Here is a 111,260-nt window from a genome sequence, read left to right as displayed (position 1 = left end):
ATTTTGTGTATGCTGATTAAGATGGTGGCTAGAGTGGGTTTTTTACAGTAATCGGTGATTAGAACAGCGATGATCTTCTTTGGAATGAAATGGCAGATTGGAAACAGGTCGGTAATTCTTCAGAAAGTTTTTACCGGCACGAACCATATGGCATAGGATTTGTTGCAAAAGTAATGTAATGATTTAGATATGTCCATCCGGGGACTTTTTCAATGCAATGAACTTTATGAGGACGGTGACCCAGTTGTAAGTTAACCATTTCTTATGAAACCAAAAGCCGGAACCACCTTTTGTACACGAACTGAAAAGAGTAAAGCCTTCACATTCTCTATGTTTTTTTTGCAATTGGTGTCAACAAGGCCATCCATCTCAGACGTCGTGTTCAGTGGATTTAACAAGTACCACAGTCCTTGAAATTGAGCTCATATAAGATCCGTCAACTCCATCGTTGGCACCGTTGTTCAGAAATCGATCTACAAAGATCATCCAGTTGCTTTTCGGTCATTCGTTGCACTCGCCTGCCGTCTGTGTCGTCCATGATGGAAATTAGAACAGCCGTCATTTCTCATCTTTCGAAGGACGTGTACTTTTAATTACACTTTATTGCTCAACAACAGAGTCAGGGAGTGTGGTGTTATAGTGTGTACTGTCATCCGGTTGATCATACAGGCAACAGTTCCTTCTTCAAATACCAGTTTCTCATACGGTGGATATGCTGCACAGTGATGTAGATTGATCGAAAAGGAACAATATCGGGGCAGTCCATACAACTGAAAATGGTAGAGGTAAAAAACAAATGGGGCTGGGTAGTTACGGTGTGTACATTCATCGTCATTATACCTGTGACAGGTATACCGAGTTCTTTCGGTGTAATATTCGTAAAGCTGCAGGAAGAGTATGAAATCACCGATTTGGAAACAGGTTAGTTATCTATCTATCTATCTATCTATCTATCTATCTATCTATCTATCTATCTGTCTGTCTGTCTGTCTGTCTGTCTGTCTGTCTGTCTGTCTATCTGTCTATCAGAAATAATGTACTTTAAATCAAGTTGATGCGCCCAACGTCAACAATAATTGGTAAATTCACAAAACCAGTGCCCTTCCTAATAATGTCATCTGCTCCTGATGAAGTTCCAGATATACTTAATACGAACCCTTATCTCAATTCGTATGAACAAAAGAAACGCGCTAGGGTGACTAATGCATGAGTAACAATTAACAATGAACAAGAAAACTGGCAATAAAAGGCAGTGAATTGACGGACAAAAAAGATTCTAGGTAGATTCAAAATAGATAATTTTGTTTATTTTGAATGCAACAAACTAAAATCAAAAGGCAAATTGTTCTGATAACTTCTATCAATAATTAAATTCTGCATACAATACTTTGCCATATTGTCGGATAATGACGTCTGATAAGAGCATATATGCCTCATTATATCAGTTGAAAGGAAAATCATCTCCGTAAAATATTTTTCGTGATAATTTGGGGTTTGTTTTTTTTCCGTGTTAGGATGGATCGGATCCATGGCGTTCGGTATTATTTTCCTTGCCACACCAATATCGACTGGCTTGTTCAAACAGTACGGACACAGAAAAGTTGCAGTTGCAGGGGTCGTCCTATGTTCCACGGGAATGTTAGCGTCATCTTTTGTGACGATACCCAGTCTTCTATTCCTGACCTACAGCTTACTTTACGGAGTCGGAACAAATTTTATTGACAATTCGTCACTGAACTTGATCGGGCTATACTTTCCCCGAAAAACAGCGCTCGAGCGACGTGTTTCGCTTCACTTGGCTGGAGTGTTGGTAAGTTTATTTATGAAGAATCTATCCTCAGGAACACGATTGGAACTAATTTGGGATAATTGTATGGTGAAGTAATGTCGATTTAATGTACAAATGTTATCTCATGCTCTTTTTATATTACACACTCGTTTTTATGAGTAACTTGTAATATTGGAACAATAAGCAATAGCGCACCTAACGCTTTTGAGCAATTCGAAAAATATGAAAATCCAATTATCCCAAATTAGTTCCAATCGTGTTCCTGGTATTGCACAATGAGTATTGCAAAGAGCGATCCTGACAATGTAATCTCATTTTTTACCGATAATATACGAAACTCCTAAAACTGCAACGCGGCTAATGTGGTAATGTGTATCATAATGTACGGATTATTACAATAATGGCTGCAGACATCACATTACCGCGCATAGTACTTCGGTACTGTTTGCCCATTGAGGAATTGCATATGACCGGAAACTGACCGAATCTACAAATATCAACGTAAAGATTAGTCTCAAATTGATGGAAAGCAACACCAAATTAACGTTGCTTTACATGTAATTTCTTTCATATGCTTTATGTGCTCCAGGTTCCAATCCACTGATCGAGGTTTTATGCGCGCATATCGGGTGGCGAAACACTTTCAGAATATTTAGTGGTGTCTTGTGTGTGGTCGGTATACCCTGCGTTTTGACGTACACACCTGTTCCAAGTGAAAGACCATGGAAAAAGGTCGGATCTTCTAACCTTCGACTGGAATGTTCAACTGGATCTAACAAAGTGCAGCAACCGCAGACTTTTGGTCGATATGTCATATCTTTTCAGAAAGCCTTTCAAGCACCGGGAATGTGGCTCTGGATTGTCGGAAATGTCTTGGCGTACCTGTCTTTGCTATTTCCCTTTGTTAACATGGTAAGTTAAAAATATCGTCCACGTTATTGCAATTTAAATTAGTTAGTGTGGAAGAAGAGAGCATATATTTAAACACAAAATAACGAAACAAACCCTCGCCGGAAAAAAGTATATGACGGCAAGTGAAAAGAAGAGGATTGTTGGGTGTCCGCTTTTCAATATTTATTATCTGACTTAAGTGGTTTTAAAAGGTCAATCCAAGCGAACGTCAATAGTAAGTTTTCTTTTTCGTTCATTTGTAAAACATAATTCACTCCTTTTCTTAAAAGAACAACTTTGGCTTTCTTTACATGTGTATTAAATAATGATGGCGATGCAATATCTCACAAGAGTTAGGGAATTCTGTCTCTATCTATGATTCTATGATTGTAAGTAAATACTGGTTTACGTTATTATGGAAATAACATTGCACGAGTGACTTTCTTTGGCTAACATTATTCCACGTAAAAATATGATTCTGACTCATTCATACTTAAAGCTGTTCGAAACGTGTTTATACCTATTAAAGTGTTATTGTCGTAGCCGTACCTGTAAACAGCATTTAGTAACAACATTATATTGAGATGTAGAAGACAAAGAAACCACTCGTAATACAGTACTTCGGTCTATTTTCATACATTTGTCACCGAAGGGAGATCCACGAAACCCGTTCACTTTGAAAGTTTGAAGTACGTCTCCTGTTTGTGCTCAAATTTGATTCTACGCGGCATCCCATTCCTCCAATACACGCCACTATTGTAGGGACAGAGCATGACAAATAAGCATTTGTGACACGAAAATATGCTATTCGCTCGATAATGCAGGGTGTGAGAATAAAATGATGCTATGACACTGCCAGTGTATGTGGGTTTCCACCTGCCATGATCACATGTAAGACAGCGAATTCAGGAAGTTGGATGGTGTCATTTGTTCGTGTTATACTCCCACCGTAGCTATATGCGAATACAAACAAACATATAATATGGCGTACAGAATACACCCTGTTTGATGTAAGGGGCCAATTTCCTTCACCCTATACCGGCGGACCCAAAGTGCTGTACATACAGAGTTGTCAATAGATGGATCGCACCTATATCTGTAGTAAACGCAAAACAAACTTATGGATCACGTTATACGCTGGCACGCAGTCATCATTCAAACCAAACCCGCACCAAATACTAGTAATGAGAAACAATGATCTTTATTGTGTTTTGGATAGGCGGTTAGTTTACATAACTCTAAATTTCACGCCTTAACGTTGATGTCTGAAACGATGATGATAAATTTAATCGCGAAAAGCTTTTAATCGATGATACAATTTTCTTTGAATTCAGATAAAATTCATGACAACGATTGGAATTCCAGAATTGCGGGGAGCTTTTGCCCTCACTATTATGGGCATTGCAGATCTACTGGGTCGTATAACAACGTCTTTGGTTGGTGACCGTCTTCCATTCCATGTGATCTACCTTTATTGTCTATCGTACGTAGTGATGGCACTTAGCATCTTCAGTTTACTTCTGATAACCTCTTTCTCCGGGATGGTGATTTTTGTGTCAGGTGAGCGCTACAAATCGGGATAATTTCAGTATTTGAAAAAAGGCCATTCGTATTCGTATATGCATGCGTCCATGCGCCTGTGTGTGTTGTCTGAATATATATATTTATTACATGCCTCGTATATCGAACGTCGCGCGCTCCATAGGATTCAATGGTAACTCGCCGATGACGTCGCGGGCCGCATAGTCATCACTGGACTGAAAGTGAACCGGAACTATTTTCAACTTGAAAACTTTTGGATGTGAAAATCGTTCTATTTCTAACAGTTTTTCGTCTAAAATGAAAATAAAGCATTTGACTATAAATTGCCAATAAACGTAAATATTTTTGGTGCAAACTGAGTAAGAGAGGCATGTAATAAAAACATTATAGCCCAAACAAGGGACTATGTACCCTCGGGGCAGGAGACCATTTGCCCTCCTTACGTCGGGCAAATGGTCACCTACCCTCGGGCACATAGTCCCATGTTTGGGCTATAATATATTATATATATATATATATATATATATATATATATATATATATATATATATATATATATATATATATATATATATATATATATATATATATACACAACTGAGTTGATCAGGATAATCTAAAATATTACATTTCCACTACAAATTTGTTTCGTATAGGCTGCAGAGCCGCCCACTCTCATCGGGTGGCTGTGAACGACTGAAACGTTGGGCGGGGAACGATTTCTTTTGTTTTGTTTTTGTTGGCACCTGTTTGTTGCAAAGGTTGAATAATTAGTGACTGCACAAGAGAAATTTTCTCCTGTGTCTGCAGGTCGATACTAATTCGTTTCTATTGTTGAGGGAGCACATTTCTGGATATCTGAGGAGTATGAATTTCTCTTGGAGGCTCGATTGCATTTTTTTATGCAATCCATACTCCCATGTCACAAAAAATGCAATCTGAGCCTCCACGAGAAATTCATACAAATATACTCTTTTAAACAGACGATCTGAGATCATTTCAAAGTGTCGTCATCAAAGCAAATATTATTTATCGACTTTCAGCATTATCTATATCTATATTACAATGGTACGTCCCAACCCTAAGGCAAACATCCTGAGGGCAAAAGTAGTCTGATGATAGCTAAACTTAAGGAAGAGATATAATTACTTCGTACTGAAAATAATTTGTGATTTTACTTGAAGTAATTTGTGATGTATTTCGATTTATATGGAAAGGTAGAGTATTTTTGTATCTCATTCACATGAAAATAATAATAGTGCAATTAATTAAGCATAACCGAAAACAATATCAGGAACATAAAGAAAATAAAGAAACTTTGTCTGTTTTGTAGGTTTTGGATTCTGTACTGGCGTGATAAATTCCCTCTTGTTCAAAGCGTGTATGGATCTTTTCGGCATGGAGATATTGCCAGAGGCTTGGACACTGACTGATGTGGCAAGTGGCCTTGCGGTAATGGTTGGTCCAAGCATTGCAGGTAGGAATAGCCTGTCACGATCGACATCTATGGCACAGACACACGATATAACGTAATTCTTTCAATAGTTTAGAAGCAATATTTGACGCTACTAGTAATATTACATATACCTGCCGTTGGGTTTTGGAGCCGTTTCAGAGGAGAGGTACTTCGAAATCCCTAAATGTTCTCATAAGTGTGTTACGAGTGAAAGAGAGTTTATCAGGCCTGATGACAATACAAACAATCCATAAGGTATTTTAACTTCCTTATTAGGAATGAAATGAGAATAATCTTACATTTGTGATAACAATTTTACGTTTACCTGGGAAAGCCAGCTTAAGATGAATGAATAAGTAAAGAAGTGGATAAATAAGTAAATTTATTTTCCCCGATGAAAACCATCTGATATGTTAAAAGTTACAATAACTTTGGAATACAAATTATAATCTTCGTACATATGTTAACCAAGTGTGCGTAATTGTGCAAGTGTAAAGTCCCTGTCTTTATCACAGTTAGAAAACTTATATCTGACAGAGTTCAAATGCAGAAAGCAACATCTACCGCTAAGATAAAATATTTTGTAACAAATTGTAACACCGTTTATGGTAGTCTGGTTTGAAAACAAGTGAAGACTAAAGTAATTACTTTTATAATACTATTTCAAATCGGTAGGAGAAGGTTTAGAACATCAATTTTGTTTTTAAAAATATGCAAATTGATCAAACGGAGTCTATGGTCAAACGTGTTCTCTAAGTTTACACTTTGTTCAGAGAGTGATCAAATCCATTAAATTTACATACTTGCTAGAATTGTAAGTAAATAAGGAATGGATAATGCCACTTTAAAGGACGATTGATAACTACTTTTATTGTTCATGGCGATTTCTCTTACAGAATATTTTCTTCGTAACTTTGCAGGTGTGACATACGACCACACACAGTCCTTCAGGGTCGCTTTCTACATCGGTGGGGGTCTGTACATTTTGGCAACACTCATTTTCCTGTGTATTCCACGAGTTCAGAAGAGGAAAATCTGGAACCGGAGAGTCTATGGTTAGATTTTACAGATGAAGGACGTTGAATGATCGTTCAGTCACATAATGTCAATCACAAAGCGGAATTTTTACAAATGGAACTGTACAGCATCCGGTTAAGTGACCAACTGCATAGAAACATCACAAAAATTTCATATGTCATACAGCTTATACATTGACTATACCGTCCAATATATATCGCTTGCAAGTGTTATACACACACAAACACACACACACATACACACACATTATATATATATATATATATATATATATATATATATATATATATATATATATATATATATAATAGTTTACTGTAGACTACAATCATACGAAACTCCGTGAATTCCAGTTTAAAATTCTATATAACATTCCACCTACCAATAGTGTTCTATTTAAATTGACACCACAAAGGGTTCCATCAAATAATTGTACTTTTTGTAAAAAGGAAGTTGAAACATTATTATATATTTTCTATGATTGTGAATTCACAAAGGAGTGTTTGCATGGTTTTCTCATATTATTAGGTAGTAATGTTGGTCTTAATGTTTTTCCTGGAGATAAGAACCTCTCCACATTGGTTAATTTTCTAATTTTGATTGCCAAACGTCATATTTATCTGGCAAAGCTTGAAAATCAGAATCCAAAACATTTGATTTTCATAACATTACTATAAAAGATACAGAAAGTAGAATATTGTATAGCAGTCAAAAAGAACAAATTGACTTTACACAACAACCATAAGGGGTGTTATTCTGAACACTCTTTATTTCTAGAACCAAAATACAGTGAATGCATTACATGTAGTTGGAAAATCTTATTGTTTAATTTTCATATGCATATAGTCTCTGAGACTTCTTGACTTCTTGCAGTTTTTGTAATAGACGTGTATGTACTCTCCCACTATTGAGATTGTAAACTGATGACTTCAATAAAAAACTTGTTTAAAAAGTTCACATCACATTTTGTACAAACATTCTGCAGCCTATATCTGATTATTGTTGCCTCCAAACAAGTTTTGGTCGGCTTCTGTTTTTTGGGGAGGAGGGGGTACTGTTTCTTTAAAGTGTGCAAGGTCTGTGGGTCTGGACATTTTAATATCTTTTGTAAAGTTTAAGTTTTTCCTTCATTTGAACTCGATTTCATTCTCACTTTTTAGATTAATAAGCTCACTTTAATAGTATAACTTACATTATCATCATCATCAGCGTCATCATCATCATCACAATTATAACTTCAGGCTCAAAGTGTTTAATTAGGTTAAAACGACGAAACGACGACAGATAGTGCCTGACATCCAGAAGTTTGTTTGTTTCTGTACCTTTGGTCTTTAACGGATAGATGACCTAAATATTAACAGTCAGCCGTAACGTCAGTGGACCCCGACACTGTCAGTGAGAGGGTACATGTAGGAATTCAAAAAAATTGTTAATTAGCCGACCATTGCGTTAACACTTTCTATCGGCTATTCTCGCTCTGTGGGGTTTACATCTATTTATTTTGGAAATCATGATCGAATTCGGAGGATTCTGTCAGGCCTGCAAATGTAGTGCAGATCACTATACCATTTGCCGCACGGAGCAAAGCCACTTCGAGATCAATTCAGAGAGTGTTTTGTATTCATTCCTCGTACAACTATCCAGGAGGGATCAACATTAACAAAGACCATACATGAGGTCGTCGTCTGACTGTTTTGCTCTATTGTGCTGCTGAAAGGACCTGGCTTCAGTGGTTATACCCTGTCATGATTTACAATATTGGGTTCCATGACCCGACGTGACGTCACGCATCATGCACGGACTTTCATTGGATATGAAGAGGTGTATATAGCTTTCGTCTTTCAAAAATTCTCTGCTCAATGCGATGCTCGTGAAAGCTGCATGTGATCAGTCGTTTAATACTTCGGCATTGTCGCTACAGAATGAACATAATGTCCATCTATGGCTGCACTGACCAGCTCGTAATTTTAGATCGAATTAATCAGTAATCATTCGCGCCCAGTGTCTGCAGTAATCGTCGTTTAAGGAGAGGCTGTCCTGAAAGGTCGCAAAACAACATGGAACAAGCAGTCTGGCCGACGAGACGCCGCGAATGCTTCACAACAAGATGGCAGTTTCTACGGATGGATGGTTGTCTTGGCATCGCATGTTTGTAACGTATTTGTTCTGGGTCTACAGCAAGGTATAGCGCCATTATTTGTTGCACTGCAACAGGACTTCAATGCAAGTTCAGCAACCACGTCATGGCTCTTGTCCTTGATGTTCTTGTTCCAGTTCGGATGCGGTAAGTTTAATGATCAACCTTATCTCTTATCCTTCGGCATTATCATACTTTGTGATGTAATATTGCGTCCACAATCGTACGATCGAAAACTGATTTCTAACATTTTAGTTCATGTCAGGGAACCTTGTAGTGAAGTGCATCAAGGGAAAGTGTCAGGGCGTGACCTTTGGCGAGGTCATATATAGTGTAAAAGGTACATGATCCCCGTTTTATGCTAGCTGATCGTTGAAAGTGTTTTCCATAAGAATGGAGCCAGACTGAGATATAGTTTACTACGTGTGTTATGTCTGGTTGAATACACAATGTGTTTTTTTTTCGTTTTATTGACGTAGCGGCTCAACTTTACCACATTGGTACTTTACTGTAGATTCCAAGGTACCTTATAAACTCTCTACTCGATTAAATTAATGAAAAATTCGAGCGACACTCGAATGTAATTTCACATCGTGCACAAGTGCTCTAAAGGAAAGTCACCCCAGGCATTAGTTTTTTTACAATGCTTGTCTCAAGTGAGGCTTCGTGTTGTTTGCAAAATATATTTTGTGATGTGCTTTTCACAGTGCCAATAATGGAATATTTCAGAAATGGAATGTTTTACATAAAGTACTGAGTGTGAGTGATCTGCTACTCGGCGGAGTTACCAACTTTCATGATTCCAACTGCTATAAATGATGTCCATTATTTGCGTCATTCGCGAAAAACGTTCTGTGCACATTATGTGTGGCAATGCAAGATTTTATAGATTTTACGTTTGATTTTTATTCCCAGACTTGTTGGCTATTACTACAACTAGTATTGACACAAATTACACAAATGTAAAAACGAGACCAGATAATAAAAGAGGCGGGAGATCGAGTTAGACTCTACATTCTGCACGCACGTCTTGCGATCAAACATTTTTCTATGAGTTTTATTGATCAAACGGGAATATCGCTCATCATATCAACATTTATTACGTATTTTTGCCGCACCGAGGCCAAATTTGAAGTGCTCGGTGTGGACTTAATATTTCAAATACAAATCTCCTCTCTCAATCAACAGGTCCAATAGCGAACTTATGCACGAAACGGTTCGGTCATCGTGCCACCGTCACAGCGGGAACTCTAATTTCGTCGGCGGGCGTATTTATAAGTACATTCGCTCCAACTATTGAAGTAGTCAATATCACATTTGGAGTTCTCGTAGGTGAGTAAGACTAGGATATGTATATACAAACACACAATCATCTAGTGGGTATTGGCAGTACTGACAACAGCTACATTGATCATTTTATGACTGTCACTTTCAGGAGCTTCCGTTATTTCGAGGGAAGGTGGGCCGGGGAACTTTGGGAAGTGCCATTTTTTTTACAAAACCTACCCTTTGGGGAAGGTCGATGTCAAAGTTTGCAAACTTAAGGTTTGGGAGGGCCCCATTGATTTTGCTAATGTTATGAAGGATTTAAATTCTCAATGTGTGTTTCTAGTATCGAGGAATGATTTAACAACAGTAACAAATTACACCAGTTCAGTACATAAAAGTATTCATTGACGTACAAATAACAGCAAACAAACGACACCAATTCTAAAAACCTATTTTCTTGTGAGCGTCAGTTTCAGGCGTTACAAATAACAATGTGCTGTATACTTTACCATAACAAAGTGTTTAAATATAATTATATATACATCGCAAACTTGAAATTCTTAGCAAGAGGTAATGTTTTACTAAATTGGGAAACATGAGGGTTGTTCACATTTCAGAGAGGAATAGGGGAAGGTCACATTTTACATAGAAGGACCACCCCGATTTTCTACTGCTCGCCCCTCCTGATTACTGAAGCTACCTTATGTAGAATTGAAATGCATTGGCATATCATCATCAGTCTGTGTTACAGGAGAAGTCTCCATACAACTTAAATCCTATAGTATGCTTAGCGGCTCAATAGATAGTAACAAACACACAACATCATTCTTGTCGATCCTGTATGACAACATATCAACTCTAAAACAACAGTACATATACCATGTATACATCCCTTTCTGCAAGTTTCCAAGGTACAGATATCCCACAATACATAGCACTCTTCAAATGTTCCAATGTTAGGCAGGATTATTTACCGGGAAAATAACAATCTCTCGTTTAATATTCAATAAATGTACAGCTAACTGTTTTACGTGAGACAACTCATTGAAGTTTTTTTTGTTTGTAGCATATTCCTTCTCTTAAAACTTTCTGCAAGGCGGATTGAATACATCCTAATGAAGTTTACCTTCCTTTATACAATCGCACAGGACTTGGTTACGCCCTCATCTACAGTCCTAGTATCGGTATCGTTGCAATGTACATCAAAAGAAGATATGTCCTGGCAAATTCACTGATCATGGTCGGTAGTGGAATCGGAGGTATGTTGCTGCCTCCTTTGTTCCAAGCCCTGATAAATGCCTACGGGTGGAGACCAACATTATTTGTTTACGCGGGAATGAATTTGCAGATGTGCATCTGCGCTCTTCTCTTCAAGACACCAGCAACTGCTGAGGACGCATCAAAATCCACAGCAGGCAGTTCACGTGATTATGAAGAAGACACCATTGATGGCGAGGGAAAATCTAAGATACGCGCACTTTTCGAAAGACTTGACCTTGTTTTGTTCCTTAGGTACAAGCAATTTACAGTCTACTCCGTGGCAGTTATGTTGGGTCTCGGCTTCGGTCTATTCGGAGCAGTACCACACGGATTTGCGCGCGCAGAAGAGCTCGATCTCGCTCCGCCCCAACAGTTATCACTGCTTGTGTCAGTCCTCGGACTAACGGGTATATTTGGACGACTTGCACCAAATTTGATGAGACGAGGGAACAGTATCTACATGTTTGCCCTATCGATTTTCCTTGGGGGAGTGTTCAACATTGTCAGCGCATTCACAGAAACTTATGCCTCATACACAGTTTACTTTGCGCTGCTTGGTTTCGCCATTGGCGTTATCTCGTCATTACAGATCCAGGTAATCCGTGACATAGTAGGACCACAGAAGGTAACGGCTGCCATCGGACTGGTAACCCCGACTATAGCTATCGGAGCGTTTTTCGGCCCAGCTATTGCAGGTAACTTCAAACTACGGGAAAGTACTTGAAATTTTCTGTTGTATTCTGTACACAAACACCATTTCAGAAGTTCTCTAACAAAGATGGGTAGCCAGAGATCATTTCATGTTTCCTGAATACGACATGCTTAATAGCTGTCATGACTTGAAGAACCCACTATGAAGACATAGACTGCGATAGAAATTTTCAGTTTGTGTACATATACCGCACCGAATTTTCAAATGCATTTGCCAGTGAAGCACAACCATTTCAAGTCAGGTATTTTAATGTCTTTGTAAGCTTGGCAATCGCCTTGAAGTTTTTATCGACAAATTTCTCTCTTTTTCCGATCAGCTACATGCAGTTAGTCTTGACGACGAAACGAGAAAAGTACAATCATGGCAATGCATTGATAATAAATATTTTTCACGTTAAGTCAAATAAGAGCTATACATAAGTGTTGATCACATTTCAAAATTTCATGACAGAAAGGGGCTCATGAACGCTATAGTCTATATTGCCATGCACTCGTCGGAAGTTTTGATCAGTATCGGTACATATTTTGATGGGTTTTTTTACAAATCTTAACTTTTCCGAATAAATGTACAAAAATCTGTTGTTTTTGTCTCTGCAGGTTATATATACGACTCGACTGGAGACTACGATTACTCATTTTACTTTTACGGTGCTTGCTCCGTATTTGCTGGTCTCTGGATGGTAGCCTTAGACCCATTCGTCAGACCAAGTCCAGCCCAAAGACGCCAGAGCCTACTGGACTTAGAAAATGAGAAGAAACCATTGCTAGGAGGGGGGAAGGGTCGTACAGGACCAAAATATAATGAAACAGCCAAGGGAAATGAGGAAACCTTAGCATAATTCCTGGAAGGCATTGCTCGAAAATTGGAACAGTTAAAGATCAGCCGAGGACGATATGATTATGTTGCATGCCACACTTTTAGAAATATGGGGACATTATTTAGGGATGATCATGCGTGATAAAGGGAAAAAAGGGGTTTTCATCGATGATGTGGTATAGTAATGTACTTGATTCATGTTGTCAGGAATTTTAGTAGAATTCTGCCCCCCCCCCTCTCGATGGCTTAAAGGCATTTCTTCGACATACATAAACCGTTGGACTACATACTTATTTTGCTAAGGCTGAGTTTAAAAAAGTGCTGGGGAGGGGGCTGGGCTGGAGGAATCGCGATTGAAATCTTATTTTTTTCAGATGCCCCTCAATACCCTCAACAATTTTCAAGTCCCCCCTCAATACCCTCAAAAATTTTCAAGTCTCCCCCAAATTACCTTATGGCCGCATATTTATTAGGAATGCACGCAGAGTAAAAATACACGTATATTACGTAGTTCTGCACGCAGATGTTCATCACTACCTCTGATCAGCAGGTTGTAGAGCCATATACCTAGGGCAAGTTCTTAAATTGATTCATTTTTAAATGCATCAGTGGACTTTTGGATTTATCAGTCTAAGCCGACTTGAGTTTATCCAACTCTGGCCAGGTCAATGACACCATCTGAAAAGCACACAAAATGACAATCATGAGAGAGTATGAAAATCGTGTGTTCCTGGCTACGTTTTTACCAATTTGTGAAAAACTGAGCACAGTGATGACCTACCGAAATTTTTTTCAAAAGTACAAGACATACTACTTAGATGCTACTTATAAATGTTTTACAAAATTGATAATACTGGAAGGTTAAAATATTCCATCAAATTAATGTTTTAATCTCAGAAATTTTGGGTGTAATAATGACAAATTTGGTAAAAAAATAAATGATTTCATTTAGTCACACATATTTCATTTAAATTAGAGTCTTTACTGTTCAAAGTTTTACTTTTGTGTTATTGTAGAATGAGATGTGAAAATTTCATTCTCTGCATGAACTTGAAATGAATGGTTTATTATTTTGATTTTAAGTGATTTGAGAAAAACTGTGACTTTTCATCGTACATTTGTACAAGATCAAGCATGGTGACCCCATCCTTTTTCTCTAATATTTGAATGTTCCCAAATGCCAGAATTCGAAACTCCATGGTAACTGTTATTCCCCTAGTCTTCTATGTGTTGCTCTCTGGCCGATCTTATGTACATGAATGTTTCACTGTCAATTGAGTGTCCTATGACCGAAACTCTTCTTAAGCATAGTCAGAGCTATCAATGTCATTGCCGGTATGCAGTAGCAGGGCAGTAGCTGCATGTATTAACTTTGTATTTTGACAATATTTTTGTTCAGTTCATACAATTGCGTTATTTTTCTACTCCCTGTACAGCATGTTGAGCTGTCCAGTATTCAGCTTGCCAATGGACTGTACCGTGCATTTGTATTATTGACAAATGACTTTCAGTGTGAACTCTAATTCAATTATCACCAATATTTAGATAAACAGGCTTTGTTGACAAACTGAAGATTGTGTTTTTCAGCACGTTGTAGAGAGACACCAAGAAACTGTTTGATTCACTGCATAGAAATGTTGAAAAAATTATCAACAGTTGCAGCTCCTGCCCCACTACAAGGCCAATTTGTTGTTTTCGTGAAAATTTAATGACATTCATACATTTTTAGATTTTTTCGAGATTAGAGTCATAAAATGCGACAAAACGGTTGTTTTATTATTCAAAAATCCGGGTGACACCGTCCCTCAAAGCACAGACAAGGGGAGAAATGTCTGTGCTCACAACAGTTAGATGTAGTATCGCTGGCAAACTACGATCCTTGTTCTATTTTGGCTCGTGTGATGAGCGCAGAGTCCCCCACGGCGGTACTGCTTTGCCGTGAATGACTCTCATCGACGGGCGATGACAACACTGTGCAGAGATCGGGCCGTCGAGACATTGATTTGATAGATCGCTGAAAATAAATCATAAGCTATAATCTGAATGAGCATGAAGTACAATTAAAGGTATCTGGATATGGATTAATTTTATGCGCTATTTGTTTTAAAATTGACTGGAAGGCATACATTTCATAATCAGTGAACAAGTTGGCACAGAGAGTGCAAGATTTTATGAATATTCTTCATTGATAGTGACGTATTGTCTGTTGATTCGCAATCTCAAAAGTGCTCATTAATACACTCGCATACGTGAATACGTTTAATCGAGCAAAAGATGAATTTTTACATCGGGGAATAAATTTGTAAGAAAATCTTGATTTGTGTCACTCGTGTAGCAAACAATACATTGTTTTGGAAATTAAAAATACCAACAAATATTGAACAAATTCACCAGTAAGAATATCTATCACAAAAAGTTTACTTTCAGACCCCTTCTTCAAGAGTTTTCGTCATTTTCCACTCTTTGTTTGATCTCAGGGTAAATTGAGCTACCGCTATGGGGGATGAGATACAACAGAGTTGGAATAAAATAAGATAGTCGCTAAAATTACTCTCGACTTTCCATCGGTCATCGAAGTATGTATGATTTCACCATCATCATGGACAGATGAAACTCTGCGAATCAAAAGCGAGTCAGTGCAAACGTACAGTATCGTGTAAGGAATTAATTGTCTCTCCCTGCCAGCCTGGCGTCTGTGCGTGCATGCCCATCTCTCTCTCTCTCTCTCTCTCTCTCTCTCTCTCTCTCTCTCTCTCTCTCTCTCTCTCTCTCTCTGCATTATGCCGACCTGACCGAGCCATACGAACCTTGCGATGCTCTATGCTTTCCCGAACCTTTTTTGTTGCGTCAGCGCCTCCATTTTTCTCGCAGTGGTCTAGGGAGAGTCATTTCATTTCTTGCGTGATATTTCTGGCGGAGCACCATTTTAGTGGAGTTCAAAACACGTGATATTTAAATTATTATAAGCATCACCCTCTCCCCCACCGACTCTATCCCAGGTCTTAACTCCACAGTCTTTACTTTGTACTTGTATTTAATGATTAAAAATGAGCCAAATCAACTCAATTCACTATTAGGCTTCGGGTACACACGGTCGTGGCAATTTTATTATCAAGGTGCTTTCAGGATAAACATTGTGATCACATGTTGTATATAATACCCGCAGTAGAAACTGATAGTCGAACATTGCTATATTATTCAAAATTTTGTTTTGGTACGAAAAATCAAATTATAAAGAGCGATGGAAAATATGCATTCGCCTGCAATCATGCGCTACCTAGTAACATAATGTCGTTGGAAAGAATTTTGGGATGGGTCCCGTGTTAATAAGATATGGATGTTTGGCATTTGTATAATTTTGTTCTGCCATCCCCAGAAGCTTCTAAGCCCAGATGGTGTTGTCACCTTTATGGAATAGTACCGTATCATCGATATTGTTCCGACATCCAGACCACTTTGTGGTTGGTGGCGCTGTCGGAGCAAGGCAGTTACGTGGTTCATGTTCGGTGCAGTGACCGTACCATTCCACCATTATTGCCCTTCATTTACATGACAATGCACAGAACCTATATGGCAGGTTAATAGGTATAGTGTTATGCAGGCCAGCTGAAAACACCTTCCCTTTCATTGAGTCATCATTACGTTTGGGCCGGTATACACACACCGTTGTGAAACTAAAAAGTCTAATGGTCGGAAAGTTAAACTCACTCGTCATTCGGTCACCATGGTAAGTTTATGTCACTCATTCTCGTGTGATATTATTAAGACATTTATCATCGAATTCCCGATCATCGAGAACGGTGTTTAAAGTGTATTCCAGAGCAAATTCTGACGCCATTTTGAATGTCGCTTAAAGGTTAACGCCCAGAAACACATAAGCTCACCACGCTCTTACTTTCTATCATGCACCTCTACGTATTCTTAGACATTTTAACGTCTGAAACGCAGCAAAATTTGGATAATCTATAGTAATCGTACTGTGAGCTCTCTAGCGTCGCTAAGACAGGGTATGGCACACCGAAAGAAAACGTTCACATGTTTATGAAAATTTATATTTTAACACGGCACGTTCTCAACAGTCTCGTTTCCCTGGGTTTTATTGTGTGTTCCCTCATTCCTAAAGAACCGATACTACCGTTGAAAATAGCCGTACGCCTGGCAAAGAAACAAACGAACGGTCACAAGCCATAGGCATTCTGTATCGTCAGACCATCACAATGTGATTGGCATTCAACAGGTCGTCGACACTTGCGTCTTTTGTAAATACTCTTTTATGTTTGTGATGCTGACTATGCCTATGGAGGTCTATTATCTCCATGCTATGTCACACTAGTGCTGTGAATTGCTTTGATCACATCCCGTTGTTTTTGCTGACTGTTCTCACGTTTTCGTCTCACTTGTATCACGGTATGTGAGGGTAAAGTAACCGTGCTTGTGCCACAATCCAGGATGCGAGACAGCGCGGCACTTGTTACGACTAAATTTCTCAGTGACTATATTTATAAATGTTATGTGAACACGTGTTAAAGGGTGACCGCGCCTAAAAATGCAGGTATGTTGCGTGGTGCACCTTCATTTTGAAATTGTCAATACCAATCAGAAAATCCTGCCATCTCTACAAGTGGTGCTTACTGAAAACGAGCTCCTAAAGTCAATAATTTTACTGCACGACTGGTCGTACACTTAAGCTTACAATCGAAATCGTCTTTTCAGAGTGTTACGTGGACGTTAACACCTTCGCTATCTTTGTATACTTATGCGATTCAAATGTGTGGTTTATGGACTCTTGACCCATCTACGTGGGCATGGCATAGGTGGCCACTTGTAGAAAACATATGGAGCAGAGTGTATACCGTGTAGTATAGGTAGCACGTTTCAAATCTGTCACCTTGACTATTCCATGCCTCGATCACAGCATGCCTTTCCCGAATTCCTCTGTTTCATCGATTTAAACAGTTTTATGGAAACCGCAACATCAGTATTTCTTGCACCAACTTTAAGATAATTCACAGATCATAAAAGCTTGTGGCGAGAATCCTCTGGAGCAATGCTAAAAACCTATTGAAAATGTGAACACCCCTGTGTAAGTAATAACAAACTATGTGATCAGGTAAGCCCTCAGGCGTTACATGTAAGAGTGAGATGGTTTCTATGTATAATTTTACCAGTCATTCCTGCCGAATGCGTAGTTTTCTAGCTTACAAGTGGATTATCTATCTGACTCTCTTCTTTCACATTTTCACGACACAGGTGCTGAGACAGACGTGACTGATCGAAAACTGGCTGTTGTGTCTCTGTTTGATTGCGGCGAGTACGCCCAGAGCTTTCATCATCCATAAGTACATACTCTAATAAGGTAATTTAGCGTTCACTCCAGCAGCGGAATAGTTGTCTCACAGTGGTCGCTATTATTTGGTTTTTGTATGGTAACCGAATTAGATAACTGCCTTGACACTCGTCTTATGTCGATCTATCTTTAATCAACTGTTCTGACGTATCCGTACTCTGCGGAAATCTAAAAGTCGGTCAAAGTGTAATGTCAAGTCAGAATGTAAAAATACAGTCCAATCACATTTAGAGTATTATATACTTGTATGTTGGAAACCAAGGAACGTAACCTTTGAACCCACTTCTCCGCTCATTTAGATTTTGTATTGAAAGGACGGTAATCTTTTAATGGTATTGACCCTGTCTGAGAGTGAAACCGCCAGTCTTAGCTTATGTATCACATGATTGCAATGCCGTGTCTCAGACAAATACTTCACGGTGAGTAAGTTACGGAATTACCAGGGCATGATACGACAATTTTATTGATATTTATGAGTGGCAGTGTACATAGGATGCCACTTTGTTCGATCAGTTTGCTAACATCATAGAGCACAACTTTGTGAAGTGAATAGAATTTGTCGAATATCAACATTTTCTCCAGTGTTTTAAAATTCAAATATTTAATACTTACTTAGGTGATCTGCTTCCATGATGCACGGCCTCTGTTTGACCGTGTTTTGATTCGGTGGGACAGATATTATAAAAATGTTATCTTGTCTAATTAGTGAATTTTGTGCAAACTTGAATTAACCCACATTCTAGTAATTGTAAGTAAGGTGTAACAGTTTCTCTGACTGCTAAATAGAAGTAACTTTCAGTTTCCTGATGTTTTGTAATGAAAGTTGTCTTCACATTGTTTGTGTATTCGAAGTAAAATAAGAAACGCGGAAAGAAAATCGGTCGATGTATTTCAGTGTGCGCTTGTCTGTTTTGTCTCCATTATGTCTCAATTACCAATTGGGACAACAAGTACTCTTATTACTAAAATGGTCGGATGGACTATTTTCTCCTGAGATGACATCCGTGTTTTTTTTTAAATCTGAGCTAGATTACGCCGAAGTTTTAAAAACAGGAGAATTTTACGTGATTAATTTACAGATGAAAAATCATTGTGTACCTTTGTACATTCAAATATTTCCGCTTCGTTAGAAGCAAGCGGATATGTAAAGTCCTGTACGTCTCCGTTTGATGAATAATTCATGAATTGAAATCATGCAGGAACAAGCCTGACACTGCTTCAGGTGACAATGTAATAAACATTAATCATGTGAAATTTAACAAACAATAAACAAATATGAACAAACAATACCTGATCTCTAACGTTTTGTTTCTTGCAGATAATCACCATGGATAAGGATAAAGTGATGATCATTATTATCGCTGTGGCATGCGTCGTTGTTGTTGTTATTCTCATCGTCTTCATATTGGTAGCGTGTCACATGTACAAAAGGAGGTAAGGAGACAGACATACAAGTATGTACCAGGGCGCAGTGTATGGGGTCCTGAACTCACGACTGGTGGACGGTGAACTTGAGAAATTTGTTTTGCATGTCAGCAAGGCAATTCGATCGTTTTCAAGGGTAATTGACATAGCATCGCGTAAATGGAGCTTTCACTTGTCATGTGATCGATATTATGACTAAGAAATATAAAATTAAAGTGAAACTAAACCAAATGTCTAAAATAGATTGAGGTCTATGCATGATATTTGAGGTAATAAATTCAAAGTTAAAACATTATACAACCATGTCAACAAGCATATTGAAATCATTCCCGTTCAGAATAAACTCATCACTTTTAATTTATTGCACTGCTAAATTTCTTACGTTGAGTTTTACCCTTCTATGTAAAGTAAATCACAACAACACCATATACGGAACTTTCGTTTCAGGAAATCGTTAGGGAGTCCTCCTCCACCGATGGCGAGTATTGATGAAGTCGATAACGTGGTACGGAAAGAAACTGGTAAAAACGAGCATGTTGTTACGAACAATCCGGCGTTTGGAAAGGAAGATATGCTAGATATGACGTTACCGGTAAGTCAGTGTCACAGGTACTATTCAGAGCACAAGTTTTCAGAGAGTAAATAGGATTTTAAGCCTGCCTAAAAAAGACCTGAGCAAGTGGCCGGAGGTCCATATACAAGTGAAGAATCACACTTACATATACATAGGCTACAGAGTATTTTTACAGTCTGAATCGTACAGTTACAAAAATATGACAACATAAGTAATATACAGTTTGCGACCATTACGTTTTGTGATCACTCCGTTATTTAGTGTCAGGACAATTTAGAAAGAATGAGTTTCTTCAACTCGACTGTATATCTGACTCAGACAGATCAAGAATGCAATGACTTCCAGGATTTTAGGACGGTAGAGATCAAAGCAGAGTGACATAGATAAGCTGACGGGTATGAGAACACAAGTATATAGTTATTGGGTTTTACTGAGGTTCTTAAAATAGGAATCATTTTGTGATCTTACTTGCCTGACTTTATCCATTGTTAGGTTTTCATTTGCAACCTACATAGATAATTTTGTCATGCGTCAGAGCAAGAAATGGCACTTTGTGACCTCTGACCTTTCGTCAGACTTGAGTTATCTTGGCAATCGTGCAAAGGAAATTGAAACTTTCAGGATGTCTGTCTGTTTGAACCACAAAGCAAAGTAATTTCACTGGTGTTTTCTTTTATTTGATTTCTAAATGATAAAGGCAGATGAAGTACTCTTAATATGAAGGTATAGAATAATATTTTCTACGCAGCTGCCTCTGATCGTCCGAGACAGTACATCCACTATTCTCTCTGACAAGGCCGACCTCCCTTTTATGCAAGTGATTAGCATTACGAAGCAGTCCTTTGACTTCGCGACCCTAAACTCATATTTCACAAGAGAAAACGGGGTCTATGGCATGAGGTCAACACATTCACGACAAACGCCCTCACCTCTACAGGTATAGCGCTTGGAACGCCAAGTGATTGACTAATCAGGATATAAAAATAGGATTGTGAACCCCGTTTTAAATTTTGCTAAAAAAGATTTTCACAGTTATGTTTCGTTTTATGAGTTTTTACGAAACTGATATCAGTGAAAGATATGGGTGGTTAGAATAAAACCTTTGCTTCACCACCACCATACTGACATTCAGTTGCTATTTCGTTTTTGCACAACGTAGTCGGAAGTTCCCCCATACTTTATAATGCTAAAATCAACTGTACTTTGAAATTGACATTTTTTCATATCTTAGGGAGTCCTGATCCAATTTCTATGGAATGGGATATTGTGTCCCTATGTATTTGCCAAATTTTATGAAGATAACATTGCTTTTAAGTTTAGTTTGACTTTGTTGTAATTCAGCTTAAGAAAGATTTCAGCGTAGAGGACTAGAACAATGAGACTGATGTGCAATGCCGTTGGGCTTCCAGTTATCATGTGCCTTCCATCTTTTCCGACATAATCTTATTGCACTGGAAATTATATTGGTCCAAACGATAATATATTTTTAAGTAGAATGACAGTGTATTTCATCTTGTTTCAGGACAAACTTCCCGATAGAGAAGTTGACCTTGCAAAAGAATTTGACGGTGAATTTCAAGAAGTAAGAGAGTTGTCAGAAACTGGGTCAAATTATTCATTCTCTCCGGACGCCCTGGACAATACGGAAACCAAAATTTCGATTTTAGACGACGCCACCTGGGGTGGAGTGCCGTCGGGGAAAAACGACGCCGAGTTTGATTTCAATATGTACAATCCGTTACGTGGTGTGAATGTCAAGTCCAACGGCAGTCTTCATGGCAGGTCGTCAATGGGGCAGAAAACAGCCGACATGTATGAAGCGGGGCAAGCTCTATCAATGGCCGGATCTGTCAACGCAAACCCATGCTTGAACAATACGGCATCTCGTATGCTCTGGCAGAAAAAACGGTTTAAGAATTTCTGAGAACATGTCGTCGGAGAATTGAAGATCTCCAAAAAAGGAAAACTATAATGACAGACAGACTTTTTAGAATCAAAATTTGACATTTACTACAACCCACTAACAAACTTTAAATAATGTGTATTATAATTAGCGCAATGAAATATAACACATTGTATAGGGCAATCATTTCAGGAAATGCAACACAGGATGTTGAAAGTATCTTACAAAAACAGGAGCAACGTTACCTTTGGTGCTTTTCGGCACATATGTTCTTAGAAATAAACTGTTTTAATATTGGAATGATCACCAGTAACTTTTTACATATAAATACACTGTCGACTATTGTATGGAAATGTTTTTAAAGCGATGCAAACTAGTTTTTTATGCCATTACAGTGAAAGGAATTCATGGTATCTCACAACTAAAAAGATTTGCGTCTATCGCTTATCCACAGACAAAAGATTGACTCTTTTGTGAAGCCGTACCGTTGTTCCTCTCCTTCAGATTGCAATGACAGCATTCGTGTAAAATATTTCTGTAAATATAACTTAAAGTAGGAGATATCCCGCCAAGCGTAGCTCAATCAGGTGATACGAATGGATATAACCTGTCTATTTTAGTTAATCACATGATATTTGGATCTCAGTTATGCAATCAAATCTGTTTATTTTACATTTCAAACAGGTGTTTGACTTTGGGTCGTATGATTTGGGTTGAATTGAGGGAAACAATTGCACACTTCTTCGATGAGCTGTGACTTTTTCACGAAGTGTGCAGATTAATAATTGCCTTTGGTGAAAGAAATGTGTACTTCATAATGTTGTCAATGTCCCATACTGCCTGCCTCTGTTCAATATCATCATACATTTTATTTTTAATTAACAGAGTTGAAATATATAATTTGAAAGTTATTAAAATGACGATGCAAAAATTGCTTTTCAAATGTGCATGTGTATTATACGAGAGAGAGAGAGAGAGAGAGAGAGAGAGAGAGAGAGAGAGAGAGAGATTGGTCTAAGTAGATATGAGTGAATAGTTCTGCATGCAACGGACACTATCAATATGAGTTGTTTGGTATTTGATGTCATTTGATGTCCCGGATTGCCCAACAGGACTGAGTATCCCTCTTTTGTAAAGCTTTCATTGTAGTAATCTATTATCTATATCAGTTGAAGGACCTTACGTTTATCGAGACAGACAAAATTTCATTTCTCATCGTCTGTCCTTCCCATCTCGAGTGTCAACATAAGTGTTAACCTAGCAACAAAGAGAGAAATCAAAACAAAGCATGTCATCAGCATTCCACCGTTTCAAGCAAGTGTCCGCATTTTGAACGCTAAAAATGAGTCTTGGTAAAATTCTCTCTCTGTTGCTGTCTCTCAAAAATTGAAAAGACAGATATGGCTAACGCAAAAGTTGAACAAATATTGAACTTCTGCATTTAATACGTACCTGCAAGTATTTCGGAAACACGCATGCAGTCTGGTCACGTGGATAGGAGAAAGTGGTATATCGTATGTTGCTGTTTGCTGCCCTCATGAAGCGAATGGCGCACACAATAAAAGTGATGACGTCACCAACAGGTCACACTGGATCAAATCTAACATCAACGGGTTTTTTTGGCGCGCTTTATTTGGCATTGTCGTCTCTCTGCTCGTTTCTGATGTACAGCTTAGATGGAATAAGAGATATTATTGGTCTTGACGAATTATTCTGTGATTCAATGGAGCTGGACGAAGCAGTTCCATCGATTTCCATCGCTTCATCTCATTGCTCCTTTGTTTACCATCGCTAGAAACATGGCCAATTTAATACTGCCGCTCATTGTAACTGCTGATTAAATTTCCTTTTGGATATCGGCACCGAATATTGTGCTTAAGTAGGAGAGCTATATAGTTCAAAGATCCGAAGCCTGCTGTATTCATAAGGTAAGCGTTTAACCAGCGCATCAGCCCTCTATTGTTGTTCTGTGGCATTTCATAAACTAGGACACTCGGTGGGTGTGGTTGATATTATGACGACGTTGCTTTCACGTGGTAAAAATACAGTGAGGTACCAGTGACTCGTTAGTTATCCACTTTACAGCTGAAACCGTGTTTGTTTATGCAAGATTGTGATTAAAATGTTCTCTACACGAAAAGCCAAACAATTTAACAAATTCGGACAAATCGAAAACAGTGCGTTTTATTGATGCACATTCGAAGCTGAAAATCATAGTACTGAATTATTTGTTATTTTAAATTTTAGAACATAGATCATCAGAGTCGTTTATTGTGAAAGAGACTGTTGTTTTTAACAAATGCAGTAAGGTGGAAAGTCTGAATTTCGGCAAATCTTTAACCATTTTGAAATTGAGGACTTCTTGAATATATACAGCGTAGGACACCCCGCTACTTTTACAATATCGGAGTTAGCATTTATGGGGGATGTCATAGGCCTCCGGAAAATTTCACCTTGTTTCTCACTACAATCCTTCTGCATTTACAGCTTATGAAAATGTTAAGTATAGCTTTTAATTGGTAAATTGGCCATTGAAATTCAAACGAAATGGTCGGCATAGACTTAGCATGTGCCAGTTTCATAAAGTAAAGCCATAGAATGCATCAACGTAGTCTTAAGCCAGTGAAACAGAGATGGCTCGTAACAATACATCATATTTGTACGCAATAGCACTATGGTATTGTTGTGTCTAACAATAGAAAAAATCCTATGTAAGATTATAACCATTGCGCCATTTTGAATTGGGGAGTAAAGACCGACAACTCATGTACCATATGTGTAATATAGTCAATAGTCATATTTTATGAATATTGTGTTTTATTAAGGTAGAATGCACCTCGGGGACAGATATTCGGACTCTCAGACTTTTGCAATTCTCTTTATATCTACCACTTGTGAGGGTTCATTTTAAAGCTCCCGGCGTAAGAAAACTTTTCACTGTCTTAGTTTTTCGAAAATCGATTTTTTAAATTTTTTCTCCATAGAATAAACACAGGGATAGCGGCCATTTTTTGCTCACGTGTTTACACACGTGAGCATATGTCGCCGCGATGTCTGTCTGTCTGTCTGTCTGTCTGTCTGTCTGTCTGTCTGTGTCTGTCTGTCTGTCTGTTGGACCGATATCTCAAAAACAGCTTATCAGATCAGAATCAAATCTGGTACATATATTCAGTTAGCAAATGGCAAGAACTGATTAGTTTTTGGTAGGTGTGGCTTTCATACATTTTGCTCATTTGCATAATTAATGATTTTAGAAAAAACGGATATACATTAAAACGACTACACACAATTTGATGAGATCTGCTACAAATGTTGATCACACCAAGATATATCAGCTGTGGGAACCATTGAGAGGTGACATGAAAGATAGTTGCTAATTTGCATATTTAATGAACTTTCCTAATTAGGGATATATGTCTGATTTGACTGGATCAAAATTGACCAAATTTGGTATGTATGTTAAAGATACTATGATTTAACATTATGGAATGTCACTAAGCATTTTAACTGCAGCCAATTCCTAATTTGCATATTTAATGAACTTTGCTAATTAGGGATATATATTTGAATTGACTGGACCAAAGTTGATTAAACTTGCTACACGTATTGAAGCTACTATGATACAACATTTTTGAAAGTCATTAAACATTTTTACTTCAGCCAATTCCGAATTTGCATATTTAATGACATTTCCCAATTAGGGATATATATCTGAATTAACTTGATTGTAGTTGTTGAAACTTGCTATATACATAAAAAATACTGTGATATAACATTATTGAAAGTCAAAAGACATTTTTACTTCAGCCAATTTCTAATTTGCATATTAAATGAATTTTCATAACTAGGGATATTTATCTGAATTGACTAAATCAAAATTGATGAAGCTTGCTATGAACATTAAAGACCCTATAATACAATATTATTGAAAGTCGTTAAGCATTTTCTCTTCAGTAAATACCTAATTTGCATATTTAATGAACTTATCTAATTAGAGATATATATCTGAATTGACTTGACCAGAGTTGACAAAACTTGCTACATATATTGCAGATACTATGATACAACATTATTGACAATCATTAAGCATTTTTACTTAAGCCAATTCCTTATTTACATATTTAATGAGCTTTGCTTATTAGGGATATATACTGGGATTTACTTGATCAAAGTTGGCAAAACATGCTATGTACATTGATGATTATACCAGGTTAAAACAATATCGAAAGTCATTTCACATTTTCATGTCAGCTTATTTATGATTTGCATATCTAATGAGCTTTCACAGCTCTGCATATATGGCTTGAAGGACTTGGCCAAAGGTAATTACACATGCTGTATAAATTGGTGATCAATGACAGCAGTCAAAGAACTTTAATATTTTTCTTTCAGCTAATTACATATTTGTATACTTCATGACCTTTTAGAATTAATCGCCGGTGATCGTTGATCATAATGCTTTCAATGAAGTTGCAAACATTTGGCAAAGGTTCAAATTTACACATAAGTGCAATATATAATGAAATACGTGAGCATTTTCAGTTCATATCTGGTTAATTTTAAATATTGGTAAATCTCTGGTAATTTGTTTCTCTAGTACCAAAATTTGCACTGTAACCCCCGATTTTTATTCTTGATTTTGAAGATTATGGTTGATATATTCCTTGAGGAAAGTTTGAGCAAACGTTTAAAGGGACAAAGTCGGCCATTTTTCATGAATTGTGTTTGATGCGAGATATTACTTATATTGTTTGACATGTCAAAAGATACTGAATGAACGGGTGACCATGCATATATTGGACCCTGGTTTTAGACACGATACATTAAACCATCGCGAAAATGAATTAATGGTCATGACCATTAATTCATTTTCGCGATGGGTTCATTTCATCATAAAACTGGGGTCCAATATATGCATGGTCACCCGTTCATTCAGTATTTTTTGACATGTCAAACAATATAAGTAATATCTCGCATCAAACACAATTCATGAAAAATGGCCGACTTTGTCCCTTTAAGTCTTTCACTTTCAAAGCGCATACTACCTTAATGCAAAATATTATGTAAGTCTGGTTTTTTTACAAATTGACAAGCATTCAGCGTTTATTTCACAAAGTAGCAATAAATACACGTAAGTTTGAAGAAGCAGGCTAGCATGGGAATATAATTAATTAACTAACTAATGGAGCTGTATTAGGTGACCTAAGTGGCAATTTAAGAAAATTCTTTGTTGAGGGACTGTTTAAATTGTGGCAGTCGTGTCGGTTAAACTCAACATAAAATGAATGACTTGATCAGCACATACTAAATACCAATTTCAAATACATTTCAGATCCTGGATATCAAGTAAATGTAATCCTACTGTACTTTTACAATTTCACGTGACCTCAACAGACTGTTGACATTTACCATGGCAGCTGGTAAGCCGTGCCACGGTAGCGGTGTGACGTCATCACTGCATTGTACAGCTTGCAAACTACCGCCATTGTTCGATCTCCCTAAACCACCTGGTCCGGAAATTGTGTCAGGTCAGTGTAAAATATTTTTTGTCTGTGTTTTGACCCTCTTTGAGTTTACTCAGCTTGAATGCTGCTTGAAATACGACATAAGCCTCGATGTGAGTATTGAGGTAGAAGTGAAATCCCCATTATTGACAAAAAGAGAACTACAGTTTTCCAAGTGAGAAAAATTAAGCTGATACCAAAGACAGATTATTTCGACACATCATGAAAGATATAAAAAACAGATCACGTTAAAATGCCCTCCGGTCTCAAAATTAACTTTAGAATGATTTATTTAAGCACTTCCCTACTTATTACATTGTTTTAACTTTGTTACCAGGCCATGGCTTACCGGTGTGGTTAATCGTCATCATAGTGGCTGCATCCCTAATACTCTTGGCTTTGATGATAATTATCCCTATGTTATTGATTCGAAATCGGTACGTATGGAAAGTTGAGTAAGTTAGACCGTTCTCTGCGAATATGGCACTGAACTCTTCTGTATCTATCTCTGGAAAAACGCTTGTATCATTCTAATCTTTTGACAATATTTAGCACTTTTGAATGGCTTTACGTGTGAAATCCAAATGCACGACTCTTTGGGTCTTTATAATACTGTTAAACGACATGTAACAGGATTGGAACTATTTTGAGATAATTGGATGGTGAAGTAATGTCGATTTAATGTACAATTGTAAGCTCATATGCTTTTCTTTTTATATTGCACACTTTCTTTTATAAGTAATTTACGATATTGCAACATTCAGCTATATAGCACCTAACACTTTTGAGAAATTTGCATAGTGTGTAGATACAGCGATGATAAACATTAATTATTATTAAACATGTAGTTTTACGATAATAGTTCTTTCGCATAACTTGTAAGGATATAAAACATTCAGTTTGTCTTCTTTAGTGACTGTAATGTTAACTTCTGAAAATCAACGCTCGTCTTTTTTGTTAAATATCTTAATGGGGTGAAAATTGATAGTGGGAGGTCGCTAGAGATGTACCATGCATCGATCATTAGTTACTACAGGAGAATGGTTCTGTGATCGGTGGTATCAAAATAAGTTCTCTTAGATAATTCTTACTCAGCGTCACTCTGACGACTACTTCGAGAAAAACTCACAGTCTTTCTTATTTTGTTATGAATATATCTCTGCATATTACCTTCCTGGTTTGCGTCGTCGCGTTTAACTCTCCAAAGGTAGCGAATATTTTTTTAACTTTACTTTTTGAGTAATGGTGCACTGATGACTTAAAAGAACGTACAGCTTCTCTCGTGATTACTTACAGATCTTACCGTTTCTACACTGAAGTAAATTCTTTGCCAAACATGAGTTAGCCTGAATTAAGAGCGAATATGAATTGTTTCCAGGAGCCAGAGAAAAGGAGAAAATGCTGGCATACACGTGGGAGATAGAACTAATATAGTTCCTATAAGTGCAACAGTCAACCATGACAGAAACAGTGGAATAAAAATGGAGAACCCTGTGTACATAGAGTCGGCGCCGGTTTCATCTGAACAGGTAAATGCAATCAGTTAAATGATGTATTAATTACAGTAGTATGAACCTCGATAGACAAAGACTTGAACGTTTGCTGAAATTTTCCTCGATGGCATTTTCAGCCACTGTCACTCTTACCAAATCAAGAATAAAAATCACGGGTCAACTTCAAATTTTGGTACTAGAGAAACAAATTACCTAACATATACCAATATTTGAAATTCAAAATGGCCGCCATCCCCGCGTTAACTCTATGGGAAAAAATTACATTTTTAATTTTTCGAAAAACGAGGACGGTAAAAACTTTTGTTACTCCAAGAGCTTTAAAATGAGCCCCAACAAGTGGTAGATCAGTAAAAGATTGTAAAATTTTAAAATTGTAAAATTTTGAGAGTCAAAATATATCTTTCCCCGGGGTGCATTCTACCTTAAAAATGTGGAACACCTTTGATTGAATTGAAGTTGGTGGCAGGTCTACAGATTGTTTTCAAACAGTCTGAATTTTTATCTTCGGGGAAAGAGGTGCTAAATCCTAGACGCTCTACAAGTAAGTATTCTGAAACACCTGCCATCCATATTTTAGTCCATTAAGGCATCCTCTGTATTGATTTATCTGTTTAATTTGGTTTTAATGCGTTGAATGTTGGAACGTAAAGGTCTTCACCATCGGTGTAAAGGCAAAACAATCAAACAGAAAAATAAACCAACGTAACGGTAGCATATATACATACTATGGTAATCTAACAGGGAGTAAATAACATTCAATTTGTTTTTAATCTTTTGGTGCTGTCTCTTGTTCGTTTGAGAAGCTATATTTTACTTAATTTAAAAGGCACCCAATGTCTTAACGTTCTTCACAGCTCTTTATGGAAGAGTTCGATTCGCCGTACCGAACACACACTCCAAGTAAAAGCACTGCCGCAACGCCAATGACAGATGACTTCCCTGTGAACATGGATCGGTCAAACCGTACCAATGGCTCTAACGATGATGCTGGCTTTGAACAAGGAGGAAATGGAAGGCTATGGAGGAGACAGAATTGGCAGCTACAATCGCGAGGGACCAGCGCAATCAGCGACTGATAGACGAGAAATCGGGTCCATAATTCATGGATCAAGCCGATGCTGAAGTTCAGTTCCCATATACATTCTATGTGTTAACTTCAAAACGCATTCAAATAATGAACGGTAAAAGTTTGTTTACGACAAACTTTTGAGCGATACTGCGATTCGGGCAGAACAGTTAAACAGTATTGTATTTTATGCAATTCTAGTACATACACGTGGTGACATAGCGTCATCAAAATTTCTGGAGTACATCGTTGTTATCAAACGTATGAATCTTGTTGGAATTGAAAATCACACTCCTTCTGTTTCGGCAAGACTTAGATAAATTCAATGAGATGATCTGCAGCTGTTTGTGCTTTAAATACCGTAATCGTCATTTACAAAGATATTTCTACACTTGGCTTTTGATGATGCCATGCTTGACAATTTTGGGAATCAGAACAAATGGTTTCTTATGACCTATTAGGAATACATTTCTTATTAGGAGAGTTTCAATTGGAAAATAGGCTGAACATACGTCTGAGTGTTTTCCATGTGGTGAATAACAATTGGTCAAACACAAATATCTATGACATTAAAGTATTGTCATTTTTTATAGGGAAAGATTTTCAAAAAACACGATTGGAACTAATTTGGGATAATTGGATCTTCATATTTTTCAAATTTCTCAAAAATGTTAGGTGTCCTGTAGCTGAATGTCGCAATATTACTAATTACTCATAAATACAAGTGTGTAAGGTAAAAAGAAAAGCAGATGAGCTTACATTTGCATATTCAAAAGACATTACTTTGTCATCCAATTATCCCAAATTAGTTAAAATCGTGTCAAATATTAATAATTGTTTATTCCACTTGCACTGTAGGCCTCCAGCCCTATGTGCTGGAAAATAATACATAACAACGAAAATAACAAACAGCGAAAATAACAAACAGTGACCTTGAATAGATAAATTACAAACAACCTAAATTGGCAATCAAAATACAAAAAGCATAGATTAATCAACTAGCTCTCTCCTTTTCTTGAAAGCATGAAATAAATAACAACTTAATTTTCGAAGTATATTTGTATTTTGTGTTGACATTAACTGAATGAATTTATCCACACTGGGATTGATGTGATAATGCTCCGGGAAGTATTTTTCCCTAAGAGCCTGGTAAAGTATACATCGTAACAGAAATGGTATTCGTTTTCAATGATACCTTCATTACAAGGACACAATCTATTTTGGCGTTCAATATTTTTACGCCGACCCTGTTCAATATTAAGTACATGATTTGATAAACGGAATGAAGTTAAAGTGAATTTGAAAATTGGTTTAATTGAGTAAGTAAGTATGGTTCTACAGTGAGCGATGATTTGAAGAGTCTATAGGATTCAAGTCTGCTGTATGTACTCATATCAGAGTGCCATTGTTGTAAATCAATGTCACGACAACGTTGTTTAAATTCGGAAATAAATTTTCCTTCATGGCCCACGCCCTGGTTGTACCAAGACTCTGCAAAACCATACTGAAACAGAATTATTCTGACGGCTTTAGCCCAACATTCAACATCCCTCTCAACTAGTTTACATTGTTCTTTGTATGCATGATGAATATACCGCCCAGAATCAATTTTAAGTAGCGTAGCCGAAATTTTACTATTCTTGGAAGTCTCATAGCTCGCATACTATATCTTCCAAGTTCAAATATTCCTCTATGGTGACCTTCAAAATTATAAAGACGTGAGTAGATAACTCATACGGATCAATTGAAGTCCAATTTCGTAATGAAATCAACCATGTTTATTTAGTGTAAAAAAAGAAATGGCGTGTCTTCGTTGGTCATTTGTACAGATTTTAAGATGATGGTAATATTACAACAATATTTCCTAGTAGTTCTGTATACAGAGTCATTGTCATGAGGTAACTCTGTCCTACGCATCGGTGTATTCTGTTACGGTAACCTTTAAAACGTCCCGTAAGCTTGCCCGTACCAAAAAGCAGCTTTTCATTGAGTGTAATAGATGTAGATGTAAACCATACTTATTGACAATATGCAGGATCCACCATAGAATTGTAACTTTTATACCGGAACGACACCCTTGCATCGATTTACATCGATTTAAGGAAGATAATTCATTTTACCGTGATTTAAAAATAATGTTTGCAACAAATTGCAAAAAGTCGATCGTTAGGATTGCCATTGAATCCTCTACAAATTTTCATTACGTATCGACACCTTTCTACGTTCTGAAACATTATAAAAACATAATTCCATCACGTGCCTTCTCTTTTATCAATTTGTGCACTCTGTTACCAATGTTGTTTACGTATGAGTCATTTATACAATGTTTTATCGTATATTTTTTCATATAGCACATTGTACTTCCTCGCGATCACTCCTCGGGCATAACGTTCTGTAAACATCCAAGAATAAAGCAAACTTCTTACATTTTACGTCATGTCATTGTGTGTACGACAGACTGGTGTGACGGTGGAGTGACTAGATGGTGGACAATGGCTCGTACCCACACTGTTATTTACTACTGCTCCAACCACACTGTTATTTATTACTGCTCCAAAGTTATCCTTTGAACGTCGCGTCGAGGAAATTATCTCACGCTGAAGACTGTAACGCTTCACGCTTCAAGCGAGAAGTACCGTGGGTGCTGATTTTGATCGATCGGAAACAGATTGAGCTAGAGAAAAACATCGACAATAGAAGGGACGGTTCAGGCGATCGTGCATCAACAGAACTGTGAGGTACACTGCTATGATCACGGCCTGTACAAATAACGTATTTCATGCTCGCTATCTAGATACATCCCATCAACATGGCGGCAACATTTAAATTTTGCGATGTGCATTATGGCGAATGTGTTTTAACTTTCATCAATCGCCAACGTACATTTGATACAGTGTTAACATTGGTGTATTGGCCCCATACCACCTTTGGGCGCAGTCCTAACGACTGCGAATTACTTATTCAATACCATTTTACTATAACGGTGCTATTATTATGTGACGACAGTCACAGCTAAAGTTCTCCATTCGCCGACTAAGGCCACACTGTTCGCACCACACTATAGATTTCTAAAGGTGTCTCATCCGATTCCAAATATTGTACGGGACTGTTTCTTAATTTAACATCTACACACTGGGGTATATATTCAAATCTAGTCGTTATATGGGAATTCTCACAAGTTGAACTGAGGTTAGACGTCTATGCTGTGAATACAACTACGTTAAAAGTGGCCCGGTGTCATGGTGGCAGTGACGTATATCTGCAGAATATGAGTTAAAAAGACGAAAATTGGCAGGAGAGTCTTGTCTCGCTCGGGATTTTCTGCTGTTGAGTTTGATTAGATATATCGTGCATATTTAGTCTTACGGTTTGTGTTTATAATGCTAAATTTAGAGCATTCACAACCGGTAAACATATACAGTAGTTAGTCCATTTACAAAAAACGTTCAACATTAATGGTTGCTATTTCTTGTAAAGTTTGGATATAAAATCCGTAGAAAAGTTATGTTTGCGACTACTGCTAATTACTCATTCATTCGCATCTAAAATGTTATGGACGACAGTCAGAGTTGAAGTTCTCCTTTCACATGGATGGATGTTCGAACATTTCTCAAGTGGGTAGTGACTACATTTCGGGTCGTTACAGCAATGGTAACCTCGTTGAACTCCATGGCGTAACACGGTCAAAGCCATCAAACGCGGCCAACCTGCACGCTCCTGAGTATACCATCAATTCATTTACAAATATAACATTGATATAATCAACATTTTTGATTTGATTAAAGTCTACCTTGGCTGCAATAATTGTAGCCTTGTTGGGCTGGGTCGTGCGGCTTGGGCCTCTGTCGTGCGGCTACCAAAGTAGGGCATCGCGCAAGCCGCACGACCCAGCCCAACATGGCTACAATTATTGCAGCTAAGTCTACCTATGTGTGAAGGCCTTTAATCCAAAGTGTGACATGCCGGGCGGCTGTATGTTGAGAAAAGCTCAATTATTTATTTGAATACAAGCTAAAGCGCAAAGGAAGTTTATTTATTTGAATTTTAATGGAAAAAAAAACGTGAAAAATTCTGCCAATTTGGGAACCTTGTGCGCTCCGGCGGATTTTTGTCGAGGGGTGCACAGGTCGAGTAGGCATTATTTGTGATGATTTTTTCCTATTATTATCATAACAAATGATTATGAATATAAATAAATTATTAATATGAATGTTACAGAATATTAAAACTTTTTTTACAAACAATGTCGTCTACTTTGTGTAAATACCGTCTGGAAACCCCATTGTTGTGATAATTGTGATTATTAATAAATTACGATTATGATAAATAAAATCATATTTTACACATTGTAATCTGCTTATGTGAACAGCCCTCTGGAAACCCTTATATAGTTTCACAATCTATGCCAAAATGTACAAGTGACACCATTGCCCATGTTCAGTCTACGGCGCGAGTTACAGTGTAACGACATTGTTTGTAAAAAAAAAGTTTTAATATTATATTAATAGTTTATTAATATTCATAATCATTTGTTATGATAATAATAGGAAAAAATCATCACAAATAATGCCTACTCGACCTGTGGATTTATGACCGTCTATTGCCTTACTTCACACGATTTAAATTATTAGTTTGCCGACTTCACATTTGTTGCATTATCCACCAAAAATATCGATCATATTACCGTTATATTTTGAAATGAATTCATGGTATACTCAGAGCCTGCAGATTGGCGTTTGACGGCAGTAGACCGTGTTACGTCATAGAGTTCAACGAGGTTACCATTGCTATGAGTATGACGACTAAAAATTAAGGTTAAGTTCGCCGAATTCCAAAGCGCCCTGTGCTTGCGCACAAGTAAGCTCACCAGACTAACAATAATGTAATTAAGAGTCGGGTTTAATTTGGTGGTATTCAATATCAATTGATTTGACTTTTGTTTTATGTGGACATTTTAGTTCAAGATCTAATTGAAGGGATCTCACTGACCTTTGACCCTCTCACTTACATGACCCTCGGGTTACTCATTAAGTCAGAACTGGGCATAATTTATCAATCAGGCAAAGTGATTTATTATGATATATTTTGAAAAGTATCCTGGTGAGACCGGGTTTTTAATTTTGCTTAATAATAAGCGCACAGTTATGTTTCAATTTATGAGTTTTCAGGAATTTGACATTAGTAGAAAGTATGGGGTGCTAACAATGAAATCTTTACTTCCCCATCATACTGACATTCATTTATCATATCATGTTTGACAATACAGTGAAATATCTGAAAAAGCAGTTATTTTAAAACATGAAAAAGAATTTCTCGAAATATCCAAAAGTCACGAAAGACTGCCCATACTTGATCATGTTAAAAGCAACAGTACTGTCTTTTAAAATTGGCATTTTTTCCATATTTTTTCTTCCATATCAGATCCATTTTCCATTGAAAACGATATGATGACCCCACTCTGGATTTCACTTTTAAAATGATGCTATATAAAATAATGTATTTGCAAAATTTCATAAAATGGCATTACTTTTATTAGTATGGATTCGTCGTATTTAACCTAGAGCATAGAACTTAACTTAGAGCGAGTGTTAACTAGTATTTGCTTTGATGCGCATACAAATGTTTTGTAAAGTTCATTTTGCAACAATGCATCAGTCGAGAATGAGATGTATGCGGAGAAAATCTTGTTCAGCAGAATAGAGGAAATTTGCGTGTCCATCGCTAATAAAGTGTGAATAAATATGATTTTGCATATAATGTTTTTATTACTCAGACATTCAACACAATTATGAGCGTCTGAACCTTTGGATTAAATTTAATTTAGTTAGATTTCATTTAAATATGACGTGCAGGAGAAGAAATTGCTATCCGTATATCTGTCTATTGCAGCCGGCCTGGCCAGGCTGAGGTTTGTAAAAATGACTCTCCCCATTCCCCAGTCACAACCCCTGTAATTACTGACGCATGCCTTATGAAAAAACAATCCTAGGGTCATGGGACTGGCTGGCTATTTGAGTGGGCACTGTATCTAAGAGAAAACATTAATCATAACGTGTATAAACGTGAAAAAGTCAGTAATCATGATATCTAATGGTGTGGCTCTTACAGTCTAGCGATAGCCTTTGCTGCTTTTGCTTTTCGCAAGTCACAAGAGTGACTGTTTTATTAGTTTTGCTCTTTGCATTTATGTTTTTGTTCACGTTATTTTTATCTTCCAAGAGCATATAAAAAGCTTCCACGCTTAGGTAAACTTTAATCCAATAAAAACTAAGAGTGTTACATTCTTTCCAGAAGAAAGTTGCGAAATTATCGGGCACCGGCTCAATATTTCCCCCAAGTTAATCGGGACAAAAAGCGCGAAGCATTCCACTTGTAAACAATTTTACTCCATGAACTTGTAAGGTCAATGACCCTAAGTGACACTATGTCAATCCAAATTGCAGACAATGGTTTGTCGTTTTGTTATTATGCGCTGTCTAAACTGCTTTTTAATGTCGATGGAATCTTTATGGAGAATTGTTCTGTGTGATGCTGAGTGCTTTGTTTACCAACGAAGCTAGTCCGTAAAGAAAGTGGTACCTGAGTTTGACTTTTCCAAGATGAGGAATGTTTTGCTTTACCTAAGCTTTAGATGTGAGAGATCGGTGAGAAATCAGTCTTAGCTCGCAATGTCGGTGGAAACTCTGTGGAGATTCATCAACGAACCGCATTGCAACAAAATAGTAATTTTATTACCGTCATATTAGTAAATGAATTCTTGTTAAACTCTGAAGGTGCAGGTTGGCTTTTGATGACAGTAGACCATGTTACGTCCTAGAGTTCATCGAGGTTACCATTCCTACGACGATCTCCAATATCGTCATCGCCTAGTTGAGAAATGTGCCAACGTCCATCCGTTCCATCTACGTGTTTGTGAATGGATAACCTCAGCTGTGACTGTCATCCATGATAATAGCTCTGTTATGGTAAAATGCGAGGCAGTAGTCACTCAACTCTTCAAACGAAGTAATTGGCCAATCTCACCATCTCCAATCATTACTCCATAAGTTCAACTGCCAGAAATGCTGAATGTCTGACCAATGTGATTTTTCAAAAGGCACACGATATAATAAAAGCGTAGAAATACAAAACTAATGTATCTCCTCCGACGACATCGAGCTTGATTATGATTTGACCACTGCCAACTAGGCATCGCCCACCACAGAAAAACATGCAACAATCCATCTCTATTGACCCCCATTGTCATTGACCTTACAAGTTCACAGGAGTAAAATAGTTTTACGCATGTAAGGCTTTGAAGATTTTGGTGCCGATTAAGTCGGGGAAAATATTGAGCAGATGCCCGGTAGTTTTGCAGCTGAATGTCTTCCAGAAAGAATTAACACTCTTAGCTTTTATTATTGAATTAAAATTCACCTATGTGTTGAGGTTTTTTATCCAAAAATTGACTTGCTAGGCGGCTGTGTGTAAAGAAAGGATTAATTTTATCCCTGAATATCAGCTAAATTTAGAAAAACAACTTTAATAATTTAAATTTTAAGAGAAAAAATGTTAAAAATCGTCCAATTCGGGACTTTTATGCGCTCCGGCGGACTTATTTTGTTGAGGGAAGTCCAAGAACGCCCGCTCAAGGCCAAGTACTCGACTCTAATTCTTTAAGATGGACAGCATTTTCTGAGGCTAACTCCTCCCATCATTTTACGCATCGGTAGGAGTACAAAGCTATTTTATCATGTATCTTTGACATCTTTCTCCACAGAGTTTCTTCCGACATTGACAAACACATTGGGAGCTAAAACTGATTTCTCACCGACAAATGAATAATGTAACGTTATACATCAAAATTAAATCCCGGTTGATGAACGCGAATCCAGTACTTGCATACACTTTAAAAATTTGAAGTTTATTTTTCAATAAAGAGCACTGTAGTCGTTTATGTCTTACATAACTATAAAAGTCAATTCCTTTGATTGATGAAATAGTTTACTTTTTCATTTGGGAACCAAGAACCACACATACCTGAGTCAAATCATAGACAGTTGAGGGCTAATTATAACCGATTAAAATCGCGAAACGTCGAAATGGCGAAAAAGCGCAATGAAGAAATAAAGAAATTGAAATATTGAGAAATTAAAGTAAAATATGCTTGATACGATTTCAATAACCCACTTCGTCACTTACAATATTAGTAAAACTTCAATATGAATGAAGGTTGTCTTGCATATAGAGCACCTTGCCAGGTAGAGATTTTATAACCAATTTCTACTTAAACGAGACGCTGGTTAGTTTCGTAATTGCATGTCTCCCGACAAAGTCGTGAACAAACTCCGCTATTTGTGGATATTACCACTGGCATCGTACTTTTTTCTGCAACGAGACGAAATGAATATTTATACATTGCTGTATCCAGAGACTTCAAAATAATAAAATATAAGCCTTGCCAGATACTGTTGATAGAATCATCTTGAATTGTCTCACATTTTGTATGGAGACAATATCGTATCGTCCTTTCTTGACCTCTGAACGTCACAACTTCCATAATCTATTACCAGATAATATTTAAAATGTTGTTCAGACGGCGTTTAGAATCGTCAGTTGGAGATATCAGACTATACTTAAACTGGTCTAGGCGTCCCACTTTGTTCCGACCAATCACATTTTTCAAAGTAAGATCAGTAACCCTTCTTCCCTTGCTGGCATTATTCCCAGAGTTTCTTCGCGCTGTTGGACTATAGAAGATGGCAGCATACAAGATCTAAAATAATACATACATATACGCTTGTTGTACGCTTATGTACTATCATCCAATAAAGCTTAGTTCTTAGAAGAGGTCTTGTGTAGAATGTTGCAGTATATATCAAAAAGCGTGGTCGTGTTTTAATTTCAGTGTCAATTAATGCATCGGCAATGCGAAGTGATAGGCATCTAATTTATTTATATCATAAGTTTAGATTATTTTATGTTTATATTATATTTTACATATATGTATATTACTTCAGATCCTGTATGAGCAAAAAACTACAAATTAACTGTACTGTGGACGGTTAAGAATATATATCTCTAATTTTCTTCTTGTTTTATCATTTAAGACTAGTTTGCCTTTCGTAAGAAAAAAAAATGCCCGACAAAAGATAAAACGGCAACACCGGTGTAAACCGAAATCTCGCACCCCATGAGGGTGTTACCGCCGGCAGGGAGGGGAAAGGCTGCTCCTAGTCTAATGCCAAACCCCATCTCCAGGTCATAGCCTGGTAGCCCCAGCACGAGATCGTCAGACGCGCCTGGGAAACGCCTGACTATTGCACAATGTGTAAATTGCTCCTCTTTATTTAAATCACCGTGTGAACAGCTAAACTCTATCATCAGTTTATTTTACATTTAGCATTCGACAGGAACGTTGGACCTTTGCATAAATCTGCATGGACAATCAGTTCCAAATTTAGCAAAGACCTTTCACACTGCATACATAACACCGAATTAATTAACACCTTAAAAGGACACTTTGGAATATTTCACTGCTATATGCACAGTGCACTGACACTGTAAGGTTTTCTTTTCAAAGATCACGACACGAAAGTAAATCTTCTGAACAAGATCACCATATACCGTCACCTCTCCATTTTCATAATACGCTAGATACTATCATTTGTGTTGATCGTTTTATTCCATCTGTTCTCAAGACATTAATAGTTGCAATTGTGTTTTAGTCAGAACCGGACGTTTATTGAATCCTCTTCGGTTATAAATAAGTGATGTGGTTTAACTCTGGTACACAAATATAAAATTAGCACACAGATAAAGTATAACCTCTGAAAGATAAAAATAAAGTTAACAAAAACATAAACGCAAAGAGCAAAACAGATAAAGCAGTCACTCTTGTGACTTGCGAAAAGCAAAAGCACCAAAGGCCATCGTTAGAATTGATCCAGACTGCAAAAGCCATACCATTGGATATCATAATTACTGACTTTCTCTACGTTTATACTATTACCGTTCTTTATTTCAGACTGAAATGTCCATACAAGGAAAATACAAAAGGACACGCATGAAAAATTCACTCAGTTCCTGGGATATATACTTTTGCACAGAAGTTTACAATTTGAGAAAAATACACTCCAGAGAAAAAAAATTACAGAAGATACAATTGCTTTCTCCAAAACTTAAAGAATGTACTATCTGTCACTCTATCTGATGAACAGATCGCATGAAGTAAATTACTTACATTGATGACTTTTCAAGCCTACACTTAAAGCTGTACATATTACGCCCAGTAACTTCACCAAGAGACATGACATGGTTTGTTGCGAACATAGCTGATGCACTACAAAATGGAGGAAGACCGAGAAATCTTCTCCAGACGATGTTATACATAGTTTTAAAGTTGTTCGTCAGTTTAACTTTGAAGTTCACCCAAAGATTGCAACAGTAAATATTGCTACAATATGCCATAAATAATGCTTTCTTTACATTCGGACTACATACTTTAAATTGTCTGAGTAACATGTTTGCTCTTACACAAAATGCACGTCTCTGTCTTGCGATATCCTCGTTGTCACACCCATCACAACATATTACATGACCCAGATAGGTGTGCACAGAAACAAAGTTCAACTTGTTACCATTAAGGTTTACTGAGGGTATTCTTGGAATGTTCGTTTTCCTCCCATTGAAAAGCATGCACAAAGTCTTATTAGCATTGTAAATTTATATATCATATTCCTTGCCATACACTTCACATATCCTGAGAAGATGGCGTAAGCTCTTCACAATTGGACTGAGTAAAGTCATGTCAACAGCGTAACCTAAAGTGTCACCACTGACACCACACATAGTACAGCCAACATTGCATTTACAGAGATCATCAATATAGACATTAAAAGATACGGAGAGATCACTCCCCCTTGTCTTACATCGTTAGAAACAGAAAACCACTCTGATATAACATTGCTCCATTTTACAGAAAACAGTTGATTTCTGTACCAATAGTATAATATTCGTGCATAGACCCTCGTTTTCTCGTTTTTCTCAAGGGTCTATGATTCGTACAACAACATATAAAGGAACATTCCTGTCGATGAGCTTTTTGACCAATTTAAAGTGATTAACTCTGTCAAAAGCTTTAGATGCATCAAGGAAGCAAGTAAACATAGGTCCTCAATTAGAGGTGTAATAACTAACGATTTCTTTAAATGCAAATAAACACAAGTCAGTGGAATGTTTTCGCTTAAAACCAAATAAATAGTGTAAATAGTGTGAAGTAATAATTCCTCACAACGTGACAGTAAAATGTGCTCAAAGAATTTCGAGAAAACAGTTGCTAATGCTATCGGACGGTAATTGCCGGCATCACTGGTAAGTTTAGTTTTGTCCTTGATAATGGGGACTAAGGTTAGGATCAATGTTTTCTCTTACATACAGTACCAGTTATACATCGTTTACACCACTTCCCACACAAATAGCTAGCCAGTCCCATGACTCTTGGATTGCTTTCCACAAGGGTCAGTAATTACAGGGGTTGTAATTGTGGAATGGGGAGAGCCATTTTTACTAACCTGGACAGGCCGGCTGCAACTAGACTGATATACGGATAGAGATTTCTACTCCTGCACGTCATATTTAAATTGGATTCAAGGGTTTAGACGCTCAGACTACATGAACATTTATATTCACATTTTATTAGCGATGGACGTGCAAATTTCATTTACCTCTGCTGGACAAGATTTCCTATGCATACACCTCAGTCTCGACTAATAAATTGTTGAAAACTGAACTTTGCAAAAGTTGTTATGCGCATCAAAGCAAATACTAGTCAACTCTCTATGGGCTGATAGTTCAAGCACCAGGGGAAAGCATCTTTCGAGAATAAATAGCCCAATATGACGACATCTTCGAGCCTCAAACGGAATCGTCCGTAATGAAAATTCAAATCACAGAGTGGTGATTGGAATTCCTATTCAGCCATAGCTACAATTGAATGTAGCTAGCTGTGATCATGACTACTTTGATGTCAAATAACTGGGAACTGAATCTTAAAATGTCTGCATAAAACAGGGAACCCATGAACCATTAGCGTTCCTTTGCTATTTTTTACTTTCATCACAGTCCCCCCTCCCACCAAACGGTGCTGGAGTTCGAGGGATGTGTTTCAATACCCAAATTCGGAATGTCCATGGAAGGCCAATAAAAACAGTTGAGACCTATTTTTATGTCTAAAGTTAAGAAAACTGTGCGACGCACAAGCAACATTTTGTTGCAGCCTAACCCTTAAAACTTTTCGAAAATTTTGCGCATTTCATTTGCAAATGGTGAAAGAGGAATGTCTCTACCCAGACACTGAAATCGTGGCATAGGATTATGTTGTATCATGGAATTTTGATGAATTGGATATAAAAACACGATTTATTTCGATTTTACAAACATACAAGACTATTGAAACGGTGTTACGAATAAATCCTACGTGCTTTAAAGCCTAATTCAAGCTCCACGGACCACGTGCCAAATTTCATGATTGAAGTTCTGAAGTTCAGGCTAGAAACCAATGCATATTCACCCCAATTTATTTTATCAATTCATCTACACTGATAAATCACCATTATAGTTTACAAGGCACCTGCTTCTACATGCATGAAGTGGTTACAAATTCTACATCGCAGAGACCTGGGTTATTACACTAAGGGACTGGACAGAAATTACAGGGAGGGAGGGCTGATGTTTTTAAAAATAACGCTCCACGTAAATCAGGGACCCTTCAAAGGTGTTTGCAAGAAAAAAGTGACCATTACCAATTTCCATGTGCAACAAACAATGACCCTCTCCCTGCATGTCACAGTCAACATCAATAATATTTGATATATTATTGAGGTTCGGGATGTGACGCCATTAGGTGCCTCATCCAACCAAATATGAAGGCTGTAGCACTGACTTGTAGTTACTGATTTATTGGCATATTTATGAAATCGAGGTCAAAGGTCATCCGGACATGTGACATTTTGACAGAAAATTTTGCTCACCTAATCCTCCCTATCCACCGTAATTCAGACCTCTTATTCTATTGGCTGGCCTACAATTATATATATACATAATTAATAAGGTAGAAGATGATAAGGGGGTCAAAGGTAAGTGTCAACCCTGAAATTTAGGTGTGTATTTTGGTCACACCCTGGCCATCGTTCAATAGACACCAGCCCTCTCGTACTCTTACATAGGATGAGATATAGCCATAGCTTAGCTGTGGAGGTATGAAGCAGGTCAAAGGTCATAGAAAATTCTGAAAAATAATACTTTAAAATCATCTTCTCAAAATTGACATGGCTCAAGACCTTTATATTTGCAATGTAGCGACCTGGTCATACCGTCTACAAAGTCAGTGTACAGAAACGGTCCGAATATCATCGATGTGATCTGTAATATGTAGGGCAGGGTCACTGTTGTTGCACTTGAAAATTGGAGAGGGTCACTTTTTTTCTTGCCGACACATTTGAAAATTATCAACAGCTAGAATTGATGATAGTTTAAAGTGTAATTTGAAAATTTACCTGTTTACTCAGTTTTATTTGCAATTTTTTAAAAGGCTTCCTTTGGTTAATTTTATTGTTTTTATCCACCAAGTTTTCTCATTTAGCTTCATTTGTGGTTGTATTTTTTATAATTTTACTTTTATTTTGTTATGTAAAATGTGCTGAAACATGCTTGGTTAATAAATTGGAAAACCATTGATGGAAATCATGAAGTTGAAAGAATTGGTCAAAGCATAAAAATGGCTGAGAAAGTGTTGGCCTTGTATTGATGTGCACGGTGCACTGTTGATGTACCAAGTACAAATGGAATTAAAATTTAGCTAAATTTGAGAAATAGTTTGGTAATAGATGTGGCTATATGTTTTGACAGTATTGGTCAAAAAAGTTAGAATAAAAAGCCACTTGGCAGCCATATCAAATTGTATTGCAAAGAAAATTGACAAGCATGTGCAAAGTCATAATGTGTTGTCCTTGTGCCAAGTTTGAATGAAATTGGTCAAAGCATGTGTGAGTAATAGCTTTGGACATGGAAAAATCACAACAAAATTGCTGCCTGGCAACCATATTGGATCATATTGCTGAAAATATTACATGTGCATATGTAAGTTATGGTGTGTTATCCTTGTAGACAAACTTGAAAGAAAACAGTTATTACATGTCTGTGTAAGATATGTAGCTTGGAACATATAAAATTGCAACAAAATGGCTGTAATATCGGATCATACCATGAAGTTATCCTATGTGCATATGTAAGTCACTGTGTATTTTCTTTGTGCAAAGTTTAAAAGAAATCAGTTAAGGCATGTCTGAGTAATGGCTTTAGACATGAAAAATGGAAACAAACTGGCCGCCTGGCAGCCATATTGGATCATAAATTGATCTGCATATTTATGCAAGAGCGTATTATCTTTGATAATGGATTCAGCTTTATTTTATTAGCTCTCTGTAGTACCATGGAGGTATAGGATCTAAACAAATGGAAGTTCACACAAATGTATTTCTAGCTTAGGGTGCAGAACAGGGAACGTGAATCATGAAATTTGGCACGTCGGCGTGGAGCATGTGGCACATGGCTCTTGAATTAGGCTTACCCTTCTTATTTCATGGCACTTTTGACATCTAGGGTTTGGGAAAATTAGCAATTACATAGGTTACATGAGAAATCCATGACAAAGGTGCCATCTGATGGTCATGTATGATACATGTACATGTATATTGCATTGTCCAGGACACAATTTTGAATAAAACAAATGAAGGTATACTATGACTACGTACTGGCTCTTGAAGTGAAAATAATTGTGGAATTAAAAATCAGTGACAGACTTCTTAAACAAAAGTGATGTATAATGACGAAAGTTTACTTCTCATATACATGCAATACTGAAACAAAAACAGCACTCTGAAAATGTTCCTGTCAATTCATGTCAGAAGTTTCAAACTGAAATGTTCTCATATTGTGAAAATAAAACAAATACAACATTGAAGTACATGCATATGATGTAATAACGCATACTGCAATAGATTTGAGATTATCCTGTTCAAATAACCAATTTCCCTTATGCGCCTCTTGGTAAATATGGGAAATTCATTTAAATGTTATAGTTTTTTACTTTCTTCCACCACTACGACAACAGATACTTTGGTGTCGGGAATGATGCGAGGTAATCACCATGGGAATTCCATATCTTGTATTCTGATGCAACCAGTTCTCTGACTGTAAGAAGACGTCAGGGAAAAGAAGACATGGTTATTATAATGTATGCGCTGCAAATACCCAATAAATGACTGCTGAATAATTCCCAATATTTCTTAAGGTGGAATGCACCTCAGGGATAGGTATTTGGACTCTCTCACTTTTTCAATTCTTTTCTGATCTACCACTTGTGGAGGTTCATTTTAAAGCTTTTGGTGGAAACAAACTTCAATGCCTTAGTTTTTCAAAAATCGGAATTTTTATTTTTCTCCATGGAGTTAACACAAGGATGGCAGCATTTTGAATTTCAGATATCGGTAAATCTTTGGTAATTTGTTTCTCTAGTACAAAAAGTTGCACGGTGACCCCTGATTTTTTATTCTTTATTTTGAAAGAGGGGTTTGAATTTTCCTTTAGGAAAATTTGAGCAAAAGTTTAAGTCTTTTACTTTCAAGGTGCATACTACCTTAACAGAAAAGGAATCATGGGACTGCCTGCAGTACAATAAGATATAGTATTCATACATAATAGTTTTCTTTACCACAACAATTCACATTTGTTGAATAGGATACAAACAAAACTGGCATCTAAAAAATGTTCTAAGTTTTTAATTTGCAAATATATCTGCCAAGTTAATTGTGTAAAATTATTGTACTAGCTGACTACAAGCAAAGAATTCGCCAGCACATATACTACAATACTAGTACTTGAAGTGACAAAAAAGTACAAACCTGTGGTCAGTTTAGCTTTGGTACTTGGATAAATCTGCACTGATTTCTGGTCCACAAAGCAACCACTCAGAGTGTAGTCAGAAATCTTGAAAAGCAGCTGTAAAGTACAGAACTATTCTGAATAACTGCAGTCAGATTGGTTTGCATGGTGTGGAAATATTTCAAAAGTTGTCTTGTACTTGTACAGTAACTCAAAGGAAGTATTCGACTATTTGATATCTTTTTCTAAATAATCGCAATCAGAATGTCGGAAATGGCAAGGAAAGATGTCAAAGGCAATACAGTACTTACATACACATTGTAACTGAAAGGACGCATTCAACTATTTGCTATATGATGCACGTGTTGATAAATGATTATATTAACCCTTTGAGTGCTGTAATTTTCTTCCGCCATCATTTTAAGGCAAAATTTTACCAATTTTTATGAATTTTCTATAATTTTTTGATAATTTTGGACTAAATGGAAATCACATTTCATTTGCTACAGTTTTTTCTCAAAATTTTGGCAAAAATCTGAGAAAAATTAACTGGGCTTTATTTTGTAAAGGGACAAAAATAGATTTTGGTGCTCAAAGGGTTAATAATGATGATAGAATAGTATGACTAGACAAATATTTCATGCCTCCTGCATACAAACTGACATTTTGTTTGTTCAACTCTCTCTGATGTCGTACCTTTGCATAGGCATTCAGTCCTACACAAAACGGATCTTCACGAACACTCTTTCTTTCTTCAGCGTCGTAATCCTTGAAGTTCACCACAGCATTCAGTTCAATTTCCAGATGTCTTCCTGGGAATCTTTGTCCGATACTCCAGACAAGACGGTACTGTTTGGGTCCTACATATACTGTTCCTACTGTGGCAGTGTGCTCTATGTTTACAATGCTACCCCTGTCAAGCAAAACAAGAACAAAGCCTGATGACTTTGACTTCTTATCAATAGTGCAGTATGTGGTTTTTTCTAATCAAGAGATCTTCTCTGTATACATTTATAGATTGACTTTCAAAAACAAAAATATCTGTTAAATGAGTTTTTCCAAGCATTCTAATGTCGACCATTTATCTTCACAAATGCTTTTGGATGCATTTCTTCTTGTGTACTTCTCATGTAATTTTCAGCATTCCTTGGTTTTCATGTTGTTTTTCACTACCAATTAGAATAATTTTTTTCATTGCAATACTTTGCTGTGGATACACACTTTTTGATGCTACAAAGTTTACAATTATAATATTTTGATATATATTTTTATTATTTTTATTGTATAAAACAAGTCATTTTAATGACATAGTCCCCGTTTGGTTAGCAAATTTGGAAACCATAAACGAAAATCATGGTGAAATGATATTTGTCCAAGCACATCCGGAAAATAGCTGAGAAAGTGTTGACCTTGTATTGATGTGTATGTGAACTGTTTATATACCAAGTACAAATGGATTACAGTTTAGCTGAAGTTGTGTCATAGACACTAGAACGAAATGACAATGTGGCAGCCATATTGAATAAATTCGCAAAATTATTCGACGTGCATGTGTCAGTCATAGTGTATTGCTACTGTGCCAAGTTTGCATGACATCAGTCAAGGCACGCCTGCATAGTGGCTGTACACATGAAAAAAATATGAAACAAAATGGCTGCCTGGTGGCCACATACAGGATCATAACAAAACACAAATCAACATGCATATGTACACCACAGTGTATTATCCTTGTACCACATTTCAAAGAATTGGCCGGCACATGTCTGAGACATCGCCATGGACACAAGGACACACACACAGATACATGCATGCATGGCACCTAATCTATAAGTCTTTTGGAATTTGTCCACAGGGACTAACAAGTACATTTCTGTTTCTATACACAAAGTATGTTGAAAGAGAAAGTACTGGTATTAGGCTTGCCAACACACCTCACTATGAACAATATGGAACATCATCATTTACAGATGAATTCTACTGTGAACATAAAATCAGTTGTTGCTGTTTCGACAAGTTCATTACTAGCCATCTAAATATAATTTGGGAATAGAACAAGAAAGTGTATTTAGAGAAATAATATAATAAACAAAATTACTTTAATAATTACAGCCTATAAACTTTAAGATGACACTTTCAGCTGTTGATGGGAGTATAATAAAACATAGAGATCTGCAATTCAGTTTGATACATGTCTCTACAAGAAAATGAATAGATAATCATTAGAAGGGTTTTTCTTACCGATTATAAAACGGAATTTGCAGTTCACAGTAATCAAAATTATTTTTGACATTCTCCTGTAACTTGAGCTGTACAAGTAACTTGACTGATGTTTTGTCTCCTCTCATTTGGTAGAATCCTTGAATGGGCAGTTTGGATGTATGTGATGATGTGTAGTGACAAAGTGTGAAGGTTTCTAGTGGTGGAGAAAATCTTAGTCTTCTGGGACCTGGTGAACTTCCAGGTACAGTTACACTGCCTGTGAAGGAAAGATTAGTAAATAATAAAGTTACAGTCAATAGTTATTTTGTACTGAAGCAATTCTTGTTTTCTGTTTCAAATAGAACCACCAAGCAATCTGAACATTAATCTGGTTCAAACACTTATTTTAGTATCCGACCCTATGAAGGTATCAATGGCTCAATAATCAGAGTCCAATTATCATCTGATGAATCTATCAATCTTATTTCATGATATGAAAATACCACCGTAATATTCAAAATCCAAATTTAAGGTGAAGTACTACGAATAACGTCAAAATTAGGCTGTGTGTCATTTTCTTGAAACTTTGCACAAATATTCTTGGAAGTTGTGCAAGTGCAAAAATGAAATAAAAAATAGGGGTCACCACGCTCGTTTCCATGGAAACGGACGTTAAAATGGCGTCGTTAGAAATAAATAAAAATGATATAATTCACTTAAACTGAAGAAAGCAATTATAAAACGCTTAGCAAATGAGTTAATTTTAATAAATACAAAGACTTAAGATTCATATCTATCGAATGTATAGCTTTCATGATGTTTGTAAAGAAATTTTAACATAAGTATCGATTACAAAATGACGATATCGAAATTATATCACTACATAATTTTCGAACTTTCTTCCTGTCGCTTTGAATGGTGTCATTTTGACCAAACTTGGCGAATAAAATCCTGACATAATACCATTTAGTTTACACTTTTAATAAAAGGGTGTCACCACGCTACTTTTTACAATATCTCCAGGTGAATGGGTAATGTGCGCCATGTAAATGGGAGAGAAATGTTAATTTTTCGCTCATATCGAATAAAAACCAGCTTCCTAGGGGGTCAAAATATGACAAGGTTATAGGTCACATGTATTTCTGAGAGACTGGGTCAAAAAATTAGGTAAAAGCGCAACTTCAACAATGACAAGGGATGTTAAATACATGCTCTACAAAATAACCCATTTGCGGCAGGCTGGAGTTAAATCTGCGCAGAAACGTTCTAAAGCGTGTGCGCGTCTGAATTCGTCGCCCTTACCTTAAACCATAGTCTGTTCCACTGCCTATGTTTCAACTAAGGCACTTGAAAAGCCGGCAGAACTCTACATCTTGGTGACTGAGCATGCTCAGAAATGTGCAAGTTTCCTGCTGTCTGAAGAAGTTAAAATGAACCCTGCTTTGTGCGGTCATTTACACAGCTGGACATTGTTGTATTTTGAACTCACAACAGGTGACCTCTCGCTTGACTTTGACCATTACACTAGAATTATTTCCAGGTATATGTAGAATAGGCCTTGGGACAAGATATTCTGATTCCCAAACTTTTACAATCTTTTCTGATTTACCACCTGGGGGCACTCATTTTGCAGCTCATCGGGTTAATAAAATTTTCACTCGATTAGTTTGTGAAAATGGAAATGTTATTTTTCCCTATAGAGTTAACACAGGCATGGTGGCCATTTTGAATTTCAAATATCTGCCAAAGTCAAGCAATTTGTTTGTCTAGTACCAAAATTTGCAGTGACACCTAATTTTTATTTTTGATTTGGTGAGAGAATGGTTAAAAAGTTTAATTAAGTTTGAGCAAAAGTTTAAGTCTTTCACTTTCAAGGCGTATACTATCTCTACAATGAAAGAATTGTAATTTTCGCTTTTTGTCAAAATGTAAAGTTACATGTATGCAAACTACATGTATTTGGATTGTGTTCACAGTGACATGTGCCAAACTGCACTGGCTTGTATTCAGTCTGACAATGAGAAATTGAAGTTATATTTGTGTGAAATGCTGAAGTTCTCTGAGCTCCAGTCATCAAATACATGCTGACAATATAAGCTTTCTTTTGTAGCTATGTTACCTCTTTATCAACAACTGTCACTATGATGAAGAATCTGCCATCAATATATTCATCATTTGTGTTAAATCTCTACACAACAGGTGACAAAGAAGAGACTTTGCTCATATTTTTGAAATTTTCTTGGACATGAAAGAAATGTTTTAAAAAATTCAACATTTGCGACAAATTAATTACATGTAACCACAATAATTAGCCAAACAATGTCTGAAAATTTCTCCTTGTGAAAAATTCACATGGTCTTTACAACAAACAACTTAATTGGTCGACCTTGTGGAAGATCGGCCTTATTGGCCAAACAAGTTATTAACAGTAATAAAGTCTGATAATAATCATTATCATATACCTAGATTCACGTATCCATGTAAACCTATGGGAAAAGGCGCTCTTAAAGGTGTGTAATGAGTTGCCGTATCACGCCCAGGCACTCTTTGCCCAAATAAGGTAGTGTGCGCGCTTTTTCAAAAGTTTTCGTTGTCGTTGCTACGCGCTCTGCTATCCACGTACATTCCATTAGAAAGCACGTCAGCGCGAGATTCGCACCCGTTTCTATGCGCTTCGCTAGTAGTTTTGAAGCAAATTGTAGACAATTCGAATCTTATTCTGATCAAAATTGGTTTAAAACAAGTGCTTGATAGTCTCCTCTCAATGTTTTGCTGAGAAAGTGTATTTTAACGAACAGGATCAACTACTCATCTGTGCTCATTCTGTAGTGACATTGGCGTTCGCATAGAACAAGCTCGTGACGCGTTCAAGAACAGAACAAATGGCAACATCGTACATATTAATCCGCAAAGTTGCGTGGCTCATGTTTTTTTTAATTTACGCCCATAACTTTAACAAAATTTAATTGATAAATACTGAAACATATCGCAACCGTTCAATAAGGTATATGATAAAACCTTACGGCCCAGATACGGGTTTTGCGGATCGGTCGTACGACGTACGGGCCCTCGCACGCTCGGGCCCTTCCCCCGTACGACCTCGGTCCGCAAAACCCGTATCAGGGCCGTAAAGATTATTATTATACATCTACCATCGAGAACAATAGAATTTAGCGTGCGCTAAAAAGCCGTACGGAACTCGCACCCGTTCCGTACGGCACGGTTTTAAGATGCCCCATTCCCTGCGGCTGTATCTGCACGTTCACTGTAGAACGGTTTCAAGGAACACCTTGAACGAGTGCCAGAACAAGTCTCGCGCGCGCTCTGTACGTACGTATGTGTGTAGTGCACACACTCCAAAACTTGCAGAAGCGCGTCCGAGGTAGCGTTCCACACTGCCGCGATAAAATCGGAAGAAAAATTGTTGACAATGCACGAAAACGGTCACTACTCCGACATTTTGATGCCCTGATCAGGAATGTAAGATGTATAATAATAAGGTTATTACGAAAATACCGCAAAGGATGCACTCGGACATTGGCGCCTCGCATCGCCCTCTGCTTCGCGTCGGGCGATACGCTGCGCCAATGTCCTCGTGCATCCTTTGCGGTATTTTCGTAATAACCTCATATAATTTGCTTTTTTAGAAACATTATATTTTGTCCCTGTACCTGTGTTTGACTGCGTATCTGCTGTATTCACACACGGATGTACTATGAGATTGTCCAATGGTGGATGATTCACAGCAACTGACAAGTTGACTGTTACGTCAGGGATACCTTCCAGCTCTGCCTAATTCGGACAACCAAAGAAAAGTCATTATAATTCACAAAAATACTTCAATTTATGGCAAAACTTTCCAAAATGTGTGGGTCAATTGAACTGGACATCATATAACACATAACAGACGCACTGCCTGACAATAAAATGCAGGGTACACAGGAGACCTCCCACACCCCTGTAACAGTTACAGGGCTGCTACATGGTTGTGGGCATAGCTGTACCAGCCCTATGGAGCAACACATCCTGTACCAGCCTAGAAAGATTGTCACTGTTACAGGGGTGTCAGCATAATGGCAGCGGTGTATTTCACAGCCATGTACCACACCTATGCACAGCTATGCTACACAGTCGAAATAATTGGCTGCTGAAGGTGTGTGAGCGACAACCCTGTCACACACATTTCAGCAACACACCAGTTACAGCTATATTTCTCACACCCCTGTAGCAGCTATGCGCACAACCCTGTAGCAGCCCTTTTTCTCACACCCCTGTAGCAGCCCTGTGCACACCCCTGTAGCAGCCTTTTTCTCACACTCCTGTGCACACCTCTGTAGCAGTCCTTTTTCTCACACCCCTGTAGCAGCCTGTGCACACCCCTGTAGCAGCCGTTTTGCACACCCCCTGTAGCAGCCTTTTTCTCACACTCCTGTGCACACCCCTGTAGCAGTCCTTTTTCTCACACCTCTGTAACGGCTATGTGTGAATGTGTGTAGCAGCCATGTGCACAAGTATGTAGCAGCTCTTTTACTCACAGCCTGTAGCAGCTGTGTGCACATCCCTATAGCAGCTCTTTTTCTCGCACCCCTGTAGCAGCCGTATGCATACCTGTGTAGCATAGGTGTGGGAAGTCATATAGCAGAGGTGAGTGAATAGCTGCTACATGGCTGTTCTCCACACCCGTGTAGCATAGATGTGGGAAGTCATGTAGCAGGGGTGTGAACATCAGTGTACTAGGCTGCTATCCACACCCATGTCCTAGGATGTGATCAGCAGCCGTGGTACATAGGCAACAATCCACACATCCTGTAGCAGCTATGTGGCCCACACCTCTGTAGCATGGATGTGGGAAAATTTTCCCTGCTACAGAGGTGTGGGCCACATAGCTGCTACATGGATGTGCTCTGTTTCCTAGTACTAGGCTGCTGGCACATCCTAGTACTAGGATGTTGGAGGTCTCCTGTGTATATCAGAGGACAGATGAACCCTAAACTGTCGGCTGTACCGACGGGATACTTTTTTGATTCATTATCCACTGAGGTAACTGAAAAATATCATTACCCAACCTAACTTCCTACATGTCCAATCGTCAATATTTACATCTTGAGCTCAATAATTTTCTAGTCTGTTGAGAAAAACTACAAGCCAATGAGCTCTGGTCTGAGGACTTAGTCAGCTCTGACTGATAACAAGAGGACTGCATGAGGTCACTTCAGAAATATTCTCAAATATACCAGTTATTAATCGATATTTTCATTTTTTTTTTCGATGTTAAATTATAGTACCTTGCAGGTGACTGTTCCATAGACGTCCCATACATCATTCACGGTTTGGTTTCCATACAATACTGCACGCACACATTCACTAGTGACAAACTGAACCTGGGATTTTCCTCCTTTCATCAAGACAGGCTTCCATGCTGGTTGCTATGACAACATAGAAAATACAACACATCAAAATAAGACAACACATATTTCCTCTGAGAAATTTTCTGGGAAGATTTGTCTATGTGGAAATGGAAGCATGTCAAAGTTTTCCCAGCGATATGAGTAACATTTTATCCATTGGAAATTTTACAGTTGCAGTTTATTGATAGGGTCTTGAAATTGCAAATACTCAATGAATTTCAACAATGTAACTATCAATGTTACTTGACATCCATTCTCAGTGACAACAGGGCTCTTCAATTTGCTGGCTGAAAAAAACTATCAATGTTACTTGACATCCATCCTCAGAGACCACAGGGCTCTTCAATTTGCTGGCTGAAAAAAACATTCAGTCAAGTCTTGTCATCATTATTCGTAAAGCAGGTAGAAATGACCAAAACTCTTTCCCACTGTGACTTTTTGAAATAAAAAAATTTCCAGATACACTAATGTTCTGTAGTTTTTATTCAACAAAGGCCAAATGCTAAATGCTTCCTGAGATCACTTCAATAAATTTTTAGTAAAAAATCTGGGTATTTTTTAATTAAAGCCTGAAGACCTGACAACAGTAACTTAAATTCTCTCATCACATATGTGATATATAACTTTATTATTGACCCAGCTTGCTCTCATGCAGACATACCAGGGTGTGTTTTATAATCTAAACTACATCTTACAGTCTCACAAATTCACTGATTGTTCAAATGAAAGGCATTATGGGAATACAGTAGATGTTGGATTTGTTTACAAGCAAAGACATCCTTCCTGCATAACAATATATAAGATGTCAATGATTTTGTGAAATTTGTGTCATGAACAGGTACATTCTAAGTGTCTGCCCGTTTTTTTGCCCAATGTCTTTATTTATGACCTTGTAATTTTTTGGAAAATATGTATAATGATCTAGGGACACCTATGAAAATCTCAAAACTAACAATTCAATGAAATTGGTAGTTTTTGTAATGACACAGTCACTTTCTCATCAAAATCTAGAAGAATCACCAAGGAGATATCGATGGCAATGGGTATTTTGAAATGTTTTTCATGGAACCATTGTATGCAAACTGATATCTACACACCTGGAGATGTATTTAAGGTGGTTGGAAAGGCTAGAGCGTCAGTTATAAATTTCAACAAAACTATTAAAATATAAAAGTAGTCAACATTCTCTGTGGAATAAAAAAAACTAGACATTTGGGCACAAAGGCATTGCAGAGTTATAGCCTGTTAAAACTTCTGAAAAACTGACCAAATAAGAAGACATTGGGGAGTCCTTAGTGTATTAACTATGGTAGAGGTCCCCTAGCTGTTAATAAAATGTTTGAAAAGGGAAAGTCATTATTTGCTGTTTTTCAGGAGTTTGACAAGGTGGTGCTGGCATTCAGAGTGAGTGACTACTATTGTAAATGCATTTTTAGATTCTTTGAGTGTCAAAGAGGTGTCAAAAGTGAGATTAAGCAAAAAAAACTGCTCTATGACTTCAAAAGAGGGGTTCAAATATGGCTTGTTTTCAACATTTTTGACAGAATAACAGTTTTCCTACATAATTGTATACCAATTTAATCCAACTTTGAAATGAGATATGGACATGAAATTTTTACAGCCTATTAACAAGGTTACAGATAAGATTTGTACGGCACAATTTTCCTGTATTTGAAGTACTTTTTGAAAAATCACATTTTGAAATTTGAAAGAATTTTTAATAATGTTTGATATATAAACCCATGTAAAATCATAAAAACAAATTTTATTTACAAATCCTGCCGTACAAATCTTACAATAAATAGTGTCAACATATTTATAACTAATTTGGTAATAATAATACTATCCAATAACTATTAAATTCAAATATGTAAAAAAATATGAAAAATTAAATTTTAATATTTACTGGTGTCATATTTCAAAATCATGGCTGCAAATATACAATTTTTATATTCTTTGGAGATAATATTAACTAAGGGAGTTATCCTGAAAATTTGAACTAAATATCTTGATTCTAACACTTGAAACTTGACATTAACTCTGTGAAAAGAATTGGTGCAAAAATAGCCTTTCCAACCACCTTAAAATATTTAGGTTTACAAAAGATACACATTTATGGAAGTTTCTCAAATTTATCTGTGTGGAAAGAGATGGGTTATGTCATTGAACTTGTACTAGGGTTATTCAGAGATTTAAAGGTACACCATATTTCTTGGCTCAGCCATAGCGATGAGAAACGTCGTCTCACCTTTTGTGCCTGGATGTGTTGAATTGGTTTACTTGATAGAGCCGCTTTTACTGTCGCTGCATCAATATCCAGAGGAGTTCCAAATGGTAATGCAAAACACAAGTAGTCATACAAATCTTGAAATTTGGGGGAATTCTGAAATAAAAACAAAACGGCACAATCACTGAGTAAAAACTGATCCTTTTGATCTTGTACATGTTGTGTGTTTGTTCCAGGTCTGAAATGTGCTTAAATATCAAAATAATAGATGAATAATAATAGTGTTATTATTAAAATTTCACACTAATCTTCCTTTTTGAATATTAGAGAATAACTTTGTGTACTTGGTATGACATACATTCTAGCTTTGCACAAAGACACTCAAACTGTCTCCACTCAGTATGAACACATCTGCCTGCTCATTCAAGTACAAGTATGAGATATGAAAACAAAAGATCTGCATTTCAAGTCCACATCGATCTATACACTGAACACACATCCTTCTCTCTACCCCCGTAGTGGTTTTATATGAAGCAGTGTGATTCATTTTCATACCTGATCAGCATCACTGGGAAGAGGACCAAGCAAATCTGCTATTTGTAACAGCAGAGAAAATCCAACTGAAATCCCAGGTCTAGGGTAAAAATAAAAACAGCAATTCAAATATACATGATGTTCATTGGATTTACTGTGCAGATTGGTAACAAACCATGAATCAACGTTTGTCATTATTGAATTAAGTATTTCAAAAATATCCTCTATCTGCTCCTATATCAAATCACTTACATTGAAATCAGAGGAGGTCTCTCATCACAGCCTGCTTCAACCAATGGTAGACAGCAAAACATCAGACCATACTGTGAAAAGAAATCACAGCATAAATATAAATATGATCACACATGAAAAATCCCCAATGCCAGTCTTCTTGATTTGATGAAAAGAATGGCATGAGTTTTTTCAAGTCATTGTAAGTGTGCAGAACCACTACGACACTTTGGAACTGACTTATCATAGAACCATTATTTTAGACTGTTGATGCAATGTTTTGTCTGATGGAAATTATTCCTCACAAATGCTATTAAATATCTTGGTTGCCAACCAAACCTCCATACAATGTATACTAGACTCTCCACAGTCGCTGTGCCTTGTTCTGTGCGCGCCCACCTGCATTCGAAGGCTACGCTGTGCAGCTGTGAGCACGCGCTGCCAGACACAGCGACTGTCGGTTCTTGCAAGTATATGAATATTCATAAGGTAAGTGACGTCAAAAGAAACACCTATCTAACTGGGCGGAGAGAATATATACTAGTAGCTGGTAGACCTATATACGCGGTATGTTTTTATTTATCATTTTTTAATTTTATTTGGCTATGGTACTTGTCATTTGTTTCTGATCCACGGATGCGTGGAGTTCTATAAAGTACCCGGATCAGGCAGAAATCCGACCGGTCGCTTGCAAGAACGTCCAGACCCTGGGATTCGCGTCGCGTTTCTGAAGGGTGCGCGCGTGTTCCCACAGGAAAGAACGCGAATCGCAGGGTCTCTGCCAGACTAAATGTATACATGTCTAGAGATGCCCATTGTGTACATGTATACACTGTTACTGTGAATACGATTGAAGTCACCTGACTCAATTCTAAAATAAATTCATGACTGAAATACCTGAAGGTGATAGCAAAATGCATTTTGCAAAATTAACAATCAACACATGATAAAAGCATTGACAATTTCCCCTATGCTCTTCAAATATCTTTGTAAATGAAATGACAAAATTATGTGTTGCTTGAGAAGGACCTACCAGCTTGGCTAGGGTGTCATTGCACGAGAGAATTGACTCACCTGCTCCACAATAATAACAGGCCATAATTTGCCTTTCTCTGTTGTCAACTCATATACCGGTTTTTGCTGACTGAGTACCTTCTGACAAGAATCTCTTGATTTTATGAACTAAAACAGAACAAAAATTATGCAGTCATTGTTTTGTCATTACAAAAACGGCCATGAATAATTATACCATGAGCCTCACAAATGAGATTATTTTCTTGAAAGAGTTGGAAGGTAACTTTGCTTCTTGATATTGTGTGAAAATTTGCACAAAACTTTGATCTAAATGTTAAGGTAGTACGCTACCATTCTATATAGGAGAGCGCCCTCTTTGTCCAGAAGATGTACATGTTCCTTTTAGACTACCTAACCTGGTGAGCGTGAATAACAGGACAAACTGGCAAAAAATCATGCAAGTGACCTTATAATATATCTTTCAGAAGTTTTTATGGATCAAAACAATCGAAATTATATTTTTGCAATGATAAATCGACAGTTATTTTTATTTTGAAAGATCTGTAGAGAATAATTAACAATTGTAGCTCTGACATAATATCAGTAAGCTAGAGGGTCAAATCTCAGGTCTAACAAAATTCACCTTTTTTCGTCACTTTTTTTTGTTTAGTAAGAAAATTTGCGTGGTGACCCCAAATTTTTTTGCTTCTAAATCAAAGAACACAGTCTGTTTGATAGATATTGCTGTACTTTTTAACATTTTGAAAATTATTTTGTGCATTTACATGAAGTTATATTTTTAAAAAAGACTAATTGTACAGTTAAATGATAAATTTAGGGTCTAATATTTAATTTTTAAGACAAGACATCAAAAATTTTAGTTGATTGTCCTAATTCAGCTGTCCTGGCAATACAAAAATGTGGTATGCACACTGGGATCTGTTAATCGTTTGCGATAAAATAAAGATTCTGCTGGTAAGTTCAAATTTCGCAAAATGGGAGATTTAGTGGTTTTCTGTCAATTTGGCATGTGTTTTTTCAAAATTTTGCATGGGTACCCCATATTTTTTTCATATCTTTGCAATGTACACATAAAGATTATTTCAGAAAAGTCAACCTCAAGAATGTCCCAACATTTTTGGAATGGTAGCGTACCTCCTTAAGGGTTCATTCTGAAATTTACATATCCAAACTTTCACCACCATTTAGTCAAATCTGAATGAGGGGATCCAAAGGCATCTACAGACTGAAGGTGAACATGATGAGCAAAGTGGTTTCACAGAAAACATTTTGACAAAAAGATAGGTAAACTGACCCTAAAAGTTTATGATTCCAATTTTCATCATCATTTAGCCATCAAATCACTTATTTCAAGTCACATTATCAAGTACAATCAATGCCAATGATATGACACTTCAATTGCAATACTACCTCTCTTTGGTTACATGTCAGATATGACACTTCAATTGCAATACTATTCAAAATTGAAAGGTGTCTGCAAGACATCAAGGGATGTATCAATCTGATAAAAATGAGATGCAGAGATAGTTATGTTTTCAGCTGTGCTTGTTCTTTGCTGTTCTTGTTAGCTAATACTGGTCGAATTGATACGCTTTTTACGATGGTCACACATCCATAAACCGATCACAAAGAGGTTTACAACCACCACTTGGTATAGATGACAAGTGATATGACATGTGGGCAGGTCCACACATCAGGTGGTTTACTGATGGGACAGTGGGCCATTGCTTTCAAGTTTCAATGGCTTTTTGATTTGTTTTTGAAAGAAAAAAGACACTTTAAAGGCCAAATGACCTTTGATACAAGAAAGGGAAAATTACCTGTGTACTTTGTGCATTGCAACCAAACTCTGCATTGATTGCTTGACAAAACTCTCTGTCTTCTGGAACAGCAACATATTTGTCCACAGAGCTGAAAGTTCTTGCTCTCTTCTCAACCGTTGGATAAGTCCTGTAGGAATGAGATATGCAAGGAATGATTGTCATGGTAACAGCATTGAAGAGTACAGGGTGGGAAGGCATTTATATGATTAGAAGTTGTACCAGGCAAAAGTTGTACCTTCTTTTTCAATTGGAAACACTTTTGATAAAAAACCGAAAATTTGAAATTATCTTCACTTGGGAAAAATGTTCTTTAATGGCAAAAGAAAAGAAAGAAATTGCTTTAAAGAGAACATGGATTGTAAAATCGGTAAAAAAAAATGAGTTTTCTGCAGATGGAATTAAATTTATCTTTTTCTGCACACATCGTTTCTGATGTAGTTTGCATCAAATCCATTCTATCACAGATATAATTGAATCGTTGTAAGATTGTTTTAACTGCTGCACCCTTGTTCTTATAGTTTATGTACAGAAAATCATATGAAATCACTGCAAAAACTTAAATCAATATATAAATCAATAGAGAACGGTGTAAATTAGTAAACTTAGATACACGATTTTACAAGTGGTATAGCCACAAACTGATGACGTCAAATCCCTATACAAAATACATTGTGCCATAATTACAAGGCGTCTGTGTTTTGTGTATGGCAATTTGACGTCATCAGTTTGTGGCTATACCACTTGTAAAATGGTAAACTTAGATACAAAACTGACAACTAACTTTAATAGGGCAAGGAATTGGATTTCTATACACTACCTTCATATAACACATACTGTCAGCATGGAGGTAGAAAGAAAGTCGGCAAGGCTCTATGCATTGTACATATTTCTAATCCTTTTACCGTTAATCCTGAACCATCCGCTGGGAGAACAAACAGCGGTAACACTCACGGTACAAAGGGTTGTGACTCCTTCTTCCTTTCTACCTCCATGCTCTCAGTAAGGTAAGCTTCCACAGGTTTACCATGTGAAAAATATGGTCACTATTTTTTACGTTAATTGAAGGTACAGAATTACGTTAATTCCGTTGGTTTCATTCGGCCAGGTGCGGATGGGGCTTTGTCAAAGTCCTTTTGAGGTAAGGCTGTAAAAAATAACTTCCTGCATAAGTATACTAAATTGTTCTGCATTGTTTTAAAAATTAAGATTACAGTATGTTCAGAGAAACAGCCGGTTTCTCATCACCATCTACCGGTATACTCCCTCCTACTACTAGTGAGGCCATGGAGGTAGCACACTACCTAGATATATATATAATATATATATATATATATATATATATATATATATATATATATATATATATATATATATATATATATATATATATATATAGATACATAGATACATAGATAGATATACACATCCATGACTGGGATGAGTATACCTGGTTAAGAGAATATTGTTGTCTCTGACACCGCCTGTGGCCCACTTTACAATCCAAACTGCACGAACACTCATATTGGGTAGGACTACATTTTACAATGCTGGTTGTCCAGGAAAAGCAGTGTAGCGCGTGAGATAACACCTCTGTATTCTGCAGACACCAGTTTGTGCTGCAACTACCAACAGTCAACCTCGGATGACCTTCCTCCCTTCCTCACAGCTGTCAGGTGACTTGTTGCAGGCATGCGCAAACTAGTTATTATTTTCAGACGTCTCTCCAGAGGGCGCCGTCTATGACCTTTGACTTTCCAGAGACGCGGTGATCAGACTGTGTACGGCGCGGCGACTATCTAACAAAACGTGCTTATCTGACAAAACTCTTTATACTAATAGCCCAGCGAGTCATTTAGCCAGGGCACGTCTCCGCCGTCATCATGGTCATTAGTGAATCCACTAGGCGTTATGTGGACTGGGTAGTTTGTAATAGTGTAGTTTATGCTATGAGTTTATGCTACGTTCTGACGTTCTGATATCTAGATAATCTAGCCTTACAATAACAGAACGTCGGAACTTAGCATAAACCATGGAGGTACTACCTCCATGCATAAACTCATAGAATAAAATACACTTTTACAAACTACCAGGTCCACATAACACCTGTTACTGAATCACTGCACATGCATGAGGTACATGTCGCTCTGGGTATTACGATGCTACATGCTCCCGGCGCGGGAAATTTACTTTTCTTTTCCGTACCGCTGCGGTGGGAATAACATCTTTATTATGGTTGTTCTTGCATCAGCCGGGCTCGGAGCTAACTCCATGTTGAGACACTACTTTTCTTATCATCCCCTGGCATGTTTATTGAGTATAATTTATGTAAATGGCAAAATTAGCGATCGAGGAAGGTGATGTAAAACAAAAGAAAACAAGAAGTACTCTGTTCGCCATTGTGGTGATTTTGATACTCCCGCCAACGTGACAGCAGACGACCTCACGTGACCTCGGGGAGCTCTCTTCCAGCAACTATTTGGTGGAGGGACTGTGGTGTTACATGTAATCGTGTTACATATTAAAGAGAGGCTTGGTGATTTTACGCAATCAATGTAATTTACTGTATTTTCTGGCCATTCTGTGATGTTTGTGATTTTAGACTCCTTTAATTGTGATTTTATTTGTGTGTTTTGACAGGCGAAGCATTGTGTCGGGGATTACTTTCCATAAATAATAATAATATTTTATTGCTTGCTTGTAAATATAGGATTTACATCACATTTATGGCAATAAAAGTGTGATACAAAAATAAGTTCAAATTTTTCTCCAATAAAGATAAAGTAATACAGTATAATAATAGTAGCTAATAATAAATATAACTAGGTATTTCTTTGTTTATATAAAGTAAAAATATAGTCTGCAAGTTGTTCATTAAAAGATAACTCTTGTTTGTTAGTAGAGAAATAAGCTGATTTTCAGTTGTATCGTTGGAAAATTGATTAATTGATAAATGAGTAGCACGTTTAGTCATGATGTACGTACGTACGTACAGATGAGACGTCTGGTCTTGACCGCGTAAAGAAGGTCATATACGCCAAAGGTCGTATACGGCGCCCTCTAGAGAGGCAACCAATCACATGACACTCTCAAACACTGGGTCACAGAAGGTCACCGAATTATTTAAGTTAGTTTACTTCCTGCAATGACGTGACTGATGGATAGAATGTGAAGGCCTGCGAAGCACAAAATATCAACTACACCAACAAAGTATGGCGGGCCATGAGAAGGAGCCGCCCGACACCTCTGAAAAGCCCGCGGCTCAAACTGAAAAAACGTCACGATGCAATTGCAGAAGAGTTTCCTGTTACACGTTGATTTCAGTATTTGTTGGTGTTCTGGCTGTTTACGGTGGTGGAATTGCTCATTATTATTGGGCAGAACAGGCCTTCCAGGATGAGATGCTACGCCATGGCATCGGAGAAGAAGGTGTATCGCTATTTAAAGCTTACGATCGAAATGCAGATGGCTATCTAAGCTTGGCCGAGTTTGAACCACTGGTCGAAAGACTTATTGGGACAGAAGTAAGTTTTGAACATTGTCTTTATGCTCTTTGTGCCCTCAACTTCCTGTACATGACCTTTGGTATCACATGACAGTTCTTCAACGATTCCGGACAATAATTACCGATGTGTTCAAGAGAAATCGAACAAAAACAGCGAATTTTTGAACATTTTTGTTTCCTTTTTGGTTACTGGATCGTTTTCCTGGTTGACGTGACTTCATTTGTGACCCCTCGACCCCTTTGTTCGGTGTCTACGTGCAGAAAGGCCATTGGTCATTCTGTGCATTCACAACAGATCTGGACAATGGGACTTGGAGAACTTTTCTTCTGCAGAACGTCTCGTATAATTGGTTGTTTTTGTATCGCACTGTGTTCAGAGGTGCACAACCAAAGCTGCAAGTTTATTTTTAGATTCGTTTCCGGGATAAACTTAATCTTCGCAGCAAAGATGCTGCTCCCATATTCCTAATCCTTGCTGAAAACTTAATGTTTTTTTTTCATGCTAGCTCATGAAGATATGTACATGTAAGAATCAATAGATTTGTGACATAAATTTATCTCATACCATAGAACCTAAAAAAGGGAGTTTTTTAGGGTCTATGTTCATACCAACATTTGTACAAACATTTGCTTTCAGTTTTTTAAACACTTCTTGTAGCAGAACCTTTATTATACTTATGCTCAAAATACAACAAAAATTTGATGTCAACAAAGTCTTTCTTTGTACTGTCATTCATATTAATCTGAAAAAATTCGAATGATGTAAAAATCATCACCAAGGTGCAATTGTTGAGGAATAGAATCACTTTTTAGAGGAAAATTTGAACTTTCTCTAAACAGGCCCAGAGAGACATATGAAAGGTGAAAAGTTTAGCCTCCAATATAGAGTAAATATATTTAAGCAATAAGCCAACACCAGTGACAGATTACAGGCCAACACTTAGTGCTAATAGTGTTATACATGTACAAGTTGCTCAGGTAATTTATTGCTATATATTATAACAATACATTGAATCTGGCTTGAAACATTATAAATGGGATTTTTCTGTAACTGAGAGCATGTGCATGTCCCAACTTGTGCTATCATGGATACTGTTTTTTGTCACATCTTGACCAATCAGCTCACTGCATTTTCACTATCAATATTCTGGGATAATATGTTACCATATACCATACATGTAATGTTATAATCAGTGTAGTTTGGATGTTAATTAAGTTGTTCTTGAAAATCTTCAAAGTAAAGTTTTCTTCACCAGGAATCATTTTGTTCATTGCCTCGAGTTTCCTTCTGTCTGCCATATTACAGCTGAGAAAGAATGCCTAAACTTTAAAGTGTTTTTGACAGGTAAAATGGAAAAAAACTTTCAGAGTGAGATGGAGCTGAGACTATTTTTCTCATGGTATGTCACTCACTAAACAATATATTTGCTTTAATAGTACACAGAGGTACTGTGATTGGTGGAAATAGCTTAAAGCATAAGAGTGTAAATTTCAAGAATTGTGAATTTGCATTGAAATTAATATGTTTTTCATTTGTCCTTTTCAGAACGGCACATCACACTTTTATGATGAAGAAATAGATCCTGCTAGTGAAGTGATATTCATTGCCTCTGAATTCCAGCCTCTGCAACTTGAAACAATGACAATTGAAATGACCCAATGGACTTACAATGTAAGATAGCATTGTGGATAAAATATTGACATTTATTTCAGTTTGTGTTTGTAAGTCTTTCTGTGTTGGGGATGAAAGGGTCTTTTATTCTAATCATCAAGTGAATGGCTTTCAATATTCTGTTACAATAAAACTAATTATTGCCATTGTTGTTGTTTGGTGAACATTTACAATGTTGGTTCAGGTTTTTATTGAAAATAACACCATAAAATTCCCATTTTTCAAATGTGATAACACTGTTTGCGTGACTGTCATGGCAGTGTTATTTTCAATCTCTGTTTGTATCATGAACAGAGATGTGTACGGTCAGATCTCAAATGTGTTCAGTGAAAGAATAGAGTTATATAAATGTGTGATGTAATCTGTTGAGTACAATATAAAAACAAGTGGAAGATTTCAATCAAAACCCTTTTTCACTGATATTTGTTCAAAATACTGACTGTAAAGTGCAGATTGTAATCAATTTCAGCAAAATTCAGACAGATATTTGTCAAATGACATTTCTTCTCTACTGCAACTTTTACAGAGACCAGATTCACCAGTAAGTGGTCTACGCAACTGGCAATCAACCAATATAGATGTTGCACCATTTGGTGTGAATCCATTTGTTGCCTTTCTACCGGAGGTAGACATGGCTGTTGGTCAACCCTACAACATCATCACTTCCAATTTGAACATATTCACCAGTACGCTTTCCAGCAACAGATTCTACCCACCCAGAGTCAGTGGTAAAGGCATACTGATACATCGATTGTTGACTATGTTTCATCCACGTCCTTTTGTCCACACAAGATTTGGACCTCAGGGCAGTGTTGCACTCATTCGAGCTGAAAATGAACATTATGTCAGTATAGTGTTCAGGTCAGTGCATTTTTCATTCAGTAAGTTTGTTAATATTTTGTGGCTGCTTGCCTTAGGGTTTTAACATTTTGGGGAGACCCTGTGTGTTGGTCTGTATAGAGTTCGGCTTTTTACTGACAGCCCAGAATATTTATTGATGTGTTTTCAGTTCAAACCAGAGATGCCATGTGATTGTCTTCTCATGATCAGTCATTTGAAATACTGTCCATACATTTCTTTTTTTCTGTACAATTCAGACTGCGCTGCTGAAAATAATAAAGTATGGTCTTGCTCAGCAACAGTAAACCTATCAAGCTACTCTCCTAGACTTAGCACCCGTGGTCAATCACCATGTAGAAATTGAGTATGAGTTTCACTATGGCAGTAAATTCTTTTGTACTTCGACCATAAAATTTCAAAGTCGACACAAACTTTGCATGTGTTACAAGGAGGAACATCTCCTGAAGTTTGAGTGAAAAAAAATGTTTGTTGGGTTTTTCTCTTCTCCAGGATACATGCAGAGTTTCAGCTGAATGAACCACCACAGCATCCATTTTGGTTTTCACCAGCCATGTTTACAGGTGAACTTGTCATTCGCAGAGATTCATCTCATATTGTGTCTTTCCACATGTATGTACCTACAAACAAGAGCCTTAATGTTGGTAAGTTCAATACCTTGTCTTTTTCGTCATGTTTTTCCGATATATTTATGAAAAAGAAACTCCTTATGCAGGTTTTCTTCCAAAGGAAAGATAGACAGCTTGTTGTTAACATGACAACACGTGGTTTTGTGAACTCCAGAATCAGCTTTGCAAAAATATTCTTTCAGGAATTTGAATGAAAGGAGTCTCTAAAAATATTGAGTCTAGCAATGAATGTTTTAACCCTTTCACCCCCAGTTCCCTGTATACAGGTCCAACTTTACCATAGAAAACAATGGATTTGGGACAAACCATGGTGGTGAATGTTTTAAAGACCTATGTGAATCCAACGATGTGGATGTATGCTTTTACTAGGCTGTCTAACCAAGGAGTCTTTGTATACAGCCTTTTGCGTATCTTTATTATTTTATCTCTAAAAGCTATTTGACTTTGGTGAGAGCAAAGTTATCAGAAGTTCATAATCAGATACTAGAAAAGCATCTGAGTGGTGTGGAGTGTGTACAGTAAAGCTGAAAGTAATTCAGCTAGTTGAATTGAAGCTTGATAACTCTCCTGTATAGTGTTCATCCAACTCACATACTTTCACATGAAGGATCACAAGTACACAGAAATTACCGATGGATAAATCACAGACATGTTCAAGTTTACTCAGCAGTTCAAATATTCCTTCCATGAATTAGTTGTGATTACTGCAATGCATTGATGAAATTCAAAGCAACAGAGATCAAATAAGTGCTGTACACGTCCACATTTTTTCAGAAATTAAATCTTTAGTTAATCATCAGCTTAAATGGCATTATTAGGGAGCCGTCATTATTTATGGCTAGAGGGATAGTCGGAAGAGTTGCCTTGGGCATTCAAAAATTTTCAGTGCCCCATGCCTCATGTGCCAATTTTCATCCCCTCCCCATGGCAAACAAATATTTATATGACCCTTCTGCCATAAAATAATGTCATTTGGTGATACTGCTAACAATTGTAACATTACATTTTTGTGTAAGCCCCCATTCATTAATCATTTTTTTGAGTAACCATTCATTGATCATCATTTTTGAGTAATCCTCCTCCAGTAACTAATGATGTAGCCCTTCTTTATAAACATCTTCAACAACCATACTTTCCAAACAACTAAAGGTTGTAGGTTTATTGATCTGTAATGTCTCAAGCATTTGTATCAATAGTTTGTCAAACTTTATTCTTTGAAAGATTAAACCTAGCCCCAGGATCACGGATTCAATCAATGTTTGGGGAAGGGTCAGACTTAAATTTTTAGCGTCTGAGAAAAGTATTTGTCTTCATTATCTTTCATGGCTTTACTGACAGTATGAAAGAACTGTGGTGATTTATTAGAGTGCATTCAGTAACAATCACTGGACAACACAAGAATGGTTCAGCATGTGTGGCCAAATATCAAAGAACTGATTCTGTAGTACTGATCATGGCTATTACCGGATTGTTTTGGCTATGAGTGTGTTTTTCCCTTATATCCAAAGATTAATATTTTTTCAACATTTTCCTATTGAAAAATACACGTTGATTTTTATGACCTAGCTGAAATGGAAAGAAGCAATATCAGCCAGTACCAACTCAAGGTTCAACAATTTTGGCCCCAATGTGCCAAAGGTACACAAGGGGACACTAATTTCATCAGTCTATCAGTGTGTGATTGCGCCAGGCTGTCTTTCTGTCTGTCCATCTATCTATAGACCAAATTTGTTGAGAAAATTAATACATCAAATCTGACTAGTTTAGGTATGTTGAATATTTGGATGGTTATCTAGAACTGAGTGGAATTTGGAAGATGTGGCTTGCAGAAATAAGAAAAAAGTAGATAATTTTTCATAAAATATCACAAAAATATTAATAACAGCATTATTACTCCCATAGCCATATGTATATATGGCAATGGAAGCTATTCTTATAGGCTAGGGAAATGTCTGTATGTATGTATGTCTGTATGTCTGTATGTCTGTATGTCTGTATGTCTGTATGTCTGTCCGTCAACATCAAAAACTCCAAAACCGCTGTACATTTCATCTTGATATTTGGGTGTGTACATGGATGATGGGCTGTAGATGAGATTTTGTTCAAATGAAGTTGTCATTGCCAAAAATATGCAAATTAAGTGAAAAAATGTAAAAACAGTCAAAATTGAAAAAACTCAATAACCACTGAGCAGATTACATGAAAAATTAGCATGTAAGTACTTTGGGCTGACATGAAATGATTGTGCACATCTTGGGTCAGTATCTTGGACTTGCTATTTTTCATGAATTTTTTTGTAATTTTCTCCCATTTTTGGTCAAAAATCTCCTGCTCTGAAACTACAAGTCCGATTGATTTGAAACTTGGTATGGAAGTGCATAGGAGTGACCTTTCCCAAATTTGGGCAAATCGTGGTGAAATTTGCATATTTTTAGTTTACACGTCCATAGACTCCCATGTATAAGGCAGATCTCCATAGACTCCCATGTATAAGGCCACGAAAAATAAAAATTTAGTTTCTCATCGTATTCATATTGCAAAAGGATGCAGTGACACAATTTTAGTCCCCACGGATGAAGTCCAGTGAGCTTATAGATTGGGTCATGTCTGTCTGTTCGTCCATCCGTGAGTCCATCCGTTCACGCAGATATCTCGGATATTTTGACAAAATGTCATGTGACCTTGATGACCTTTGATCTCAAATATACATATTTGTCCATAACTCAGTAACCACAAGTGCTACCACCCTTCATATATGGTATGATGGGACAGCTTATGACGCCACATATTGTACCTCATTAATTGTGCACATACAGGGCTCGAAATTAGCGGTAGTCCCGCGTCCACAGACTACCAACTTTACCCTGGGGCTACCAAAACGAATGAAATGGTAGTCCACACGGACTACCAAAGCCTCGGGCATGAAATTACTTCGTGGGCGACATGATATTGGTCGCTGTGAGATGACCAACGCTCATACAGTCAACCCAGCTGGACACAGAAAGGACATGTCGACTTTGTTGCGACAAACTTTCAATAAAATATCATTATCTGGCCAATGAAAATTCATTTTCGTAGTTATTTAATCACAATTGATCAATCACAATTAAACACCAAATTATTCAAACTGCAAAGAAAAAGTTGTCGGGCCATCCACAAATTTCGCTTTCCGAAGTGTACGAGATCATCCCATGATATGGTTGGGAAATATAGTCAGAATTGCCACGAAAGTATTAGGAACATGACTGTACCAAGTTGTCATCCTGAAAATCATAGCCAATCTATTTTTAGCGATGTTATGTTTATACATGCTGAGTGAAAAGTCGTTGTCATTGCGAACATCAAAATTTGCATATAAGCTCTGCGTATGTGTGAATAGGTCGTCAAACTTTGAGGCGTCACCGTTGTCCGCTGCACATGCTATACCGTTCTCCTAAGGCTATGACCTGCAGGTATTGATGTTAAATGAGTAGAAAATTCACTTACTGGATAGAATCATGCAAAATAAATCGTTCATTGTCTAGATATAAATAAAAATATCGTTTACAAAAAACCCTCGTCTTTCATGCATGGGCTACCAGACCTTGTCACTGGGCTACCAACTATAGAAAATGGTAGCCCAATCGGACTACCAGGGAAAAAAGTTAATTTCGAGCCCTGACATATCTAATTTTGAGCGAGCCAATAGAGCTAGAGGTCTGATTTTTGGTATATAGGGATAACTTAGCAAAACAATTTTTTTTGACAAAATGTCACGTTACCTCAGTGACCTTTGACCTCAAATATACATATTTGTCCATAACTCAGTAACCACAAGTGCTACATTCTTCATGTATGGTATGATGGGACACCTTATGACGCCACATATTGTACCTCATTAATTATGTGCATATCTAATTTTGAGCGAGCCAATAGAGCTAGAGGTCTGATTTTTGGTATATAGGGATAACTTAGCAATACAATTTTTTGACAAAATGTCACGTGACCTCGGTGACCTTTGACCTCAAATATACATATTTGTCCATAATTCAGAAACCACAAGTGTTACAGCCTTCATGTACCATGGTATGATGGGACACCTTATGACGCCACATATTGTACCTCATTAATTATGCACATATCTAATTTTTAGCGAGCCAATAGAGCTAGAGGTCTGATTTTTGGTATATAGGGATAACTTAGCAAAACAATTTTTTTGACAAAATGTCACGTGACCTCGGTGACCTTTGACTTCAAATATACATATTTTTCCATAACTCGGTAACCACAAGTGCTACACCCTTCATGTTTGGTATGATTGGACACCTTATGACGCCACATACTGTACCTCAATAATTATGCGCATATCTCATTCTGAGCGAGCCAATAGAGCTGGATGTCTGATTTTTGGTATATAGGGATAACTATAGGAGAGAAATTTTTTTGACCAAATGTCATGTGACCTCGATGACCTTTTACCTAAAATATATGTTTATGTCAATAAATAAGTAACCACAAGTGCTATGTCCTTTGTATTTAGTAGGATGGGAGACCTTATGACAAAACACGCTTTACCTCATTAATTATGTACACATCTAATTCTGGGCAAGCGAATAGAGCTAGAGATCTGATTTTTGGCATATAGGGATTAATTAGCAATATAATTTTTTTTTCAAAATGTCATGTGACCTCGATGACCTTTGACCTTGATTATACATATATATGCATATTTCAGTAACCACAAGTTCTATACCCTCCAATTTTGATAGGATATTAGACCTTAAGATGTCACATCTTGTACCTCATTTATAATGCGCATATGTATTTCTTGGCTGGCCAATACTGCTAGAGGTCTGATCTTTTTTCCCGATTTAGATCCATAACTTAGACATGCCTCATGTGTTTCAAATTGGGAACAACGACATAGACCTATGTGCCCATAGATCTCAACATTTACACTCCAGTGATACTTCTTAATGACCACATTTTCCTGCCCCATCAAGACTAATACTCCTATTACAAGTCAGAGTTAGCGGTTACGCAAAAAAGTGCGTATTATACGCACTGGAATTTTTTCGTACGCATTTTTCTGGAGGCAATGCGTTTGACTGTACGCAAAATATTGGAGTCCGTTGTGGGCGCTATTTGGTCAACGACGTGTTGTCTTGTCCATTGACTCACCCACCATATTGCAACAGTTATTCTCATGGCTTGAAATTGTAACACATTGAGCTTAAATTATTTCCCACAACTTTGCTTTGTTATTTCCGAGATTGCAACCCACCGACAACACGTGGTGTCGCCTGACATTGCAACATTTTGAGCGAATCAGTTTACAAAGGCGATGCCCTAACGCACGCAGCTGCCAATCATCATATTGATGGTTATGCAAATACGAGGCGTGAATGTATTACTCATTTGATCGAACGCACGTTTTCCTAGGGAATGTACGCTGGGAATGTACCGATCTACTAACTTGCCTCGATAAAGTTCTCAACGCCACCAAATATCCAGATCACGATTTGGATATCCGTGATTACGGCACAGAGTCTTTGACGACACTCATCGCCCATTTTGGTGCTGATCGCGTTGAAGCTGGCCGGCCGACGGAAGCCCCTCGACTGCGGAGTGACGTCAGTAGGTGTAACGCATACGAGCAAGGTGAATGAGAAATCCGACGATACAGAAGTTTTTGGAAAAAGCAGAACTAAAACTTATATCATTTATGTATATTGAAACTTTGAATATGGCGCTGTGACGCAAAAATGACTTAAATACCCACAAGTACCCGGATGACCCGCGGTCGGACGTGATTTGCAAGCAGGGTTTACTCAAATTAAACTGACTTTGTGTGCCAACGGACGCCCCAATTTCAGCGAATCTTGCCGTATTCTGATAAATGAATATGGAGAGCTATTTCTCATGTTCCGATTGTTATCCTGCATAGCTCTAGTGATTCCGGTTTCTTACGTGCCCTGCGAACACGGGGGGCACACAGTCCATGTAGCCGACAATGAGATGCAAATGATATGCGGTCAAGGTCTCCTCAACTAACTTTCAGCTGGTTCTTCACTTTCTACTATTTTTTTAGTATTTTTTACAAAGGCACAGACTTATGCTACCTGCAACCTAAAACTGATAGTGATTTTGTAGCTCATTCTTTACTATTTTTCATAGTTTTTGATAGCCGGTAACACACACTTCGTGTTCGTGTCGGCTACATGGACGATCTGCCGAACGGGGATTCAGTTTCCAAAACAGTGTTGAGTGTACTCACCGCACGACGTAATCAACTGGGCGATGAGAATGCCGATAATCTGATGCGTCACACTATGGAAGGGCCATCGGTTGCAGACTTTCGTTTTGACCGAGCAATAAAAATTTTCACTGTGCGAGACAATAGAACCCGTTAAATTCTAGAGATACCTGTTTGAATTTTCACTTCACATGCAAATAGAAACTTCTCTTTGATATGATTTTCAAGTTTTACGACTGTTAGTTACGGTGTTACCGGTACTACAATACAAGAACTACGCGCTTTCACTGCAGTGTATGACGGACGTGTGATGTGTTATCACAGTTTACTGTTTTGTGTATTTTTCATTCAGACTTGTTTCTCTGTATGATCAAGATTTCATGATGTTACATTTATTAAAAACGTCTCAATTATCGTGAAAAATTATTTCCTGTGTCAACCAAAATTAATTTGCCTCATTTTCACCCTGGGTTGAATGCGGAAGTGGCGGCTGTTACGCATTCACATGACGACAATATGCATTTTTGCCAACCCTTTGCGTACGTGAAACGCATTGAAAAAAAATTGACCGCGAACACTGCAAGTGGGGACTATGTCATTGTAAATGACTTGTTGAGTTAATGGTTGTATCACAGTATTCGATACATCTAATTCTGTATTTTTTCCATTTATATTCTGAATAATTACATTAAACATATTTCACTGTCTCCAGTACATTTCATTTAAGTATTTTCACTTCATGCACTTTATCCCTTTCACACATGTTCAAATATCTGACCAGAGAACAAACACTAAATAGTCCAGGATGGGAGCTACAGTGTCATTGACGCTATTTTTACTTTAAGATTTGGTACAAATGTTGTCATCATTATCAGGGGTTCAATTAAGAGTTGGTAGCTGGTGCAAATGATCAGTAACTCTCTCGATTTCACCAGCTACTTTTTCCAAAACAAGCAGAAATACAACATTTCAAGAGACCAAAACAACAAAAGTAATCAGGCAAAACACACATTTAAACAAAGAACACCCCAGTCTTCAAGGTTTGAGTACAGGTAAAGTTTAACCCTTCTTTTAAAACCTGTAAGCAATTACTTTAGTTATGAATACTAAATGCTATATCATTCCGCACTTTAGCTTCTGAAATCAGGAACGCATGTTGTCCCTGAGAACCAAATGATGATGAACAATAGAAGGTGAACCTGATCTAGTGCGGTAATCGTTCTTCACATAGATGCTGGACTGAAGGTGTAGGTGACAGTTTAACTCTGGTGATCCATACATGTTTTTTGCAATTAAATAATGCCAGTAAGATGTAGAATTGAAAAAGATATTTGTTAAAATCTAGCTGCCATAAAATGAACTTTGGGGGCTGTTATTATTTTCAGAGACACTCTGTTGTTACTTGAACAGCACACATCACTGGGCACTGTAACAATGCTATTAAACCCCAATGCAATAAATCCAGCACTGACCAATTTCAGTGTAGTAAATACCTACAGCTATCAGCAGGTGTAACTAAACATTAATAATCTGCAATTTTAACAGTCAAAAACAAAATGAAAATCAACCTAAACCAGGTTGATCATAGCACACTCTGCTGTTCAACGGAATAAATATTGTTTTTATTGTCTCTCTGGTCTTTTTGATAAAATGGACAAATGAGATTTTGTAATTCTCAGTAGTAGGGAACAAAAAGAGAGCATGAATGCCCATTTGACCTTCAGAAATGTGTCTTTCCTGCTAGGAGATACCTCCTTCATTAACGTATGGTTTCGCTTCAAATCATGATATCACTCTTCCTCATGATGGTGATACAGTAATACTCCTGACAATAATCACATGCCTTGCTACATGTATGTACATGCAAATAGCCCAACAAAGTCTGGCAATGTGCCAGCATCACTTATAAGTGGTCAAAGGTCCAAAATCTTTAGTCTTTAATCACGTTGTGGTTCATATAAACCGACTTTATAGTTCTTTATTTGATTAAGAATGATTAATGGTTTCATAAAAATCTTCAATAATTTAAACATGTTGTAAAAGTCCGCTGACATATATTAGTCACTTCTCCTCGACATTCTTTGTGATACACTTTGTATTTTGTAATCCGATCAAATCATCATCAATCTCTGCAGACATGGAATGGCTGAATTCCCCATCGGAAGCTGAAAACATGGAAGTTGATATAGGATTCTTGCCACAGATGGAACTCAAATCCAGCGGTCCGTCCATTCCTGTCACTGTGAAATCAGAGTCCGGTGAATTAATCAACATCCTGGAAAGTGAAGAGCCACTAGAAATACCAACATCTCATGTTGATAATACCAATTTGAAATGGAATACACAGATAGATTACACAGAGGCTTTTGAAATTCTGGAAAGGCAAATGTACCCCTTCAAGAAGGTAATAATCATTGAGATCTTACTCTCATATATTTGTATATATATCTTTTCATCGATATAAATATAAAAGTCAGAATTTTTGCAATAGGAGCTACTTTTCAATAGCAAATAGTATATTTTTTCTTCTAAATCTACTCTGTTCAATTTACCATATTTGATGTTTCTACCCAAACCTATCTCCCTGTCAAAGTTTTTACTGTCTACCAGTCTGAAAGTTTATATTTAATCTTCAAATAACATAGCAGTTATTTCTTTCATGAAGTACAGCCTAATGTAGAGTACTCTTTGTCCACAACTTATGAGAAAATATCAAATTTCCAAAATTTAAATGAGAAGCTATTAACATCGAGACTAATGTGACATCTGACCTTAACCACAGTCCTTCCATCAATGGGACATACAGCTTAATAAACATTCACTGACTGAGGAAAGTTCTTTGACCCAACAAAATTTCAAAAAAAAATCCTGTCAAATTCAGATGTGTAGATAGCAGACTAGTCGACACATTCACTGATACGATCAATATTTACATCTGAAATGAGACAACAATTTATTGAACTCTAAAAATGTTCTTGATTATCAGGTATCTTATTTGCCATTCCTGGAAGCTTGCAAGCAAGCTGCAGTTGAAAATAAACTAGTACACCTTATTTTACTTTGGGGTGCACTAGACGATCAGTCCTGCTGAGGTAGGTTTTTGCTTGAATTTTTATTTTCAATCATGTGCAGGAATATCACTCAGCTGGTGAAATGTCATATGTCAACAGTGTTATACTGCCTCAGGAATTGTCAGCCTTGGTTAAATTATGGTACAAAAATTTACTAGAATCAGTAGTTTGGGTGCTGTGCCAATGTCAATGATCAGTTCTGATGTGTGAACAGTGCACAAATTAAATGAATCTTACACATTCAGTGTACATCTATATTTGTGTTCAATCTTAGTTTATCTTGCTTCATTCCATCTTTTGCATTTGTTGTTGTTTTATCTCCAGGTTCAGGCCGGACTCTGCGCGAGGGTCCCCTCGAGAGTCCGGCAATTTTAAAACTGCTGAAGGAGAATTTCATCAGCTCATGGTCCCTTGTAGCTGAAATGAAGGACATCAAAGCTGATGAGAGTGACCCTACAGCTTCAAAAATGGCAACTGTTGCATTGGATAATTACAAGTGAGTGTATTCTAGCTTGTCCTGCCAAAGCTGTGCAGATAAATACAGATATGGTACAGTTGGTCCATAGTATGTGTGGGTGTGGATATGTTTGAATGTGTAATCTGTGTGAAATGCACAAGTCTCGATTTTGTAACGGACTCACTGTCGGAGGATGGTGAGTTCGAGACTCCAGCACGGTGTTGTGCCCCTGAGCAAGGCACTTTACTCCTCAGTGCTCCATTGGGGGAGTTAGTGGGTTATTTACCTCATCCTGTAATTGGGCTAACGCCTGTTGGATGATGGACTGATAAAAAAAAAAAAAAAAAAAAATTGAGAAACGTCGCAGGAAAGTTAAAATTTTCTCAGTATAGCATAGAGAGACTATAGAAATAACGGGCGACGCGCTGACCTTTAATGTTTATTTATGGGCAAGGGCAAGAGGAAAGCCAAAAATTAACGGGCGAGGCTTGCCGAGCCCATTAATTTGGCTTTCCTCGAGCCTGCACCCATAAATAAACGTTAATGGTCAGAGCGGAGTCTGTTATTTCCATTATATTATCAACGAACCAAAGAAAACCATCAAAATTTGCGAAAATTTCCGGAGCAAACGACAACTGGGCCCCAGAACTGAGCAATACGCAATGAAATGTCACGCGCGCTGTAAAAAATTGGCAAATCTGGAGATATTTTCAGAAAAAAGTATCTCACCTTGGCCCACAAGTGCTCCATTTTATTTTGTGATTGATTATGATTTACGTTTGAGCTGTAAAGTTACGATACTTTGAGTTGTTAATCTTATTATTCATATTCACGGGCATATAAACAGACCATTACTGTGTATTTGTGGTCAGTCACGTGGTTCAGCTCGACCAATCAAAATGCGACAGGCAGGGCATGGTAATATAATGTAAATTGTATCACAATATTTGCAGTGTATCTGTTGTTTGAATGCATTTGGATTTTCACAAAGTTTCTGGTGATCTATACCTATCTTACATGATGATGTCACTGTACGAGAGTAGAAATCTACGAAGAGATGGATACTTTGATGAGACAGCACTGGTTTATATTCTGTTACTAATGTATCATTGGTTTTCAAACAATCTACAGATTGTGTATGGAACAGAAATAAGATTTGCTATTTTTCATGTTCTGTTTCAGCTTTCCAGTTGAGATGATGGTACTGCTACCAAATGGAACTGTTGTGAATCATGAAAATGCCAATGTTTTATTAGATGCAGGTGCCAGCATGTAAGTACACCCTATCAGTGTCTTAATTGGAATTACACACCTAGCTAGCTGTAGTTGTGCTGTCATGGTTTATGCAGTGACTTTCTGATGATTTCACAGTTCATCAGGGAATTGATTAGCAAGATTTTACTATTGAAATTATCCAGTTTTGGAGTAGAGTAAACCTGCTTACCCCAAATCCCTGTAAATAGGTCCACAATCACCACTGACAACAATGGGTTTGGGCCAAACCATGGCAGTGAAAGGGTTAATACTTTCACTGTGTGTCCAACATTTTAAAAAGGTGACTATGGCAGAGATACCCGGGAATCCTAAGCTGAGGTACATGAACAAAACACTGTTGCACATTAATTGCCAGTTTCAATTGATGGTCTAACAATTCAAGCACTTTACTGCTAGCAAAAACACAGGCTTTGCATGGATTGCCAGGTTCAACCGATGATCTAACAATCTGAGCACACCAACGGAGCAATAACACAGACTGTACATGGATCGCCAGTTTCAATTGATGATCTAACAATCTGAGCACACCAAAGGAGCAATAACACAGACTGTACATGGATGGCTAGTTTCAATTGATGATCTAACAATCTGAGCACACCAACGGAGCAATAACATATACTGTACATGGATGGCCAGTTGCAATTGATGATCTAACAATCTGAGCACACCAACAGAGCAATAACACAGACTGTACATGGATGGCCAGTTTCAGTTGATGATCTAACAATCTGAGCACACCACGGAGCAATAACACAGGCTTTACATGGATGGCCAGTTTCAATTGATGATCTAACAATCTGAGCACACCAAAGGAGCAATAACACAGACTGTACATGGATGGCTAGTTTCAATTGATGATCTAACAATCTGAGCACACCAACGGAGCAATAACACAGACTGTACATGGATTGCCAGTTTCAATTGATGATCTAACAATCTGAGCACACCAACGGAGAATAACACAGACTGTACATGGATTGCCAGTTTCAATTGATGATCTAACAATCTGAGCACACCAACGGAGCAATAACACATACTGTACATGGATTGCCAGTTTCAATTGATGATCTAACAATCTGAGCACACCAATAGAGCAATAACACAGACTGTACATGGATGGCTAGTTTCAATTGATGATCTAACAATCTGAGCACACCAACGGAGCAATAACACAGGCTGTACATGGATGGCTAGTTTCAATTGATGATCTAACAATCTGAGCACACCAACAGAGCAATTAACACAGACTGTACATGGATTGCCAGTTTCAATTGATGGTCTAACAATTCAAGCACTTTACTGCTAGCAAAAACACAGGCTTTGCATGGATTGCCAGGTTCAACCAGAGATCTAATGGTCTCTGCATATCTCTGCAAACAATGTCATGTGACCGAATCTTGGTAAACAAAATGATTAGATTTAATGAGAGAAATTTATCTGATTTGTAATTAAAATAACCAGAATTTGTGACAAATCTTCTAACCATTCAACCATCATGTTACACCTATATTCTGACAACTGCTTCTTTTATCTTCAGATCATTTTCAGATCCTCTAGAAGGTGCTTATTTAACTTTCCTGCAGACAGGTCTTGAGAAAGCCAAAGAATACAGCCAATAGAAGATATCTCAGAATCACTGCAATGTCTTACATACAAAAGCAACACAACTCATTTTCAATTTTTTTTACCAGAATTACAATAGCAATCATCTGATTTTCCTATTTTTAACTGTTAGTGAAAGTAATGACCAGCTATGTACAAAAGTACATTGAGTTTTTTTGTCTTGCCAACAAAGTTTTGCAAAGTGTATATCAATGTTTTTTCACATTTTTTTTGTAGATATGTTCCTTATTTTCATTTTATACTCTTCATTATAGAGTGCAGGCGATATAAATAATATAATCTTGTATATAAGGATTGTTTTAAATCATCAAGCATGCCTTGCCACCTTGACTGTTGACTCTGTAATTACAAATTTTGGAAATCTTGGATAAATTTTTAAAATCATCAGAGTCATTGAATTACATATAACAGGATTTATAGAGACTGAGAAAAAATTGAGTATTTTTACACTTCTATACAATCAATGTTCATTTGTTTGTTTTTGTTTGTGTATTTGTTTGTTTTGTAATTTTTTTGTCTAAATTAATTTTGTATCGCATTTACAATATGAATCTGCCATAATTATTATTCTACAGTCAGATGTGTGTGCATGTCTTGATATGCATGTAGACTGAAACTCAAATAAAAAAGTCTGATCACTTACAATGCCATATCATAAGTTCAAAAAAAATCAAAAGGTTCCAAAGTGTGCGTGTGTGACCATTTTACGACAGATTTAACTTTTCATTCTCATTCTAGGGATACTTGATGAGCTTTGCATCCAGTGTGTAATGAAAATCCATCTAATTTGTCCTCCCCAGTATTTGGCACACTAGTATTGTTAAATATGATTTAAATTTGAATGCTAAGAGAGAGACTTGTTCACAAAAATATGAATATCACAACATTTCTGATGATGTAGAATTTTGTTTACAAAATTGTTTGTGATCTCATTTCAAGGACTTTAAGTATTTTTTTCTGAGTTAAGGTTTCTTTTAAACTAAACAGATAATCCAGAGTCATCACACTGCTTTGTCCTTTTCTAAAGTCATTAGTTTTCTTATTTGACGTGTTTTGTAACTTTTAGGCCATTTGCATAAATATTTATAGTTTCAGAGTGAATGGTATGTTTGTTATGCTGATGTTATCATTTGCTTTGGGACATCTCTACTTTCAAAACAACAACAGCAACAACAACAACAAACAACCGATAAAGTAAGAAACGCATTGTATCAACATGCACTGCAATGCATTGATTGGACCAAGGTTGACCCCTCCACCCCTATTCCTGTGTATATGGTCCCAACCATTGTACCAAGAACAAAAGGGTCAAACGCAATGTTGAAGGTGAATTAGGTAGTCACATTTGTCTTCCTGACATAACACTGCTATAAACTGTAAGAGTAACTTTTAAGCTCCAGAAGTTTTGGAAATGCCAATTTGTTGATGTCTTCTGATTATTATTTGTTTGCCTCATGGTGGTGCAATATTTAAAGAAGTCTCTGTGTATCCATGACGATATAACTATAAAACACTTTTGTGTGGAGTTGTATCTGACATTTTGACCCAGATACTTCATATGTGTCATTACCATGACAACAACAGCTGTGCAGAGGACACAGACAAATCAGCATTTCAACAGACCATTGGTTTTCATTTTCAATGTACTTATTGTCATCTTTTTTGTTCAGTGCTTGTTTTGGCAAGTATATTTTTCTATTGCGAATAAATACAATTTTTGTTTTTTTTCAAAGATTTCATCAGAGTTTGTTTATTTGTTCATATGCCTTTCCTTGGTAATGAGTTAACTTTTTTCCTCGTACTAAATCAGAGTCAGATGTAGTTTACAGACTTATCAATGATCTCAACCTTCTTTTGTCATTGAAACCTGATCATGTCTCTATGGCAAGTGGTTTTAATTGAAATGTGATCAAAACCCTATTGCAGTTCGACTAACTTGATGACTACACTTAAATTCAAAATATTTGATGAACAATACAAATTAATATCTAATATACTACAAGTAAGAGTGTTACATCAATCATATATGTGAACTATCATGTCAAGGTTAAATTCACAAATTTTTTAGTGATTCTATCTTTAAATTTTTATGTAAAAATCGCCCCAAGCCTTACTTATCATGTTAACCATTGTTTTGCACAGAAATGCAAATGTGTTTAACATTTTTCAAAAATAAAACTTCATTATTGCTTTGATAAGATCGCCATGGTAGCAAGACAATAATATCAAACAATCATGATTAACATTCACTGGTCCCATAGGAAATTTAAGCCTTGCAAGGGTATTCCTGTTTGGAGGGTATACATACGTAAATGCACCACAGATTTGACCCCATATTTGCTATTAACTTTTAATAGTTTATAAAATGTGGCCTTTTGACCTCTGCTTGTGACCCTGGTTCAACTATTGACCCTACATTGGCACGTTTTACCATTTTGTAGGAAATCTAGTTTTGACACCAGTATTACTGTTAGCCCAAAATTGTAAACTTTTCACACCAATACCGCAGCTTAAGAAAAAATGGAAGAGTTTGCGCTGCGCTTTCTAGCATTTACTGTCCAGGGCTACACCTGTTCTATTTCTTAGCCAAGTGACTCTCCCTAACACCAGACAGCTTAAACTCTAAGGGGCTTAATGCATATAAAGTCTGAAGCATGCATCTAAGATTTTTTGTGAACACTGAATTGTTTCATAATCTTCTGTATATTTCATAAAGTCTACATATTAGGAATGGACCATTTGATATCCTGGAGTGGGGAGAGGGACTCAGAATATTGTAAAACAGGGTCACAAGTAAATGCCTTTGAATGAAAGCAACTGACACCAGGTAAAAATGATGGTAAGCAGACATGAAAAAAGATCGCCAACAGATGCCTTATTCTGACATTACTTTTCACATTTGGAACGCCCAGGGGCGGCTGTTGGGAATATTATAACTCACATTTAAATGTACATGTACTAAGATTTTCACTTGCTTGTACTAAGCTTATCATTCATTCAAAACAGCCATGAATATTATTTTTTCTTAAAGGTATACTTTCACCTGTTTAAATTTTGCCACATTTACCATGGAAAGAAAAAATCTAACCAATCATAGATTTTAAGCGGGTGCAGGCCGCTTTTTAAAAACATCGCCCTCACATGGGCATTTTGAATACCAAAGAACGCCCCTTTGACCATATATGGGCATATTTAGATTACAGGTGACTGTATACCTTTGAATGTGCACTTCAGATATAAGACTATTGACAATTTTACCAGTATTATATCTTTTGGTTTTCCTACATTTTCTCTACCCTGTGGTGTTCTTAAATATTTATTATTCAGCTTGTCTAAATATACTATGCTGTGCAGATACAAATGATGAGGGTGCTGGAGGAATCACAATTGAACTTTTTTTTTCAGATCCCCCCTCAATACCCCCCAAGAAATTTCAAATCTCCCTCATCTTTATGATCAAAATTATTCAAGTTCCTCCCACATATTTATAAGGTGTGTACACGCAGAAAAAACATGTAATGCGCAGTTCTGGTTGCAGATGTTCGATACTGCATTGTTTTGATGCACTCATAAATATTCTGTAGTGGTTATAGAAATGTTGTCAGCAGTTTGTAGAGCCATATTCCTATGTTTTATTAGGCTGCGTTCACAAATAATCGTGAGGGGGGGCTGGAGGAATTCAAGGGGATTTGAAAATTTTCAGGGTAGCAGAGAGGGGACTTGAAAATTTTGCTTTGCGTATAAGGGAGGGGGGCTGAAAATATTTTGGTTCCCTGTTATTTTTTACATTTTCAGATTCCATAGTTTGGTAGGTAAATCAATGAAAAATGAATAATATTTTTATGTCATCCAATGGTTCCAATGTCAGTAATAATTAAACAAAATGTAGGACCATTTTGTCGCATTTCATGACATTTATTGTGAAAAAAATCTACAACATATTAATGCCATTGAATTTTCATGAGAAGAACAAGAAGTAAGCCTTGTAATGGGACAGTCGATACAACTATTGATCATTTTTTTCAATATTTCTATGCAATTTATCGAACACAGTTTCTTGCTGTCTCCCTACAGCATGCTGAAACATAATATTCTGTCTATCGACAAAGCCCGGATATGTAAATGCTACTGGTAATAATTGAATTAGAGTCCAGACTGAAAGTCATTTGTAAATGATTCAAATCCACAGTACACATACACAGGCTGTGTTGGCAAGCTATAAATACTGGATAGTTCAACATGCTGTAGGGAGTAGTACAAGAACGCCGATGTATAAAGTGAACAAAAATATTGTCAAAATTATCAAAGTTAATATAGCTACCACCCAGCTACTGCCTACATCCATGCAAACGTCTTTTAATTAGGACAGCTGTGAGGCAATTTTTAACTTCATTTCCATAGACAACTTATGTCCATGGACATTGTATAAAGTAAACTTGATTGGAGTGGTTCACCAAAGGCAGCCCTCCGGTTAAGAGCGTCATGGGCCATTACGTAAACTCAACTTTATTCCAATGGGCCACCAAAGGTGGCCTGCCGGTAAAGAGGGTCGATCATGGCCATGGCATAAAGTGAACTTTATTATAGGTATTATGTTTTTGAAAATGTGGTGACCCCTCTTCCTACCAGTGAAAAGGCGATGACCCCCCCCCCCCTCGCGGATTCCAAAATTACGATGACCCCCCCTGGATTTTGCCGCCCCCCCCCCGGCCGTAAAAACTGAACGGTCCCTAAAAACGCAGCTGTATGATAGTTGCAGGGAGGGGAACTTGAAAAATTCTGATCATATAGAGGGTGAGCACCCCACATTATTTGTGAGCGCAGCCTAGTAAAACTTTCAAGTCCCCCCACTACCCTCAAATATTTAAGACTCCCCTGAATTCCTCCAGCCCCTCCCACACCAGTACTTGTGCAGCCTTGTGGAAATGGTTGTATACTCCATATAAACAGACAAGAAACGGACAAAAGGCGATGAGCGTGGCTGAGAAGTGGGCGAGATCACAATGGTTTAGAGATAGGAGAGGTCTCAACGGTTGAAGGAACACTGAGACGAGGTCAATCGCGACACAAAGAAATATCTAAATGCTTTTCTATAGTGTGGGACGGGCACTGTACATACGCCGTCTCACTATTTCAGTGTGACCCGACCTTAAATTTAAGAAATCCTAATTGGGTTTTTGAAAAGGGTTGTAATAAATCTGGATTGGTTGATTCAAATTTCAACAAAGTTTGTTTTACTGGAAGAAGGTTCCAATGCACCTCCGTAATACTAATAGTTACCGTTGACAGCCTTTTCTACGGTGGCCCATATGTGACAGGTATAAACTTATTTACACAGACAAAACTTTAGTTTTGATGGACAAAACTTTAATTTTGGGGGACATAACTCTAATTTTTGCGGACAAAACTCTAATTTGGGAGGACACATTTCTGATTTCTACGGACACAATTCTAATTTGGGCAGACAAAACTTTAATTTGGACGGACACAATTCTAATTTGGGCCACCAGATCTCTATTTTCTACGGACACAATTCTACTTTGGGCAGACAAAACTTTGATTTGGACGGACACAATTTTAATTTGGGCCACCAGATCTCTATTTTCTACGGACACAATTCTAATTTGGGCAGACAAAACTTTGATTTGGACAGACACAATTCTAATTTGGGCCACCAGATCTCTATTTTCTACGGACACAATTCTTTTTTCAGCGGACAAAACTTTCATTTGGACGAACACATATTTAATTCTTATGGACACAAGTCTTATATTGTACAGACACAACTCTATTTTTCTTGGACACAATTTTAATTTCTTGAAATAGAGCTTCCATTACTCCCGAACAAGTCTCATTCCACGTAGGCAACTCCTATTTCAATGGCCTTCCCTCTAGTGTTCAATGAGACAACAAGCAACTTACAAAGACAAATCTTTAACTTTCGAGGACAAAACTTTCTTTTCCTCACGGCGGATATTGAAGTATCCCACAATACTGTTCGTCTACATCGCAGTAGATCACCTCGCCAACCATGGTGCTAGTGCTTACTGTATGTTACATCTATTTATGGTTGAAAAGGTACTAAAATCATCTTACAGCTTCATTTCATTGTAAGATTTGCAATGAAATGACGCTGTAAGATAATTGATGTACCTTTTTAGTCTCCTCAGGCAAGGACATTGTTCAATATGAAATTGTAGAGCCAAATGCACTCTAAAATTCAGTTAAGTAGAGCCCAGAATTGTTTCATACCTCTGGAGCAAACTTCAGCAAAATAAATCAACTATTCCTGGGCAGTTCTATATCTTTCTCCAAGTACATTGAGGGTGGGGGTTAGTAGTTATCAGACAGTGTTTACTTTCATAACATAATTTTGAGACATATCTAATAGTTTTAAATTGTAATTCTGAAATCACTACAGAAAGTTGCTGATCATAGACCTTAGAAATCAAACAAGGTGTGTAAGATGTCTCATACGTCCAAGTTTACACTCAATGGACCTTGCATTATGGCAAATATGTGTGTGTACAAAGAATAGTGAAAAAATGATAAAAAAGCTATTGATTGGTCTACTGTTGCATGCTTGTTTTTGAAATAAATGTTTTTTTATTCAGCAACTAAGCATATACGTTGTCCATACATGCTTGCATGTGAATGAAGTTACATTATAGAACCACATGTGAAGTAACACCAAGAGAGTATTGGATATTTCACATTGCAAAACTCTCTACAAAATACCCTATTGCAAATTTTGTAACAATTAAGTGGCTCTCCACCAAATCAGCATAAGGATCAGACTTTGAGATGAAGATTTAGATGCATCTGAAGTTTACTTATCAAAACAAAGAGTTCTGGCTGTATGGATGCAGGTATTGGTGACTAAATACATACTATTTATATGAATTTATGAATGGGCCTGAAATATGTTTGTATTGTGTGCTTTAACATGTACTCAAACTCCCCCTGTAAGTCCAATGACTTCCTGACAACCATATATAGCATGAAACATGAATGAAGGATTTTAAAATGACAAACAGTTTTGAATTACTGAACCAACATTCTTCACTGTACTGAAATTTGCATATTCCCCCCCCCCTTTTAACACATACTGTAAAAGACAATGGAGTATTTACCTATATGAATCTTTGTAAAGAAAATGTGATCCCATTCACTAGAACACTTGGAACTGAATACAACTGAGATACTGCATACTGTTTCTTCCATTGCAATATTTGATGTTTTAGAAAATGAAGAGAAATTTCAAGTACACTGATATCTATTTGTTGTCTTTCCTGTTTTGTCACAAACAAGTATTTTTATGATATACTTTCAGCCAATGTTATTAATTAGAAAAATATCTGAGACAAGAATATTGGCGACAGTTGATTCACAAATTTTATTGAGCTGCAGCTCATGGGGCTTTAACAATACAAAACAAAAATTTACTATTCCATTGCATTCATTCCTTAATGCACATTATGTGCCATCACTTGCACATAAGAGTAAATTCTCATACAGGGCTTTGACTTCCCGCCAATTTTCTGGTACTGACAGTTGACAACTTTGAACCACATACTTGAAGTAATCCTGGTATTCATTTGTACCATCTGATTCAATGATTTGTGTTTCTGCATAGTTATTTTTTGCTCTGGAACAGGCAGAATCAAATTGCCTGTGCCACCATGGTGTTCTGGAATGAAGAACAATGAGTCAGGTCTACCACACACAGTCTCATTTCTAGACTGTCTTATATAGTGTGTGTTCCAGTGTTCTTTTACATGATCCAAGTCTTCTTGAAGGAGGCCGGCAAAACAAAAACCATAAACATTCCTTATTCAGTCTATTACTACGGTCAAAGATACCCTGTGCTTCCAAATCTTTGAACAGGTTGATCCATCATGATGAACGATTTCTGCGAAGAAATGAACACCAAGCCTAAATTCTTTGATTACGTTGTGAGGCAACATATCTGTGAGCATCTGAGTCATCTCGAAAGAAGCACTGAATTACTGCCACTGTCCCGTTTTCAGTAGCCAAATCAGTATCCAACTCAATGGGGCACCCTCAAAATTCACGCACAGTATGTAAATAGTATGCGGCCACATTGTCTGGCAAGTTATTAGAACGGGTTATATACAGCCATAAAATCTTCCTGCTATATCCATCAACATACCCGTGTACAGGGAACCCAAAGGGCTTTAGCTTATCGTAGCCATCGATGTGCCACACACAAATGGGTCCTGGGCAAAGATACTCCCTCCGTTTAAGACGGTGCGCTCCCCGTAATTCGCTGCCTTCCGGATCCAATTCCCTCAACATTTCTTGAACAACACTTCTTGGCACACGTATGCCACGCAACTGAAGGGAATGCCACACTGTTCTATACCCCAGTACACAGCCAGGGTCATCCAGTATCTGAATAATAGAGTCCCTCACAACAATGGTATCATAATGAGCAGATCGTTGCCGTAAATTCAACCGTGCCAATCGCCTCATGATTGAGAGTTCTTGGACTGATAAAAATGTCATAATATTTTGCCGGGAACAACACAATTTCGTCGTACCTATATCCTCTATTAAAAGAAATACTACATCAAGTCGTCTTCGCAATACTCCGCAATAAAGTCGCTACAAGTCTCCATTGCCAACGCAGCAGCACAGCGCCATTAGCGGACGAACAGTATTGTGGGATACTTCAATATCCGCCGTGAGGAAAAGAAAGTTTTGTCCTCGAAAGTTAAAGTTTTGTCTCTGCAAGTTGCTTGTTGTCACATTGAACACTAGAGGGCAGGCTGTTGAAATAGGAGTTGCCTACGTGGAAATGAGACTTGTCCTGGAGCAATTAAAGTTGTATCTCAAGAAATTAAAATTGTGTCCAAGAAAATTAGAGTTGTGTCTCTACAAAATAAGACTTGTGACCATAAGAATTAAATGTGTGTTCGTCAAAATGAAAGTTTTGTCCGCTGAAAAAAGAAATGTGTCCGTAGAAAATAAAGATCTGGTGGCCCAAATTAGAATTGTGTCCGACCAAATCAAAGTTTTGTCTGCCCAAATTAGAATTGTGTCCGTAGAAAATAGAGATCTGGTGGCCCAAATTAGAATTGTGTCCGTCCAAATTAAAGTTTTATCGGCCAAATTAGAATTGTGCCCGTAGAAATAGAGATGATCTGGTGGCCCAAATTAAAATTGTGTCCGTCCAAATTAAAGTTTTATCGGCCCAAATTAGAATTGTGCCCGTAGAAATAGAGATGTGTCCTCCCAAATTAGAGTTTTGTCCTCAAAAATTAGAGTTATGTGCCCCAAAATTAAAGTTTTGTCCATCAAAACTAAAGTTTTGTCTGTGTAAATAAGTTTATACCTGTCACATATGGGCCACCGTAGACAGCCTTTTCACCTTCTATGTTGTGTTCCATGCCAGTGTTCAGTCAACAAGGGAGCCAGTCTCCGATGTTTTCTCGTTGTTTGTTTCTTCACGAAATACACAGGTATAATAAATAACAATATAGCTGAAACATGTCGATGTATATTTGTTTGAAATAAAGTTAGAAATGCAAGCAAATGTAAACTGAAAGACAGAACAGCACGCTCACTTTACCCGAACTAAAACTCTGCCCAGGCAAATGCATTCAAGTAAACTTTAGGGAGCCGTCATTATTTACGGCCTTGGGTCGAAGGAATCTGAGGGATCACTGAAAAGATTGAAAGCTAGAAGGGAGTTGCTTAAAATGTGGAGAAAAAGAAGGGGCGCTACTCAAGTTTGGGGAATGTCTGAAGCATTTAGTGCAGTTATGAAATGATACATATATAGTACAAAAGAACACCGTGCCGATAGATTATAAAATGGTACAGTTTTACTAAAAAAAGTACAATTTGATATGTATGTATGTATGTATGTATACCAAGTATATCGACTATCACTAGTAAATGAGCAATTTTTCAGAATTTCCTGATAGAGAAATTGGACAATTGTCTGATCAAGCATTAGAAACATATACTCTCCATTCTGAAGGATACTGATTATTTTGGAGAATGTGTCAAGAAAGCTAATTCTTCAAAGTAATTAACACGATTGGAACTAATTTGGGATAATTGGATTTTAATATTTTGCAAATTTCTCAAAAGTGTTAGTTGCCATATAGCTGAATGTTGTAATATTGCAAGTTACTCATAAACACAAGTGTGTAATAGAAAAAGAAAAGCATATGAGATTACATTTGTAGATGAAATCGACATTACTTTACCATCCAATTATCCCAAATTAGTTTCAATCGAGTGGTATGCAAAACATTGGACTGCCTCGATAACAAACCCATCTTTTATTGCAAGAACATAATTCGTCATAGTCGAAAAATACCTGAGCAATAGACAATTCTTGTATCTTTCAGTCAAGTGTAAATTTATTCTCTACATTATTTTTTGTTTTCTTTGTCTTGTTTATTTTCTCTGTCCTCTTTTATTACACAGGTTTTTGGCAATCTCTTGATAAAAACAACACTGTACAAAGTTTTGATACCCTAGATGAATAAAATGCACAATATGCATTCTATGCATACAAATGATTATCTGATAAAGTATATGTTATTCTTATAAATGTTAGATATAAAGAGGAGGTCATGGAGAAATGCTGTCAGCAGATACTATTATTAGTGCACAGGATCTAGGGCAAAACTGAACTGACGTGAATTCATCCGGCAGCCGGAGGAATTGCACGGCTGGCGAGGTCATTTCTTCGGCTGTAAAATCTCAAAGTTGCAAATAAACAATGAATGGATTTAGAAAAATACTGACTATGACTGTTGGTACATGAATATCGTTTACAGAAATGTAAGACTTTGCAAATGACAATAAGATGGCAGATTTGCCATTCCTGCATATTCTTTCAAGTTGATCATGAAATCTGAAATCTCATGCAAACTGAGACCTGTTTTTTACCAGGTACAAACTGTAATATCACATTTAGATTATTGAATATTGTGACTCTAAATCTGATCAGGCAAAAAATGTAATAAAAATGTGTTCAATGACATTTTCAAAGAGTTTTACTGAGTGCAAAACAAATTGAAACACCTCTTACACTGCACCATTGCATACATCAATTTCTCAAAATTTTCGATGCGAGATGGGGACACCCCCTCTCGTGCTCTCCGCTTAGGAGTGTCCTGTGTCATTTTCTAAGTTTTACTCAGTAAAAACAAATTGAAAACACCTCTCAGACAGCGCCAGACTCCACTATTGAACATATCAATTTATCAAACTTTTCCACGCCAGAGAGGGGACACCGTCTCTGGCACTCCCCACTCAGTTTGTCGCGTGTTCTTCCCTGTATTTTAAGATTCTTCCTGTCAGATATCCTAGTGAAAACTCTGTCATAATACCCATCCAAATTAATCAATACTATATGGTTGGATACTGGTTATAGAGTGAGAGTTTATATCTATATTTTTTCGTGACTTTAAATTTCATTTTGTCTGTGTAGCCTTTCCAACCGTCATGATATAACTGATGATATTCTAGTAGGGTAAACCAGGATTTGAAAGTTTTTTGTTTTTGCTGTATTTGTTGTAAATTATGCATGTATTTATATTTATAATGAACTTTTCTAAGTTAGGAATGGGGCCAGTCAAAATTTCTGTGTTAGAAAGGGGAGGTTACTCAAATCCATCATGATTGGCCGGTGTTTACTCAAAGATTCAGAGTTTACAATGAAATTCCTCCGACCCCCACTCCCCAGGCCGTAAATAATGACGGCTCCCTTATGTTTGAATGTATTTGTCCGGGTAGAGTAATAGTTCAGGCATGGTATGCGTGCTGTTCTACCTTTCTTTCACATTTTATGTGCTGTTTATTGCTGCATTTCAAGCAAACATATACATATCGTCACGTTTGAGATATGTTATTAGTAACTCAATCTATGTATTCCCAAAGAAACAAACACACAACACCGAGCCCCTTATGTTCAGTATAAAATCTACACCATATGTCCACCGAGGTGTTAGCATATTGCAAAGGCTGTACAATGAAGCCACTTGTTGGGTTTCCCGTTCGGTTAAAATTGTTTTGTTTGTAAACAGCAATGCGTTTATAACAACAAACAAACCAGTTGGCCATTCAGGATTGGTAACCAACCCCTATGTTCCACAAGGTACAGGGAAAGTCATGGAGAGAATCGGCGTGATTTAATAGTTCCTTTAAAATCTTCTTTTAAAAAATTATTTTATTATACAACTTTTTAACGCGTCGTGTGTGCCTATTACTTTACTCTCGCTATCTCCGTATAGTATTTCAAAGAAAAGAGTCCACATCTGTAAAAACCCCTCTTTTATCCCCTTCATTAATTACATTTACCGATCACCAACGCGCAGGCTTATCGCCCTGACTATAAAGATAAATGGGCTTTTGAATACATGACATTTATTGATCATAACTTCTGGACGAATAGTTAACAATACCCTGTGTGGGTAGGATACAATGAAGTACATGTACAGTGTGAACTTCACATGGTCGACAGTCTAGTTAAAGATAAGGCAGGCCGGTCTCAATTCAATAATCGAGCTCATTGGCTACATTCATGTGTAATCTGCGTGATCGATCGGGCAGATTAACCAGACGACTATGAGCGCCTGTAAAGCCACGAATAAATCATACCAGTGTCCCAAGCTGCACTGCTGCAGGTACGCTGTTGGTGTAATAATGAATACAGGTTATATGAGTTCGCGGAAGTTCACATTCGGAAAATACAACAATTGAATCTTGCGTCAGTGCATAAACTGAGGTATGACTGAACGGTTTTGACAAGCTGACAGAACGGACGTCCGTGATTTCCTTCAAAGACTGGCAAGTGAAGGCACGAAATTATTGTCTGATACCGCTGAAGCCAGAAAACCTTGGTAGTTTAGTCCGTGGTTAGTGTAAATGCGGTAGACGTCTGACGTCTCCGACAGGCAAAGAGCCATACACGCTGGATGCGAATACGCGGAAATACTGAAAGAGAAGCGACCAGTAAAGTCAACACCGTCGTTGTGACGGAAGACAAACAAGGTGAGTTACAGACGCACTCTATCTCAGATTTCCGGGGAGTTGTCTGCTTTTTAGGAACGTTTGTACAACCAGGTACTTTGGTTTAGATATGTTTTATATGTTCTATCTATGGCCCATGGCCTAACATGAAAAAAATCAAAACGGTGTAAAACTGTACAGTTTCGCATCGCAATTCCCATATTGTGAAGTCACAACGACCATGGTGACAATACATATATAACACAAAGCACGATGAGATCGACCAGAACACAATCCCTCTGGACTGTGACCAGAAACAGGTTTCATCCGAAGCACAGCTCACTCATGCTGGAAGAAGTTACTGGGCCTGAACTTTCAGTCCGCAGTCCCTCGTGAGTTGGCAGGGAACTGCGTTTTTAGAGGGGCTGCGAAAGGTGAAACTATATCAATTTTGTCACCAACTATAAAACATGTTTCCCACGCCACAGTACCTCCATTATCCAAATGCCTTTCAAACATTATACGATACAGTCCGTACTCAGCTAGAGAGATTAAGAAGGCTGTGACATGTACATATAAAGCTTTCGGCAAAAGTTTTACATATTATACACTCAGTGAGAATAATGATATAGGAACATAGAAAACAAGGCATTTGCAAATTTTAAACAGGACAATTTGTGTATTGGGGGTTGTGCGATTGACAAAAGTATACTTCCAAGTCACTCATTTTAGTCTTGGATTTGTCTCCATGGACTGACTTTAATGCACGAAGCGGAAAGGGAACTCTTCCTCGATCCTAATCTGTTTTTTTGGCAAATTCGGAAGGATGATAACTTGACAGTTATCAGTGTTTTTTCCTTTTCTTTCAAATCTCATAAGAACAAGGAAGTTTCATAACTTTATTCTCTCGACAAAAAACAGAACTTACCTGTCAGCTAGTACGTCACGTACTCATGCGGATCATTCGTATAAGTAGATTTCGATTTCAAAACAGCCAATAGCTATGGTATATAAATGCTATTTTTGTTTCTATATTTGGATAATTCAGAAATTAAAGGGATGAAGTTACTCTTTTGGACCTTTTTTGCTATGTCAAGAAAACATGGAATACTTATACAGGTCACACAGTGTTCAAGATGACAATTATATACGTACATGACCGTAAACGTGTCAAAAAATACCCCTTTGCTCAATGCGAAGGGATGATTTCGTTTGTGACCTGTAGACGACGAGATTTTCCTTTTCCAACTTCCTTTGCTATGACAAATAAACATTGGAACATTGTAAGGAAAAGCTGCTATCCCTAAAGACATTGCCAATTAAGATTTTATTACAAAAGCTTCAAATTACATAAGGTCCAAACCTGATATAACACAACAAGTTCAGCCATGCACGGGGAGAGAGTTGCACACTTGGATTTTTGAACTTGATTTTTCCGTACAGACTGTAAAGTTACGTTCCAATGGATGTTGAAATCTTGTCTGGCTGCTAGCAGAGTTGAGGTTGTGAACTGTAAACCAGTATTTCAGTATCGTTCAAGAAGTCAATAAATTAACACAGACTTCTTTTCATGTCAAACAAAATTAATGAAAACGACTTAAGCTCAAAAGAGCGACTTCGTCCCTGTAAGACATATAAGTTAAACGATAATAGCTGGAACTTTTTATTGTATTATCATTATTTTGTTTTAAAAATTAACGTGTGCTCATTCTAAAGCTTCGCCGTAAAATATGTTGAAATAAAAAACCAGCCTTGCAAATATAGCCTCGTGAATTTCATGCACTGCCATTGGGTGGAGGGTCTGTGCTATGAGCAATGTCATTGATGAGAGATGGATTCTAGTCTGAGCTAATATTCAGTTGTCAATAATAACATCTGACATTACAAACTGTGTCGATCAGTCCAAAATGACAGATATATTGTAGAAAGCTGACATCATATGCCCCTCGCTCCTGGCAGAATACTCATCATAGAGTTTCTTTACTTTTCACTCATAGCAACTACACCATCATTTTCGACCACTCCACGTTCTTGATGACCAAAGTAAGATCAAGATTTTGCATTTCTTATCTTTCCATAGGCGTCTTTTGCACAGTTTCTCGTACAATAATTTTATCACCATGGCATACTGTAGCTCAGAAAGTTTGTTGGACACAAAATTGTATCTAAGCTGTACGGGATGTGGACAGATACCTCCGTTCGACTTACCGGAACCCCCAGAAGTACCAGTTACTGTGAGTGGCAGTGGTGAGTATTGCATCCAAAAAAGAATTTGGAATGTAAAATGCCTAATCAGGAATATAAAGTGTCCAGTACTCTGTTTGAACCAGATATGAACTGAAATGCTCACGTGTTTCATACAGTTATGTGTAAATTTGAACCTTTGCCACATGTTTGCAACTTCATTGAAAGTATTATGATCAACATAATGAACAATAATCACCGCTGATTAATTCTCAAAGGTCATGAAGTATACAAATATGTAATTAGCTGAAATAAAAATATTAAAGTTCTTTGACTGCTGTCATTTATATAGCAAGTGTAATTACCGTTGGCCAAGTCCTTCAAGCCATATATGCCGAGCTGTGAAAGCTCATTAGATATGCAAATTGTAAATTAGCTGACATGAAAATGTGAAATGACTTTCGATATTGTTTTAACCAGGTATAATCATCAATGTTGTCATGTTTTGCCAACTTTGATCAAGTAAATCCCAGTATATATCCCTAATAAGCAAAGTTCATTAAATATGTAAATTAGGAATTGACTTAAGTAAAAATGCTTAATGATTGTCAATAATGTTGTATCATGGTATCTGCAATATATGTAGCAAGTTTTGTCAACTTTGGTCAAGTCAATTCAGATATATATCTCTAATTAGGAAAGTTCATTAAACATGCAAATTAGGAATTTGCTGAAGAGAAAATGATTAATGACTTTCAATAATATTGTATTACAGTGTCTGAAATGTACATAGCAAGTTACATCAATTTTGATCAAGTCAATTCAGATGAATATCCCTAAGTATGAAAATTCATTTAATATGCAAATAGGAATTGGCTGAAGTAAAAATAGCGTCAATGACACTGTAGCTCCCATCCTGGACTATTAGTGTTTGTTCTCTGGTCAGATATTTGAACATGTGTGAAAGGGATAAAGTGCATGAAGTGAAAATACTTAAATGAAATGTACTGGAGACAGTGAAATATGTTTAATGTAATTATTCAGAATATAAAATGGAAAAAATACAGAATTAGATATATCGAATACTGTGATACAACCATTAACTCAACAAGTCATTTACAATGACATAGTCCCCACTTGTAATAGGAGTACTAGTCTTGATGGGGCAGGAAAATGTGGTCATTAAGAAGTATCATTGGAGTGTATATGTTGAGATCTATGGGCACATAGGTCTATGTCGTTGTTCCCAATTTGAAACACATGAGGCATGTCTAAGTTACGGTTCTAAATCGGGAAAAAAGATCAGACCTCTAGCAGTATTGGCCAGCCAAGAAATACATATGCGCATTATAAATGAGGTACAAGATGTGACATCTTAAGGTCTAATATCCTATCAAAATTGGAGGGTATAGAACTTGTGGTTACTGAAATATGCATATATATGTATAATCAAGGTCAAAGGTCATCAAGGTCACATGACATTTTCAAAAAAAATTATATTCCTAATTAATCCCTATATGCCAAAAAATCAGATCTCTAGCTCTATTCGCTTGCCCAGAATTAGATGTGTACATAATTAATGAGGTAAAGCGTGTGCTGTCATAAGGTCTCCCATCCTACTAAATACAAAGGACATAGCACTTGTGGTTACTTATTTATTGACATAAACATATATTTTAGGTAAAAGGTCATCGAGGTCACATGACATTTGGTCAAAAAATTTCTCTCCTATAGTTATCCCTATATACCAAAAATCAGACATCCAGCTCTATTGGCTCGCTCAGAATGAGATATGCGCATAATTATTGAGGTACAGTATGTGGCGTCATAACGTGTCCCATCATACCAAACATGAAGGGTGTAGCACTTGTGGTTACCGAGTTATGGAAAAATATGTATATTGGAGGTCAAAGGTCACCGAGGTCACGTGACATTTTGTCAAAAAAATTGTATTGCTAAGTTATCCCTATATACCAAAAATCAGACCTCTAGCTCTATTGGCTCGCTCAGAATGAGATATGCGCATAATTAATGAGGTACAATATGTGGCGTCATAAGGTGTCCCATCATACCATACATGAAGGCTGTAGCACTTGTGGTTACTGAGTTATGGACAAATATGTATATTTGAGGTCAAAGGTCACAGAGGTCATGTGACATTTTGTCAAAAAAATTGTATTGCTAAGGCCAGAGAAAAAAAAAATCTTGTTCATCGGATTTTTTGGACCAAGTCCCAGGAGCGGCGAGCGAAATTTTTTTTTTTTTTTTTTTTTTTTTTTTAGGCCGAAGGTAAACGCGGTTCTCTGGCATTTTTGCATAGCATTTGCACAGATGCAGACAAGGCAAGATAATTGTTTCCCTTTTTACCAGAAATATCTCAGACAAGAAACACTGATACTGGTAACTGAATTCAATACTATATTTCCCAACAATAACATAGGCCATTACATTCACAGTTAGTGTTTGCACAACATATTCTGAGCATTTCAACATTCTCTCAGAATAAAACTGAAATGTACAGCAAATCACTGAAATTCAACAATTCAGTATTGTCCTTTAATATTGTCCTGGTGGGACCTAGCATCTGAGTTTTTTCATTTTACTTTGGCCCCATGTTTTGGCCTCTTTACCACTGTCTATATATACACATTTTACACAATGGTCTAACAACACTGTACTGTGATCGGAGTGAAGTTTATATATTCATCATTCAGATCGTACTTTAACATCGACGCAACCATGTGTTTTGTCATTGCCGTAAATTTTTATACTTTCGATGCAATTTTCATTCAATCGGATGCACCGTCCATCTGCTGTCACGATCTTGTTGAACAAATCGCCGAACGTAATATCAGGACAAACACTGAATAGCGTCTTTGGAACTAACTGTTGGCCATCACGTAGAATGTTGGCGATCAAATTAATACTCATGATGTGACATGTACTAACCTTTACAAAACGAGCAAATTTCTGGCCAAATCGACCCACTTTGCGTCGTGATTCGCCAAATTCAGACGTCACAACAACGTGTTGGCGGTCAACTAAGGGAGCGTTCAGTTTTTACGGCCTATGGGGGGGGGCCCGGCAAAATCTTGTCGCCGGTGTTCAAAAAAATATAGACCCCCCCCCCTGCATTTTTCGTGAAAAAAGATGACCCCCCCCTTTGACAGATGAAAAAATTTGATGACCCCCCCCCCCCCCCCCCCCCGCTGAAAAATAACCAAAACCCATATGTCAAATTTACCTGCATAGTTTGGATTTGTACTCCGGTACGCGGCACACTTTATTCGTGTAGCAGAGATGCCAGTGCACAAACTTCTCAGCCACATGCATTGAAACGTCTGTTACTTAGGACGACTGTAAGGCAATTTTTAACTTCATTTCCATAGACAACTTATGTCCATGGACATTGTATAAAGTAAACTTTATTGGAGTGGTTCGCCAAAGGCAGCCCTCCGGTTAAGAGGGTCATGGGCCATTACGTAAAGTCAACTTTATTCAAGTGGGCCACCAAAGGTGGCCCGTCCGGTAAAGAGGGTCGATCATGGCTATTGCATAAAGTAAACTTTACTGGACAGGGCTGCTTAAGGCGTCCGGTCATTAAAATTGCCGGAGGGTATTACATAAAGTCAATTTATTGTAGTGGGCCGCCGCAGGCGGCCCGCCGGTAAAGAGGGTTGATCATGGCCATTGCATGGAGTAAACCTAATTGGAGAGGGCCGCCAAAGGCGTCTGCCCGTTTAGAGGGTCATGGGTAATACATAATGTATATTTATTGTAGTGGGCCGCCAAAGGCGGCCCGCCGGTAAAGAGGGTCGATCATGGCCATGGCATAAAGTGAACTTTATTGTTGGTATTAGTTTTTGAAAATGTGGTGACCCCCCCCCCCCTTTCCTACCAGTGAAATAGCGATGACCCCCCTTTACGGATTCCAAAATTACGATGACCCCCCCCCCTGGATTTTGCCCCCCCCCCGCCGTAAAAACTGAACGGTCCCTAAGTCCGAACACGTATGAAGTCTCATTCAGAATCCCGTGCCCGCGAAAACCCGACACAGTGTAGGGCGCCACCAGCGGCAGTACTAAAAATATTTGTAATGCGGAAGTAAGAATTTGCCGCGATCAAAAAAAAAAAAATTCCAAATATGCCAAAGTAGAAGCGGCGATTCCGATGAACAATTTATTTTTTCTTCCTGGCCTAAGTTATCCCTATATACCAAAAATCAGACCTCTAGCTCTATTGGCTCGCTCAAAATTAGATATGCGCATAATTAATGAGGTACAATATGTGGCGTCATAAGGTGTTTCATCATACCATACATGAAGGCTGTAGCACTTGTGGTTACTGAGTTATGGACAAATATGTATATTGGAGGTCAAAGGTCACCGAGGTCACGTGACATTTTGTCAAAAAAATTGTATTGCTAAGTTATCCCTATATACCAAAAATCAGACCTCTAGCTCTATTGGCGCGCTCAAAATTAGATACGCGCATAATTAATGAGGTGCAATATGTGGCGTCATAAGCTGTCCCATCATACCATACATGAAGGCTGTAGCACTTGTGGTTACTGACTTATGGACAAATATGTATATTTGAGGTCAAAGGTCACCGAGGTCACGTGACATTTTGTCAAAAAAAATGTATTGCTAAATTATCCCTATATACCAAAAATCAGACCTCTAGCTCTATTGGCTGGCTCAGAATTAGATATGCGCATAATTAATGAGGTACAGGATGTGGTGTCATAAGGTCTCCCATCATACCAAATATGAAGGGTGTAGCACTTGGGGTTACTTAGTTATGGCCATATATGTATATTTGAGGTCAAAGGTCATTGGGGTCACATGATATTTTGTCAAAAAAATTGTATGCTAAGTTATACCTATATACCAACCAGATATGAACTGAAAATGCTCACGTGTTTCATACAGTTATGTGTAAATTTGAACCTTTGCCACATGTTTGCAACTTCATTGAAAGTATTATGATCAACATAATGAACAATAATCACCGCTGATTAATTCTCAAAGGTCATGAAGTATACAAATATGTAATTAGCTGAAATAAAAATATTAAAGTTCTTTGACTGCTGTCATTTATATAGCAAGTGTAATTACCGTTGGCCAAGTCCTTCAAGCCATATATGCCGAGCTGTGAAAGCTCATTAGATATGCAATTGTAAATTAGCTGACATGAAAATGTGAAATGACTTTCGATATTGTTTTAACCAGGTATAATCATCAATGTTGTCATGTTTTGCCAACTTTGATCAAGTAAATCCCAGTATATATCCCAAATAAGCAAAGTTCATTAAATATGTAAATTAGGAATTGACTTAAGTAAAAATGCTTAATGATTGTCAATAATGTTGTATCACGGTATCTGCAATATATGTAGCAAGTTTTGTCAACTTTGGTCAAGTCAATTCAGATATATATCTCTAATTAGGAAAGTTCATTAAATATGCAAATTAGGAATTTGCTGAAGAGAAAATGATTAATGACTTTCAATAATATTGTATTACATTGTCTGAAATGTACATAGCAAGTTACATCAATTTTGATCAAGTCAATTCAGATGAATACCCTAAGTATGAAATTCATTTAATATGCAAATTAGGAATTGGCTGAAGTAAAAATAGCGTCAATGACACTGTAGCTCCCATCCTGGACTATTTAGTGTTGTTCTCTGGTCAGATATATGAACATGTGTGAAAGGGATAAAGTGCATGAAGTTAAAATACTTAAATGAAATGTACTGGAGACAGTGAAATATGTTTAATGTAATTATTCAGAATATAAAATGGAAAAAATACAGAATTAGATATATCGAATACTGTGATACAACCATTAACTCAACAAGTCATTTACAATGACATAGTCCCCACTTGTAATAGGAGTACTAGTCTTGATGGGGCAGGAAAATGGGGTCATTAAGAAGTATCATTGGAGTGTATATGTTGAGATCTATGGGCACATAGGTCTATGTCGTTGTTCCCAATTTGAAACACATGAGGCATGTCTAAGTTACGGTTCTAAATCGGGAAAAAAGATCAGACCTCTAGCAGTATTGGGCCAGCCAAGAAATACATATGCGCATTATAATGAGGTACAAGATGTGACATCTTAAGGTCTAATATCCTATCAAAATTGGAGGTTATAGAACTTGTGGTTACTGAAATATGCATATATATGTATAATCAAGGTCAAAGGTCATCAAGGTCACATGACATTTTCAGAAAAAAAAATTATATTCCTAATAATCCCTATATGCCAAAAATCAGATCTCTAGCTCTATTCGCTTGCCCAGAATTAGATGTGTACATAATTAATGAGGTAAAGCGTGTGCTGTCATAAGGTCTCCCATCCTACTAAATACAAAGGACAAGCACTTGTGGTTACTTATTTATTGACATAAACATATATTTTAGGTAAAAGGTCATCAGGGTCACATGACATTTGGTCAAAAAATTTCTCTCCTATAGTTATCCCTATATACCAAAAATCAGACATCCAGCTCTATTGGCTCGCTCAGAATGAGATATGCGCATAATTATTGAGGTACAGTATGTGGCGTCATAACATGTCCCATCATACCAAACATGAAGGGTGTAGCACTTGTGGTTACCGAGTTATGGAAAAATATGTATATTGGAGGTCAAAGGTCACCGAGGTCACGTGACATTTTGTCAAAAAAATTGTATTGCTAAGTTATCCCTATATACCAAAAATCAGACCTCTAGCTCTATTGGCTGGCTCAGAATGAGATATGCGCATAATTAATGAGGTACAATATGTGGCGTCATAAGCTGTCCCATCATACCATACATGAAGGCTGTAGCACTTGTGGTTACTGAGTTATGGACAAATATGTATATTTGAGGTCAAAGGTCACCGAGGTCATGTGACATTTTGTCAAAAAAATTGTATTGCTAAGTTATCCCTATATACCAAAAATCAGACCTCTAGCTCTATTGGCTGGCTCAGAATGAGATATGCGCATAATTAATGAGGTACAATATGTGGCGTCATAAGCTGTCCCATCATACCATACATGAAGGCTGTAGCACTTGTGGTTACTGAGTTATGGACAAATATGTATATTTGAGGTCAAAGGTCACCGAGGTCACGTGACATTTTGTCAAAAAAATTGTATTGCTAAGTTATCCCTATATACCAAAAATCAGACCTCTAGCTCTATTGGCGCGCTCAAAATTAGATATGCGCATAATTAAAAGGGTACAATATGTGGCGTCATAAGCTGTCCCATCATACCATACATGAAGGCTGTAGCACTTGTGGTTACTGAGTTATGGACAAATATGTATATTTGAGGTCAAAGGTCACCGAGGTCACGTGACATTTTGTCAAAAAAAATTGTATTGCTAAATTATCCTATATACCAAAAATCAGACCTCTAGCTCTATTGGCTGGCTCAGAATTAGATATGCGCATAATTAATGAGGTACAGGATGTGGTGTCATAAGGTCTCCTATCTTACCAAATATGAAGGGTGTAGCACTTGGGGTTACTTAGTTATGGCCATATATGTATATTTGAGGTCAAAGGTCATTGGGGTCACATGACATTTTGTCAAAAAATTGTATTGCTAAGTATTACCTATATACCAAAAATCAGACCTCTAGTTCTATTTGCTGGCTCACAATTAGATATGCACATAATTAATAAGGTACAGGATGTGATGTCATAAGGTCTCCCATCATACCAAATATGAAGGGTGTAGCACTTGTGGTTACTGAGTTATGGACATATACTCATATTTAAGGTCAAAGGTAATCGAGATCACATGACATTTTGTCAAAAAAATTGTATTGCTAAGTTATCCCTATACACTTATTTTCACTTTGTTTAGTGTGATTAGATATTATTTTAGCTGAAAAAAGGGTCCAGGGAAAGTAAGGAAAATCCCAGTATTCCACAGTGTAACAATTGGCTGAAAATATAAAATTTCTTTCAGTCTCTAGAATCCAAAACTGAATCCGAAACCGAATCCGAAACCGAGTCTAATTTCAGCATCGTCTAGCCAGAGTGTACGTGGGGATAGCGCCCTCAAACCACAGATACCGGCTTCCCATAGACTACCATGTATCAGAAAAATTAAAACTGTGATAACTTCATTAATATGCAAGCCACGCCCACCAAAACCTTTTCAGTTCTAGCCATTTGAATTCTGAAGATGTCTACCAAATTTGACTGAAATACGTTCAGCCGTTTTTGAGAAAATGGACCAACAGACAGACAGACAGACACACAGACAGACAGACATCGCTGCGACATATGCCCACGTGTGTGAACACGTGAGCAAAAAATCAGACCTCTAGCTCTATTTGCTGGCTCAGAATTAGATATGCACATAATTAATAAGGTACAGGATGTGATGTCATAAGGTCTCCCATCATACCAAATATGAAGGGTGTAGCACTTGTGGTTACTGAGTTATGGACATATACTCATATTTAAGGTCAAAGGTCATCGAGATCACATGACATTTTGTCAAAAAATTTGTATTGCTAAGTTATCCCTATATACTGATTTTCACTTTGTTTAGTGTGATTAGATATTATTTTAGCTGAAAAAAGGGTCCAGGGAAAGTAAGGAAAATCCAGTATTCCACAGTGTAACAATTGGCTGAAAATATAAAATTTCTTTCAGTCTCTAGAATCCGAAACCGAATCCGAAACCGAATCCGAAACCGAGTCTAATTTCAGCATCGTCTAGCCAGAGTGTAACGTGGGGATAGCGCCCTCAAACCACAGATACCGGCTTCCCATAGACTACCATGTATCAGAAAAATTAAAACTGTGATAACTTCATTAATATGCAAGCCACGCCCACCAAAACCTTTTCAGTTCTAGCCATTTGAATTCTGAAGATGTCTACCAAATTTGACTGAAATACGTTCAGCCGTTTTTGAGAAAATGGACCAACAGACAGACAGACACACAGACACACAGACAGACAGACGGACAGACAGACAGACATCGCTGCGACATATGCTCACGTGTGTGAACACGTGAGCAAATAAAACAGGGATTGCGTTCAATTGTTTCCCATCAAATTGTTTTTTACAGTCAGTCCTGTCGGTAAATATACAGAATCGTGTCAAATTGAAACGCATACAACTTCTGTCCAAAGAAAAGATACTATTATGACTTCGGTAGTCTGACTTGTCAAATGGAAAATACATGGGATTTGCAATAAAGGAACAGTTGATAGATCCTCTATCAAAACAGCGGCCATTTACTTCCGTGAGTAGTCATTTTCATAGGTTGTTCCTAATCAAGGTATGACTGTGTCCCCACTGTAGTAATTGTCGCCCCCGTGGTATCTGCGAATTACTCTAGCATTGTTATTCTCCGACTAGTCATCGCGTTTTACGGCATGTCCTACATATTTCGTGTCGAGATTTTATGTTGTCTGATTTGGAGGATTGCAAGTGTACTTTTCCGTAGAGCCAACCCGGAACTATTTGCTCCATAACAACCGCTGACCACAAAGCAAACAAATCACAAAGCGCTGAGGTCATCAGTCTTACACTGTACACAAATACAAAAGTGGTTTTCAGATAAAGACACGAGCTTGCTCCTTTCCAACTCGACATTTCTTTGTACCTGTACGACTTGGGGAACATTTTTGACAACGGCGAGATTTGATTAATAGCATTAGTACAGTATCGGCCATGTTCGTGAGTTTAGGGAGCCGTCATTATTTACGGCCTAGGGGTCGGAGGAATCTTAGGGGGCTGGGTGGGTGGTCACTCAAAAATGAAAGGTATGCTCTAAATGTGGAGAGAGAGATAAGAGGTTTTAGTCAATTTTTAGTGCAAAATGCATTGAAACAACTCTAAGACTGCAACATTGCACACGTCAATTTCTCAAAAAATTTCGATGCGAGAGGAGAGACACCCCTCTGTCGTACTCTCCCCTGGGGGAGTTTAAACAGTTTAAAAAAATGGAAAACACCTCTCAGATTGCACCGGACTGCACTATTACACATATCAATTTCTCACAATTTTCCACGCAAGAGAGGGAACTTTTCCCTCTGACACTTTCGCCCTCAGCCTCTCGCTTGCTCTCCCCTTCCATATTACTTTCAAATTCTGCCCAGTCAGGTATCCCAGTGAAAACCCTGTCGTGATATCCATCAAAATTAAACAATACTATATGGTAGGATAGTTATAGCGTAAGCTTTCATATCTATATTTTGTCGTGACTTTGACTTTCATTTTGTTGGCCTTTTTTCAATCGTCATGAGATGACCTAGGATAATCTAGCAGGGTACACCAGGATTTGAAAGGTCTTTACTATTGTCTTATTTTTGTAAATTTTACAAATACATGTATTGATATTTAACTTTTCTAAATTGGAGGGGTGGGTGGGCTTCAGTCAAAATTTCTGTCTCAGAGAGGGGGTTACTCAAATTCATCATGGTTAGCAGGGGGTACTCGAAGTTTCAGAGTTTCCGATGAAATCCCCCCGGCCGTAGATAATGACTGTTCCCTTAACCCATTCGCTACGTTATTACATGTAAGAGAATGACGCGATGAAAATACAGTCCTCTTATACTTTATAGCTTGACGAAGCCAACAAAGCTCTCCGTGCATATTGCTGTTCGTAGGCGATTTCTTGTCGGGCGGATGGGCAAGTTTTATACGTATTAGCGGATGGGGAACGGGTAGGCTGGTGGTTTTTACTCTTTCACGGTAATTTCATTCTTCTAATAATAAACTGGCAACTTTTTGGGTGGATAAAACTACGACTGCATTGTTGTCTGGACTTTGCCGGTAGGCTAAGGGAATAATTGCATGGAAAAAACAAATTGTAGTGGGGGGAAAGGGCAGTGGGGATAAATCATGGCGAGGAAAACATTTAGGCAACAAGGGAAATTTTAAATCGTATCGGGAGGGCAGTTACGAACAGCGATTCTGTTTCCCTCAAAATTTAATACTCTGCAAAGTACGTTAGAATATCGAATATCATATTTGCATGTAAAACACCTTCGGCTTCTGCTAGCAAAGTAGCCATACTATACAATGATTTCTGGGTATGAATTTAGTATGTCAAATAAGTAGGTTATGAAATAGTCACATAGTAATAACCGACTTACTAAATGAAAATGCGGTGATAGCATAATTTCCAAATAAAGACAAATACTGAAAAAGAGATAAAACAAACAAGAAATCATATGATAACTGAATAATGAAATAATAACGACAAAATAATGGCATAATGTTCATAAAATACGTTGCAAATAAAGTCATCGATACTGAATAATGAAACCAATGACAACTGAATATTACATCATGTACTCAGTCCGAAATGGGAGACCGTCGGTATAACTGTAAATGTGAATAATAAAACCATCAGCCCTGTGTATCTTTCCATAATGAACTCTTGTATTTTCTACTCAGATTCTCTCCTTCACCTGTTATGGTTACTGCTGGTGCCAGTGCTGCTGATTGTAATTCTTTGCATATTATTCAGAAAGAAACTCAAGGGACTTTTTGAAAAGTAAGTCAAATATATGCATGAGCATAGGGTTCGCCTTAATATCCAGCCATACTCATTGTATATCGTCAACTTGACTAACATGTATTTTTGTTGTCAAGTATATTGGTCTACAAGATCTTGTATGTTGTCGATTCGATATTGCAATCTACCATCGACGGAGAGTTTAGTCAATACGCTACATTAAATCAAATGGTGGGTCTGGACTGTGGATGAAACCAATAATTTTTCTAAGTAATTTGTTCCGAACCAATACAGAACTGTTGGCAATCATGCCGTAATATCTCCTGAGCTTATCATGTAACGAGTTTTCTTTGTTATAAGGTCCAGCCATGACACTTTTACAATCTCTCTCTCTCTCTCTCTCTCTCTCTCTCTCTCCTCTCTCTCTCTCTCTCTCTCTCTCTCTCTCTCTCTCTCTGGATGACTCTCTGGATCTGGTTTACAGGCACTGCCGGCCCAATAAAGTGGGCCCTGATCCTGATCCTGATCCTGTTCCTGTTCCTGTTCCTGTTCTTGTTCCTGCTCCTGAGAAAGAAGGTAAGTGCCTCCTGCGAGTCAAATGCTCCATTAACAACTTCACTTTGAATTTTGGAACATTCTAAATACTCAGTAGCATTCAGTCTTGGTATATATACTTTGAATCACTGTCTGTGTCTGTTAGGAACTCTTGCTTCCTATATTTCAATTTGAATGGATGATAAAATATTCTGAATATTCTTCTCTTTTCGTTAATAAAGTAATCATACTACATGTATATTGTCACGTTTTCTATCAGGTGTGCCCGATGGAGTAACCGCTCCTGAACCAAACGGAAGTACAAAGGTCAATGGAGCTGGTAGCCCAGTTTAAAACGGAGCGGAATTACCGATCACTGCGATCCAGCTCTAAGATAGTTGAATTCAGTGACAGAGAAACTGGTCCACGTGAAGTCTATTCTCTTATGTGGAACAGATCTAGGAATTCTGATCACATTATCTTTGGAACATTTTGGAAATATTTTATTTGTTATGCAACATGAATGTCTGATTCCCCGGGACGTACTACAATGGAAAGGGTCTGTGCCGCCCGAATTTCATGAATTGAAACGAATTTCATGAAAAAATCCCTAAACATTGGGTCGATTTTCATCCAGAAAAAAAAAGAACCATAAGCATGGGTCAATAACAAAGCAAATGCCCCGTGCTTCAGGAAAATCTTCACACGCAACAGAATAAAGGTGAAAATTCCCCAAAATTTGTCTAGCAATTACCTAACAATGGGTCATAATTTATGAAAAAAAGGGCTGATGTTTTCGACTTGGGAGGCACACCCCCGTATGAAAATATCAGGAGTACCCGCCGTTGGTCTGAATCAATGAGAACGTTATACCCCCCTCGCTCAGAGAAGTATCAACGGAGTGGGTCGAAATTAGTGACGACATACTATTTTTTCTTATCTTTAAGTAACTTTGATATTTGCAAATCACGTGTAAATTGTAAATATGTACAGTGAGATTATCTTGCCTCTATGCGACATCATATTAATGGAGCATGTTACATATACCCCAACGATCATCAAGCTGATGTTATATTACACTGCTCCACACATGTGTATATTTCACGTTTAACACAATCGGAACAAATTTGGGAGAATAGGATGATAAGCAAATTTAAGATCACCGGCTTTCCTTTTCACTGCAATTCACTTGATTATTTAGGTAATTTGTACTATTGCAATTTCCAGCTAAGGGTTGTCATTTTACTTTGTTAATATGCATATTTATCTGCCTGACAGTCTGTTCGGGAGTCTGTGAAGTAGCATGTTCGGGCATTTTCAACAAAAAAGTAGTGGACATACAGACTCTTGTATCTTGACATCCAAGTTGCAGAGAAAGGAAAGAAGACGAGTGTAGTTTAATATCCTGTCCTTTAGTGGCTGTCGGAACAGCTCCGTACACTGTAAATAATGCCAGGGCTAGAAATAAGTGTTAACAGACAAGAGAACCTATAACCTTGAACGATCCGTCCAGAGTTGTCTTGATTATAGCTTTAACATTTTGAAACAGTCACGATGCCGGAATTTATGTTCGTGTTGTTTTCACAAGTAAACACTTAATCACTTACTAGCTGACATTTACAACTTTATTAAAGCCCATCTAACTGAGAGTACAATTGTTTCTGAATTATAAGACGTTCTTGCATCATGTGTTGACGATCACTGTTTATTAAAGCTATAATGTATTTATATAAGTAACAGCACAAATTCCCTTTGCGATTTTACAAGTTTCTAAAGTAAATAAACAACCAAAATGTTTTGTTTTCAGACTGTCTCGTTCATATTCCTACGTGCAGGTTTAAAATATGGCAGCCCTATATTAGTGAGATTTTAATCCTACTTGTGATCCGCTGACATTGGGAAGCATAGGATTAGTTTTGGTCATTTGTTCTAAAGATGTATTGCAAAGATATCGCCGTTTGGTAGAAATCCGACTGAAACCTTAACATTTTTACCACAGGGGGAGTATAAAATATGTTGATATATTAATGTATTAGGCAGGCATGACTCGGAACGGGTCAGTGATTTATGCATATGATTGAAAATCGATCTTCTAACAAAGGCGTCTTTGTCTGGTTGCCCCTTGGCACAAGGAAACATAAAATGTTGTTTACACGTAAGCACACTGCAGCCATTGCTGTCGCCATGAAATATGGGCAGTCGTAGCCAGCATTCTTTTTGTATCGCTTCCTGATATTTGAACGGGTGCTGCCGTCAACTTTTGTCGGCAGTGAAACATATCGTTAGCAAAGATCATAAATTCATAATTCTGTAAGGCATGCCATAGATAATCCTGACATTACGAACGCAACAGTTACTTCATTTGCCAAATGACCTTTCATGACCTTTTCGGCGACTTTACATATACAATATACATGCACTAACAATTTCCCTTACGGGTCAAAATGGCAGTTTGTTTGTTTATTTGTTCTTTGTATGTCATAAAAATAAACCAAAATTGAAAATCAACTCTGACATAAATCAACACTATGATACGTCTCTTCGAAATTCCATATTCCATAAAATTCCATAACAGATTACCAATAAATGCTACAGTGCTCGGGTCTGACCTTGGTAAACCCTTGGCCATTCGAACTGCTTTGTGGATTTCCCCCATTTTCCAAGTTGACTAAGGAAGGTCGCCTTTATATATCAATATAAAGTAAAATTTCCATGTTTATGAGACACCGTCTTTTTATTAGTAGTAACAGTGTGTGCATAACTGTGAAAGATTTGATGACTTTTTCAACCTCTCGTTCGACGTCGCCGATATTTACATGTCAGGTAAACTAAAGTTATAAAAGTTGGGGTCACAACACTGAAAACTGTCAGAACCAGAGCAGACCGTACATTCTTTTCCAGTATTTTTGTTCTCCCTGTGAATAACGGTTTCTTGTTCTACCACATAGACTCTCACTGTCCCTCGCTGGCTTTGCAGTGTTGCCCAAGTCCTCAGTGTCCTGATTTTAATCTCAGTGTAGTCTGGCTCAGCGTGTTGGCATAGCGCCCGCAAGGCTGCATGCACGTTTGGTTTGGGGCTAGCCCAGCCAGACCGTTGAGGGCACATGATTGTTGCCACTCTCTACCCCCTCCAAAAATAGAAATGTATCGCTCAGACGACTCTGAGATCTCCTTTCATATTCGTGATACCCACTTTGAAACTGTTTCACAAACTACTTTGTAGTCAAATAGACAATATCTTAAGCCGGGATGATCATATAGATAATTTGTCTGCGAGAATAGGCGTTTTAAGACGAATACGACCCCTGTCTCAAAGAATGCTACTTTGTTAATTGATATTTTTCATATAGTCAGTCTGTGTAATCATCTAATTATTGGTGCGTTGCATGTTGTAACTGGATCATTGCATAACATAATTTAAGTTTCTCATCATATCACTATGTCATAATAACATTCAAGCATAGAGAGTTTTTCATTTTACAAGTGTATAGTTGAATCATATCAACCCCGCTTTGCAGTAGTGCGTAGACGAACTGCCATATTGAATAGGTGAATTTTGGCAGGCATTCTACGTCATACTTGGAAACAAAGCGAGTATATGTACAGTATTATTTAAAATGAATTGAACTTTGAAATTCACTTGATTTTTCAAATAGTCAACGATAAAAATGCTGAGCCTACACCTGTCTTGTAATGATAAACTAATTTCTGAACATTTCATTATACACGGGAATCTAGCACAAGCCGCTTGACAGAAATACTGAATGATAAATGTCATTACAATCATTGTATATTTGCCTATTTTTGTAGTAATCACTCATCGGAGTTACTGAACTAATGATAACACTGATTTAAAAGTGCAACAGACCAACGTATCATACCACATGTCATTTAAAATTCTTGCCAATAGGGAAGGAGATGTAAAAAATCTTGCCAATGTTTGGGAGTGCGAAAAAAGATATAAATATTTCCGCCAAGGCTTCCTGCTGATAAATGTGTTTGTTTGCTTATGATTATGGCATCATCGACCGTAGAGTCGCGAGGTTGCTACATCTCCGAATCTCTGTCTGTTCCGCTATCAAAACACGTGTCTTCTAGGCAAGGACTTTGGGAAGGTTTCTATTTCAGGTTGCAAACAAATTCACAGTAAACATCACGGATATGATTGTAGTCAAATTTAATACGTGGCATTTCCAGGTATTGGCAGATATTTAAGGTCGTTGATAACGTGTTTTTCGACTTTTTCAAACAAGACCATGGGGATCGAGTTCAACAGGTGAGCCTACATACACAGTTCAAGATCGCACCATAAAGAGGGACAGTCGACAAAGCTGTACGCCTGACAAGATGTTCACAGGCAGTTTTCTACAAACGGGCGAAGCTGGGGAGTACTGTAGAATTGGGGGCTGTGTTCATTTAGCAGACACATGGAAAAGGCCCCTATAGCTGAGGGCGGAGAGAAATTGGAATTCCATTGATTTGGGGTTGTCGATGGATTGAAATTGTGAGGCAGGGAGTGGGCAGTGGAAACCCCCTTTGCAATAGAGGGAGGACAGTTAGTAACTTTTCTACGGAGAGGCAGTGGGACTTTTCAAAGTCGCTAATTTGAAGTTGGCGAGAAGAAAACTGCAGTTGGGAAAGATTTTCAAACAGTAAGCGGAGGACATTTGCGAAAAGCTAATCTAAGATTGCACTTGCTTAGAACGATAAATTGCGAATTTACCATGTGAATAACATGCCTGGTGACAATCTCTTGTCATTGTTGACTTTCTGCTTTTAACAATACGATTCTATTATGGACAACAGGATGGTGAGAAAATTACTCATGCCTATTCGAATATTCTCGAATCTCGGATGCAGGTTCCAAACCGATTTTCTCGATCAGATGTCCCACTCGATCGGTTGTCTTCTGCTGGTGCATTCCGGTAACGAAGACGATCAAGGTGGGCCATGAATCGCAGGGAAGGAAAACAGGACGAGGGGACCACGTCAATGCAACCCCGCACAAAATGTTTAGTCAGCATAATCCGAGTGTCATTGCTTTAGTTGACAGTGAGACTTCGTCATTGATTTATCACCACGGCAAAAGAATGTTGCGCGGTCGATGAC

At 37.4% G+C, this 111,260-nt stretch overlaps 7 protein-coding genes and 1 long non-coding RNA gene across 11 annotated transcripts; 6 read left to right on the top strand and 2 right to left on the bottom strand.

The window, feature by feature from the left end:
• The first annotated feature begins 1,722 nt into the window (after window positions 1-1,722).
• Window positions 1,723-7,691, top strand: LOC139148971 (monocarboxylate transporter 14-like). The gene is made up of 5 exons (XM_070720447.1): window positions 1,723-1,810; window positions 2,379-2,701; window positions 4,015-4,240; window positions 5,556-5,699; window positions 6,599-7,691. Exons 2-5 carry the CDS (start codon window positions 2,636-2,638, stop codon window positions 6,736-6,738), a joined length of 576 nt encoding a protein of 191 aa, XP_070576548.1. The 5' UTR covers window positions 1,723-1,810; window positions 2,379-2,635; the 3' UTR covers window positions 6,739-7,691.
• An 817-nt stretch (window positions 7,692-8,508) lies between these two features.
• Window positions 8,509-15,264, top strand: LOC139148966 (monocarboxylate transporter 1-like). Its single transcript, XM_070720440.1, has 4 exons — window positions 8,509-9,000; window positions 10,042-10,185; window positions 11,271-12,077; window positions 12,691-15,264. Exons 1-4 carry the CDS (start codon window positions 8,844-8,846, stop codon window positions 12,930-12,932), a joined length of 1,350 nt encoding a protein of 449 aa, XP_070576541.1. The 5' UTR covers window positions 8,509-8,843; the 3' UTR covers window positions 12,933-15,264.
• A 1,173-nt stretch (window positions 15,265-16,437) lies between these two features.
• LOC139148970 (uncharacterized) lies at window positions 16,438-23,094 on the top strand. Of its 2 annotated transcripts, none has more exons than XM_070720444.1 (5): window positions 16,438-16,637; window positions 18,161-18,266; window positions 19,576-19,691; window positions 20,130-20,274; window positions 21,779-23,094. In XM_070720444.1, the coding sequence occupies exons 3-5, from the start codon at window positions 19,585-19,587 to the stop codon at window positions 22,178-22,180; spliced, it is 654 nt and encodes a 217-aa protein (XP_070576545.1). In that variant the 5' UTR covers window positions 16,438-16,637; window positions 18,161-18,266; window positions 19,576-19,584; the 3' UTR covers window positions 22,181-23,094. The 2 variants fall into 2 exon arrangements, with proteins under 2 accessions (XP_070576545.1, XP_070576546.1); XM_070720445.1 differs by lacking the exon at window positions 16,438-16,637 and adding an exon at window positions 17,318-17,462.
• Window positions 23,095-23,711: 617 nt separating this feature from the next.
• Window positions 23,712-32,675, top strand: LOC139148965 (uncharacterized). Of its 3 annotated transcripts, XR_011556049.1 has the most exons (6): window positions 23,712-24,087; window positions 27,492-27,687; window positions 28,001-28,118; window positions 29,042-29,192; window positions 30,032-31,062; window positions 31,921-32,675. XR_011556049.1 is itself a non-coding variant. In XM_070720438.1 (5 exons), exons 2-5 carry the CDS (start codon window positions 27,570-27,572, stop codon window positions 30,251-30,253), a joined length of 609 nt encoding a protein of 202 aa, XP_070576539.1. In that variant the 5' UTR covers window positions 23,712-24,087; window positions 27,492-27,569; the 3' UTR covers window positions 30,254-32,675. The 3 variants fall into 3 exon arrangements, 2 of the variants coding, with proteins under 2 accessions (XP_070576539.1, XP_070576540.1); XM_070720438.1 differs by having other exon boundaries at window positions 30,032-32,675; XM_070720439.1 differs by having other exon boundaries at window positions 23,713-24,087; window positions 28,001-28,100; window positions 30,032-32,675.
• A 12,422-nt stretch (window positions 32,676-45,097) lies between these two features.
• On the bottom strand, window positions 45,098-61,350 carry LOC139148964 (AP-5 complex subunit mu-1-like). The gene is made up of 12 exons (XM_070720437.1): window positions 61,069-61,350; window positions 59,619-59,748; window positions 57,838-57,945; window positions 56,785-56,855; window positions 56,554-56,632; window positions 56,020-56,154; window positions 53,649-53,789; window positions 52,035-52,155; window positions 48,403-48,640; window positions 46,861-47,077; window positions 46,185-46,281; window positions 45,098-45,474 (listed from the first exon to the last, which is right to left on the bottom strand). The coding sequence occupies exons 1-12, from the start codon at window positions 61,140-61,142 to the stop codon at window positions 45,383-45,385; spliced, it is 1,503 nt and encodes a 500-aa protein (XP_070576538.1). The 5' UTR covers window positions 61,143-61,350; the 3' UTR covers window positions 45,098-45,382.
• Window positions 61,351-62,694: 1,344 nt separating this feature from the next.
• LOC139148963 (selenoprotein N-like) lies at window positions 62,695-80,677 on the top strand. Its single transcript, XM_070720436.1, has 9 exons — window positions 62,695-63,142; window positions 64,670-64,795; window positions 65,322-65,656; window positions 66,146-66,297; window positions 74,653-74,921; window positions 75,504-75,609; window positions 75,913-76,084; window positions 77,228-77,317; window positions 78,858-80,677. The coding sequence occupies exons 1-9, from the start codon at window positions 62,831-62,833 to the stop codon at window positions 78,937-78,939; spliced, it is 1,644 nt and encodes a 547-aa protein (XP_070576537.1). The 5' UTR covers window positions 62,695-62,830; the 3' UTR covers window positions 78,940-80,677.
• A 5,643-nt stretch (window positions 80,678-86,320) lies between these two features.
• Window positions 86,321-87,797, bottom strand: LOC139148962 (uncharacterized). Its single transcript, XR_011556048.1, has 2 exons — window positions 87,117-87,797; window positions 86,321-86,855 (listed from the first exon to the last, which is right to left on the bottom strand). It is a non-coding gene; the product is annotated as an uncharacterized lncRNA (long non-coding RNA).
• Window positions 87,798-91,613: 3,816 nt separating this feature from the next.
• Window positions 91,614-107,957, top strand: LOC139148961 (uncharacterized). Its single transcript, XM_070720433.1, has 5 exons — window positions 91,614-91,981; window positions 94,020-94,186; window positions 105,557-105,656; window positions 106,102-106,193; window positions 106,432-107,957. Exons 2-5 carry the CDS (start codon window positions 94,060-94,062, stop codon window positions 106,503-106,505), a joined length of 393 nt encoding a protein of 130 aa, XP_070576534.1. The 5' UTR covers window positions 91,614-91,981; window positions 94,020-94,059; the 3' UTR covers window positions 106,506-107,957.
• The last annotated feature ends 3,303 nt before the right edge of the window (window positions 107,958-111,260 follow it).

Source organism: Ptychodera flava, chromosome 14 (genome assembly GCF_041260155.1).
Source record: "Ptychodera flava strain L36383 chromosome 14, AS_Pfla_20210202, whole genome shotgun sequence".
NCBI classification, from domain to species: Eukaryota; Metazoa; Hemichordata; class Enteropneusta; family Ptychoderidae; genus Ptychodera; species Ptychodera flava.
Note: the sequence above shows the minus strand (reverse complement) of the source record. Positions and strands in the feature narration are given on the sequence as shown.

What these genes read in the sequence shown, in the direction of transcription:
- LOC139148966 (XM_070720440.1), top strand. Translation starts at nt 8,844, where the DNA reads ATGGTTGTCTTGGCATCGCATGTTTGTAACGTATTTGTTCTGGGTCTA. An exon ending in CACATTTGGAGTTCTCGTAG is followed by an intron (nt 10,186 to 11,270) that starts GTGAGTAAGACT and finishes ACAATCGCACAG; the next exon opens with GACTTGGTTACGCCCTCATC. An exon ending in TTTCGGCCCAGCTATTGCAG is followed by an intron (nt 12,078 to 12,690) that starts GTAACTTCAAAC and finishes TTGTCTCTGCAG; the next exon opens with GTTATATATACGACTCGACT.
- LOC139148970 (XM_070720444.1), top strand. Translation starts at nt 19,585, where the DNA reads ATGGATAAGGATAAAGTGATGATCATTATTATCGCTGTGGCATGCGTC. An exon ending in TGTCACATGTACAAAAGGAG is followed by an intron (nt 19,692 to 20,129) that starts GTAAGGAGACAG and finishes CTTTCGTTTCAG; the next exon opens with GAAATCGTTAGGGAGTCCTC. An exon ending in TGCTAGATATGACGTTACCG is followed by an intron (nt 20,275 to 21,778) that starts GTAAGTCAGTGT and finishes ATCTTGTTTCAG; the next exon opens with GACAAACTTCCCGATAGAGA.
- LOC139148964 (XM_070720437.1), bottom strand. Translation starts at nt 61,142, where the DNA reads ATGAGTGTTCGTGCAGTTTGGATTGTAAAGTGGGCCACAGGCGGTGTC. An exon ending in GCAATGCACAAAGTACACAG is followed by an intron (nt 57,946 to 59,618) that starts GTAATTTTCCCT and finishes GTTCTGTTTTAG; the next exon opens with TTCATAAAATCAAGAGATTC. An exon ending in AGATACGCAGTCAAACACAG is followed by an intron (nt 48,641 to 52,034) that starts GTACAGGGACAA and finishes TTTCCTTCACAG; the next exon opens with GCAGTGTAACTGTACCTGGA.
- LOC139148965 (XM_070720438.1), top strand. Translation starts at nt 27,570, where the DNA reads ATGGCAGCTGGTAAGCCGTGCCACGGTAGCGGTGTGACGTCATCACTG. An exon ending in TGGTCCGGAAATTGTGTCAG is followed by an intron (nt 27,688 to 28,000) that starts GTCAGTGTAAAA and finishes CTTTGTTACCAG; the next exon opens with GCCATGGCTTACCGGTGTGG. An exon ending in CGCCGGTTTCATCTGAACAG is followed by an intron (nt 29,193 to 30,031) that starts GTAAATGCAATC and finishes CGTTCTTCACAG; the next exon opens with CTCTTTATGGAAGAGTTCGA.
- LOC139148961 (XM_070720433.1), top strand. Translation starts at nt 94,060, where the DNA reads ATGGCATACTGTAGCTCAGAAAGTTTGTTGGACACAAAATTGTATCTA. An exon ending in AGTTACTGTGAGTGGCAGTG is followed by an intron (nt 94,187 to 105,556) that starts GTGAGTATTGCA and finishes TTTTCTACTCAG; the next exon opens with ATTCTCTCCTTCACCTGTTA. An exon ending in CTCAAGGGACTTTTTGAAAA is followed by an intron (nt 105,657 to 106,101) that starts GTAAGTCAAATA and finishes TCTGGTTTACAG; the next exon opens with GCACTGCCGGCCCAATAAAG.
- LOC139148971 (XM_070720447.1), top strand. Translation starts at nt 2,636, where the DNA reads ATGTGGCTCTGGATTGTCGGAAATGTCTTGGCGTACCTGTCTTTGCTA. An exon ending in TATTTCCCTTTGTTAACATG is followed by an intron (nt 2,702 to 4,014) that starts GTAAGTTAAAAA and finishes CTTTGAATTCAG; the next exon opens with ATAAAATTCATGACAACGAT. An exon ending in GATGGTGATTTTTGTGTCAG is followed by an intron (nt 4,241 to 5,555) that starts GTGAGCGCTACA and finishes TCTGTTTTGTAG; the next exon opens with GTTTTGGATTCTGTACTGGC.